Source organism: Thamnophis elegans, chromosome 6, assembly GCF_009769535.1.
Source record: "Thamnophis elegans isolate rThaEle1 chromosome 6, rThaEle1.pri, whole genome shotgun sequence".
Lineage (NCBI taxonomy): Eukaryota > Metazoa > Chordata > Lepidosauria > Squamata > Colubridae > Thamnophis > Thamnophis elegans.
In genome coordinates this window covers 71,337,723-71,460,813 of record NC_045546.1, presented here as the reverse complement: position 1 = coordinate 71,460,813, position 123,091 = coordinate 71,337,723, and the positions used below count along the sequence as shown (strand labels likewise).

At 39.0% G+C, this 123,091-nt stretch overlaps 1 protein-coding gene across 1 annotated transcript; it reads right to left on the bottom strand.

Annotated features, from left to right (window-relative positions):
* Window positions 1-17,676: 17,676 nt before the first annotated feature.
* On the bottom strand, window positions 17,677-122,592 carry SORCS2 (sortilin related VPS10 domain containing receptor 2). The gene is made up of 28 exons (XM_032219192.1): window positions 122,273-122,592; window positions 117,199-117,266; window positions 91,712-91,811; window positions 83,494-83,658; window positions 82,635-82,708; window positions 69,337-69,401; window positions 66,216-66,334; window positions 64,995-65,084; window positions 63,298-63,477; window positions 60,746-60,892; window positions 59,620-59,722; window positions 58,042-58,118; window positions 55,852-55,943; window positions 51,810-51,917; window positions 50,155-50,275; window positions 48,335-48,468; window positions 45,263-45,388; window positions 43,074-43,245; window positions 39,812-39,998; window positions 36,428-36,561; window positions 30,956-31,079; window positions 30,503-30,615; window positions 29,462-29,587; window positions 27,924-28,023; window positions 26,853-26,955; window positions 25,221-25,375; window positions 22,009-22,088; window positions 17,677-21,742 (listed from the first exon to the last, which is right to left on the bottom strand). The coding sequence occupies exons 1-28, from the start codon at window positions 122,513-122,515 to the stop codon at window positions 21,719-21,721; spliced, it is 3,330 nt and encodes a 1,109-aa protein (XP_032075083.1). The 5' UTR covers window positions 122,516-122,592; the 3' UTR covers window positions 17,677-21,718.
* Window positions 122,593-123,091: the final 499 nt, after the last annotated feature.

Below are 123,091 nucleotides of genomic sequence, written 5' to 3'. Positions count from 1 at the left end.
AGCTTCCATAATGCTCATAGGGTGTTTGTAAAACTATTAACAGATCATTACACATCTTGATGATAGATGGACTTTTTTCATTTTCTACAAGAAAGGCTGTGGCAGGAAGATGAATTAGGAACTGATTTTTGGGAGTCCAGTCATAATCAAAAGTAAACAATTTTCTAGAGTTGTAGGGACATCAGTTATTTCAAACTGTTAGCTCAGACAGAGAATGAGATCAACATGGGATACACAGCGCAGTGTAAGTAGGCATAATGTGCTCATACATCGCTTCTTTGGTATTATGTTTCCTTGAAGATTTAATTTATAAAGATACATTTAATTTTAAATAGCATGTGCCCAGCTTTATTTCCAAAAATGTATGTGAGCTTTATATGCTTTGCATCTGGCTGAAAAATCCATCCAAAGTGTAGCCCTGCTTACTGGCTGTCTTGAATCTTCTGAGCAGGCTAGGAGTAATTCCCAATGAATCCTTGTTTCCATTTTATCAAAAAATTGAGAGCAGCGCTATGCTTGGAAAGGAATTGGCATATAAAACAGCCTATATTTGGGTGTGCCAGTGAGGAACTGTATATGCAATTGGTTGTAGGACTATCTTCTTGTTTATGCGAGAAAGATGAAGGGGGATAAACATTCCATAAATGGGGTATACTTTTGAAGCTCTGAATTTACATGCTTGATAATACAATTTTTGCTGCTTACAATACAATACAATAGCAGAGTTGGAAGGGACCTTGGAGGTCTTCTAGTCCAACCCCCTGCCTAGGCAGGAACCTTATACCATTTCAGACAAATGGCTATCCAATATCTTAAAGACTTCCAGAGTTGGGGCATTCACAACTTCTGGAGGCAAGCTGTTCTACTGATTAATTGTTCTAACTGTCAGGAAATTTCTCCTCAGTTCTAAGTTGCTTCTCTCCTTGATTAGTTTCCACCCATTGCTTCTTGTTCTACCATCAGGTGCCCTGGAGAATAGTTTGACTCCCTCTTCTTTGTGGCAACCCCTGAGATATTGGAACACTGCTATCATGTCTCCCTAGTCCTTCTTTTCATTAAACTAGACATACCCAGTTCCTGCAACCATTCTTCATATGTTTTAGTCTCCAGTCCCCTAATCCTCTTTGTTGCTCTTCTCTGCACTCTTTCTAGAGTCTCCACATTTCCAGCAACCAAAACTGAATGCAGTATTCCAAGTGTGACCTTACCAAGGCATTATAAAGTGGTATTAACACTTCACGTCATCTTGATTCTATCCCTCTGTTTATGTAGCCTAGAACTGTGTTGGCCTTTTTGGCAGCTGCTGAACACTGCTGGCTCATATTTAAATGATTGTCCACTAGGACTCCAAGATCCCTCTCACAGTTACTACTATTGAGCAAGGTACCTGTGCATTTCGTTTTTCTTGCCTAAATGTAGAACCTTACTCTTTCCACCATTGAATCCAGACAACTATTAGAATTGCTTCTGATAGTTGTCTGGATGTTTTGCCTATTTGACAGGGTTGGCAAAGTGCAGTGTGCTGAAATACCTTCAACAGCCCATTAATATTTACTGAAAGGAAGTTTTAAACAAAAGTTATTTTGTTTAGGCAAATTATTTGAAACTAATTTATTTATGTTTGAATAAATGTTTAATTTATGGATGTACATATTTATGAATCTAGATTTAGTTCTAATCCAAAAATGTTTAGTAAGGAAGTGATTTCTTTTACGATGCCTACCACATACAGCATAACAACAAGAATAATTACCATGTTTTCTGGTTGTACAAGGTGGGATGAGGTGCAAGCGAGGGCAGGGATTGGGGAGGGAGCTGCCCAATGCACCCTGCACCTGCTCAGCTTAGAACCGCTGCCGCCAGACCTCACATGCCCTGACACCTGTTGCGCAAGCTACCTGGCTACTGCATCCGCTTGCAGCTGGATGGCACATGGCACATTGCTCACGACAAGACACGAGTCTCATTGTGCCAATGCCACTTCTTCCATTCACAACAGCACATGCAAGCAGCACCACCGGCGCAATAAGCCTCATGGCATCCTGCTGCAAACAGCACCCCTAGAGCAATGGGCCACACAATGCATGGCTGCGAGCGGCTGCAGAAGAAGTCGGGGCAGCACCGTGACAAGGTGTCAGGGCGTTGAAGACATGTCTGCAGTAGTCCTAAGGTAAGTAGGTAAGACATCCTTTGAAAATAAGACCTGGTGCCATTTTGGGGTCAAAAACAAAAGACCGAGTCTTATTTTGGGGAAAACATGGTAGAATAATTTTATCAGATATGTGCAATTTCATCTGTATGAATATTATTTTGAGCATATGGAGCATTTTGAATGGTAGTTGCTATCATTTCATCCTTTTTAAGCTGGCAACAACATGGCTGGGGAACCTGTGACTCTCCAGATGTTGCCGACCTACAGCTTCTAGCAACTCTAACTAGCCTTGTTGTTAGTTTTTTTAGTTCAGTAGCATCAGAAGTCAATGGATTCCCAAGGCCTGCGCTAAATTTAACCCCAAGGCTGACAGACCCAGCATAAGAGATGAGCCTGTTACGTTGCCCAGCGGCCTTACTCTAGAAAAGTTGTATACATTTTGATTTTCACGTGCCGGAATCATATTTAATGCTCTTGCTTGCCTAAGCATTTCAAGAAGACATTTAAAATTGAATTAAATTTGCAACCTAGTTTCTCTTTCTTTGCTGTATTGCTTGTTTGGTTTCCGTTTTGTGTGTGTTTACACCCTGTTGTTCTAAGAAATCAAAGTAAGGCATTTTGGAATAGGTTTACTGAAGAGAAATTGTCATAGAACATTTTAATCTTGAGACCAGAGGAGCAATATAGCATCTTCTAAGGCAGTGTTTTTCAACCTTTTTTGTGCAAAGGCATACTTTTTTCATGAAAAAAATCACGAGGCACACCACCATTAGAAAATGTTTAAAAAATTTAACTCTGTGCCTATATTGACTATAGGCGGGTGTTTTTCCCACGGCACACCTTACACTATGTCACGGCACACTAGTGTGCCGCGGCACAGTGGTTGAAAAACACTGTTCTAAGGCAGGGCTGTCAAACTTGCAACTCATGGGCCAGAAGCATTACGTGCTGGCCATGCCCAATTCAGCAAAGGAGAAAAAAGTTGATATGTGACGACGTGAGTTTGACACCCCTGTTTTGGGGGTAAAGGTGTGGTGTATACATAAAATATATTTCACTGATCCATTCTGTTTTTCCCATAATGCATTTCACTATCCTTTTCCAGGCTTCTGTTCATAAATAGGAAAGCTTTATGAACTCATTCATCAGGCTGCCTTGGCAATAGTGCTCCCAGCAATTTTTAAAAAGTTTTATATACATTTCTACAATATTGTACAGGGACATTTTACAGATTTAAGTTGCAATGGTATTGTTTACATTTTTGTTAGGAAATCATATTTGATGTCATAGGGTTGGGATATGAGTATAATTTCAATGTATTTGGGGAATGGGCAGTCTTTTTAAAAAAAACTATATTTGCAACATTTTAATACTAATTTTATATCAGTCTTCTAATATTACTTACTGCACCTACAAACTAATCTGAATTGTCTAATCCAAAATATTCATATATTAAAACTGTAATTTCCTACTGTATTTTTAAATGAAAACCTATTTCAGTTCTCCAAGCAGGCAAAACATATCAAGAGGAAGCGTTTTCTCTATATTTATTTTATCTCTCCTATTGTATTTTATTATACTGCTTAATGTTTTTCCTGTGTTTCTTAATCTTCAGATGTTAGAAATTAAATGCTGAATTAATTAAACCTGCAGTTTAACTTTGGAGAAAATGACACCTTTATAAATTATAAATAAATTCCAAATGAAAAAGAATGCCCACGAGAAACTTAGGCCTCATTAGCTATGATTTAATTATTTTCACCTTTCTGTCCCCCAAATGTTATGACAGGCACCTTTTTGGTGTAACATTTACTTCTTGTTAATAAAGACAAATTGTGAAAAATCGACATTTGTTTGTCAAAATTCTTTTTCTAATATTTTGCACAACTTCTTACCACTTGCTGTGCTATGAAAATGTTTTATCTAGGCTATTTATGCCTTTTCCTCTTTCTCTTCTTTCACTGATACATCTGGATTGTGCCTTTCTCCTGTGACAACTTGGTATGAGAGCTGTAATGGTGCGATTACACATGAGAGGTAAATAGGTGAGGTTTTTTGAACCTGGATAGTATACTTTTCTTTCCATGTCTATGGGAGAGAAACATATGAGTCTGGCTAACTCCTAAGCCAGTATAGGATCTTTGCTCCTAGTGGTGTCCACCACAGAATACAGCAAAATACAGTTCAGCAATTGAACTGTTGTAATACAATTGTCTCTTTAATACACTTTTTAGTTCTAGCAGAACTTGGACAATGATACCAACAGTCAGTGGTATTAAATAGTGTATTAATTAGACCTGCAATTTAATTTCACTTTGGAGATGGGTATCTTATGAACAAATTCCAAATATAAAAACATAGGAAATGGGTAATCTGTGTCTTAATTGATGCTATTAGGAATGCATCCTGTTGCTTTTTCATTCTTGAGAGATTGCATTTGAGAGATTTTGCACTTAACTGTGCAGGAAAGAATAACCACTGATGTGGAACATAATTATTTAATCTGATTTATCAATCTTCATTCATGATCTTTTCCTCTCCCCCCACAACATTACGATCTCCTGCTGTTTGTGTAAAAATAATTTTCCATTTGAGAGATGAAAGAGTAGATTTCAGTCTCAGGTCATTATTCAGCTGCCTCTGATTCCTGAGAATTGCTGTAGATGTCTGGCATAAGTAAGTACATCTTCCCCAATAAAGCTGTTTTATCTGTTTGAATCCTAATGTCCAGAGCTTATGTCTAGCATTATCTTATTTTACTTTTAGGTTCACTTTAACTTTCCCAGATTCATGCACCAGATACATCACTCACACCAGGAAGACAGAATTTGTAATAGTTCCTTGGTTTACTATTTACTGTTACTACAGATAGTCCTCAACTTACAACTGCAATGAAGCTTGCCCATTACAGTCACAAGTCGCTAAGTGCGGCACCCATGTGATCATCTTGCTTAAGCACCCCAGTCCCTACTCTCCCCATTGCAGTCATTAAGTGACTGATTGCTAAGAGAGCAGAGTGCCTCAAGAGTAGGGAGATCCCGGGAGACCTAGCCCATCCCAACACTGCTACACTTTCCCAGCTCAAACATGGCCTCCCTCAAGCCTCCCAAGACCTTCTCCACCCTCTTAGGAACCTCATTCTTGCTTACCTCCCGATGATCGTGTTCAAGAATACATCCCATCCCCCCCCCCCCCCCCCCCCCAAATCAGCTTCTCTGTGTAGTATGGAGGCAGCAATTTTCCTGCATGTGATCTCCGGGTTAAGCAGGCTGGATGTGTGCATCCATATTTTGTTTCACAGTAATCCAGATACTAAAATAGGCATGGACCAACCATACAGATTACGAAAATCTGTAATCTGGGGTGAGATTGGGTGACAATAAGAGTTGGACGGTTGGGACAATAAGTTGTTGTAGCATAAGTGCAGGCATGCATAGGCATGCTGGAACACATATGCGGGACCACAACAGCAGTAACAATTATTTCCATATAAGGTCATTAACACAACTTGCTGACTTTGAGCATTATGTAGGGTCAGAGGTTTGTGTGGCAGCAGATGATTTACTGCTGACTTTGAGTGTTATGTAGGGTCAGAGGTCTGTGTGGCAGTAGATGATTTACCATATACCATGGACTTGTATAACCATGATTGGCCTACATAGACCTTGCAACTCCACCTTTCTTTGTGTATACTCAATAAAAGAGGCCCCGGACATTACTCTGGGTTGTCTCATCCCGAGGAGACTTGTGTCCGTGTCTTCCTTCATCATTGGCCTCATGGGTGACCCGCGGAGAAATCGCAATAAGTTGCACATGTAGAGGAGGGGGCACGACAGGGAAGGGAACAAGAAGGGAAGTTCCTGGCTGCTGAATTACTGCTTAAGATAGGGAATGGCTGTTTCCTTTTGCAATTGCTTGCAAAAAATATATTTAATAAACTCATAGTCCCAAATAGGCAAAGTTTAGACTCAATCTGAGTCTAAAAAAAATAGATTTGGTCTGTTGTTGAAGCTTTCCAACCTGTCTGCTCCTCTCACGACGCAGGACTGCTAGGCATAGGTACAATTTTCACAGATAAGAAATACACGAACTCATTGAACTGCATCTCTGTTTTACCTGTGCATGTTGACAGATCAGTTCTTGCAGAGCTAATTGACTTTCCAGGTTCTCTTGAAACAAAAAGGAATGGTGAGGGAAGACAGGCTCGGCTTCAAATGGTTAGCAGGAAGTGGGCAAATCACAGCATTTACTGCAATGTTTCTTCACAATGACAATTTTATGACGTGTGGATTTCAAGTCCCAGAATTCAGAAACATGCTGGATGGGGAATTCTGGGAGCTGAAGCCCACACACCAAGTTGCCAAAGTTGAGAATACTTCACTCATCATCAACCACATTCACCAAGCCGCCTAGATCAGTGTTTCTCAACCTTGGCAACTTGAAGATGTCCGGACTTCAACTCCCAGAATTCCCCAGCCAGCGAATGCTGGCTGGGGAATTCTGGGAGTTGAAGTCCGGACATCTTCAAGTTGCCAAGGTTGAGAAACACTGGCCTAGATAGTGTCCATAACAAAAAGTAGTGGCAAGAGAAGGCAGATTGCAACATTTTAAAACTGGAACAGTTTTTGACTCATTTTAAGCTGCCTCCACCATGGGCTGGGAATAAGTGGATAAAAGTAATGTAAATAGTTAAAAATAGTTAAGATAAATTTCTGCCATGGCTAGAAGGATATGACATCACCCTGTTACATTTTGTATTTATATAAATGGGCACACATATTTAAAGAGCAGCTTGAGAATTGGGGTGGAATGGTTTAATTGTGTGGAGGAAGAGGGTATCAATGGCCAGTTAAATCTACTGAAAGGGATTCTTTGGAGCAGAGCTTTAACTTCCATCTAGTCTATTCTGTCTTAAAGAAACCACAAAGTGTCAAGCAAGAGTGTCAAAGCATTTTAATGAAGAAAATGCAAATACAGTTTCTTGGAACAAGTGCATTCCTTAGGACACACTAATTAACCTGCTACATATTTCAAAGCAGAACAGTCTTAAGCTGAATTCCACAGCTTATAAATAAGTTGCAATCAACACTGTATAGCAAGACCTAATTCAGCCATCTAGATTGTGCAGCTGAACTGTAGTTAAGTGTTAACATGATGTATATTTCAACATTTGCTTCTGCTTTTCAATGTGATCACTACAAATTTGACACATATATATACAAAAATATACAGACTCCTAAATCTCATCCACCTTACACCTCTGACAATTAGGAATATTTTTTGTTTTCCCTTGTATAGAAACAAGATTTGGATAATCTTATCTAAAATAGTAATAGGAAAGTGTGTACTGTATTATCACAAAACTAGGTGAAATAAAGGCAAAAAGAAATGAGTTTTACTATTATACCAACTATAATCTTTTCATAATTTGTGAGCGTTGAAATTGTTTTCCTTTTATGTTACATTAAATCCGTGGTGGGATTCAGCCAGCTCGCACCACTTCGGGAGAACTGATTGTAAACTTTCTGAGCAGTTTGGTGAACTGGTTGTTGGAAGAAACCATTAGGGCAGAAAGCCGGTTGTTAATTTATTTGAATCCCACCACTGCATCAAATCCAGAAAATTCATCAGGTGTCTTACCAATTCATGTCCTAAATGAATAATATCTAAGCCAGACTTGTATATTTTAGGACCTATTAACACTTTTAGACAGACTCCCTTTACTGAAGCGGTTTGCTATGGGAAATAAAACATGATGTACATCTTAGGATTGTGTGGTGTTTATTCACTACGGCGCCAAGATGGTCATGCTCAGCATTTGCTTTCTAAGCATTCACATTTCAGCAATCATCATAAACATAAGAAACACAAGTGCTATGTGCAATCTGGTTTTTCTATGTGACAAATTTCCACTGAACCTTTCAAGATGACTAAAGTGGTGGGTAATGAGGGTGCATATCCGATTACATCACTGCATGTTCAAAAACATGGGAATCTCAAGTCCAAATAACAAATAATTCCTTAAAAAGGGGATTTCTCAACTATTTGACTAATAAATTTGAGGAAATAAGGGAAAAATAGATCTACACTTATTTAGGAAGAATCAACATGGTTTATTTAATGGAAGGCAAAAGGGAACTGCAAAAGCAACAAGATTACGTGGAGCCTAAACATGCCACAGTCCTAGAGCAAAAGGACACCATCATCATCTTTCATTGACCCCATAATCCCTTGCAGGGTGGAGTCTGGGCAACTGAATGGAGCTAGCCGAGTGTTTAATGGCCGGGTGCCCTTCCTGTCACCAATGCGGAATTTCGTTCAGCAGATATATTCTCATTGTGTCCAGGGAGAGAAATATCTGCCTCTACCTAGGATCAAACTCACAGCCTCCTGATTGTGAGGCAAGAGCTCCACCTATAGCCACCGCACCACTCCCTAGCCTAGAGCGAAAGGACGTGCCAGCAGAAAAGATAATTTTTGAGAAGATAATGCCATTGGTTGCATTTGATGGATGGGGTGATATTCAGAACTTGAGGCAGTCATAAAAGACTGGGCAAGTTTAAGCCCAGCACATGTCTCATGCAAATCTCTTGAGATAAAGGCAAGTTGTCCAAAACAGGGCAGGAGAGAGTAGGTGAACAGGAAGGCCATCTTATAAAGAACTCAAACTTGCAATTCTTCAGCTATATGCTCCAAGTCACTTTCTGTTACCTGCAACAAGATTGTGGAGGCTCTAAATGCCACAAAGGTAGGTAAGCTGGATCATGGAAACCTGTGGAAGAGGAATGGGCTGCAAGACTTAAACTCACCACTTACTTCAGCCAAACCCGGTGGATCTCATGGCAAGAATAAAGCCTTGTCAGCTGAGTGGTATAACATGCTAAGCTGCACCACCTGCTGGAATCCCCATATGCTCTTGAGGGCCACTGAATACTATTTGTCTCAGGCAATGCCCAGCTCCACAAGCAGGAGCAGCATAGGAGAGATTTTGCTTGGGCAAATAAGCTGGCAGGTTGGGGCTGCCTGAGAAAAGGAGGAAAAGGCAGAGTTGGAAGGCCAGGACTGGTTAGTCTGCTGTGATTATCTCTTTACGAGGCAGGAGTGGAACCAGAATATTTGTAATTCAGGGTCAAAATGAGGGGTCTTTGCTGCTCTCTGAGCTTGGTTTTCTTGCAGGCATTTCATTACCCAAACTAGGTAACATCAGTGTACTGATGATGTTACCTAGTTTGGGTAATGAAATGCCTGCAAGGAACGAACAAAACTCAGCACCAAGGATACCGCAAGAGTGGGAAAAAAACTGAAAGAGTTCTCTGCTAAAAATGTCTCAGGCAGAGCAGTGAAAGACAAAAGAAAGCAATGAAAAAACAGACCAAAGGAAACTTCTCAGCAAGGAGGTAAGAGAGAGACATGGTTTCACCAACTCTTAGTGGGATGGTTTTCTAGAGCATTTAATTTTACAAATGAATTTGGAAAAAAAATATCACAGATCAGTATCACACTGATATTTTCATTAATAAAAAATGCTGCCAGCTGAATCACAAACCAGTTTTTGTTAGCTGTGGTTTGCACATACCTCAGTTTTGCAGTAAAGTCGTCATTATTAAATTCATTTCTGCTAAATAGCCTTTTATGATACTCTTCATTTTCTTCATTTATGACTCACTAGAGACTTTGTATCAATGCATGAAAATCCTTCAGCATTGCAATCCTAACCATCATTCCTCATCATTGACATTTGAGATCCTCACTATATAGCAATGGCTGCGTATATTAAAAATATTTCTTGCAAACGATCATTTTAGTGTAACTTAGGATACATCAAACTAATGTCAGCCTGTAGGAAAGCTAAGTTCGAACTATGCTGAATGGCCTTGGACAAAAAAAATACACAACCTTTGGATAGACATTTTCAGAGATGAAATGGCAGAAGTCTTTAAAGATACTTTTTACGTGAGATCCACCATTGTCACTCCTTGAATGATTTTGGATACAAACTGCCTGGTATGGGAAGATGTGTTTTCCTTCAGGCATTTACATCCAAAATAGCCTTTTGTGTTACTTTTAAGGCAATTTAAAATCAGACCTTGAATTGGGCCTGGAGTCATGAAACATCCAGCACAAGCTCCCTCCAGGCTGATCTAATGTGATTCAATCTGGCTGGAGTTCTTGACAGTCCAGCAGGTCCATTCTGTTCTAGCTGAAACTCTTGGCTCCTTCTTTAAGGCTAATTGCAGCACATGCAACACAATACAGTAAGGGTGGGGCACCTGCTTCTTTCCAGATGTTATGGCCAACTTTCACCATTGGGTATGTTGGGAAATGCTGTTCAGTATAACTGGACAGCACCTCACTCTGTATTTCAATAACACACTGGGAGATTAGCCAAGAAGGGACCAATGTCTCTGGATGACTTTTGTTCATCAACATTTGCAGCTGGTGAACTTGGAGGCCAACAAAACCTGAAGGGATAAAGCTGAATCCAGTAAAACTCTTAAGCTATTTGCCTGCTCTTTCAAAGAGAATTAAGCCCCATATGTGCAGTACCCTCTCAATCAACTATAGTATAGGGCTTCTATACCTTCAGTTAACTCTTGCCTATCTAGCTCTTAATCAATTCCAGGCCCTAGGAGAGTGCAATGTTTATAAAGGCAAAGGAAATCAAAGGGATGTTGCCATACCTTCATGCTTCAATTCAATCTCAGAAAGGAGGAATGCACCTTAAAAACAAAACAATTAAGAAATTGGCAGCCTTCTTTCAAAAGTCTGAGACTAGTCCACTACAATGAGCTTTACATGTTCATTTCCATGTCTTCTATGGAACCGAATGCCCTAATGGAACAAGTTACAAGTAGCGTCTTGAGAGCATTTGCTCTGCATCCTTATTTTCAGGTTAAAAAAAGAAACCAAAATTTGAGTTTGGAGTATGTGTGGGTATGTATGTATGTATGTATGTATGTATGTATGTATGTATGTAAACACCCGCGAAAACCTCAGAAAACAAATTTTAGATATATATATATAAAGTCACAACCCCTGGCATGCCCAAATATGGGAGGAATTTCACTGCTTCCATTCTCTGTCCATCGGCTCGTCATAAGAGACCATCCAGACAGAAACCCAATATTTTTACTGTTGCCTTTGTTACATTTGTGTTGTATTTGTGCTGATAAATAAATAAAGGGAGACAAGTATAGATCTATTTCAAGCTATTTAGCTCTCATCCGCTAGCCATAAGGGTATATATTTGAGCTTGTTCATTTTAAAGCTCAATTGGAAATCTTTCAAGTTCCACATTCAAATATCACGGAAAAGCATTCCCAAAATAAGGAATTCCTATTCCTGCAGACCAACAGAATCTAGGCCTCAAAACTTTAGATCAAAAAGTGGTCTAGAGAGAATAGATAGAATTAAGTCTTTATGTATTGCCAACCCAAATCTTCAGAATACGGAAGGTTTATAAGCAGAACAGGCTAGCAATAGTGTTGCTAGGAGGTACAAGTGTCAAAATCAAAATTAGAACATCACAATTTTTTGCTGCAAATTTTCCCACTGGGAGTCAAGAATAACCCGTAAGAATGGTTGTTTCAAGAAACATTACCCATACAAACGCCCTTCCATAGCACCAATGAAGACCAGCAAAATGAAATGTGTATTGTAATTCCTATTACAATATTTTTGTATATTTATCTTTTGGAAACCACTATCTCAGAAAGATAATTTATCCCACAGTTTTCCAAGTCTTGTGGGAGTAAATCTTAACAAAATAAAACACACCCATCTCATTCCTAAAGATTGCCAATGCTCAAAATATGCATATGCAGTACACACAACCCTCTGCAAAATAGGTGTGCCTCAGTCCCACAGAAATTAATGAAATAAAATTACACAAGAAGATACTTAAGTCCCCACTTGTATCCACACCCATTGTATTAGATTGCTCAATTTTCAAAACTTTTGGAAAAATCTGAGAGGTTTTACCAGAGACTTACGAAGGATTTTCTTATAAGCTTGTTTCTAGATGGTTAACAGACAGAATCTACAACAGAGAAAAATGGATATTGGTGTTATAACTGCACCAAAGAACAAAAGAAAAATTTAGTAATGAAAGAAGCGGGACTGTATAGGCCTTGCCTGCCCTGAAATGCTAAACCTCCACTTGGCTATTCTCTTAGGCTTCTGCAATTGGAGAGTATTTGCAAAAGGAAATGTCCCTGAAAATCACCTGCCAAGTAAATAAAAAAGCAACTCCTAACAGATGGTGACTATTCTATTAATGCCATTGAAGTCAAATTGTTTCCCCACAGCAGGATAGCAGCAGAGGCAACTGAAGCTGTGTGCGTAGATATCAAAAAGTCATGACCAACAAACTTAGAGAGACCTTAGGAAGACTTTCTTGGATGGAAATCTTAAAGGGAAAAACAAGATGCCTGGGAAACTCTGAAAAAAATGAGATTATAAAAGTTCAGTCTAATATAATACTATTGAGAAACAAAAACAAGATGAAAACAGCATGGTTGCATGAAAAAAACTCCCTGATAAACAGAGAGACAAAAAGGACAAGTATAAGAAATGGAAAGAGGGACACATAACTAAAACAGAATATCAGCAAATAGCTCGAATCTGCAAGGATGAAGTCAGGAAAGCTAAGGCTCATCATGAATTAAGAGTTGCAAGAAATGCAACAAAATAATTTTAAATTTTAATTTTAAAAGTTGGTTTCAACATGCAAAACACAAGACAAAGATCAAGAAAAGGTTTGGTCCACTAATGGGAGAAATGGCAAGGAGGTGCCAGGTAGCACTTGGCTTGACTAGGTAGGCTTGACTCAGGTAATTCGAGGCCCAACCCACTCAGCGGGTCACACGCTCGACCTCGTATTCCTCTCGGAGCAGTGGAGTTACGATCTTGGTCTGAGGGGTAATGAGATCATACCCCTGTCATGGTCAGACCACTGCCTACTGAGGCTAGACTTCCGGAGGCCAAACCCCCACCGTAGGGAGGAGGAACCGACCAGGTGGTTCCGCCCCAAGCGACTGATGGACCCCATTAGGTTCCAGACGGAGCTTGGGGTTATTCCAGATACTCTCGCCCACAGTTCGGTTGAGACCCTTGTCGCTGCCTGGCACTCGGCAGCTTCGGGGTCTCTAAACCGGATTGCGCCACTACGGCCCCTCCGGGTCAGCGGCCCCCGGAGGCCTCCTTGGTTCACCGAGGAGCTCCGGGAGATAAAGCGCCGGAGGAGACGCCTAGAGCACCTGTGGAGATTAGACAGGTCCGAATTGAACCGGGCACTTGTAACAGCATGCACCAAGGAGTATACTCGCGCTCTAAGATCGGCAAAAAGAACATACATTGCCTCCTTGGTAGCGTCCGCCGAGTCCCGCCCAGCCGCCCTGTTTAGGATAACCCGCTCCCTCCTAAATAGGAGGGAGACGGGGGACCCCTTACAGGGTAAGGCTGAGGAGTATGTTCAGTTCTTGGCGGACAAAGTTGCCCGGTTTCGAGCGGACCTGGACTCCACTCTTGCAGAGCCAGCTGAGACACAGGGGAAAGACTTGGCAAACCATCTCTGGGTTGAGTTTCAGGAAGTTGCCTCTGGGGATGTGGACAAGGCTATGCGAGCTGTGAGTACCTCCACTTGTGTACTGGACCCGTGTCCCTCCTGGCTGGTTGCCAACAGCAGTGAGGTGACACGAGGCTGGATCCAAGCGGTTGCTGTGGCATCTCTTCGGGAGGGGCATTTTCCCACCGAGCTTAAGGCAGCGGTGGTGAGACCCCTTCTGAAGAAACCGTCTCTGGATCCAGCTATTCTTAATAACTACCGTCCAGTCTCCAACCTTCCCTATGTGGGGAAGGTTGTTGAGAAAGTGGTGGCCCTCCAGCTTCAGCGTACCTTGGAGGAAGCAAACTATCTTGACCCCTTCCAGTCCGGCTTCCGACCAGGTTACAGCACAGAAACTGCTTTGGTCGCATTGACCGATGATCTCTGGAGAGCTAGGGATGGAGGCTTTGCGTCCATCCTGGTTCTCCTTGACCTCTCAGCGGCTTTCGATACCATCGACCATGGTATCCTTCTGCGACGACTGCGGGAGGTGGGAGTGGGCGGCACTGTTTTGCAGTGGTTCTCCTCCTACCTCTCGGACAGGTCGCAGTCGGTGTTGGTGGGTGGGCAGAGATCGTCCCCGAGGCCCCTAACATGTGGGGTGCCACAGGGGTCGGTCTTGTCCCCCCTCCTATTTAACATATACATGAAACCGCTGGGCGAGATCATTCGGAGGCACGGGATAAAGTATCACCAATATGCGGACGATACTCAACTGTATCTGTCCACCCCGTGCCAACTCAATGAAGTGGTGGACGTGATGGAACAGGGTCTGGAAGCTGTTAAAGACTGGATGAGAGCAAACAAACTGGTGCTCAACCCAGACAAGACCGAGTGGCTGTTGTGTTTTCCTCCCAATAATTTGACCACCGTAACATCAATCAGGCTGGGGGGACAAAATTTATACCCCTCAGATAGGGTCCGCAACTTGGGAGTCCTCCTGGATCCACAGCTGAGTTTTGATCACCATCTATCGGCTGTGACCAGGGGGGCATTTGCCCAGGTTCGCCTGGTGCGCCAGTTGCGGCCCTACCTGAATCGGGAGGCTCTCACGACAGTCACTCGAGCCCTTGTGATCTCTAAGCTGGAATACTGCAACGTGCTCTACATGGGGCTGCCCTTGAAGAGCACCCGGAGACTTCAGCTAGTACAGAACGCGGCCGCGCGAGTGATTGTGGGCGCACCTCGGTTCGCCCACATAACACCTATCCTCCGCGAGCTGCGCTGGCTGCCTGTGGATCTCCGGGTGCAATTCAAGGTCTTACTTACCACCCATAAAGCGCTCCATGGTAGTGGATCTGACTATTTGAGAGACCGCCTTCTGCCAATAACCTCCCTGCGTCCCATCAGATCGCATAGAGCGGGCCTCCTCCGTATTCCATCCGCCAGTCAGTGCCGACTGGCGACTACCCGGAGGAGAGCCTTCTCAGTTGCTGCTCCGACGCTATGGAACAATCTCCCCGTGGAGATTCGTACCCTGACCACAGTCCAGGCCTTCCGTACAGCCCTCAAGATCTGGCTAGCCCGTCAGGCCTGGGGATAAACTCTTCCGCCCCTCCCGAATGCTGAGAGAATGTTGTGTTTTTAGTATTTTTCAGTTATTGCACATTTCTTTTTATGTTTTGTCTTCACTCCCCTTCCTTGTTATTGTAAGCCGCCCTGAGTCCCCTCAGGGAAAAGGGCGGCCTATAAATGCTATTAAAATCTAAATCTAAATCTAAATCTAGCAGGAAGAAAGCACAAAAGGAAAAAATAGTCCAACGTATCAAAAGCAAATGACAGAATAGGAATGAAAGTTAAAATAAGCAAGAAAGAAAGCAGATAAAGAAAGCACTTATTCACTCTAGATGAGTTCATATTGCCAGGGCCAGATGGATTACGTCTCCCCTAAAGGAGCTGGCAGACATGATCTCAGAACCACTGAACAAAAACCTTCAAAGTATCTGGAGCACTGGAGAACTACCAGAAGACTGAAAAAAAGAGCTGATGTGGTTACAATCTTCAAAAAGAGGGAGGGGAACAGACTGAGGAATCTATAGACCCATCTGCTTGAGCCGGGGTTTTGACTACAAGGCCTTTTCCAACCTTTATTCTATGTCAGTGTTTCTCAACCTTGGCTACTTGAAGATGTCTGGACTTCAACTCCCAGAATTCCCCAGCCAGCATTCGCCAGCCAAGGTTGAGGAACACTGTTCTATGTTCTATGAGTGAAGCCGTCCCACTTTGTAAATATGTTAAAAAATGGGGGAAAGGCTTTGATCATGAAGTTGTGGCTGCCATCTTGGGTTGTTTGGCACTTCCTACCCTGGCAGGGCCCTGACAGTTGTGGCATATTTGAAGTATCTCATAACACAGTGACATACACAATATTTAACCTGTGAACTTTCAACAAACATTAGCAGTAAAGGCGGGTCCCTAAATTTATAGCTTATTTTTCCTTTCTGAAGGTGAGCCTGGGATCTCAGTTTCTTTAGGTGGGGCTGGGAAACTGGGGCCTGAGGCTTTTCAAAGGCTGGCCATTTTTATGCCAATATAGTTTCCTGTGGCTCGAGGACTGGTTGATAATCCTTGAGCTCAGTGTGAGGAACAGCTTTGAAAAGCAACATCTTCTAATATTGGAATTACATTGTACATACCGGGTTCTGAAGGATATCCAACAGGGAAGTCATTAAATGTAAAATAATTATCTTGATTACCAAATATGACTGACTGGATTTCAGTGAAATAATTCAGATTTTGCCAGAAAGAAAATACATATTCTATGTCAATTTGGATTTCAATTATATGGAATATTACAGTAGTTGGTCTGTATTGCAAGCAGTAGGAATATTAGGTTACTTATGACATGGAGAATTTTTCTGTTCTCTTATTTATCCTGATTCATGTAGTTCATATATTTGCCTCTCTGGAGATATATAGATTCGTTGGTTTCACTTCAGATATATAATTTATGTACACATAGTTTCAGTTATATATTATTGTATCTGTGTACATTATTTATGTTGTTTATAATATTCTTCATGTAAATCCACTTTGTGTTTATAGCAAAATACAATTATTTTAATTACATCAATATATGAAAAATATGTGTTTTTATATTATATATATCAATTTTCTCTTATTTTCTAGAATTTTAAAGTTGCAGCACTAATGAGACTAGAGTCCACTCTTGCTGCACGCAACCCATTTCACCTGATTGTGTAATCACAGACTTACATTTAATATAAAATATAATCTGGCTGAAGTGGTTTTAAGTGGCATTAATGTCTCTTCATAATGTTGAAGTATATACTTACATCTCCCACTATAATCAATCACACTTAAAAGCCCATTCATGGGGATTTGTTTCAATTTACTTGCTCTTTCTCCTTTTATCCCTAGTTTTTAACCACTTAATATTCAATTCCTACCTTCCTTTCAAAACACAATTTTTCATCCAATATTTCATCCATGTAAATCTATCCATCTCATTTCCAAAATGACCTATTCATCCATTTAAACTCCAACTAACCATGAATTTTTCAGACTGTGAATCATTTATGAACTGCAAACTCTTGCATGCAATTTTTTCCCTAGAAGGCCTTCACAAAACCACAGTATCACCAAGGACAAGATGATTAGTTAGAGCAGGGGTAGTCAACCTTTTTATACCTACCGCCCACTTTTGTATCTCTGTTAGTAGTAAAATGTTCTAACCGCCCACCGGTTCCACAGTAATGGTGATTTTATGAAAACCTAATGAAAATGTTTTTAAATAATGCTATGAATTTTTTTTTTAAAGTCAATTAAATTTTAAAAAAGGAAAGTGCTTCAGTATCGGACATAACCTCTACTGCCCACCATGAAAGCTGGAACGCCCACTAGTGGGCCGTAGGGACCAGGTTGACTACCACTGGGTTAGAGGATGCAATGCCCGCACTTGATCCTAGCAAACCAAAAAGAAATAGGTGCAAAGAGCATCAATCTTTGACTTCATTTTATTCAAATATTCATTATTAGCCCCTAACATCACTTCAAGAACCTACCATTAAAATTCAACAACAAAAGGCAGAACTTCACCAATGTAATTTTCACCCACTTTTTGGGTAGCCTCCTGAAACACTTCTGAAATTTCAAAGGCTTCTGGGCCATATTGTCCACCATGCACCCAGAAAAGACCCGTTTTCCTTGTGGCCTAGATAACCTTCCTTTAAACTTGCTTAGTGAGGCTGGTAAGGAAGACAATGCTTCACTTTCAGAAATTTCACTATCCTATTGAACAGATGAAAATTTCACCATCCTATTGAACAGCTGAAAACCACAGAAAGTCAAGGAAGGCCATCTCCTATGGGAATCTGGATCCCATCTAATCAATTCTGACTAAGCTTGATTTACACCCCACCCCCTTACTGCAACGAGGCATTTAAATTTCTCCCTCCAAGAGTCTTTTATCACCCATCACCAAAGGAAATTTGGAGTTTAACATATGGCCTGGCGTTTGCTTTCATCATCACTCTTATCTGGAATGGTCATCCTCTTCCACCAAGTGTGTAGGCTCGGGAGGGATACACATGGAGCAGCGTGGGAGGAAGGGAAATCTGCCTAGCCAGCCAGGTCAGCCAAATCAACCCTGGTGATCAATGGGGTGAGATGTGACAGCCAGATCCATTTACTTTCATCTGTTTGTCCATATTCTCTTTCTGTTGCATGGGTGGATAAAAATATGTAATGTTTGTCTGTCTGTCCATCTAGTACAGTGTGATGTGGTGTATTTTCATTATGTGACATCTGTGATGTAATCCTTCTGCAGACTTGGGAACAAAGGAAAAAAAATTGTTCTGGGATACAAGGATGCAACTTGCTATTTGTAGATCTATATTGGCTTTTAATAAAAGGTAAACTAGATGTTATATATTGAGGTGTGGCCCAAAAAAGAACATCATTTGTAATATCCATGTAAAGCTTTAATGGAAAGCATTCTTGACAGGATGAAACATATACCTAAATAGCTAAGCAGAGAAAGAACTGCATGAGAAAACAGCCAGCAGGAAAAAATAAAGTTTTTTTTCCATTCAGTCTTTTTTCTCCACATTTTAAAATGCTGGCATTCAGTGAAATTTATTGCTTCTGAAGACAAATCCACTTTTGACTCACTACTATCAGTGTCACAAAAATATCCTACTCTTGCAACCAAATCTGCTTTTGTACAAAACTTTTGTATCAGTCTATTTCAATTATACAAATGCTGTACAAAGTGAATTTCTTACAAATGATGCAACAAACATTTATCTCAATAACTAATCTGCCAATATAAGAGATACCTGCATCTAAGGCTAGAAAATATTAAATAATCCAGTCTTTTTATTCTATAAAAAAATCCTATGACCAGTATTGCTTCTATTCATTCTTAGGAGTAGAGATGCAATTACCAATATTTGTTTGTTGGCTCAACCACAGTAGTAAACCAGCAGCTTTTCAAACAAAAATGAAAGCAAGTTGCCTTAAAAATACTGCCATTGCATTTTACAGAGCAAAGCAGTGTTGTATTAAAAGATCTGCAAATTTCTTTGCATGGCTAGAGCCCAAGCTGGTCTTTTTATTTGCAGAAACAAAAATCTCTTTATTGGGAGAAGGAGAGGAGGAACACTGCTAGAGAAACATTAAAACCAGGGACCTTTTAATGAGCCCGGATGGTAGGAGTAAAATACATGCATAGGGTCCAGAAGATATTGACATAAATAACACCTGCTTCAGTCAGAGTTAGCAATATGAAAAGAGTAATTTGTGTAGATGAAGCTGCTCCCTCCAGTAAAGCTTGTAAGAAGTTATAGCTCTATCTATAGTAAGCACAAATAATATCCTGTACTGTAGTGCCCCACCTTAAAACGGACATTATCTCAAACAAGAAAACAGAAAGTGTGAATTTTGGGATATTCTAAGTTTGCTGAACAGCAATAAAGTAAAATAACATTTCAAACAAAGAAATGTAGTCATTTAACTCTAACTCCAGTTGTGAAAGAGCAGAGCTAAAAACAAGGTTTTCACTTTAGGAAAATAACAAAATTAGATGTTCATTCATGTGATCAGTACTTTTTACTGCTGATCATTCATAGATTTGTAAAAACATGGAGTCTAGATTTACGATCTGCCCATCCTGTTGCATTGCTAGGGTTACTTTTTAAACGTGTTTCCAAATTATTGTGGACCAGTAATTTTTCATCACAAAAATTGTGGTTTGTTTTTTTTAAATTTTCAATGCCAGCAATACCATAAATAGTAAAATGAATTCTGTCCCTTAATACCAAGCATAAAAATATTTTATGAGGACCCCCCCCCCCTTTTGCTTTTAAACATTTAGACTTCCATATTTTTTCAATTGCATTTATTCTCTGTACAGGTAAGGCAGGGGGGGGGGGAGTTGCTCTTTTATAAGAAAATGTGCAGGCCACTAGGAGCTCTGCTGCATAGACAGACAGAGAGATCCTGAGCAGGTGGCAAATAAATGTTGCCATTCATTTCCAGCAGCATTATATCTGCTGGAATGATCAGTTCCTGAATGCATTGTGCTTGACACAGTACTGCAGTAGTGGTTTTTGTGCATGCATGAGAACGAAATACATCAACACAAAATGGAAAGTGCCTTCGGTGGAAAGAATTAATTGGAGACACAGTCGTGTAACACATACAATAAGTGCAGCACAGGTGATTTGTAAGGATCGTTCATTGATACTTGGAAACACTTTCTAAATGTGCACTTGTGTGTGTATTTATAGACTATTTTGTGGCTGGTTTTCTATACGTGACTTCTTTGAGCAAGTACCACCAGTCTGACTGCACCTTTGCTCCCTAAAGTTACTGGGGTGAAACAAGCATATTCACAATTAAACTTGCAGTTTTCTAAATAACAACAGAAATTATTTCCTACCTAAGACTTCACTTAGCTCCAGTCTGAAAAATGAAGCATATTTAGGATGAAATTGAAAAAGTGCAATTATTTAAATGGAATTAATCAAATTTGATTCACCAGATTGTCAAACACATCCAAGGCAGTGATATTTTTAGTTTGTTCAGCCCCAAAGTAGAAAAATGAAAAAAGAATAAAATAGCAAATTTGAAATAGGCTGCTTTGACAGCGTTATCCTGAGATAAGAATGCTTTTATAGCTATAAAAATAGAAAGTGTAAAAAGATACAAAAAAAGGACTACTGAAATTTTAAAAAGTAATTACACTTGCTGTTCTGGAAACTGAAGAAAAGGTAAGGCAGCCCAGGATGTTTAATGGTGTGGGTTGCAAACTAACAGGCAGTCTAGTGGACAGAAAAATGGGAGTGTCAAGACTAGGAAGAACCTGATTTGGGAGCAAAATGAAGCTGAAAGCTTCTTTTAGTGATATATTACAAAAAGCTTCTACTCATTTTCCAACATCAGCATCAATTTTTACATTCTGAAACAGAAGGAAGATGTTATCTAGATCTCCAGTGGGTCTGAAGAGTTATGCCAATGACTGATAACCCTGTCTCTTCAATGCATCCCTTCTGAAAATGTGCCATAACAGATCCAAGTTGCTGATTTACTAGGAAAAAAATCGCAAAATATTCACCCATTTCTGTTTTGCCTATTTTAAAACTAACCCTCCTACCTTAAGAATGGCAGCCTGATGTCACCATTGTGAACAAAGTCTGAAATGAGTTTGATTACGTGGACATAAATAAGCCAAGGGACCCAGACACAGACAAAGTGGTTGCACACATGCCTAGGGCTACAGATCTGCTATCTTAGTCTGAGGTCAGCAGCCATGAACACAAAGCGTATTATCGTTTTTTCCAAGTAACACGTGGCTGTTGTCTCTTCGAGACAGTCTCCTTCCCACCAGCAGTGAATTCTTCAGAGAGGAAAGAAGGGACCCAGAGTAGAAGATTCTTGAATATAGGTTGAGTTGTATCAGCTAATCAGGTCACTGTGCGTTTCCCTGGAACTAATGCTCAGAACCATGCCTGAGAGATTGCCTATGGAACAAACAAACAAAGCACCGAGATTAGCAAATTGTAAGGCATTGAAAATAACCCCCCTTTTATTCAAGGAACAATTCTACCACAGTGGAAGGCTGTGGAGATGGTGCAGCAGATCTGAGGTGTAATGTTGAAAATGTTGGCCATTGTCGAATCTTCACGAATTCCTACAACTCTGAGCCAAAAGATAGCCTTCAGATTCAAGCAGAGTTAGGTGAGAAAGGAGGATGGCCCCCCACCGGCTTCCTTCAACATACACTGACCTGGGACTGGACACTGACTGCCATCAGCAATAAGGGAACTCTGTAGCTGTTCAGGTTTCCACCTCTCCCAGAAGGAATCACTGCAAGGTAATGGTGTGGAGGAGGAGTCCCAAGGTGGGGATGGCGATAAAGTAGGCAACATAAAATATACAAAAACAACAGAAATGGATGGGTGAGCTGAGGAATATGCCATTTATTTATTTATTTATTTTAATTAGGAAAACAGAAAATCCCATTTGCTTCATTATATTATGAGCAGAAAATAACTTAAAAATCTCATCAGTGAATCAGGGAATGACAAAAGGGCATTTCGAATTTAAATGACCTTCTCACAAATATTTAAAATTCTAGTAAGAAGGGGCAGAGAATAGTTCATTTGCATGAAACGAGAGCATTTTACCCTCACAATATCCTCTGCATTAGGTCAAACTTCCTCAAGCATGATCGTCTTCTAAACTGTGGAGTAATTTTCAAAACTTTCCACGCAGTATGGCCTTTGCTGACACTTCTGGAAGTTACAATCCAGATGTTTATAGAGTGCCCTGCATAGGGAAAGGCAAGGTTGAGTAATTGTTCCAAATCAGCCCTTGCATTTTATAGTGATGAGTGAGAATTTGAACCCATGTTTTCCTGGCTCTAATCTGACACCCAATCAAGCATAGTAGCACTTTATCATCTACTATGAACATTCAGGTTGTTCCATGCATGTTTGACTAAGCTGAAGCATATCACAGGAATCAGTGCAAAAGCATATTAGTAGTAGGTTTGGCTAGAGAATGCACATCAAACTTGTAGTAGGTTCCAGTATGAAGAGATGATAGAAATGAAGAGGAGAAAAAATATTCTGGAATGGCTTTTTTATCAAAAAATGTGATTCATCTGGCAATACAAACATAATGAATCTGTCTTCAAAATTATTTTTACCCTGAGCAAAACAGGACATTGAGAATCCAAGGCAATTAGGAAATTATTCTATCCCTTTCAATACATTCTAGACCCAAGCATTTTCAATATCTATTTTTACTGGCTTCAGCAATTTTCTTCAATATTTTGTTAGAAATATCTATTATTAAAAATCAAAATATATGACATTGATCTAGCAGTGAGTTTGCTGCTATTTCATGGCTACTTTATGTAATGTAACTTCTTCATATGATTAGAATATTTTTAGATTGTAGTTATTCTATTTTATTTTCAGGAGTTCATTCTAGGATTTCTGGGATGGTATTACATTTCTCCTCAATCTCTAGTTAGTGATACCCAAAATTTGTAGATGCAAAAAGCCATTTTACAATGTCTTAACTGCCTGTATTACATTTTTTACCCACCATTAGCCTTGTTTCCTCTCCCTTCTACCCATTCCTGCCTCTTAGCATGAAAAAGTTATCGCAATCCAACTGAATATCTTAGGTGGGCCTGTGACAATTCGCTGCGAAACAACTTGCGCAGGACAACTCGCTATGGGACAATAGCAATAGCAATAGCAGTTAGACTTATATACCACTTCATAGGACTTTCAGCCCTCTCTAAGCAGTTTACAGAGTCAGCATATTGCCCCCAACAATCTGGGTCTTCATTTCACCCACCTCAGAAGGATGGAAGGCTGAGTCAACCCTGAGCCGGTGAGATTTGAACCGCCGAACTGCAGCTAACAGTCAGCTGAAGTAGCCTGCAGTGCTGCACTCTAACCACTGCGCCACCTCGGTTCTTTTTAGACAAGAGTTACACTAATATCAAAGCAATAGTGGAATAGAATAATTAAAGAAAGAATGCAAAAAGGAGGGACAGAATGAAATGTGACTTGAAAAAAATAAAATATTTTTTATTTATTTTAAATAATGAAATAGAATTGTTCCTCATCAAACTGTCCCATGGCAAGTTGGCCGTGGTGAGTTGTCCTGCAGTGAATTTGCTACAGCAAATTGTTCCATTCCAATCTCAGCTAGCAATCCAGCCATATCTTATCAGTGAACCAGGTTAGATAAGCAGGTGGCTGGAGTGGAATACCCCAAAAATCAAAGTGGCAACAGCTGCATCAACTCCAATGCATAGGAGTTGGGGCTTCACTTACATCACTGATCCTGCCATCTTCACTTTTTGTGACCTCCCTACAGATAAACTGCAAACCAATAGGATGGGTGTGTTTTTCATGCTATGCCTCTCCTTCCATGGCTTCCATTCAACTCTTGGCTTCAAAATCATCTGTGGTAAAATAATCCCACCCCAAACTACTAAAAGGGCAGGACGTAATTGGTCAGGCATCAGCAACCTTTTCAGGCACTGGGAAGATGAACTTAAAAATGAAAAAGAAGGTCTCGCTCGCAAATGCTGTGAGAGGTTGGTATTTTATGTGATTTCAGGCATCCTTTGTCAATATTGCTCAATTTAATTTTTAAGAACCAGGATCATGGTATCCAATCCATGCCCATGGAAGTATCTTACAGCAGTTAACTTTTATGTTAGGCCACTTTATGAGAGACGTTGGGAATATGAAGAGAATTGCTCTATCATTTAAAACAGAAGGGTGATTCAGATGCTGCTGAATTATACTGTCTACCAATCCAATCAGTACACCCAATAGTAAGAGATGCTCTCCCCCGCATTTATTAATTATGCTGTCAGATCATCTTCTTAACATGCCTGCTTCAATGAATCAATGTATATATTTAAAACATTTAACACAAACAGAATTTGAATTCAGTCTTGAATATTCTTTTGGCCCTAGATACATTTTTCTAAAAAACTCCAGTAACACACAAATGGCACCATGCTTTACAGCAGTGGTAGTCAACCTGGTCCCCACCGCCCACTAGTGGGCATTCCAGCTTTCATGGTGGGTGGTAGGGGTTTGCTGTAACTCTGCTTTATAAATTTTATAAAGTAAAGTTGCTTCCCTACTTTATAAATCACCATTACTGTGAAACTGGTGAGCGGTTAGAACATTTGAATACTACCAGAAATACAAAAGTGGGCGGTAGGTATAAAAAGGGTGACTACCCCTGCTTTACAGTAATCATCAGAATTGTTAGCATTTTCTCTATGTTTTTTCTCAGGGAGCACCTGGCTCTTAAACATATTTTCAATGATCTGACATGGCTGGAAAAGATTTTGTGGAAGCTGAAATAATAAGTCAATATTATTATTTGGCATAGGAACATCTTAAATACCAAGCAGATATATACATTATTTTCATAAAGAGATTTTATATTTACCTCTTGCATTTCCCAGGGTTTGACAATCAAGATCGTCATCAATGAATTCCTCCCCCTGGGTATTTTGGGTATCCTCTCTGTGATTTACAGGGCTGGTCATCTCTTGCTCTTTTTCATTTTGCATCTGAGCATAGACATTTCTCCCTGGTAATTTCCTTAAGAACATAAGATAGTTTTTTTTTTAAATATTGCATTGCCTTGATCTACCAAGAGTGACCCATAGGTGGAAGCATCCATTGCAAATATGGTTGCCTATGTGTTCATTCAGACTTCACTGAGCTACTATGAAATACTTTCTGGTGCTTATGCAAATACCCCATCCAAATCTATGGTTAAAAACTCCAATGGCATCAAGATTCAGATAATTATCTTGGAATTCTTGTTTGTTGCTCAATTCTCTGCATTGAGGGGAACTTAAAAGAGTTTTCGAGCACACAATGCAGCATCTTTGGGGTATGTTCAACAAGAGCTCACAATTCCTCTACATTCCATAGTTACCTATACAAAAAAAGCAAGCTATCTTTTCCAATACAGATTTTTTTTCATTAAAATGCAGGTATTTGTATTCTTTTTGCTATTTTTCATAATTTTAAATTATAAATAAAATAATGTTTTGCATTTTTTTAAAAAATACAGCAATATTTTTTGTATTTTTTCATAAAGAAGCAATGTGTGGAAGCTCGTTAAAGCAAGAGCCAACCTGGAATTAATTGAGAGCTAATAAAAGACCCTCAGAATTCTAGCGACCAAATGACTGCAAAGAATATAAACTCTTCCATTCCCTACCAGTCAATTAAAACTAAAGAAGCTTCTTGGATAAGAAGAAATATTTTCAAAGAAAAAAACCAAGAAAATCCAATTGCCTTTTGGAAAAGCACTTTTGGGACAACCATGACTGAATGATTAAGAAACTCTATAGACATGATGTCCACAACCTCACACCATAATTGAATACAGCAAATCACTAGTAGAAAACTAAGTTCACCAGAGATAACATAGGTAACTGTTGCCACAGTCATGCATTCCCATAGTAATCTTTGAACACTGTAAATCACAAAATGGGAAAGAAAACATTTTAAGAATTGTTAAATTCAGTAAAGTATATGTCTATCTTTAAAAGGTTTCCTATATTGAACTGGAATCCAATGGATTATTGCTCATTAATGACAGACATATGATGCTTGACAATAACAGTCTCTTGTTGCTATAAAAAGTTATAGAGCTACCTGACCTTGTAACATAGAAACATGTGGCAAAATAAAAACATTAGCTGCTTTAATTAAATGAATTCAATTAAATGAAACTGCATTTAATCACTAGCAATTGTTATTTTTTTGTCCTGGGTATCTGTTGGAAGACAGTTATGCACACATAAATAGACACAAAGAGAGAAGTCTGTCGCATGAGAGGTGGAAATACCCAAGATTTGTTTCAGTTGGAGTTGACAGGGCAGGAAAGCTGCAAGAAGCAGTAAAAACATTTTTAACTATAAATCCATGTATTCTTTTATTCTTTCTTTTGGGAAAGGATCGTTGTTAATTCATGAGTATTTTCATTTTGGGGGAATAAAATGAATTTGACAAATAATAAATAATAGTCTTTTCAGCCTGTAGATATACAGTATACAATCACCTTTTGAATTTGTAGAGGATTATGGCTCCTATAACCACAAGTGAAATGACAAAGAAAGCCATGATCATCCAGTACCCATTGCCTCCTCTGATGCTCTGAGAATCTGAAATTAAAGATAAACCTTAGTAAGTGGAATCTTTAGCAGAATCATCTTCTAACCCATTGTAACACATTTATCTGTTCAAACTGTAGCTTGCACTGGAGTACACTTTTATTCACAGTAATGCAGCAATGAAATCAGCCTTCACTATCTGTGTACTCTCTAAATGTGTTGGATTTCACAATGTTTTTCCTTATGATTCTGGGAATTTAAATTCAATACCTGGAGGGCATCAACATGAGTCTTGCTTTCATGTTCACTTCCTATTTCTTTCCAATTCCTGGACTCCGCTAAAATAGATCTTAATTTTAATTACCTGGTGGATGAGTTTCATAATATAGCCCTTCAGTTCCCAAGTTTAGTAAAAAAATAAAATAATGCAGGGCAAACAAAAAGCTTTATTTGGTGTAATTCCATATAAAGCTGACTGTTGTCACAGAATAATTCTGAATTATCTATCATAAATATTAATATAGCTTAAACACAGGTAGCCTTTGACATGATCACAACTGAGTCCAACATTTCTGTTGTTAAGGGAGACATTTAAGTGAGTTTTGTCCCATTTTACAACCTTTCTTGCCACAGTTGTTCTGTGAGTCATTGCCGTCGATAAGTTAGTAACTCGGTTGTTAAATGAATCTGGCATCTCCATTGACTTTGCTTGTCAAAAAGTGATCACATGACCTTGGGACACAGTAATGGACATAAATATGAACCAATTGCCACCAATTTTGATCACATGATTGGGATGCTACAAAGGTTGTAACTGTGAAAAATGGTCATAAGTCACTTTTTTCAGTACCGTTGTAACTTTGAACCATCACTAAATGAACTGGATTACTGTTGTGAGGACTACCTGTATTACAAAAATATTTTCTCTGGAGAAAACTTTACTACTGTAATTGTCCAAAGAGAGAGGAGGGGAGGGGAAACAGGAGAAAGGAGAGGTGGTAAGGGGAGAGGTGGTTTACCTGAATCAGAACTACCTAATGCCACATGGACCCATTTTCCTCCTCTCATAAAGAAACTGATGTTTTGGGCATTCAGAGATTGTTTAATAGCAGCTAACCACTAGAAATAAAAAAAAATCATACAGAAGAACAAATCAGTGCATTTTTAATGTTGTTAAGTGTCAGGGACTTCAGAAAAAAGGAATAAATTATGAGATGGAATTTGCTTCACATAGCCTAAAAAGAGAAAATTAAAAAGAAGATGCAACTTATGCAGACAATGAAATGGAAGCATTGCTTCTCAACTGTTAACTGCTTCTGTGTACAAGCTGATTAGCTCCCAGGGTAAGGCCAAGAAAAAGGACACTGGAAGAGTGACATTTTCATTCGTATCTATCCATGCCCTTATTTCAACCTTTCCATTGGGATTCCACATAATAAATTCTAATACTTCCAGGTTGAGATATATTGACATTAGCCAAAAAGAGAGGATCGTGTTTTTGAGATCCAGTCACTTGGGTAATCCATGTTTCATCTGTCTAAAAATAAGACAAAATATGTCCTAAGGCAACTTGGGATGCTATTTGTACCAGTGCAGAATGTCTAAGGTAGTGTTTCTCAACCTTGGCAACTTGAAGATGTCTGGACTTCAAGTCCCAGAATTCCCCAGCCAGCGAATGCTGGCTGGGGAATTCTGGGAGTTGAAGTCCAGACATCTTCAAGTTGCCAAGGTTGAGAAACACTGGTCTAAGGGCATATAATTTCCCCCTGTTTCATCATATCTTTTCTAAGACTACATTTGTAAGAAACCAGATAATAGCCTAGTAGCCACATGAATCTAAACCCAATTCTTACTCTATCATTACAGGCAGCATTCTGCTCTAAGATGTCTACAGCAAAGTATGCCTAATGACTTTTTTGATAGTATTGTAGTCCACTGTGATGAAGTATATGAAACCCTTACCTTATGCATACTGCATCACCCAGGCTCACTGAAAGAGCCTGCATGCTATGGTGATTAAAATGAATTGTCTCTTAGAGGAACCATGGAATGAAAAATTCATCTAAGTCATGGAATGATAACTTCACCACCGTAGAGTTAACAAGTCTTCACAGGATGGCTAATACGGTTCTCAAGATTTCTGCATCCTGTCCCCAGAAGTCTGAGAAAAGGCCACTTCCCATTTGCAACTCCCGTTCCTCTCCAATTCAATATTTTTCTTAGTTAAAGAAAGTAAGCTATCCCTTGCTTCCATTGTCTTCTGAGTGAATGAAGGAATAGTTTTCTTGGATCACAGGGAAGCCAGAAAACAAAGATTCTCTTGTTCTCAAAGGACAGCTCATTATCTCTACAGAAAATCAACGGAGTATGTAGAGAATGGAACAGTGTCATCTGAGCCTCCCTCTCAAATGCTGCCTGCTGTAATTTGTGGGAACACTTTTGTCAGATTAAAACTTAGCACCGCCCTACAATTAGAAAATGATTTCCCATTAATTTCATTAAGAATAAGATGTAGGCAGGATGACTCATTACAGATTAATATACATTAGTTGAGTACCTTATCATTAAATACATTTTTCTTTCCTTCAGGATGGTTTGTAGACAGAAGCATATAAAAGTCAGCGGTGGTGGGTACCCCAGGTTTTATTACTGTCATAAGACTTTCTTCGGGTAAGCATGTTTCCTAAAAGAAGAAAAAACATTGGATCTGGATGACTACCTTCAATTACAGATCTTTTAATAAGCTTTGAATTTGATCTATTTTTTGAATATTTTAGTCAGATATACAGTAGGTATAGAAACCACATCCTGTCTGACATTATGTAATCACACTAGAAACACTTTTTTTCAGGAGGAGGAATGGATGTTAAGAAAAATAACCAAAAATTCAAGATGCTTATAAAAATATTTTCCCAAAAATTTATACATTAAACCCAACTATATTACAGTTTCCCAAAAGTTTCGATTGGTGACAATTGGAGTACTTCTATTAGGACAAGGAAAACCTTTCAAAAGAGGTTCTCTGCCAACATAGAGGAGAATATACAAAGACCTCTCTTTGACTTATGAAAACAGCCATTATTTTTTCCAGGGACGTACATCTGCTTCCAGCTGTCTACCCTTGTGTATACTTCAGTTCACTTGCTTCCCAGCTGCTTTAATGATTCAAAGGGAATCCTTCATGAACTTTCCAGAGTGTTACACGGCATTTTAGAAAAATTATGTGCTGCCTTATGTGCTGCCTAAATCCCCATCCTCCCCATCCAATAAAATTTAGAGAAAACCCAGATTAAAAATATCAACCCAATTTTAATACAGACATTTTTGCACTTTCTAAAATTAAGAGCAAGCATCCGGTGGGTTACTTTTCTAAAACTAAACCAGATGGCCTTTTTTCTCTAAATGTTCTACATTTAGTTTAGGGGACAAAGTTTTGATTTTTTTAAAATAAAGCAGTAACAAGAAATAGTCCAACATATACTTATCAAAAGTAATGTACTAAAGAACAATAAACCTCTGCCACAATGGTAACTTTTAATTACTTTAAATTTGCTAGTTTATAATCTGAGAAGGAGGTACCCATAACCAAGTAGAGTACCTGGGCAATCCGTTGTGTTACCACATGACCAACATCCTCTCGCCAAGCAGGTATATTTGGGTTGTATAAATCTAGATGTTCAGAAAACTTTAACGGAAGAACTTTATAATGATCTGGAAATATGAAGAAATAGTGCAACTAAATAATTGAAAAAAGCTTTCTAAAAATAGCAATTCTAAAATGATTCAAAGGATTCTATAAATGTAATTATGCATGTGTATCAAACAAGTATCCTGAAGTTATAACTTATTTGTTATATTGAAACAACAAGCAACATAACTATAAATTATAAATCATGGGAGCAACAGAATTAAACAGATATCAAAAAGTGCGCTGACTTGCATTTTCATTGCAATGGCTGTAAATTGTAAACTTCACTCTAAACTTACAGTATCTGCAACTGGATGATAATAATACACATTACTAAATATCATTACAAGGATGGTACCTCACCCAAAACCTGGATAATCTTGGAATCTTGAAGCATAGAATTTCCACAAGAAGCTTGAACTGTAACTCTGACTTTTCCTGCTTCAGCAAAACTGGTTACCAAGAAGTTTTCCAGTGAAAGAACTGGCTAAAGAAAAGAAGTGATAGAGAGAAAATAAATGTGAGCCAAAAAGTTCCTAATTCAGCTTCAAATTTGGAGTTTTTAAAAGGTTTGCAAACAGTAATGGCTTTTCCCCCTAATTTGAAAATTCACTAAAATATCACAGGCATCAGTGAAAATCAGGGAACGCATATGACCCTAATCATCAGAATATTTATTATGTGAAGCAACAATAGAGTCACCAGCATGTAACCTCCATTAATTGCTCTGCTACATGCACCAACTGTTAGTATTAAGGGAAAAAGCAACCCATCACAAAAACAAAAAATAATGAAGTAAAAATAGCAACAATGCTGATAAATGCTAAATATTGATATAATACCATAATGGGTTTCAATTACGAAAATATTCATTAGATATACAGGTAATTTCTCTTAGCAATGAATAACAAAGATTGTTCCAGTACGTAAACAACTACAGTGAAGGATTCAAAGTCAGAAGGCTTCATTGCTAGTTATCTTTGAACCAGAATTTTATTTTTTTTGTTCAATGTTTATTACACTTGTATGCCACCCTATTCCCGAGGGACTCAGGGCGGCTAACAAACAAGGTGGGGAGGGGGGAAATACAAAAAACAAACAAAGACAAAAACAAATACAAAAAACAGCTTAAAAACAACGCAACAGTCACAACAATTCCAGTGGGGCTGGGAACTCATCAGCCCCAGGCCTGCCGGAACAGCCAGGTCTTAATAGCTTTGCAGAAAGCCTGAAGGGTGGTGAGGGTCCGAATCTCCATGGGGAAATCGTTCCAGAGGGCCGGAGCAGCCACAGAGAAGGCCCTCCCCCAAGGGGTTGACAGTCGACATTGGCTAGCGGATGGTATTCGGAGGAGGCCTAATCTGTGGGATTTTTTCTTCAAAACCATCACAGATCCGCTGCTAGACCCCCTGCAATTTGCACACTGAGCAAGTAGATCGACAGATGATGCTGTTAATATGGCTCTGCACTACATCCTACAATATCTTGAATCTCCAAAGACCTATGCAAGGGTCCTCTTTGTAGACTTCAACTCAGCAATCAATACTATCATTCCAGATATTCTTCTAACTAAACAAAATCAGCTGTACCTGTTCACACTTGTAAATCGATCATAAGCTTCCTAACAGACAGAAAGCAGCAGGTGAAGCTAGGCAAAAACATCAGATACCGATACAATTAGCACAGGAGCCCCCCAAAGCTGTGTGGTCTCTCCATTTCTCTCTATACGCCAATGACTGCATCTCAAAAGATCACTCTGTTAAAATACTGAAGGTTGCAGATGATACAACAGTAATTGGTCTCATTTGAGACAACAGTGAATCTGCATTCAGACAGGAGGTTGAACAACTGGCCTTGTGGTGCAACCAGGACAATCTTGAACTAAATACACTCAAAAGGGTAGAAATGGTGATAGATTTTTAGGAGAAATCCTCCTATACTGTCACCTCTTACAATACTAGACAACACAGTATCAATAGTAGAGACCTTCAAGTTTCTAGGTTCTATCATATCTCGAGACTTAAAATAGACACCTAACATCAAAATTGTCATCAAAAAAGCGCAACAAAGAATGTTCTATCTGCGCCAACTCAGAAAGTTCAAACTTCCCAAAGAGCTTCTGATTCTGTTCTACAGAGGAATTATTGAGTCTGTCATCTGCACCTCTATAACTGTCCGCTTTGGCTCTGCCATCAAACAAGACAGACACAGATAATTAGAACTGCAGAAAAAACAATGGCTACCAACCTGCCTTCCATCGAAAACCTGTATACTGCACGAGTCAAAAAGAGGGCTGTGAAAATAACTACAGTCCCCTCTCATCCTGGACTTAAATTGTTGCAACTTCTACCCTCAAAACGATGCACACCAGAACAACTAGACATAAGGACAGATTTTTCCCCGAATGCCATCACTCTGCTAAACAACTATTTCCCATAACACTGTCATATTACCTACTAAGACTGTATTACTATTATTCTTCTCATCCTTCCTAGTAACTATCTCTTCTCACTTATGATTATAACCATGTTACTTGTATCTTTAAAATTTATATTGTTTTGTTTCCCAGTATAATTTGACTGCTTATTAGTAACCTACGACCATCACTAAGTGTTCTATCTTATGATTCTTGATGAATGTATTCTTTTTATTTTTCTTTATGTACACTGAGAGCATATGCACCAAAGACAAGTTTCTTGTGCGTCCAATCACACTTGGTCAATAGATATTTTCAATGGAAGAAGGAGGGAATCCATGAAATCTTTATTTTCTTTACAGCAAAAGGGGCTTAAAATGTGGTGAAAATCCCCACATTTTAGTACTGTCTACTAATTAATAGTCAGAAAGAACAGAAGAGTATTGATTCTAAGTATGTAAAAAGTAAAACATTATGCAATATTATTACCTGCAATATTAATATTACTTTATTATTATCATGAATGCAGAATAAAATATTGAATTAAAATACAATTCATGATCTCATTTAAATGAAAATGTATTTTCATAACCCCCATTTACATTTACAAGCTTCTACTACTCAGTTTTTCAAAACTGGAAAAAATCCAGTAAAACCTTTCCTTGAACAACCCCTCCCCTCCTTTTTAAATTGATGACCGGATGCTTTGCCTGGCAGAGCCCCAAATCTACTTGGTTCCAATGAATCCCTTTGGTTTCAACATTTCTAAGAGTTCTGAGAAGGGGAGATGGCTGCTTGCCATGGCTCCCAAGCACACATAATTGTAAAACAAAGAAGCAAGTAGACAGTTCAAATAGGAATCTTTCAGATTCAGTTACTTTCTTCTGGAAGAAGAAGAAACTGGAAGAAAGTAACTGAATCTGAAAGATTCCTATTTGAACTGTCTATAGGTTTTCACTGCGCTAGATGACGAGCATGTAAATGTTTGATAATGACACAAATATCTTAATATTGATTTTTCTTTGGCAACAGAATCACACACAAGAAATTAAGATATCCCTGCATTAATCTAAACTATGAAGTAGAACCCTTGATCTGGACTTAACCACAATAAAAAATCCGTATGTGTTTAGTAGGTGTCTGGTTAATTTTAGAATTTCCACTCCATAGCCTCTGACAACTAAATTAATACAGAAGTTTCTTAATTTCTCTCAGTCTCTAAATCCCTCTATCAAATATTATATTATATATAAATATTATATTAACAGATAATTTATACTTCTTTTTCAGAAGTTTCTTGCATTGGAGCTCCTCCCACCCCACATGGACTCCCAATTCAGGGTTCGATGCACATGTTCTTATCAAATTACCACAGTTCAGGAATATTTTCCTTTAAAAATTAACTAGAACACCTACTGAACCACTATATTTGCAAGCATTAATTGATTGTCACAGGCTTGTAGTGTGATGTTACTAAACAAACTTGCCATAATCATAGTTCACTTGGAGCACCAAGTGAGTGGTTAAACTATCTGATAGTCACACTTACATGAGTGAAAATGCTGCTACTAACTCCTTTTAATGAAACTGAGGATTGAAAGTAATGCTATTTCTAACAGGACAATCTTCACTATTCACTACTAAGTAACTCCCCAAATCAAGAGGGGGAGTTATGGATAATAATAAAAAAAAAGATCTCATGCACTGAGGAGTACAGTCTGAATTGCTAAACAACAACCTATGCTTGCAACACACAGTGCTTTGCTATTTCTGCATTAGAGAGCCGAGGTGGCGCAGTAGTTAGGGTGCAGGCCACTTCAGCTGACTGTTATCTGCAGCTCAGCGGTTCTAATCTCACCGGCTCAAGGTTGACTCAGCCTTCCATCCTTCCGAGGTGGGTGAAATGAGGACCCAGACTGTGGGGGCGATATGCTGACTCTGTAAACCGCTTAGAGAGGGCTGAAAGCCCTATGAAGCGGTATATAAGTCTAACTGCTATTGCTATTGCTATTGCTAAGTCTTTGCGGGATCTACCAGTCAACTTGAAATTGACCGGCACAATCCAAGTCTCTGTCCTTTATTTGACCTGCTCATCTCTATCAGTTCCCACCTTTTTTTACAGGTGAGCTACATTTGTGAGGTTTAATACCAGAAAGGAGGAAACAGATACAGTTGTTGTGGCAGAGACCCTGGCAGACAGAGAAATGGGGAATTGGCTAGAAAGTAACAGAAAGCAAAGAATGGACTCTCCAAAGGTGTAGAGAACTTGATAAAGTTTATTTTTCCCAGTCCCTTGAGCATTCTGGAGCATGGTTTGAGAACAAAAACAACCTTTTTAACACTTCAGTAGCTCAAACCTACACTCAAAGTCCCATTCAAAACAAAATGCCTAACAGTAAACTGTTCCAGCAGTAGCATTTTGCAGGTTGTTATGTTGCTTTCACACCAACAATCTCAATGTGGCTGCCTTAACTTAACTCTGAGTATATAAGCAGCTCCTTACTTAAGTATGAGCCAGCAGTGTGCTGCAGCTCCCAAAAAAAGAAATTCAAGGTTGCATCAAGAGATGCATAATTTCACAATCATGTGAAGTGTTAGTACCATTTTATACTGCATGGGTGAGACCACGCTTGGAATATTGCACACCCACTGCCCGTGATACTCCAAATGCTCGGCAGACTGTCGCACAGGCGCCGTACGCTCCATGCACGTGCGCAAATGGTCCGGTTGGGTCAAATACAGGTAAGGATGGCGGGTAGGCGGGCGGGCCCTCCGGAGCACCATACCGGAACAGTACCTGGTGCTCCCAGCAGGCACCGGTACGCCCGTACTGGGGCGTACCAGCCGTAACCCACCACTGGATTAGGGGTGATATGATAGCAGCCTTCCAGTACTTGAGGGGCTGCTACACACAAGAGGGAGTAAATGTATTCTCCAAAGCACTTGGCAGTAGGACAAGTAGTAACAGGCAGAAGATCATTAAAGAAAGATTCAACCTAGAACTAAGAGAAATTTCCTGACAATGAGAACAATTAATCAGGCTTCCCTCCAGAAGTTGTGGGTGTTCTATCACTGGAGGTTCTCCAGAAGAGACAGGACAGCCCTTTGTCCAGAATTATATAGGATCTCCTGCCATGGGCAGGGGGTTGGAGTATGTGCAAGACGGCCACTCACAGAACCTCAGTCAGCAATCTCACTGAGATTGCATGCTAAGTTGAATATGGGGGAAGTACAGTATGTCAAACCTTCAAAAATATTTAACAATAAAACTATAGTTTAAGATAATAAAACTAGCTGTTTTAGGATACTAAGATACCTATAAGTTTTATAAATAAATAAATGCATACATATAGTACATATTGAAATTAGCGTAAAACGTTTCAAATGCTGGAAAAATGACTGTAATAATTATTCAATACCTGAATATTGTTTCCAATCCACCAGTAAAAAAGTGTAAAGTTAGAGTTCTTTGGCAGGATGATGGCTGTCAAATTCACCTCCCGGTTTCTGCCAACAGCAGGAACTACTTCAAGATGTAAAGCCTGCAGTGGAGCTGGAAAGAGTCCCGACTGTTAATTGAAAGCCATTAATTTATCAAACATCTTGTGCTTTCAAATACATCTTCTTAAAGATGCACTAGAATGCTCAGGGGCATCTTTTAAACTTTTCAAGCAAATTCAAGAGAACACCACCTTCCTTAGGGACTGAATTAAACTACATCAAATTTTATTGCTCAATAGAAAATTAATGTTGGCAATTCTCACTGCAAATTAAATTGTCTTAAGTTTTTATAACTTGTTGAAATTTTAATTAAGATACTTTTTAAAAATGTCCATTTATTTTATTTGGAAGACTTAAATAAATATTGCATTTATATTCCTTCCAAATCAGAAGGGGGAAACATAAAGATGATGGGTTGTATATACAGTATATATTAGATAGAAGCAAATAGGAAGAGTGAGATATTCAGTTAGGGGACCGCAGAGTTTCCAAATACTGGGAACAAGAGATTGTGAAACCTCTGAACTTGTCTGACCAAGTCTAGAGAAAGCTTTACATTTGCATTATTTACACCGGTTATTTACACCGCAGAATAGTTACAAGCTGCATGAGCTACAGGGACTTTTTCCCCCCCAATATTGTTGCAGAGTGCATGTGGCTGTGGACCATGAGACTGAGATACTGATCCTACAGTTCTACAGGGAGATTCCCTTACATTAAAGCTAATTTCATATGAGTGAAGTCCTGGCACTGTACATCACTATTTTCCCCCAATTCAATTGCTACTCATTGTTGACAATGCATTTATTAGAAAACTATAGTATTTATTTATTTATTTATTTATTTATTTATTTATTAGACTTATATACCGCTTCATAGGGCTTTCAGCCCTCTCTAAGCGGTTTACAATTTTTTTTAGCAAATTGAGTCAGCAACTTGCCCCCACAGTCCGGGTCCTCATTTCACCCACCTCGGAAGGATGGAAGGCTGAGTCGACCTTGAGCCGGTGAGATTTGAACCGCTGAACTGCAGATCACAGTCAGGTAAAGTGCCCTGCAGTACTGCACCCTAACCACTGCGCCACCTCGGCTCATGTATATGTATATGTATAGTACATATTTGTTGCATAGTGCTCTCTGTGCAGATCAATTGTTAGAACAATTACAAATGCTTTCCACCTGTAGCTTTGCAAACCTTAGGCTTTATATGCTGCCATTTTCAAATAACGTTCTCCCATGGAATTCCACCACCTATATGTGAACCATCACACGTGTCTAGCACTGCACAGAGATGAACATAATCAATGAAAGACTTTCAAAGAAGTCCAACTTCATTCCTGGGACTGTGTTTTTCCTTCTCATTTTCCTTTTCTCAGCACCATTATGATGTTCTTCCAAAAGAAACTGACAGATTTTATCCCTCCATTTATCCACAAGATCAAATGTTGAATCTATTCTCATTAGCCATAGTTGGCTATATCACAACATTAAATCACCAGAATTCAACTGTGTTTCAAGGCTGTAATTACTCAAAACAGCAATCAAAGCAGTTTTAGCAATCCTGAGAGAAAGTAGTGTTGGTTGTGTGTCATGAGCAGGGACGTGCAGTCAGGGGAGGCAGGGCCTCACCACTGTCATCATGAAAAGAAAAAAAAATGTAAAAGGAAAAAGGCAAGAGCTGAGGTCAGGCTGTGCTAGCTGCTGCCAGAGTCACCGTGGATGACTCTGCTTAGTGCTTAACTGTTTAACTGTTAAAAAAGTGCCCTCTACAGGAGGAGGCAGGAGAATGAGGTGCCTCATCTAGTCTGACTTTAGGCGTTTTATGATCACTCGAGCAGAGTTAAGCAAGGGTTAAAAGCCTAAAAATTCCTGACATAGGTGAGGCACGTCGTTCTCCTGCCTCCTCCTGTAGAGGGTGCTTTTTAGAGGCTTTTTTAAACAGTTAAGCAGAGTCATCCACAGTGACTCTGGCAGCAACTAGCCCAGCCTGACCTCAGCTCTTGCCTTTTTCTTTTTACATTTTTTTTCTTTTCATGATGACAGGCAAGAGCAGACTTGAAATCCTCTCTGAAAGTGTTGGAAAAGGTACGTGTGGGTCGGAGGGAGGAGGAGGAATTCAAACTTCATCCTCCTGGTGCAACTTTGTTTGTGTGTTTGTGTGTGTTTGAGAGAGGGGGAAGGGAGGGAGAGAGGGAGGAAGGAGGGGAAGGGAGAAGAAAAAGAAAAAGAAAGAAGGAAACTTATTTAGCAAAGAAGAAAAACAAATGCTGTCGCTTTAAATTGGAACTAAGCATGCCTGGCTGTGGAATTCTGGGAGTTGAAGTCCACAAGTCTAAAATAATTGCTGCCTCATCAGCCATAAACCTCACCGCACATCATTGGTCATGAGGCAGGTCAGATGTCTGCTGCACTGCCTTCAAAGTTAAATTTAAGCAGAATCCTGTCATATATTCCTGATGTCAGTATATAAAAAGAAAGTATGAACAAACTTCAGTTTAGTGGAAATAGGAAACTTTCCCAACTTGGTCAAACAAATTCATGAATCTGTAAACTGCACTTTTCATTTAAAGGAAAAACTTACCTCCAGATTTTATGCATTTTTAAATTTGTTCACCTCTACCTTCAGCTATACCAAGAAGTGAGCGCAGAGTTTCTGCTCTACTTGTTTTGTGTGCCAGCACACAAATGTGGTGTGCGGAAGACAGCAAATGCAAAAAGCAATGAGGCATCACAGGGATTTTTCATCTTGAAGGCTACCTTACTTCCTTTATGACTAGGATGAGCATTTATCTGAGCAAGATATTAAATCAATTTTCAGTATTCTACTATACTGACAACATACATTCTGTTCGTTATGTTTCTTTTTTTTTTCTTTTAGTTTTGTAAGCCGCCCGGAGTCCTTCGGGATTGGGCGGCATATAAATTTTATTAATAAATAAATAAATAAATACATAATAGAACCGGAATCCATTTATGGACATAACCTAAATATATTTTATGATGTAGACTATAGCCAAGATGCATTCAAAATGTATCCCTCCTGTTTCTCAACAAGATTTTTTGGTATTGATAATAATAGCAGACAGATGAATAAACTTGAGATCAGAAAGTAATTTCCATCCCAGAGGGAAAAAAATCCAACATTCTGTTGACTGTTAAGAAGCTCCAAGAGTGAAATATGTATTCCACTGTAAATTGCTAACCATTTTATAATGAAATATACAAATGTAACAAATAAGTAAGTTAATACTATACTAATGCTGCAATAATAATGAGAATGAGAAAAATAAAAGTGAAACTTACGATGAACCTGAATAAATATGACTGCTTCATCTTGACCTGCAGCATTCTTGGCCACCACAGAGACACGATAAACTCCAGGATTTTCATAATGGTGTTGAAAGGTTTCACCTATCAGTGTCAGGTTCATATAGTTTGCCTTAATGCCATCTCCAAAGTTCACTTGATATCTGGTGTTTAAAGTATCACCCTATGAAAACCAAGAAGGAAAAAAAAAAAACAGACCCATCTCAAAAAATGGAAGAGGGGAGCAATCAAAGCTATGTATCAATACTGGCAGCTCTGAAAGTAAGCATTAACCATCCACTGAACCGATTGCTGTCTCTGTTACATCATAAACAGAATTTCTCAAAGCTCTATTAAAAGTATTTTAAAATTCATGGTACCTCAGATGGAGCGGAATCATTCAAAATAGGGAGGGTGGGTGTAGAGAAAAAAAAGTAACATAGACAGGTTGTCTAAACGAAATTTTTATTTATGAGGTTGTTCTTGTCTTTGGAGGATTAACCTACACTTTTTGTTTGCATGATGATAAATGGGTCAATTTAAGATTGGAAGCCCCAGAATTTATCAGGATTACTCTGAGTTTATATATGTATCATATTTGTATGGCTGCCCATTTTACAAAAAAAAATGAGTCCAGGTGGTGTTATATAAATTTTATAAAGAATGATGCATTTTTTTAAAAAAAAGATCAATTCTTAGATCATTAAAATTCAATAATAAACTCCTAATTAGTAGTATTGAAGATAAATCTACATCTGGCACATCTCCTATTCTAATAATATAAGCATCCAAACCAGCTTCTTGCATGCTTAGTTTGCATAAGGCTGTAACCATTCTTTCTGGTTCAATATATGCCCCATCAAACACTACCAGGTTCCCCAAGCGATGTCACCTTCTTACCAAGCTTGGCAGTGATTTTGGCATTTGTGTTGTGGCCCAGCAGGAGCTGTTGGAGCTGCCACCAGACTCCGACAGCGAGGGGCCCTATGAGTCGGCTCTGGAGGATGTGGAGGACCCTGGACAGGGTTCTGATTCTGAGCAGGGCGCAGAGAGGCTGGTTGGCCACCAGGAGGCGCCTGAGCTTTGGACCAGTGGGGAGGAGACAAGGGAGAGTGAGCCTGAGTCCAGCAGTGAGTTGTTCCTGGATGCCCGGCATCGAAGAGCTAATAGGCGTAAGGAACTGTTGCGCAGTTACAGGAGGCAATTGCACTCAGCTGGTGGTCATTAGGGTCCTCTCCAGACTATAAAAAGACTACTTGTGCACACGCCCCTCTTTGCAGAAGTCAACGCATTGACTAAAAGTTGGAGAACTTTTGTAACTACCTTGGCAGGCTGGATTGCTGCCAAGGTTTGTCTGAGTTGCTGCCAAGGTCCTTATCTGTTTGTCATGCTTGGCTTTCAGCCACCGAGGTTTTGGTTTCTTGCTATTAAAGTACATTCCAGTTAAGCTTGTCTCGGCATTCATTACTGGACAGAGGAGGGGGTCAGAACAATTTGCTAAGGAAGAAATTGGCTTTAACACCTATATCAACTCAATCTGCTGACTGAGACTGATTTGATTGCACACATTTTTGCAAAAGTTTTTGGCCAGCGCATGTCTTACTCAGAATGCCAAACATTGAACAGTTTGTAGGATTCAATCAGGGTTGGTCACTGCAACCAGAGGTTTAGTCTTCCAAGCTTTAGGACTTGTGTTGGAGGCCATCCTCAGGGAACTTCTCTCTGGCAAAGTGTTTGCTTTGGGTTAGTCTGTGTGTGGTATTTATATGATGCCTCTTTTGTGTGGGTTTTTAATTGTTGATTGGGCTGTTGATGGCTGGCTATTAAGTCGTTGTCTGTTGTTTCCCTGTCCTGCTAAGTCCTCACCTCTAATTACTTGATAAGCTGGTGGCAAATCAGCACTCCCATTGACTGACAGAGAGGCCTGTTTCCCAGGCTTCAATCAGTTTCCAGGCTGTTTTTGTGCTTGCTCATCTAACAAACTGAGTAGCTGCAAAACTGAACGTATGTCCTTGTTCATTGCAATGGGAGGTTACCATTGAGTTTGGGTCTTTTGTTGCTTCCTTTCTCATCCCATTGCGTTGTGTAGGCATCTTGTAACAAATGATTGTGGGTACACATTCTCCCTGAGTTTTTCATGTAGGCATCTGCTCTTCAGGTGTTTAGCTTGCTATGTACTACAGTGGATTCTCACCCTGCCATATAGTTGAATTGAAGAATTTCTTGGGGCATGAGTTTTTTCATAAGAATGTATGTAAACCTATTACCTGTCACTTCTACTAGAATCTTACTTTCTGTTCATTTAGCCAAAGATTTGCAGATCTGCTTTTGAAGGCATCCCAAATGTGCATGAGATATCAAAGTTACTTCTGATCTGGCTATATCTACTATTTTATATGAGATGAAGTAACACTATCAACAATCTCTACATGTGCATGCACTGCACACAATCCTGTCCTTTATAAGCAATTCCAAATTCACCATAACAAATCAACAGTCTCCAATGCTCCTTAAGTTCTGGGGAAAACATATGTATCTCACAAACAATGCTTTTCCTAGCAACAAAATATGTGGCAAATGTGTTTAAGTTTTTGCTTAACTGCCTCTGTGTAAGCTGAAATTTACTGTAAAACTCCCATGCCTCTTTGCCAGCAAAACAGAAACAAAAGGACATTGAAACCCTTCTGTTTTATACACAACTAAGATTTACTCCTGATTTCTGGGAAAAGGAAATGATTAAAATACTCTTCACTAATAATTAATTTAAATTTAGGCAATAACTGTTCTGCGGTTTGGCCATTTCCTGCTAGAGGAAGTTTCTTGATTACTGACACTACCTTCAGTTATTTCTCAATTACTTCATTCCTAGGAAAGGAAGAAAGCCTTCAGTGACTCACATACTACCACCTGCTGCCAAGCTAACCCAACCACTTTATCTTCATACTAATATACACCGCTGTCATGATAGCCTGCCAGATAGTAACGGGCTATAACATAGCTCCCATCTCTCTTTTTTTGTATCAGTGGAGGGGGGAAGAGAGGTGTCTCCTATAGGAACTTAGGGAGAAAAAACTGTGAAGTAAGAGAAGGAGCCCACTAAATTTTTTACCTTCAAATAAAGAGAATGATAAATCAGCAGAGAAAGAGAAAGAAAAACAAAATACATTGCAGGACAAATTCTAGTGCAACCCTGTTTTCAGGTTAAAAGGATAATTACATTTTTATTCTGACTTCCATAGATGAGAAATTCCAGTAATACCTGATTTTGTTTGACCATAAAGGTGACATATTCTCCTGGCTTAATAGCTAGGCTTTTCCCTTTAATGCTGATCTGCAATCCTTTGGGAGCAGTTAGTGGACACACATGCTGAGAAGAATTTTTCTGTAAATCCGTACCTCCTTTACATATATTAGATATAACTTTACGGTATCTGTAGAAAGAAGGGAATGGAGAGCATATCTGAGGGAGGAACACAACTGATCAACAGATACAGCTCTTAGCTGCTAGGAGGCAAGCTATAACATGCTGGTTTGCAGTCTCTACACTAGAGATTCTAGCTTCCATAAAAATAACATTAAAATGCTTCAGCTAAAACTGGATTTTGGTAGCATGCTGGCCAAAATGTGGAAAATATTTGATACTGTTTTTAATATTGGCAGAAAAGGCTGACTGTTGTATGGGAGTAAGGCTGGTAAACTAGTCTATACTTTATTTACATTATTAAAAAGTACTATGAGAAAGCCTTGATTTAACCAAAGCCACAATGTATAGTGTCACCTATGTTGTTGTTGTTGTGGTTTGCATATGAAAGTTGAAATCCATAGGCTGGTGATAGTGACACGTTATCAAAGATGGGTTCCTACCAGTTCGCACCTATTCGGTAGAACCGGTTCGTCAAATCTACCGAACCGGTTAGAAGATGTTCCACCAGTGGACCCGGAAAGCAGGCTACACCTACAGAAGAGGTTCCAAAAAATTTTGAAACCCACCACTGGTCCTTGGATATGATTATTCTACACTATCATGCTCATATTTATAAAACTCAGTGCCTCTGTGAAAGGTAAGGATGACTACTGCGTTTGTGGTATAATCAGAACATTGCGTGTGTTGAAGTTGTTTTAACGCAAACCAAAGATGCCTTTTGAAAAACAAGTTTACATCATATTCTTATGCATGCCAGTGCTGTGTGTGAGGTAATTTAAGGTGGTTCTGACAAGTGTTGTCGGCATCTTCATATCCGGTCACATGGACAGCAAGCCACTCCCATCTGGTCACATGGGCAGCAAGCCACTCCCATCCAGTCACATGGGTGGCAAGCCACTCCCACAAAGGAAGCTACACCCATAGAGTAGGTTCGAACAATTTTTGAAACCCACCACTGCATGTTATGCTCCAGTAATAGTGATAATGAAAGGATCAGAAATAGTTTTGAGAAAAAGGTGCAAGATTCCAGATGTATGCAATCGTAGACTACATAAATAAGTAACAATTATATAATTGATGAGAAGCAAAATAGAGAAAGAGGTAAGAACTTGAAAGAACAGCAGCAAAGTATAAAGCAATGTAGGGACATATCGGAAACAAGGATAAAAAGAATGGGGGTGATATATGTGAATGCTGTTGGTATGTGCTATATTTCCTTTCCTTTTTATTTTCTCATGCCTTTCATTTCTTTAGCTTGCTGTTTCGCCCTCCTTTTTTTACCCCACAAGGAAATGATAGGATAAACATATAAAGTTACATATTTCTGTGTACCTATAAGATTATCCACAGAAGCAGGATAGGGGCAATTTCAAAACAAAACAGTACCAGGCCAAATGTAAGGAATTCCCAACCAACCATATTTTTGTGTATAACTATTTAATCATAATAAGTTGGCACACTGCCCAGTAATTCCTTCAAAGATTAAAAAATGGAGGTGTATAATAATTAAAAACGCAAGACCCCATGAAGAGTTGGCAAGGTCAGAACTTGTTATTCAAACTGCCCAAAAGGCCGGCTACAATTCCAGAGGGGATTGACTGGATAGTGAAGAAAGAGGCACCTGTGTACTGCAGCCTTGCGAATGTAGAAAGCAGACAGAAGCCCTACATTTCTCAAAATAGCATTCCTTGACTTTCTTAATATGATGTATGCTGCCAAATACACCAGAAAGGAAAAGTAACTGCATCCCTGCTGATAAAGTTAGCTATCATTCAGAAAAGCAGCTTCAGTGACACCAATTTGGGGGCTAACAGAATGTATCTCTAACTATTAAGGAGCATTCATCAAGGCAAAATAGTACGCAGAAACTTTCCACATCATTTTTTTTCAAAACCCAAAATATTTTATTAGAAATAAATAATCGTTTGTGTCTCTTATCACATTAGCAATTTGTAAAGGAGACTGATACAAGGCAGAAAGTAAAATAGAGAGCTATTTTCCAAACAAAATACTCACTTACTTACCCTGTGCTACTTTTATAGGTCTGCCCTGCGATACAGTCTTCAGGGGGGGCTTTAGGGTTAAACCAAAAGTCAGCAAAGCACATGCTGGGCTCTGATTTTGAAAGTGAAAGTTCAAATCCATAATCACTACAGAATAATAATAACAAATAGGTTTTTATTGTACACATAACTCTATGAATTACAGCTGAAACAGTTTGTATCTTTTGGGGATGGCATCTTTTACCAGACATCTTTTGGGTTCCATACAGAGATGGGTTCCTACCAGTTCGCACCTATTTGGTAGAACCGGTTCGTCAAATCTACTGAACCGCTTAGAAGAGGTTCCACCAGTGGACCCAGAAAGCAGGCCACACCTACAGAAGAGGTTCCAAAAATTTTTGAAACCCACCACTGGTCCTTGGATATGATTATTCTACACTATCATGCTCATATTTATACAACTCAGTGCCTCTGTGAAAGGTAAGGATGACTACTGCGTTTGTGGTACAATCAGAACATTGCGTGTGTTGAAGTTGTTTTAACGCAAACCAAAGATGCCTTTTAGAAAACAAGTTTACATCATATTCTTATGCATGCCAGTGCTGTGTGTGAGGTAATTTAAGGTGGTTCTGACAAGTGTCGTCGGCATCTTCATATCTGGTCACATGGGCTGCAAGCCACTCCCACCCAGTCATGGGTGGCAAGCCACTCCCATCCGGTCACATGGGTGGCAAGCCACTCCCACAAAAGAGGCCACACCCACAGAGTAGGTTCGAACAATTTTTGAAACCCACCACTGGTTCCATAGCTTTTGTCATATTGGCCAAAAAACTAACTTTCCAGGAGTGTATTTATAGTTTTGACAGCTGAGGTCAGCAGGTGCTCATTAGCACTCTAGTTAGCAGCAACAAGTCTCCATTACTAAAACCAGGTTTATTATCTTTGCATGAGAAATGATGCAAATAGGTGTACAATCCTTTAGTCAATTTTATTTACAAAGGAACACAACCTTTCTGGGAGGCTAGGACATTCCACAAGATTGGAGAGCATATGGGCAATTGGAAGGGAAATAGGTCTTAATTTCCACCCTCCCTTCTTTTGTTATGGACTGCTGTGATATCCAGCTTAGATTCGCAGGAAGAAAAGAATGTCTAGCACAGACAGAAAATCCCTCTTGAAGCAAAGTTCCTCAGGCTGTCTCCGAAGAGCAGACTCAAGGGAAGCAGATGGTTCTGGCAACCAGCCTTGGTGGCCACCTGTAATAAATCTGCTACCAGCAGCTGTGCTGGCAGACACATAGTTCCCTCATGGTCCACAAGTCTATTTCAGACAAGACAGAGTCTTATTAATAGAGGCACTGACATGATTCAAGTTATACGGGATCTTTTTCTCTAGATATTGGCCATCTTTAAAACTCAATATAAGAGAAAATACTGTATGCATTCAGTATACTCTGCCATGAGTTATTTTGATACAAGATGAGAGGCAAATATATTTAATAAACAAATAAACAAACAAACTCCAAGATAATTCTATCGGTATTTCTTAAAACTTCACCTCCAAGCACAATTCAAAATGACAGATCTATACTTTGCAAACAGAGATACACGAACTGCAATTCCTGGGCAATCCACTTTCTACTTTTGTAACCTTTAAAACCTAAACATTTAGCTGATATAATAGCTTTGGGGTAGATAATCCCACCTATTCATGCAGATTGATATCTCCAAATCTGTTTTTTGATTTTGCCACCTTTAAGAAGTAAGGAGGACAAGTCCCCAAGTCATCATTTTCAATAATGACTTCACAATGATATCCATCTGAAAAATATTCCCCTGGCTCAACCTCGTCATTTGTTGGTGGAACAAATTAGTGTTTATTGATAAAAAGATTTCATTGTTATTCTACTGAATAACATTTTCATTCTTTATGATCTATTTGTGAATTGTTATACCGGTTGTTTTGGGACTGTCATAAAATAAATGAAATGTTGGCTGTTGTGGCCCAGCAGGAGCCGTTGGAGCTGCCACCAGACTCCGACAGCGAGGGGCCCTATGAGTCGGCCCTGGGGGATGTGGAGGACCCTGGACAGGGTTCCGACTCCGAGCAGGGTGCAGAGAGACTGGTTGGCCACCAGGTGGCATCTGAACCTTGGATCAGTGGGGAGGAGACAAGGGAGAGTGATCCAGAAACAAGCAGTGAGTTGTTCCTGGATGCACGCCATCGCAGAGCTACTCAGGTCAGGAACAATTACACAATTACAGGAGGTAATTGCACTCAGCTGATGGTCATTAGGCTCCTCCAGACTATAAAAAAGACTGCTTGTGACAGGCCCTTCTTGCAGAAGTCAACGCTTTGACTAAAGAGAACTAACTACCTTGGCAGGCTGGATTGCTGCCAAGTTTTGTCTGAATTGCTGCCAAGGTTTGTCGGACTTGCTGCCAAGGTCCTTATCTGTTTGTTTTGCTTGGCTTTCAGCCACCGAGATTCTGGTCTTGCTAATTAAAGTACATTCTAGCAAAGCTTGTCTCGGCTTTCGTTATTGGACGGAGGAGGGAGTCAGAACAGTTGGCTATATTGTTCCTTTCTTTTTTTGTGAAGATAACTGTTCTCTTCCAAACAAAAACCATAATTTCTGTTTAAAAAACATAATAAACTACCTTTAATTAGCAACCATTTGAAGTTGCAATAGACCCCCCCCAAAAAAAAGGGGATAGGCGACCCAGATTTGAAGTTCTGATGTCAACTCTCCCTGCAGTCATGTGGCTACATTCTGGGCATTCAGCTTACATTTACAGCTGTTTCTCGCACCCAGGGGTCATGCTATACAATACTTTTGGCAGAAACTGGCATCTCCTTCTGGTTTCTGGCAAAACCATGCCTATACTGAACAAGGAATTTGTTAATGATTGCCACAATAAAGCTAATAAAAATGGTAAAATTGTTTGTGACCCAATTTACGGCCATCATGGTTTATGACTATAATTGTCAGGCTCAATTATAAATCAAGGACTATCTGTATGGATTTTTCAGTATGTCTATACATAACATTAACAACATGGCCTCTTCAGGAGACAGGAAGAGAAAACTTACCATAAGAAATCAGAAGAACTACATTCACAAACTTTGGAAGAAAGTGCTGACATAAAGTTTTTTCCTTTAATACACCATGATGAATTCTTCCTCCTTCGAAAGGTTCTCTGCTGGCCCATTATGCAACGGTCACCCTGAATATTAAAGGTTAATTCTCATAGCTGTTAGATAAAGTTATTTATTTATTTGTAACCCAAGTCTTGAACTAATTTTTAGTATCCAGTAAGAATTGTCAACTGAATTTTAGGTATAAGAATAAGATCTAACAAGTGTTTCACATGCAGATTGCATGAACTGATCTTTCTCAATACAATTTAACTTCTTCCCTTTTCCCATTTCTTGTATTGGTTATAACTACACAATGTCTATTGTGAGCAAGTTTAATAACACATCTTAATATTTAGTATAGAAAATATAGCAATGTTTATAGGCACATGTGTGTAAAGGAAAGAAGAAACAAATTAAATGCTAAAACAAAATGGCAGATCTCATGCAACTCAATCTTGGGTTGTTCAACTTCCATTGAGAAACATTCTTATCTAAATCTACACAGAGCTATTTCCAGTGTAGCAATACTGATGGAGACTTCATACATAGCATCTTTCCTTAACTTTCAATTAATTTGATTGTATTAAGCAAATTGAAATATAAGTATGTCTTTGGCTCAAATCATACCTCTATTTCTTTGCCTGCTATATCAAAAAGAAATTCTCTCTAAATGTTGTATTTTAAAAATATATTGATTCATTTAATTGGTCTGACATCAATTACAGGCAATTAAGAGATTGATTGTTGAAACCTATTCATACTCTGTCCATAATAAATACTTTATCTCCAGATCACTAAATCTTAGCCAGTGCCGTCTACAACGTGTTTAATGTGTATCATATTTATTGCATTTAATAAAGTACCAATTTATACCTCCCCAGCTAAACGTTGAATCAAGGAGTACACACTGCTGTATTTGTAAATATTTGAGCTAGAAGACAGCCTTTGTTGTAGAATTTAAGGAGCAATATACTAGTCTGAAATTGTTCTTGTCATAGTTTTCACACTATTCTTTTTGCAGTTGAGCAAATCATACCTCTAAAGTTTTGATTTTATGTTCATTTAACTGGAAACACTGTACTCTATATTGTATTGTGAAACATCTCCTCGCCCCCGCTTTTTTACTTTGCATCAAAATGCTATCTGATAGTTCATGCCATATTACCTTTCTGAAATAAATCTGAGCTACAAATTCAAATTTGAAGTTATGTCTTTAATATATATAACATTTGATTCTAATTAATCAAGAATGATTATTTTTGATGACTTCTATTGATATGAATATCCTGGAATAATCAGAACATAGTCCTAGAAATCAAGCTATTCTCTCACAGCAGTCTATTTCATCTGTAATTGGTAAGCCATGGGTTTAGTGTAATCCTATACCTGGCTATTTAGAAATCAAGCCACATTCAGTAGAACAAAAGTTGTGATTGTATTACATACATAAGCTGTGTGACCTGCATACTCTCCCTTCTCTCTATCTCTTGTTTATGATGGAATGAAACCATGCTACAAATTTCCAGATTATTCAAATAAGGAAAACTGAGGTCTTTACTAATCATATTTCATTTAGAATTTAGATATTAACTCAAAATTAAGTTTTAGTTTTATGTTCTGGTTTGTTAACCAGTTCAATTAGACCAATTATACTTCTCTTTAACTGAACCACAGCCTTAGTGTAGTTAGCACAAATAATACTAAACATGTTTTAGTATTACACAAACAAATGTCACTAAATATGATAGTTATTTCTTTATAAGTAGTTGCACCTGCAGATTTGTCAGGTCCCATGATTCATAGTCTTCATCAGTGCATTCACGGGAAAAAGATGGACGGAAATCTACCTTGACTAGTTCCCAGTCTGACTGGTAGCTGATGTGTCCAAACACCCTAAAGAGAAAAAAATCTGAATGAGTTCCCAAGTAAAAGACTGGGAGTGAAGACAAGAATATAACAAGGAATATCATATTTTTCAGAGTATAAGATGCACCTTTTTTCCTCAAAAAAGAGGCTGAAAATCCGGGTGCATCTTATACATTGAATACAGCATTTTTTGCCTCCTGAAGCCTCGCCCCCTTCACCAAAATGGCCGTGCATTGCCTTATGGAGGCTTTCAGAGAGCCCCTGGGGGCTGGGGAGGGCAGAAATGAGCAAAAAATGGGCCATTTTTGCCCCCCAGCTCCCAGCAGCACTCTATAAGCTTCCATAAGCCTATGCATACATTTTGTTTGACAAGAAACGGGCCCATTTTCATGAAAAATGGGCCATGTTTTGCTCATTTTTTGCCCCCCACCTCCCAGGAGCACTCTGCAATCCCCCCCAAGGCTATTTATGCCCCCCTTTTTTGAAAAAAAACGGGCTCGTTTTCATGAAAAACAGGCCATTTTTGAGAGGTTTGCAGAGTGCAAAAACTTTTTTTTCCTTTCGGAATGCTCTTTAACTGATTGATGAGAATTACATTGATCAAGTGCTGTGCCAGCAGAAACAAAGTCTTAGGTGCTGCAGATTGTCAGTGATTTCCTTCTCTAGCACATGGATAAATACACCTGGAAACATCTACCTACCTACCTACCTACTCTCTCTCTCTCCCTACCTACCTACTGTATTTCTCTCTCTTTTTCTTTTCCTCTCTTTTTGTGGGGGAAAAGGTGCATCTTATATTCCAAAAATACAGTAGATGTATATACCACTTTACCACAGTGCTTTACAGCCCTCTTTAAATGGTTTAATATTGTCCCCAATAATCTGGGTCCTCATTTTACCAACCTTGGAAGGATGGAAGATTGAGCAGGTGAGACTCAAACTGCTGAAATGCTGACTGGCAGTCAGCAGAATTAGTCTGCAATACTACAATCTAACCACTCTGCCACCACAGCTCTTCAGTACATGAAAATGTTATATTTTCAAATTATTTTCATAATCGGGCTGTTCTGTACCATACTTTAAATATTAGCAATTAACTGACCCTGCACATCTATATCTTGGTATAACAGAACTAAAGAAGATGTAGTAATCAACAATGGAGACTATATTGTAGTCAAGGATTTTGTCTTCTTGAACATTTTTAATCACTTGACTCCACAACAGAAAGTTTGGCTTATCTGTGTTTAGCTCTGAAGTAATGTATGTTTAGTCAGATATCTATTTATCTATTATCTCTACATCTAAGGCATTCCTTTTACTCTTCTACTGAATCCTGAAGCCTCCACATTATCACAAAACTATTTCCCATATGTACTCTCCCAATTAATTATCATCCATTAAATTGCTTTCATTTCATTTAAAGATGTCCAGCCAAAAATGAAGACCTCGGATGTGTTCCTAAATTAATTACTTAGGTAATTGTTTCATTACATTAAGTTAAACACTTTTAATCAACTTTTTTTCATGTAGTTGGTGGGCTGGTACAATTAAAGGTACTTACGTCATGACTAAAGTCTCATCCCCAGGTTCGCTAAGTAGGCCATCCACATACACAGAAATACTTGTGAAATTATGGGTGCTCCAAGTTTGACCTTCATCTACACTGAATCTGCAATGGAAATAGTAAAATAATCAATACCATTTCTTTAAATAATTTAATAGGATTCACCAAGTCCAAAGTAGTTAAACAGTAGATATTCTAAAGCTAACCATTATAGGTAGTTTTCGACTTATGACCATTTGTACAGTGACCCTTCAAAGTTCTGCGGATACTGAATGAATGGTGGTTAGGACCAGTCCTTGAAGGTCTGGTTGTTGCAGCAATTCTGCAACTGTGTGATTGCAATCTAGGAGTTTGACAACCTGTTCACATTTACAATCAGTTGCCAAGCACCGTGCAATCATAAATACTATTTGTCACCTTCACTGTTGCTGGGGTATCTCTCCCACACTTGCATCCTCCCCCAGACAATCTGTACTTCTGCCACACTGGCCACTTGTGCATCCTAATACACTCTCTCCAACCCTCTCTGTGCCTCCCTTGTAACTCCTGACCTACATGCACTCCAGTGGTGGGTTTCAAATTTTTTTAGAACCTCTTCTGTAGGTGTGGCCTGCTTTGTGGGAGTGGCTTGCCAGCCATGTGACCAGGTGAGAGTGGCTTGCCAGCCATGTGACCAGGTGGGAGTGACTTGCCAGCCATATGATTGGGTGGGCATGGCCAACTTTTAAAATGTGGTGAAACTCACTTAACAACGTTCTTGCTTAGAACCAAAATATTGGCTCAGAAACTCTGGTATTTGAAGCATGCAAGTCTTAAAGCTGTCAAGTTACAAGACCCTTGCACCCCTAACCCTTTAGAAAAAAACCCCCAGGAATGTCCAAACTTGACAGCTTTAAGACTTGTGGACTTCAACTCCCAGAATTCCTCCTCTCGCTCTTCATCTTGATGAAGTGCAGATGGGTGGGGGGAGGGAGCTGGAACCGGTTCTAAACGGCACTGTAGATTTGTGGAACCTCTTCTATAGAAGAAGTTAGAACTGGCAGGAACCCACCCCTGATGCACTCTCTCCAACCCACATAGTGCCTCTTGTATATCTCCCCCCAAATTATCACCCTTGCGCACCCTCCCTGACCCTGGTAGCCCCTCTCTTGCACCCTCCCAGATCCTCTCTCCCATCCTTGAGCATTTCCTCACAGACTATGCCTCTCACACACCCTCTTCAACCCTCATATTCCAAACTCCCCTTCATTCTCTCCTTCACCCAGCAGCCATTTACCTGTCTGCAGGTGTGGAACTTTCGACCTCCTGACAGCTTCTCCAAATATGTGGTGATGAGAAGCTGAGAAGAAGTTGGCTTACCTAACAATGGTGAGTTTGAGTTAATGATGGCAACCAGGATTACAGGGATTGCGATCACTAAGCAATGCACTCACACTTTATGACCACATTGTTTACCAATTGAAATTCTAATCCCAGTTGTCAGTAAAGAGTACATGTTTGAGTTCTTTCCTTTGTAAAAAAAATTCTGCTACTAAAGTTATCTCAAAAGACATTATCTCAAAATCTGAAACAGATACAGGTAGTCCTCAACTTATACTATTCATTTAGTGACCGTTCAGATTTATGACCATTTTTCACGCTTATGACCTGCAGAATCCCCATGGTCACGGCGTCAAAATTCAGATACTTGGCAACTGGCATATACGTATGGCACTTGTACCATCTCAGGATCATATGATCATCCTTTGCAAGCTTCCCAGCCAGCCTCCAAGAAGCAAAGTCAATGAAGGAAGCTGAATTCACTTAACAACATGATTCACTTTACAACTGCAGTTATTTATTTAAGAACAGTGACAAAATATTGTAAAATGGGTCAAAATTCACTTTATAACTGTCTTGCTTGCTAGAATAAATTTTGGGCTTATTTATGGTTGTAAATTGAGAACTACCTGTATTTCAAACACTTAGTAGTTTAATCAGAACAGTGCACCAAAAAAAAAATCAGTGTGAGTTAATCATACAAAAGAAAACACACAGAAGAAAATTGTAAGATTTGTTTGATGGGGCCCTCTGGCATCAAGTTTCTGATGTAAACAAGTCATAAAATTTGATCACGAGATCACTATACTGGTCTGAGAGTCAATATGATAGGTCACAATATAAGTAATATCTGAAAGTCAGAATCAGAATAATTATCAAATCTACCAAAACCTCAGAATAGTTGCCCTGGATAAGATCAAATTATTATCTTGTGCTACATGCACAAGATAATGGTAGCCAATAGTAGTAGCCAATTAAATGTCAATACTAATAGGAAATTCTCTTCTAGGTATTTTAGAACATATATATACTTAATATTTCCAAAGGGTTTAGTATAGTACCACCAACAGTAGCTATTCTATTCTTTTTTGCTCAGCGAATCTCATATAAAAGACCAAAATAGTGAAAGACCCAAATTATTATACATGGAAACATCATTGTCAGGAGAACTAAGAAGATTCAGTGAACAGGCCAGGGTTGCCAGAAAATAATAATTTCAGCTAACAGCATCCTACCTTTTTAAGGAGTTAACTTGTTTATGATTAGCAACTACAGAAAGCTTTGCACACCCCCAATTAATCCACTTTTAAAGATATCCAAGTAGATAGGGGATAGAAGGGGAATTTGCAGATGACACCAAGCTGGGAGGAATAGCCAAGAACCCAGAAGATAGGCTCAAGATTCAGAAGGACTTTGACAGGCTCGAAAACTGGGGTCTATCTAACAAAAGGAAATTTAGTGGTGGGAAAAGTAAGGTTTTACTTACTTAAAGAAAAACCAAATGCACAGATACAGAATAGGTGAAATCTAACAGTAACTATGAGAGGGATCTAGGGAATCCCAGTGGACAATTGCTTAAATATGAGCCAGCAGTGTGCTGCAGCTGCCAAAAAAGTCAACATAGTTATAGGCTGCATTAAGAGGGAGATAAAATCAAGATCATGTGAAGTGGTAGTACCACTTTATAATGCTTTGGAATACTGTATCCAGTTTTGGTTACCACAATATAAAAAAAAGATGTTGAGATTCTAGAAAAAAATGCAGAGAAGAGCAACAAACACGGTTAAGGTAAGGTTCTGGAGGCTAAAACATATGAAGAATAGTTGCAGAAATTGGGTATGTTTAGTCTAATGAAAAGAAGGATTAGGGGTGACATGTTCCAACATTTAAGGGGCTGCCTTCAAAGAACCTGAAGATAGGATAAGACACAATGGATGGAAACTAATCAAGGAAAGAAGGAATCTAGAACTAACGAGAAACTTCCTGACAGTGAAAACAATCACTGCACTGGAACAGCTTGCCTGAACAAATTGTGGGTGCTGCATCAACGGAGATATTTAAAAAGAGATTGGACAGCCATTTGTCTGAAATGGTATAGGGTCTCCTGCTTGGGTGGGGTGGGGCTGGACTGGAGGACCTTCAGCATCCCTTCCAACTCTTCTATTCTGTTCTGTTTTTGTTATTCTTTCTATGATCAAGTGTATCCATTGAATCAAGCCCAATGAAAGTCTGGAATGGTATAGGATCTCCTGCCATGGGCAGGAGTTGAACTAAAAGACCTCCAAGCTCCCTTCTAACTTTATTGTTCTATTTTCTATGTTCTAGATGGCTATTTATAGATGCCTGAGGAAGGGGGGGAGAATGACCTCCTTACCTATGTTTTGTTTCCTGATTTCCATGGATAAGTGTATTTATTACATATATAACTAGCAAACATGGATGTCCCAAAGATGCTTTTTTACGAAGCAAGTGGACTTTCTGGTTTTCCTTTGAAGACGTTTCGTTTCTCATCCAATAAGCTTCTTCAGCTCTTGCTTCTTGAAAAAGCATCTTTGGGACAACCATGACCTGGATGACTGAGAATCTTCATAGACATTTAGAAAACATGGAGCAAATATTAAATTAGTAAATAACTCTCTTAGAGAAAAAAAACATTTCAGTTGGAATATTTTTAGTACTGAAAATACAGTAGACTAATGAAAGTTTGCTGTAGAATTACTTGAGTATTTTCAGAGGAATAGATGTATCTTTGATGGCCACAATCACACCACCATGATCCAAATATAAGATATGATGCTCCTCTTCAAAAACCTAACGGCCAGGAAAAGAAAAATAACAAAGTAATTAGGTTTTTCAGGAAAACCATATTAGCATATTGGATCAAAAATAGAGTAATATTGGAAGAGGGGATTCTTTGGACTGAGGGAGGCACGCACTGAAACCTGGGAAAGACTGGAGTGACAACAGAATGAGGGAAATGGGGCGGAAATAACAATGGAGATTAGGAAACAATTAAAAATTCATGAAAATTATAACATCAAATACAGGTAGACCTCAATTTACAACAGTTCACTTAGTGACCATTTGAACTTATAAGAGTCTTGGTGGCACAGTGGTTAGAGTGCAATATTGCAGTCTACTTCTGCTCACTGCTAGCTGACTGCAATTTGGCAGTTCAAATCCCACCAGGCTCAAGGTTAACTCAGCTTTCCATACTTCCAAGGTAGGTAAAATGAAGACCCAGATTGTTGGGGACAATACGCTGACTCTGTAAACTGCTTAGAGAGGGTTGTAAAGCACTGTAAAGTGGTATATCAGTCTAAATGTTATTGCTATTGCTACAACGGCATCAGAGCTGGGTTCCTACCAGTTCGCACCTATTCGGTAGAACCGGTTTGTCAAATCTACCGAACCGGTTAGAAGAGGTTCCACCAGTGGACTTGGAAAGCAGGCCACGCCTACAGAAGAGGTTCCAAATTTTTTTGAAACCCACCACTGGTCCTTGGATATGATTATTCTACACTATCATGCTCATATTTATAAAACTCAGTGCCTTTGTGAAAGGTAAGGATGACTACTGCGTTTGTGGTGCAATCAGAACATTGCGTGTGTTGAAGTTGTTTTAACGCAAACCAAAGATGCCTTTTAAAAAACAAGTTTACATCATATTCTTATGCATGCCAGTGCTTTGTGTGAGGTAATTTAAGGTGGTTCTGACAAGTGTCGTCGGCATCTTCATATCCAGTCACATGGGCAGCAAGCCACTCCCATCCGGTCACATGGGCGGCAAGCCACTCCCACAAAGGAGGCCACACCCACAGAGTAGGTTCGAACAATTTTTGAAACCCACCACTGAAAGGCATGGAAAAAAGTGACTTATAGCCATTTTTAACACTTATGACCACTGCAACATCCCCATGGTCATGTGATTTATATTCTGATGTTTGACAACTGACAACATTTATGACGGTTGCAGTGTCATGGGTCATGTGATCTCTTTTTGTGACCTTCTGACAAGCAAAGTCAATTGGGAAGCAAGATTCACTTAACAATGATATTACTAATTTAATAACTGCAGTAATTCAGTTAATAAATGTGACAAGAAAAGTAGTAAATAGGGCAAAGCTCACTGAACAAATTTCTTGCTTAGTAACATAAATTTTGGGCTCAATTGTGATTGTAAGTCGAGGACTACCTGTATTTTGGGTCATCAAAATAGTAAAAGACAAAGCACAGATGATAGGAAAGTATGTAAAGGTGAAAGATAATATGACATAAGTATCCCAAGTGAGAATAATAATATGAGAATTCATTCATTTAAAATATCATTCAAGAAATAAATGTTATACCATAATTAAAAAATAATGGCTCACTATGTTTTCCCAAGGTTATAGTCCTACGCATATTTATTAAATGCAAAAGGAATTAATTTTGTGTAAATATGCTTAGACCCAGACTGCAATTAACTAAATGTTTAAAAGTGATTATGTCATCAAGCCTTCAAGAAAAAATCCCACTAGTAATAAAATATATATGATAAAAATATCATATCCTTAATCTAGTTGTTGATGTATACTACATATTCTACTGGGCACAAGATGACAAGATGATTGCTAATAAACAATAATTCACACATTCTTCCTCTCTTTAGGGTTGATTTGGACTATCATTAAAGCCCCACCTATTGATAATGAATAGCTTGATCATATTAGGAGTCGCACAGCTTGAATGATTCATTAAAAAGCTTATTTTCTATATATGTTCTTTTCACCGAATCAGAACATATTTATGGGTTGTGAGAGTGTGTAATTTTTTTATTTATTCTTACCTTTATTAATAAACAAAAATAAATAAACAAATAAATATAAAAAGATGTAAAATTAACAAACCCATCACAACATTTCAATACCTGTCTCCATGTTTTGCCACAGTCAGATGTTATATACATTTCTTCCTTGTATTCCACAAGCTGGGCACCCAGATTTCCTGAGAATAAAAGAATAATAATAGTAAAATTACTATTTTACATTGCAAATGCTTACTGCAGTTACTTCTACAAAGGCTCCTAGTCTCCACCCACCCTTATTGCTGAAAAAACCCTTCAACATTCTGGGAAAAAGAGAATCCCAAAGGCAGCTTCTATTTTAGACCTGCCATGCAGCTACTTCCAGAATTAAGGAATTGATTTGAAGCCTTCTGCCCCATGTAAAAAAGAGCAGCTCCATTCTCATGCTCTTCCTGTTGATGCTGCTCGGCCTGAAACATGAGGATCATGGAGGAAAGCGTTTTCAGGCCGAGCAGCAGCAGTGAGGAGTGTGCATTCCTCCTGAGCTGTGGGAAGCGGCTGCCAGCGATGCCCTCAGGGTGAAGACGTTGCGAGCGGAGAAGGCTTAACCCCCTCAGGAGGCGCCAAGCCCTTGACACCTGTGAGGATCGTGGAGGAAAGCATTTTCAGGTGGCGGACCCTCTTCCCGATTTCAAAAACGGTGCGTGCGGAAGACACTGCCACCTGAAAGTTCTTTCCTCCACAATCCTCATGTTTCAGGTGGCGGATCTGGCCAGGAGAAAAGAGAAGGCACATCTGCGGTGGGAGGAGGCTCAGCGGGTGTCAGAGGGGCAGCAAGCACTTGGCGGCTACTGAGGGGGCCTTCAAAAGCCTTTCAATGCAATTCCCTGGGCTGCTTCGGGAATCAGACTCCATATGGAAGTGAGGATCCCCGCCGATTGGAACCACCCGAAAATCTGACGCATGGACCAGGTGGACGAAGTATAAGATGCACCAAGATTTTCATCCTTTTTGGGGGGGTAGAAAGGTGCATCTTATACTCCGAAAAATACGGTAGTTATTGAACAAGTGGTCATTAAGTAAGATTACCCATAGCTGTGAAATATAGCAGAGAATGTTTCAGGCTATTATTTTGGCCACCTATTTTTTCTTTACTCAGTCCAATTTCCATCTTAAATAACACCCTCCTCCTTATCCTCAATTTAACTTCTATGCAATTGGAATTATACTTTGTCCTTTCAGCTCTTAAATAAAAGGGGAAGGTCAAGAAGCTTCATAAAGTGTTAAAGAGCCCTCTGACTTTGCTAGAGATCTTTCAGAAGGCAACGGCCTGAACATATTACCTAAGAAAGAGAGGGAAATACAGTATTTCAGATGCCACTAATTGGCTTCCTCAAATATTCCCTTTCTAGCTATTATATTATAGCTCTCACTGCATTTCCCACACAGGTCAGAAATAATATTATGGTCTATTATAGCAATATCTATAGAAAAATGTAAAGACAAAAAAGAGGAAAAAACTCTTGTCAGTTATTTCCTTTTGTGGATTTAATTTTGTACACAACAGAAACAAGCAGATAGGATGGAACTGAAACAATAGCTATTAGAGATAGGCAATATGAGACAAAGTTGCATTATTATGTATCTTTCTGACTGAAAATCAATAAAAACAAAATATTAAGTTATCTCTCTTTTTTTTACCTGCCCCCATTATGAGTCCTGGTGCTGTATCCTTAGTATGAACCATCCCTGACACATATGGATTATCTGGCCAGCGCAGATGAAGATGAAGATGGCAATCAGGCTATAAAGTAACAATGAAAAAGCACTGTTTTTAGCAGAAAAATTGGAATATCTTTAATTTCTGAAACAGCCACACCAAGATTTAACAGAATAATAGTAATATAGTAGTAGTATAGTCTTTATTGTCATTGTACAAAATATATACAATGAAATCGGTTTTAGCCTCACAGGTGGAACAACGGCTGATGACCTCTTTCTATCGGTCCACCATAGAAAGTGTCCTCACATATTGCATTGCAAATGTTGGAGTAACTATGAAGTCTCTACAGCAGTGGTGGGATTCAGCGGGTTTGCACCTATTCGGGAGAAGTGGTTGGTAACTTTCTAAGCAGTTGGGAGAACCGGTTGTTGGAAGAAATCTCCTTTTGGTTTTTTCCATTTTTACAGGGCTAATCCTGTAAGGAAGGCAGGAAGGAAACATTCTGGTGTTGTTTCTAGCCTAATCTTTATTGCCCTGCTTACAGAAACTGTCTCTCCAGTTAACCCTTATTACCATTGTAACAGCTAAAGCAAAGCGCCCATTGACGTGAGTGACTTTGAGTTGGCTACGCCCACATGGTCACATGACCACTGGTCCATACCTACCCAGCTGGTCATTAGGGCAGAGACCCGGCTGTTAAATTATTTGAATCCCACCACTGCTCTACAGCAAAAGAGAAATGTTTTTTTTAAGGAAAAACAGAATGATAAAGCAGATGTTATATGTAGAGTAGTTTAGACATCAATAGATTTACCCAAAGCATTCAGGAAAATGAAGCAAAGCCATGTTTGTAAATCACTTCAGAAATATAACTTTCATCTGTTGAAGTCTAAAGTGTGTCCTTCTTATTGTAAGGTACAGATTCTTTTATTGATAGAAAACCAAAAATAGCAGAGCATAATAATAGTTCAAATTATATTCTATGTACTTCATCAAATCATTCCATAGTTAATCTGCTTTTCTCATGGTCAACATATTTTTAATGTCTTTATTAAATAAACAGGTTTTTTTTGTTGCTATTTAAGAGCAGGGAGAAATACTCACTGGTCTGCAGTCAGTTGGTTTACCATTCATATCAGTAGATGGGGGCATTAGATAATCCCAGTTACGGCCTTTATTAAATGTTATAAGAGTGGTAACTTTTCCATTTATTTTCTGATTAGCCAAAAACACTCCTTTGACACCTTTAACCTATTATTATAAATATAAAATATAGCCAATTAATAAACAACCATCAAATATATACACAATATATTAAGCTTCATTTGCTACTAGTAGAAAAGTGAGCATGTCAATAGCTTGAAATATAACTACTCTCAAAAATGAGGATCTGATCAAGGCAAAAATAAGCTAACTGGAGCTGAAGCAGATTTTGCTGTTATGGGAACAATCTTCCAGTAAATCCCCCTTCCCCCTTCCAAATACACCCAAACAAAGAGAGCAATTGTTTCTTTAGTTATGTTTTGACTCCTAAGCCATAGCCTTTCAGGGGTTGCTCTAATTCTACACTTCAAGGAATTCTCTGTCTCAGTATTCTTATAAAGAACTATTTAATGATATATATATACTGCTGATTGAGGGAATACTGATCTAGATAAAATCTTTTGAAATTCATTTTCATGTGATTGTTCATCACATGAAAGTCACAGCTCTTCCCAACCAGAATAAAAAAAAACATCTTTCTAAACCAGAAATCTATTTTCCTTGTATGGGTAAATTACCATGAAGTTATGTTGAGCATCCATTGTACCCCATTTTATACTGCTAATTGCTATGTAAGTAAATTATGTTGTAGTATGTAACAGCAGATCATTGAGAGATAACATTTTCTCTTCCCAACAGAAAGATTTAAAAAAAAATCAATTGGAGGTGTTCAACTTTTGGTTATTGAAGAGATTGAAATGTTCTAGTCAAACATAGTAATTAGGTAGGTGGTTAATATTTTTAGTCACATAGGTTTAGGTATTCTTCTATTTATGCAGTATTAAGCCCTTATCCTATAAATATTGTTGAGATTTCATGTTAAGAACTAATCCCTTTAAGATACATGGATGTGTAGGTTTAATCATCTGACTGACCACATACAACAATCCTGTCATAAACCAAACCAATTCCCTGTGGAGGTAAAACATCTTCTCGTTCCAACAGCTTATATACGAAGGAAAAGACGACTCTTTCAGACAAATATTCTTGGTCACTCTAAGATAGCGCATGGCTGAGACAGGATAGATGGTATGTCAATCCTCCCAGGTAAACGTGACAGGAAAGATGACTAGATGAGCCAATTGTGCTTCATTGTAATGCTACATTAGCAGACTCTGGCAACTGTGAAGGTACAAAAGCCACTCATTTTAACTGCTTGATCAATTAGCGGAGAGTCCTTCCTAAGTTTCTTTCTCTGCCTGTTAAGCCATTTCTGCCTCTCTTGTCTGATTGTTTCTTAAGCAGCACTTCTTCTGCTCATTCCCCCAAGGTTATCCACCCATTCCATTACAGGGCCAAAGAAAGAGGGAAGTTATCTCTTCAAGAGTTCTCTACCTATGTGTTAAAATACAACTGAAGGCCCCTTAATATGTGACGGCACACATCTTTTTGAAAGGCAAATAGGCAATTCATTATTTGTAATAATTAATGGGCTACATATGTCTAGACTAGGGTGTCAAACTGGATTTCTTAGAGGACCAGATGAGCATTGTAGGTCTCCTCCATGGGCCAATGGGGGGGGGGGGGGGAAGTGGGAGCCTTGCAGAGGCCCTGCAAGGCCTCCGCACAGCCCATTTTTGGCCGGCAGAGTGCTGCAGGAAGCTGGGGAGGCCAAAAACAGGGGGGCACACATGGCACATTTTGGCCAACAGAGGCACCGCAGGCCAGTCCTTTGATATTTTCAGGCAGCCCCTGCGGGCCGGATTTAAGCACCACACAGGCTGGATCCGGCTAGCAGGCATTGTGTTTGACACCTCTGGTCTAGATTGACAGTGTGTACACTATACATCTGACATGCATTTTGCCCCATAAATGTGATTTAATTATATATGTGGACAGATATATGTATATACTAATAAAATTTGTAGATTGAATATGTCACAGAAAGGCAGTTAATTAATAGTTATACAGCCTCAGTTGTCAAAAATATACATAAAAATAAAGAGGAATACCTTTTTTCCCTTTTATTTTTAATATATATATACATTTTTTATTTATTTATAGTACTACCTCTAATACAACAAGTCCGTGAATTAAAAAAACCCAGTTTTAGGATGATCCATAATTAAGAAAAGAGCCTACTGAGGCAAAATTCAAGGGAATTATATAATAGTTTATTAGACTATACTACTTAATACAGTATAATACAATAACATTGTTCCACCTTTCACATACAATGAAATGTAAAATTCAACTTAACAGACAACAGGAACCAAACTCATCCTTAAACTGAGGACTACCTGTACTCAAATAAGATGTAGTTATATTGATAGGAATATTCCATTTTAAGAAAACAGGAAAACCAGTACAAAAATCTTTAAACCCAAAGTCAAAGAGGCTAAAGAAATGTTACTATAGTTAGTAAAATTGTAGGTTTTTAAAAAGACATTTACCTCCAAAATATCTATTAAAACATTCTCTTCAGGTTGCTTGGTACTCCTGACATTTTCTAATGCAATGGAATAGGAAACGCCTTGCGGGTCAGACTGGTAGAGGTTATATGTGTCAATCTGATACCATTCCTGAATAGCTATAAACACCTGGCTCTCATCAGTGCTGATAATCTGTAAATCCTGAAGTGAAAAAAAGAAAAAAAAATGAGATTTACAACCTGGAGCTACCTAGTGTTAATGAAAATACTGCCATGATGGCGAATCTATGGCACGTGTGCCAGAGGTAGCACACATAGCCCTCTCTGTGGGCACGTGCACTGTCGCCAACTGCTCTTCTGATTACTGGCCAGTTGGTGTTCGCATGCGCTGGAGCGCTGGAAACCTGAATACCAGCTGGCCAGGCGCATAAACACACCAGCCAGCTGTTCTTTGGGTTTCTGCTGCTCTGGTGTGCGCACACCCGTGTTTCGGTTTGGGTACTTGGTGCCCAAAAGGTTCACCATCAGTGAAATACTGTATACCAGTGTTTCTCAATCTTGGCAGTTTGAAGATGTGTGGACTTCAACTCCCAGAATTCCCCAGCCAGCAACGCTGGCTGGGGAATTCTGGGAGTTGAAGTCCACACATCTTCAAACTGCCAAGGTTGAGAAACACTGCTGTATACCATGATTCCCATCTCCCCAAAGCAACTAAGTATTATTTGGGACAGAAAAAAAGAATAGCAAGAAGCTTTCTTTAATCACTTTTTCAAGTACAGACTTGCAAAAAAAAAATGCTGCTGTATTTAAGAATTGCATTAATGGACTTAAAGTCACAGTAACTTTTTCCACATTTATGCAAATGTTTGAAAAAAGACTCAGCTGCTTTAATCAATAGCAGAAAGGTTTTTTATACAATGTCCAAAGTACCAGTACTTCCTTTGGAATGATATCGGACTATGATCACCTCAATATGGAAGTGCAATTTTCCATAAACAGTACATTACATTCTGAATGGGGCTTGTCCCAGATTAAAATACAATTGGGTAAATATTTAATTGAAAAATGAAAAAGGCAGATAAACATAAGTAGTGCTACACTTTAAAATTAAGTAATAAAAGCAAGTTATCAATCACCCAAACTCCATGTCCGTGACTAGAAAGAAGCCCTACACCAGCTCGCTGCTTAAGCTTCATTGCAGCAGCAAAGATTGCTGGTGCCCCAGTACAAGTTGAACAGAAGCACCACACGATCAGAGCTTTTTCTCAGTCTGAGCTGCAGCAGCGCCAAGTAACCTCACTGCTGCAATGAAGCTTGGGCAGAGAGCTGGAGTCTTTCCCCAGACAGCAGGCTACCAGCCAACCTTGAGCTGGTAGCCAATCTGCTCCGAAGCCCAGAGCCTCAAGACTTTTGAGATGACAAAAGCAGCGAGACTCTGCAGATGGGACTTTCATGGTTCCTGCATCTTCCTTCTTCATCTTCAGTTCTTTCTGTGTGCAGGCAAATATCTACATAAGATTTAGCCCATAATGATGTTCTATCATAGGATATGCGTGGTGCTTAGGTGCAAACCCCCCCCCCCTAAAATAAAAGTATGGAAATTATAGAAACTCTTGAAGAAGGATTTATAAATAGAAATATATTTTCCAATGAACAATTTGAGTAAATCTCTTCTAGTCCAGCAATGAAAGAATAATTGTGGATTTTGTGAGGAATTACCTTGGGTAAAGCATACTTTGGCAATTTCATCTGTATAAATTCATTCCGATGATAAGAAACATAGTATTTTGTTTGGTTTCCTGAAGACACCTGTGAAAAGAGAGGGGAACACAATTTTATCTGTGAAAAAAATCGTAAAAATGTACACAGCAATGACTTATTTAATTAGGAACAGGAAGTATAGAGGGAGTGCACACACAAGGGGCACTAGTACAATCATGGTCATCTGCAGAAATTCTTCTTGAGTGAAGTGGGGAAAGAAAAGCTATGGGTAGTTAACAGCTTTCATGTTTGCACTTTTAAACATTATATTTGGAATGAGAAAACAACCGGGGATACAATGAGCAAAGATATAAAAAACAAATGAGACTAGCTTTGTTAATCTGGGGGGACTCAACAAATGCAAAAATGAACTGTACGGACACAAAGTTACCAAACCTGTGCTAGACAGTCTTGAAAGTAGCTACCCAATTAATCAGATATATCCATGATGGCGAACCTATGGCACGTGTGCCATGTTGTCTAGCACGTGTGGCGTCGGCCGTTCCTCTTCCGGGTTTCTGGCCTGCATGCGCAAGCAATGATCAGCTGGCCTTTGTGCATGCAGCAGTGCTGGAAACTGGAAGAGCTTGTCTGTGAGCATGCACGCTGGCTAGCTGATCGGTGCATGCGCAGAAGTAACCGTAAGAGTTGCCTGCCAGTGCACATGCTCACGCTGAAAGTCGGAAGTAAATTTTTCAATACGTTCATGTCCCTGGGCAACTCCTCCTCCTGGTTGTGCCCCAGGTGAGCGCACATGGAAAGTGCTCCCTTTTCGGCACTCGGTGCCACACCTGCGCCCACATATTCCCTTCACCACCACTGGGCTATATGATAGAATCGAAACTATCTGTCTTTTGGTGTGAAATTTGAAATGAATAATCGACCTGCTAAGTAAGGATGATGCAAATTTTGCAACATCAGAGACAGTTTAAACTGATACTTGCATTTGTAGTAATCTCATGGAAAAATGAAACCAACAACATGAACAATTAGCTTTTAAATGGCAGCTTAGGCTAGAAAATAACTTATCATTTGGAGGTTAAAGGAGACACCAACATCTGATTACGGTAATTTTTACACTATCTTCTTGAGATTGCATTTATTTCTTTATTAAAAAGCTTCATAAGTATAGATTTGTACTGAAAATTATGTAAATATTAACATAGTCTATGATTTTACCTGAAGGAATATGTAGTTATCCTGTACTGTCAAGGAATTCTTGTCAATTCTACCACTGAAGGGAGATTTCAGTGATTTTTCAGAACAATTCTGAAACTGACAGGTCATGTAGTAAAAACCTGTTGAGAACCAAAAATAATAGATAAAAGTAAATAAAGAATTGCTTACACCATTTGCCAGAATAAAAGCTGAATGATTCATAAAGTCCACTCTCTTCAACTAGTAATGATCTGCTTTCCTTGATAGCTGTTTTTTAGATTTTTGAGCAAGGTTCAGGCACATGTAAATTACAAATACCAGAATTCCACATAATGTATAATATTTTAATAGAACCATATGAATTTTAGGGTATTTAGTACAGGAATAAAGAATTCCATAAAACCTCTCTATGGGCTTGTCATTTCTGACTTGGAGGTTATAACACAAAACTTTGGTTTTGTGGAATAAAATCTACAAAATTAGAACAAAACATTGAGAACAACTTTGAGACAGGGCTCTTCAAAGAGACAGGGTTCAATCTAGAATACCGAATAGACATACCAGTTACAGATATATCAATTACAATTGCTGCACAGCATTTCAGAATCCATAGATGTGAGCCAATATAGCTTGGAATCTAAAATTGGAATGTCAGATTTGCTTATAGCTCAGAGGGATAACTTTTAAAAATATAATATAGCTTTTAAATCAGAACATGAAACATTTTTTATTTTATTTTTTTGTTAAAATGGCTTAAATTATGAATACCTGCCAAATAATAACCACAATCAACTTACAAATGTTATTTCTAATTATATTCTACTCTGCTTGCAAATGTGGAGGTGACATATAAGAGTAAATCTGGTAATTGATCTTTCTATAAAAATGTAAAGTCAAAGAATGAATATTGAATAAAAGGGAAAACAAAATTGGGCACTAAAGGTGAGTTTGGATATAAATGGAATGGATAAAGCAGTGTTTCTCAACCTTGGCAACTTGAAGATGTCCGGACTTCAACTCCCAGAATTCCCCAGCCAGCATTCTGGGAGTTGAAGTCCGGACATCTTCAAGTTGCCAAGGTTGAGAAACACTGGGATAAAGGAATGAATAAAAAATGAAACAAAAACTGAGTAAGAGGCAGTCCTACAAATCTTGAGAATTTAAAAAATAAGCTAGTCCTCAAAGCATATCTTCTATTAGCTGATAATGGCATTGGGTCTCAAAAGAGACATTTTAAACTTATTAATGAACCTAAGATACTTGCAGTTAGAATAACTCAGTGACAAAATATAAACAACGTGGCAAAAACATTCAAGGCTTAGGTACCTGAAGGAAGCATCTGTATATAAACAGGAAACAATATATAATTATTGTTGCTTGGAAGTTGCTGATGGAAGCATTTCTGTATATGATAAGATTAATACATGCAACAATATGCATTATATGCAATAATAAAAGAGTATTATTTTCCTTAAATTGTCTTTTCTGCCAGAGTTATGGATCAGTTTCTTAAGATACTACTGAAATTGACATAACTAAAATGTGTATAGTTGGATTTATATTATGCTAATTTAATTTAATTGTTTCCTTTTTATTAGTGCACAAACATAGTATCGGTAATACAACATAAACAATACACCTGCCATATTCACAATGTTTCCATTATATCAACAAAAGAAAGGAATATCTTTCTTATAAAACAAAAATATTTAATAATGCATAAATCAGATTTAAATCTGATTTAAATAAAATATTATATATAACACTGTTATTGATAAATGACACAGAAGTTATCCAATGCCTTTACAAAATAATACAATAAACTGTATTTCTGTGATTACTACTTCTTGAAGAGCTACAATCAAGTTATTAAAGGCTGTTGAGTACGTCTTTGAATAAATGTTAGTCATTCATTTTAATAGAGCATTTTGTAAATTATTTGATAGTTTCTGGTTTTGATTTTGAACAGTATTTATAGACACTAAAATTATTTGTAATTGTCTGAGTTTTGTAAATTATTTTGTTAGAGTGGCCAATTTAGTGAACTGACATTCATGGTAATTACTGAACTTTGTAACTGTAGCATTAAACACGTTGATTATTTTGATATTGAATATTACTAATAGCATTTGGGTGGTATAGGAAGCAGGACTCTAAAACACTCTCACACAGGCTCTTTCTCTGGTTTTGGTTTGATATAGAAACACTTTGACTTACCAGTAAAACCAGAATTTTTTCATTCATGCATAAATCAAAATCTACTTCATACTGGCTAGAAATTTGATTTCTATTCCACTATTTTTGCATAACAATAAAAAAGATTTCCTCTTGAAAATCTCAAGATTCCACATTTGAGAGAATCTTGCTTGAAAGGTTCATTATACTAATCAAAATAAACTTTAGGTATGTACTTATTTGAGCTCTTTAAATTAGGTTTTCAATTTGTCTTAGATACTCTTAAGACATTTATGTTTTGATTCAAAAAATCCCTTAAATTTTTCCTTATATCAATTGAAGGTAAAACCCAACATTTATTAGTTTCTTTAGTAGTGATCACTGGATCTGTCCCACAGGAATAGATGCCAATGATTCAGTGAACCGTCTTTTATGAACTTTTACATAGGCACTATACGAGGACACTTATGGAATACACTGGTTGGCTAAGTTACTTTACATGGAAAGCAGAAATATAACAGATTACAAATAAAAAGTTATATGTGCATTGATTTAGTTTATATCCTCTTGTTTTATACAAAAACGTTTGTTTGCCCTTTGTGTACATAATTAGCTCATTTAAGTATAATGAAGTTGGGCTGATTTTCTAGTAATATTAACTTATATCTACTTGATCAATATCATAAATTGATTAAACAATACATTATTATTTAAACATAATCGGACTTTATGATATTCATTTTGAAAGATTGTATAGAATTTTCTTTACACTGACTATAGCACATATAAAATGAAAAAAATATATATGAGGTAGAGTTGCTGAATACATAAGTATGAGAAAGATTATGGCACTTAGAAAGCAATTCCCATTTTTTGTGAACTTAACCAGAAATTTTGGGTTAATTTTTTTATGAATTTAACCAGAAATGTGTAAAACAAAAAACAATTACAATATCCTAATGAGTACCTCCATTTGGATCTTGGACTTCCATATGAAACAAATCAGGATCTTCATCAACTCCATCAACAGCCCTACAAAAGTAATAAAATTGCAGTTACCAATGCAAAACTACAGTTTTAGGGTGAATAAACAATAAACTATATTTAACTATTACCAATTCTGTATTTACAGAAAATAAGTTTTCTTTTCCTTTACTATTAAAATCTCTCAAAATACAGTGCAGAAAAAGATTCAAAAATAGTCATGTAAAGGATGATTTTACTATTATCCAAAAATATACACTTATTTTCAAATTTATTTCTCAAAAGCTTGATACAGTCCATGTAAATTATCCTATTTCAATTACAATGATCTCAAGTCAAGCTCACAGCTGAGCAAGGTTTTGAACTCCCACAACTCCACTACATAAGCAACATTTCAAAACTACAACAAGATGTAGACATAAGATAAAATGTTTTCTAACACATAATAAATATTAAATGTTGCTTATTATATCTAAAGTATTATCTTTCCTTGAAGGCAGATCATAAAAAAGATCAATTTCAAATGTATACTTCATTTGCCATGTTAGATAATTGTAGTTTTATTAAAAATTGCTTCATTTGAGAAAATTACTATACATAATCATTGTCACCAACATTGTACACCACTATGAGCACTGTTAATTGAAATACACTTAATTATATTTCAAATTAATTCACATTCCTATCTACCTCACCCAAACCAAAATGTTGAGAAAAACAAATACTATTCTTTAGTACAATTTAATCATTTCTTAAAATAAATAGTTAGCAAAGCTCATTCCAACTATAGTACTGAGACTGTGTTATACCTAAAAGACCACAAACCTGTTTGGTTGAGTTTTTACTTCTTCAAAAAACAAACAATTTCAATATCTATAATTTCCAAAAATTCTGATATATATAACATTCAACTTTCTGGGCAAATTATTATTTTTAGCTCCCCTAACAAAACATTCATATTTATATCTCTATCAAGAGAGTTCACCAATCTGTCTCATCAATAAAATAAACTGTGAAGTTGATCACTGGAAAATACTGAAAATCTCCCTTTAGATAAGTATAGTACATAAAATGACATTAACAAAGGAATTTTCAGTAAATTATGTTTATAAAAATATTTCTGGAAAGAAATATTGAATATGGATGTTTAAATATTGCATATCTCCTTAGCTTCCTTAAGATTACACGTATGTACCATACATTTTGCACTATAAGACGCTCCGGACCATAAACTGCACCTAGCTTTTGGGGAGAAAAACACGAAAACAAAAAATCTGCCAGTGGGCTGGCCGACCAGAAATGGCACTATTGCTGCCTCCTCTGTGTCTGCTGCCTCCTCTAGAGCCTTCGCCAGCATTCCCCGGCTATCGCCACCACTCGCCACTGCTGCCTATCACCGCCACTCACTGCCGCTGCCTATTGGCAGTTGGATCAGACTCCCAGAATACTGCCGATCAGCTGTTCCAGGTGGCAGTGATCCCCACCACCTGGAACAGCTGATCGGCGGTATTCCGGGAGTCTGATCCAACCGCCGATAGGTGGTGGCAGCAACAGGCAGTGGCAGTGATAGGCAATATTCGCTCCATAAGACACCCAGACATTTTCACCCACTTTTTTTTGGGGGGGGGAAGTGCATCTTATAGTGCAAAAATTACGGTATATATATTTCAAAATTCATTCCTTTTCTTTCTTATTCTTAGGTAGCTTTTCTATTTGGTTGATATATTGCTTTGGTGTTCTTTGTGCTGTTTTATTTTCTACATTTGATGGATGCACTATTTTATTTTTTTTAAAAAAAATAACTGTATCCTCAAAACAATTCAAATTAAACATGCCCTAAAAATACTCTAATGTCTGTCTTCTTTCACTATATTTAGTAAATTGCTGAAAACTTTGTCCAAACATACTAATAGAGTCAAGATCTCCAATTCATAATACTGGGTTATTAATAAATTACCCTTTAATCAAGCAGCATTATTCATGACCACAAAGAGACAGCTAATTTGAAACATGATGTTGATACTTTTCTAGAGGGGATTTTGTTTTCAGTGTATTGAATAAAAAGCCTCCTCTAATTAGCATGAAAATCAGGTTTTCTGGCATTTTTAGTTATTTGCAGAGACAGAAAATGTACTCAACACGATTTGTTTAATTTATTATTGTATTTTTAGCCAGATGTTTTCTTCTGATATTCCTATTTTGAGCCGTAGCTTATATTGTACAGCAAACATGCTACTGTTTTGATACTGCATACGGTATTCAGTACTTTAGTACTAGTATTCAGTCTAGTTCTTTAATTGTTCAGATTGCTTTCTGTCACATAAATTTTTCTCTTTAAGAATCTTCCATTATCTTTGTCAATTGTAAAGTGCTCTATAAAAATAAATTACAAATCACAGACTTGATGTGTGTTATTTTACTAGTGGTGGTACACTCGTTGCCATAGAAATATCCACAGATGAACAAATGTTTATGTGATAATCTATTTATCTCAGGATGCCATAATTCAGTTATATTCACTCCCATATTCCACATAAAGTAAACTATATATTGTGGGGAAGAATGTGCAACTGGTTATTAGTAACTGGACTACTCTGAGTGCCATCTGTGAAATCATGGAGGTGAATTATGCTTCTCTGGAAAGCTGGTTCAGAAACCTGTAAAGGTTACAGATTTTCCTAGCAAGAGTCCTGTTCCCTACATGTACTACACCTGATTATGCACAGCTCCTGATGATACTCCTCAAAGAAAAGGAAAGAAGGTATAATGCGACCAGGAGCTGCCTTGGATAGGCTGCATGGCCTCTCAACAGAATGGGTGTTGGTTTATCTGATAAGCCCGTTCTCTGGAAAGGTGGAGCTAGCATCCATGCGTGGGCTATCCTCAAAACCAATTCTTGAGAGCGGTGGAAGATGGAATTCATCTTTGGGATGAATATCGGGTCCACTCTTAGGACCACATGGTCCAAATGAAAAGTACATAGATTTTTTTTTTTAAGATATTATTTATTTTATTTTGTTATATTATTATAATCAAAGATTCTTTTATTACATTTTCATTTTCCTTTATACAATCACTTAAATACTGTGCAGTTAAAAAAAAAAGAAGCAATAAACAACTCATAACACTTCTATCCTACATACACCCTTCCTTCTACCCCTCCAACTTTCATTTCTCCCTTCCAACAATCCCCTCTTCTACTTCCCCTCCCCCTCATCCATTCCTTTCTCCCCTTCCCACCATCTCACCCTCCTTACATTCCCTTCTCACTCCCTCTTAATTCCCTCCTCTTCTTTCCCTCTACACCTCGCTTCGGTGTATTTCTAGTACATAGATCTTGTCGCATTGAAAGAGCCACCAGTTCCAAAATCCGTAGTGCAGATGTAATTACCACCAAGATGATTAACTTCTGCAACAGGTACAGTAGCGACGTATCCCTCAGCGGTTTAAAGGGAGCTTCCCCGAATGCTTGAAGAATGAGAGGCAAGTCCCAAGATGGATTAGTGACTGTCTTTTTGACAACGTGTGCAGATTCGATGAGTGGTCTGTGAGCTCCGGGTCTGTTGCACGGCGGGCCCATTTGAAGATCTACCTCGTAGTTCTGATTGAGGGACATGAATGTGAGATGGAATTTGATCCGCGAAGACTGTCGTGACATGGCAGACCTTATAGAAGATTCTACCCTCCATTCGCCGGGACCAGCTCGCTTCCTGCCCTTGCCACCTCCATGACTACCAGGGCAATGCCATCTCCATCCTAGGCTGTGGACAATTTACTGTGCAATATAGAACTTTCAAGGGTCAATTGCCCTTGATTGTTGTGTCCCAGCCTTTGGCTTCACTTTTGGGGATGGATTGGTTCAGGGTCCTGGGGTCTATTCTCTTCACTGATGGATGAGTTTGCCGATGTTTTTGACGGCTCTCTGGGCTCTTATACAGGTACTCCTATTTCCCTCAGCCTCAATCCCCAGGTGGCACCTATTTGCACCAAGGCGAGGCGTGTCCCATTGGCGCTCCGGGGGAGGGTGGATGCGGAGCTGGACAAATTAGTCTCCCAGGCCGTTTTGCAGCTAGTTGATCACACCTCTGGCGAAACCCCTATTGTCACACCAGTTAAGGTGGATGGTTTAGTCCATATTTGTGGGGATTTGAATAAAGCCTTACAGGCCCATCCTTACCCTGTCCCTGTGGTGCAGCATGTATTGCACTCGTTGGGACAGGGAAAGGTCTTCGCTAAGCTCGATTTGGCGCAAGCTTACCAAGAGCTGCCGGTTGACGACACCACTGCGGCTGCACAGACTATTGTTAGTCACTGCGGGGCATTTAAATGTAAGTGCCTCCAGTTTGGAGTCTGTGGTCTCGGGTTTGTTCCAGAGTCTCATGGAGCAGTTGCTCCGTGGGATCAAAAGCGTCGTCCCGTATTTTGACAACGTTCTTGTTGCAGTGTCAGACAGCGTTGAGCTCGCCCACAAATTGCACCAGGTTTTTCTACGATTCCGAGAGGCTGGTCTGAAGCTTAAAAAATCAAAGTGTTGCCTTGGATTGCCATCGGCCTTGGTTGGTTTCTCCTTGGTTTCTTGATTGATAGCCGGGTCATACATCTGACCCCTTCCAAGGTCGACGTTAGTCTGGCGGCTCCCGTTCCCACCTCTAAAGCTGATTTGCAGGCATTTCTAGGGTTGCTTAATTTCTATTCTGTATTTTTTCCCCATAAGGCCACTGTAGCAGAACCCTTGCACTGACTACTGGATAGCTCGGCCTCGTGGGTCTGGACGGACCGCGAATCTCAAGCATTCGCAGCAGTCAAGAATTTGCTGACCTCTTCTGCCGTATTGGTGCAATACAGCAAACGGCTTCCCTTAGTATTGGCCTGCGATGCTTTGCCATTTGGGGTGGGTGTTGAGCCATGTTTTGCCCACCAGCCTTGAGGCTCCCATTGCATTTTATTCCCGCACCTTATTGAGGGCAGAGCGGAATTATAGCCAACTCGATAAGGAGGCCTTGGCTGCCGTTGCAGGAATTAAACAATTCCATTACTATCTTTATGGTTGGCCATTTCATCTGGTGACCTACCATAAGCCCTTATCGGATCTGCTGGCGGGTGATTGCCCTAACACACCAGTTCTGTCCCCGCGCATGCTGCTATGGATGGAATTTTTGGCATCCTACAACTATTCCCTGTTTTATAGGCTGGGCAAGGCCATCGGGTATGTGGATGCCCTTAGCCATTGCCCTTTACCCATCTTGGTTTCAGACCCTGCTCCTGTTTCCACTGTTTTTCTAGTGGACGACGGCGATCTACCCCTTTCCGCTGTCGACATTGCCTGTTATTCTAGGAAGGATGCTCTGTTGCCCAAGGTGCTGGAGTGGGTCCAGTGGGGGTGGCCTCAGGGCCGGTGGTGCCGGACTTTTCCCCTTTCCTCCTCCGCCGCATGGAGGTCTCTGAGCTCCAAGGGTGTTTGTTATGGGGGACCAGGATTGTAGTGCCGGCGAAACTGCAGGCTATCATCCCTGCCCGCCTCCACAATGGTTATCCAGGCATAGTGCGGATGAAGGCACTTGGCCGCGCCTATGTCTGGTGGCCTAATATGGATGCTGACATTACGTCCTGGGTTCAGCGATGCCGTCCGTGCCAACAAATCCGGCCGGGTCCCCCCGTTGTTCCGGTTCATGGCTGGGAGACACCACGGAGCCCATGGTCTAGGCTCCATCTTGATTTTGCACGGCTGTTAGAGGGACATACGTATCTCTTCCTGGTGGTGGATGCATTGTCTAAATGGATAGACGTCTGCCCCATGACATCCATCACCTCAAATGCTACCATGAAGGTGCTGGGCAAGCTATTTGCAATGCATGGGCTGCCGGATACTATTGTATCCGACAATGGTCCACAGTTTACATCTGCTACCTTTCAGATGTACTTAGCCTCCCTGGGGATTCGACAAGTTTTTGTGGCTCCTTATCATCCGGCAGGGAACGGTTTGGCAGAGCAAGTGGTGCGCTCGGTTAAGGACACATTATGTCGCCTTGGCCCTGTTAGCTGGCACACTCGCCTTGCCATGTTCTTGCTAACGCAACATACCACCCTGTGCCAGAGCACGGGCAAGAGCCCAGCTGAGATTTACAGGAGAAAAGAAATACAGAACATCTATAGAGATGAGCACTATATAAAGCAACTAATTCTACTGCTTGGCAAGTCAAACATGACATGAAGAAAAAGGTAGACCACTTTGAAATACGGTAGTTATGCAGAAACTGTTCTTTAGGTAAAAGGTGCCAAAGCCTTTTTAAAGTCCAGAACTACAAGATAACATTCAGAAGCTGCTCAGTCAGGTGCCTTCCTTAGTGAATGAAAAAGAGGGAGAGGTGGTGCAGTACAATCAGACATGCAAGATTCTGTTATTATTGCCAAACTCAATAAATGATGTTCCTGTGGAGTCTATTTCATATCTTGTCTACTGAGTAGAGCTGATATATGACTAATAAAAATGCTGTCTTCCATGAAATTAAATGAATAAGATTAGTAAATCTAAATTGAGAAAGTTTCAGCATTGACATGGAGAACCTGAGAGGCACAGCAGACATGTTAAAATCATAATTAAACATTTCATCCGTGGCCTAGAAAGGAGGACAAAATAAGCCCCCCAAAGATCCAAATGAAAACATATGATCTGGATCAGAATTCCAGATGAATTTTTCTATGCTATGTTAATATTGCAGAATCACGAGAATTCCCAGCAGGACAAGAAGATCTTAAACATGCTTGATATAAGGCTTAAAAGGCCCCACTCAGCTTCTGAGATAAGTACAATCTGTACAGCATCTACTTGCTCCCAAAGTGTTGTTCATAAACAGTATAAAAGAATACATTGAGCTACTTTAAGAAAGCCTACTGTACAGGCTTCTCCAGAGAACAAAAAACAAAGATTATGTTCTATGTGAAGAAAGATCTGCTACAACAATGCTGACATTCAGAAAATGGGATCTTTAAGATCATAAGATGGAGCCAAAAGGAAGGAAGGATGGTGACCTAGGACCTGGAACCCTTCATGTATAAGAAAAATTATAAGAAGAATAAATCATGCAAAATGAAGTCAGCAAAGTAGAAATATTCTAGAACAACTGACAAGCCATGAGGAAGAATGTCTTACTGCTGTGGCAATCCACCACTTACAGAAGAAGCTCAGTGACCGTTGTCCCTAGGCTTGCATGGCATGCCAGCGGATTAGGCTTCTGTTAAGTATCTACAATTTTTAGATTCTGAATACGGGTAGTCCTCGACATGCTCATAATTCTGCACATTCATAGTTTTATTAATTTATAATATGACATACAAAAAAAATACAAAAGCAAATATTAGGGAAATTAGATGCCCACAATTGAGCCCAAAATTTCTTTTTTTTTAATAGAATTTTTTAAATTTTTTAATTTAAAACAAATACAGCATCCTTCTTTACATGCTATAGAAAGTGTATCAGTTGGTTACAAAAAGACTTTCGTGCATCTCTTCCACAGTCAACAAACATAATTTATATTAACTTAAGTATTTTAACTCAAATATTTATACACGTCACCATCATTATATCTCCATTTTCATTTGACTATAATTGTTTAAGTGTCCTTCATTATAAAATTTAATGCTATGATACAAGATTGAATGCATGAAGGGGATTTAAGGAGGTGCTGGAAAGTTTTTGGGATTATCTAAAGAAACAGATTGATTAACTATCGAATACAAAAAAATTGTGAACATTGAATTTCTTTTGGGGAGTGACTTTAGGCTTGAATATATTATTTTTGGACTACTGGACAAGAGCGGGACTTATTAAAACAAGATGAGATGCTCCATCAGGAGGAAATGAGTGGAACTTGGGAAGAAATGGCATCAATGTTTCAAAGCATCAAGAACATTCTGATAAGAAACCACATGGAGATTAAGAACTTAATGCATGGCATGGATAAAAACTGGGAAATATTATTCAAAGGACAATGAGTGATCAAGACCCCCAGGAAAAGGAGGAGTCAATTGAAAGAGCAGATGAAAAAGCAGAACAGGTTAAGCAGCAAACAAAAGATGACAAAAAGGAGACAATAAACCAAGGGGAAAACATTTTAAGAGATTTAAAAAGGTAACCGGAGACACAGGAAGTAATTTTTGAAAGGGAGATAGGGGCATGGGTAGATATTTTTGAAGCTAGACAATGGAAAAGGGTAGAGATGGGAGAAATGTTTAAAATGAATAGCCAGGATGTAGATGCAGATAAGGATAAGGATCCAAAAGAGGAATATAGTATGCAAGTTAAAAAATGAACTATTAAAGCGGGCAAGAGATGATGGATAGAAAGGATTTGTTTTTAAATATAATGGTGGCATGATTAAAGGTTAGACTAGAGATAGAAATAAGAGGGGGAATATTAGTATACACATTTTTTAATAAAAGTTTTTTTTATTTTAAATTTTCAAAACAAACACAACGCAAAGAATCCTCCTCTTTTACATACCGTAGAAAGTGTATCAGTTGGTTACAAAAAGCTTTTGTGCGTCTCTTCCACTGTTGCCACAAAATTTGTATTAACTCAAGTATTTTAAATCAGATATTTTTATACATATCACCATCATCATACCTCCATTTTCATTTGACTATAATTGTTTAAATTGTTCATCATAAAATGTACCAAGATTTAAAACCTGACCACATACTGGCATTTCATTTTTATTTCTAATATCCTCCAATAACACTATATCCTTATGGCCTATTCTGACTAAACATCAATAATATTTAGTAACAAAAATTTCTAATCCTCCTTTCCAAATCACTGTTTACAATTTACATCCAATTTCCTTATGTTGTACCCATACATATATATACATTGTTATCATTATCCCTCCTTCATTTAACTCTCTCCATTATCATAGCATTTCCCCCCTAATAATCAAAACTTAGCTAAATTCAACTTAGTTCTTTTTTATTAACCTTTATATATAACCAAATAATTTCTAATCTTCCTTTCATAGGTACCATTCAATATTCATATTCAATTACTACTTGTCATACCAATACATATGTATACATTATTATCATTATTAATTGTTTATTTAGGCATATCTATTGTCACTAAATTTCACTAAATTTAACTAGTTTTAGTTTATACACTTTCATCTATCAACCTGTATCTTTCCAGTAGCAAAACAATCTCATGTCTTCTGCCATTTGTGGTATCAGTCCTCTAATCATCTCCTTAATCAAATTTGCATGGACTCCTCTTTGCAACTCATTGCTTATTGAATCTCTCATGTAATTTTGATGCCCTTCTTGTGTTTCCTTGATCAGTTTATCTTTAATTGTCAGTGGTGTTATCAATGATGTTGCTAATAAAATTTCTCTCTTTAAATCCATAAATTCTTTTGTTTTTCTTCTTCTGTATCTTGCCATCTGGGGTAGAGTTCCCCTCCATTTAATTCCTCTTTCCGTATTCCACTCTTTCCATTTCCAGACACAAACCAATCACCATAGATATCAGTGGGTTTGATTTCTTTGTGGTCATTTTTCTCTTCGGTTTTTAGGACTCTAACCTCCACTTTTTCCACTTGATAAACATCTCCAACTTCTTCATCATATTTTACTGTTAGATGCTCTAGATTTTCCAACTTCTTCTCCGTCCTCTCAAATGTGTTTGATAATTTCTGAATTTCAAACATTATCTTTTGCAAACTTAAAGCTTCTTTCTGCTGTTGAAGTTGTGCCATAATTTCCAACTGACAAATACTGCTGCTCTGGCTTGAAGGATTTTTACAAGGTTAAACATAAATTCACAGTAAAATCTTCTTTTCACTTTCTCTGGTTAGAGATATAGTTCAAAAGGACACCTTTGTAAACAATTTGTCCTTTGGTTCTTATCACTCTCTATAAACAAACTGTGAGACTTTGAATTGCCAAGCCAGACTGTTCAGTGAGGAAAGTGAAAGTGCTTTGTTCCCAATACACAAGCCTCTAGCCTCTGAGCAGCAGCACTAACTTTCCATCTGTTGTTAGAATTCTCTTTGTTTCCTTCTTTTCTTTTTTTATATTCCAAGTTAAAAAACTAAAAATCAAATTCTTGAGTAAAATAGAGGAGAAAAAGAGGAAAACACACGTAGTAATGAGGAAGGAGAATTTTAGTCCATAGGTTGAAAACATAATAATTTTAAAAAGATAGAAGAAGAAAACTTAATCCATTCGTTTTAAAAGGCTTGCATAAATTCCATCCATAAAAATACCATTTAAGAGCAAGATAACACACTGACCAAAACCACTCAAAGCTTAATTCCGCTGCTTATTTCTTCTGTTCTCAGATTTAAATTAATTTTAAGTTTTTTGTAGGCAGGCTCTTTTAAAATGGTAAAAATTCCTCACCAGCTGTAAACACTTTCTCTTTCCATTTCCTTCCATTCGGAGCTGTCCCAACTTCATCAGTCTAGGGGCTGTGCTTTTATCGCCAGCTAGAAGAACTTCTCCTGGGTCGATCAGGGACTTTGTGGTGTCCCTGAGATCAGCAGGACATATTCTTCCCATTCGCCGTCTCTGTGGGACAGTTTAGGTCCGATTGGACTACCCAGTGATACAAGTTTCAGCAGCAATCTCAGAGCATTGAGATTGCATGTCTCTCTCATAGCGATGTTGGCTCCTCCTTAGTATACACATTTTTATACAATAAGATAAAAGTAATAATAAGAGGAAAGATTAGAAATTGAATGATGGTATTATTATGTATGTTTAAACAATATTGTGATTGGCATTGGAATAGCATATTGAAATATTGAACAATTAAATAATGGAAGTCTATAATTTAATACAAAAATGTGTATTAACACTAGAACTACATAAGCCTGAGGAATGAACAAATATGATTAATAGCATTATTTGTATTTGTACTAAAATGTATGATACCCATGTGTCACAATGTTCACGCATTGATATGGATATATTGTAAAATAAAATAAAAAACTTGGGGAGAGGGGAAAGGATAGGCTGTGGGAACAATAATTATAGTAACAACATACCTTCCTCACAACTCAAGGACAGGAGGAATTTTCACAGACAAGAGGAAGGGCCTATACAGGCTCTCCATATAGACAAACATGCAACTCACTGTATTGCATGCATCTATATTTAAAAATAACTTTTTTCGTTTATAAATATATTACTTTTGTTTCTTTTCAGTAGGTGGAAAAGTAACTTTTACCCACATTTGGTCTTTTCCTAGAAAGAACCCCTGAAACATGCAGTTTGTCTAGAGAAGTTTTATTTTCCCCCCAATGAAAGGGTATGAGGTATGATAAAACTGCTGTATTCTCACTGCCATTGCTACAGTATTTTTAAAAGCCTCTATGGGAAGAAAGGAAAAACGACAAATTCCTACATTCCTTTCAGTGAAAATAATCCTCTGTAATACTGACTGACGGTCTGCTTCGGGACTTTGTAGATGATAACAGTTTTTCAGTGTTGGTGAATTGTTAACTTTCAGCTTAGCTAACTGTATACTATACTAGTTGGGCCTATTGGAAATTGTAGTGCAGCAACATCAAGAAGGGCACAGACCCCCAGATGTAATTTATATTATTAAAATAAAGGTTCTGACCAACCAAAGCAGTGACATGCGGTGAGGTTTATAGCTGGTGAGGCACTGATACAGGATTTTCAAATTTTTTTAGACTTGTGGATTTCAACTCCCAGAATTCCACAGCCAGGCATGCTCAGTTCTGATTTAAAGCGGCGGCATTTTTCCCCCTTGCAAAATAAATTTTCCTTCATTCTTTTTCTTCTCCCTCCCCCTTCCTCCCTCTCTTCCTCCCTCCCCCCTCTCTCAAACAGACACACGCACACAGAAAAGTTGGATCCCTCTCTCACTCACTCTCTCTCAAACAAACAGAAACACAGAAGTTGGATTGAATATATTTTCCAATGGCTTGAAAGCAGCTCCTCTGCCATACCCCCCCTTCCCCTGCTGCCTTCCTATCCGAGCCTTTGATTGCAGGTGGAGCCACGTTGCCTTTTCAAACTTGTAATCAGTGAAGCTGGGCTTATATACTTTTATCCAGTTGTGTGTGTGTGTGCCCGTGTGCATGTGCATGTGTTTGAAAAGGAAATATGGCTCTGCATGCAATCAAACTTTTTGAATTCTTTCCCCCTCCCTACACACGGACCTTTTCCAGCTGTTTCAGAGAGGATTTCAACTCTGCTCTTGCCTGCTATCATGAAAAGAAAAAAAATGTAAAAGGAGAAAGGCAAGAGCTGAGGTCAGACTGAGCTAGTTGCTCCCAGAGAACTCTAAAAAGCCTCTAAAAATGCCCTCTACAGGAGGCGAGAGAACCACGTGCCTCCTTTGCATAAGAAATTTTTCACCTTTTAACCCTTGCTTAACTCTGCTCAAGTGATCATAAAGATAGAGTAAAGGAGGCATATGGTTCTCTCGCCTCCTCCTGCAGTTAAGCACTAAGCAGAGCCATCCACTGTGACTCTGGCAGCAACTACCTCAGCCTTTTTCCTTTTACATTTGCTTTTCTTTTTCATGATGACAGTGGTGAGGCCCTGCCTCCCCTGACTGCACGTCCCTGAACCAAAGATATCAAAACACATGTTCATTAAGGCATCAGTATTAATCATTCTGTTGAGAAAAGTTCTGAAAAACTGCAGGATTCAGTTGCAGAGATGATTTAATCATTTAAGCACAAATTAGAATATAACATTTACTTGAACCACCAGCTACAAAAACATCTTTAGGTAAGTAAGAACTGATAGAAATACAGCCCAGTCGGAATTCCTGATTTACCTCATGATGCAGTTTGGCAGATCAGAAGGTTAAATAGCTTTGGTGAGTTCAATGTCTTACGCAAGAGTATTTGATTTAATAATTGGCAAATGAATAACCAACAAATTTTTGGCAGAAAAATGTTCACTGCCAGAAGAGGGACCTTCTAAAATTTGGTCTTATTTTACCCAGGGCAAGCACTTTGAAGCAATGAACATTCTAGAATTGGATATTGTAGGAAATCTTTCAGTAAAACATAAATAATAAAAATTAAGTATAAATTACTTAAGTAAAGCAGAAAAATGGAATATATTTTCCATATCATGATAACTAAATCTATTAAACTTTCTCACTTGTTATTAATACTAATGAAAAGTTGTAGATATTATGTAATACAGCATAGTTGAGTAGAATACCCTCAAAGATTGAAAAAGATCACTTTTCTCCATAATTCTTTTTTATGTAATTCTGAACAGCAAGAATATGCCTCTTACCAGTAAATATGATCTTTTGACACATGATCTTGTATGTGAGTCCATTTTATTCCCAAATCAAGAGATGCATAAAGCTTAAAATGAAAAAGAAGGAGAAAACATATTATTATTTCCTCTAAGAGCACAAGGTAAAAAGCACAGGATTCTTCCAACTTTTCCCTTCAACAAGTTATGAAGTAGAGTGGAGAGAAGTGAATGGTTCAAACTTACCCAGTGAATTTTCATAACTGACAATGGACTTGATTTTGTCAAACATCTTAGTCATTACCCCACTTGGCTCTTTCATATTTTAAGGTGTTTAAAACATATTTAAAACTTTACATAGTCTTATCCTTAACATTTTTTGCCAAGGAATAAAGCATATACAAATTAGTACTGAAAGTTGAATTAATACCAGAGAGCCAAAAGTGTAAAATAGCTTATGTATTTGTTACAGTTTTTTTTAATGCAGATTCATTTCAATATTAAGCAAACATGATTGAGAATGAGCCCAGTATTTGGATTCCTATAAATGATCACAGTGCACAGCAACTGGTTCATATGCACCAATCAATCACTCGGTAACTGCAGGACCAACTAATGACATACTACTACAACTAAATCATTGTTGTTAAATGTTAAGTTTAATGCCGTTTATAATACGCTTTAATTCTATATGTGATTATTCATCTGTAACTGTTGGAAATGATATGCATGCAGATGTTATATGAAGTGTTTTGGAAAGGTTTCCTATATTGGTTATATTACAGTATTTTATGTAGTAAAATACTTTGATATTTCATACTGTTCCTCCAAGCTGTCCAGAACACATTTCAGATATATCAAAAGCAAAGCCACACAACACTTTTTAGTTATTTACCTGTCCCTCCTTGGTGTAAGCAAGCACCTTGTCTTCCTGCTTTGGATGAAATATCAGTGTTTCCACAAAAAAATTAATGGGCTGCTTTTGAAAAGTAGCACCTTCATCTGTACTAATAAAAAGATTCTGGTCCAGGTCATTGTGGGAAGAACTTACAAGAATTATCTATAAAAGAAAAAACAACAAAGCAAACAAATCAGCCAAATTCTAATACGATCCGCACATATTTTTATTTAATTAAAAATGAAAAAGGAACTAAATAAGCGATGCCTTAGGATCAATTGATTCCAAATAGATTAAAAGAGGTATTCTGCCAAGTATTCTGATAATCTCCTAAATTCTCACTGCTTATCTAAAGACCCCAAAAAATTGAAGCTTAGCAAAACTGCAGGAGATTTTCTAGCTAATCCCTAGAGGTTTTCACATAACTACAACTCTCACATTTTGTAAAAAGAAGCAACAAGTTTTATCACACAAACTAAGGCATGCTCTTCTGCACTTCTAGTAAATGGGACTGCAGTCTAATAATAATCTGAGTTTTGGTCTACTTTGTATCAGAATCAGCAACGAAGTCTTGGGAGGAGGAAGCAACTTACAAAAGTATCATGAAACTGGAAACTGGAAAAATATATCCATTCAACTTACCTTTCTAATACAGTCATGTATGCTAGGAAAATGAATATAACAAAACTCTATTATTTGTTATAAGCCTTGTAGAAGACTTGTGTGATGATGAGGAACCAAAGGGACCTTGAAAGGCAAAGAATTAACTGATCCAAGATCCAACATCAACCAAAGAAGAAAAGGAGCATGTTATTACAGAACCAGCAGCCCCGGATTCTACTCTAGATTTCACAATAAAAGCTTGAAGGTGTGACTATGATGGGCACCCATAGAGGAGACAAGCTGTGGCCAATGTCAAACACAAATTGTGATGCAACTTTTGCCAAGTTCATACTTGTATTATGATGCTGGACCCAAATTTGTAAAGGATAGAACTTGCATTGTGACATCATGGAGGAGGCTGCTACACTGTGCTGTGGGCTTTCCGAAACTCCCTACGGGCTTGATCTTCCTAAAGGGTAAGGCTTTTAGCAATCTCAAATCCACTTTTCTCTACCCCTCCCATGGCAGGGCAGGACTAAACATCTCTCTCCGCACTTTATTCCCCCCCCCTTCCCTCTGACCGGCGGCAACGCAGAGCCGCTTTGCCCAAGGAGAAGCAGTTGGCTCACTTCTTCTCTTCAGTAAGGAAAGACGTGCGCTGGCTGATGAAGTGGTTCAACTGGGACAGTCCCATTGGGCAAGGAAGGGTGGGGATCCCTTCCATTTGGATTAACGGTTCCTCGTGGCGGTGCCTGAGCGGCAAAAAGGAAGCCAAAAGAAAATGACCCAGTAAGGCTGCTTTTTTGAACAACTGGACTAGTTCACAGTCCTCTTCACAACCCCACTTCCTTAGTCTCAGGGCAAAAGCAGGTCCCAGGCTCCAGGGAGACTTCCGACCCGGCACTCCCATATTCTGAAGTTTCCTTTCCATTCCACACTTCTTCCACTAGCCAAGATCCCGATGATGTCAATAGCTTTTTCCAGACAGAAAATGGAGATCTAGTGTCCTGAAATAAGCCTCTGTGGAGAACAGATCGGTCCTCTTCCCTTTCTCCACCCCCACCCCTTATCCGCCCGAATCTGTCATGCAGCAAAGAGATATGGTCGCTGGGCGCAATAGCAATAGGCACTGCATGAGAGATCTGGGCAGACTGGAGGAGTGGAGGAAGGGAAAAGGGCCGATCTGCTCTCCACAAAGGTTTTTCTCAGGATGTTAGATTGGGAATGGGGTGGTGGAGGACATTCACCATGTGACAGGTGGGAGTTCCTTTTTAGCCGCAGCTCGGGGTGCCGGTGGGAAATGTGTGTGGACCATCCTTCAAGAGAAATGGGTTGCATGGGGTGGGGTTTCCAGAGGCTAAAAATAGATGTATTCGGTGTATAAGATGCACCAACATTCCACCCTCTTTTAGGGGGGGAAAGGTGCGTCTTATATTCCAAAAAATACAGTAAGCTAGCATAGTGTTGTGGTCGGCTGGCAGCCTGTGGAGATGGTGAGGAGGTTGGGGAGGAACATAGGCCAGTCCTGGAGTCTGGGGAAGGCTCGGACAAGGGGTCTGAGTTGGAGGCAGACAGGGGGCCAGGGCCATCTGGGAGTTATGTGCTGCCTCCAGATCCGGACATCAGCAAGGCAGAGGAACAGGCTCCCCCTGTTCCCAGTGCGCGCATGCGCAGAGCTGCCAGAAGGCAAGAACAATTGAGACAGAAGGGATGATTCAGGAGTAAGGCTTGGAGGTGATTGGCCCTTCCCATAGAACATAAAGGAAGAGCAAAGGCATGTGAGTCTTTGCAGGAAGCAACTTGCTTCAAGCTGGTCAGTTTACCTTCTGAAGCTCTTTTTGCCCTCCCCAGGTTCCTATAAAGCCTCTGGGGGTGTTTTTGAGTGTTACAGCCAGTTCCTCCTCCCCCCTCATCCTGAGCCAGGATCAGGTGAACTTTCCTCCTCCCTTCCTCCCTCCTCCCTCCCTCCCTCCCACCTGCTTGTACAGTCCAGTGCCTCCACTTGCATTTTTTCCTATCTGGGATTTGAATCGAGGCTACTTACATATTAAGTAGATGTATTAGCCTCTAAGACACAGGCTATCCTTGCCTTGTTGGCTGTATCAGGGGAGAGATTTTTATCAGGGCAACCTGATCTACCCAAATATGGAACGGAGCATACTGCTTCCGCTTTTGCCTTTCATCCCCAATCCATAAATTTAACACAAAAAATAGTTTTTCACAAAAGCGACTGTTTGGGAAGGCTCCTGGATTAGGACTGAAAGGCAAAAGCGGAAACAGTGTGCTCCATCCCATATTAGGGTAGAGCAGGTTGCCCTGATAAAAAACACATAGGGTCTCATCTATGTAACACCTGGAATTTTTCTGCTGCGATTACCTTACCCCAAATTGGCAAGTCCAAACCTTTTTTTAATTTAGCACTGTTGAGTCAGTTTTGACTTCTGGCAATTACCTGAACTAGTCCCTACAATTTTCTTAGCAAGATTTCAAAAGTGGCTTGTCATTGTCTCCTTCCTAGGACTGAGAGAGTGTGATTGGCCCAAGTCATTCAACTGGCCTCATGCCTAAGATAGGACTAGAATGTATAGTTTTTTCTGTTTCTAGCCTAGTGTTTTAACCACCACACAGAAGTGCATCTCTAGTTCAAACTTGACCCGGTCAAACATGAAGGTATCTAAGATTGGTTTCTTTAAAAAGCTTATGAACCACTGCCTCCTTCAACTCCTAGTGAAGGTTGCATTAATGGCTGAGTGCAAATCTCAGGAGAGCCCCTCCAGTCAATACCAGCCAAGATGGACTGCCATCTAGTTACTAGGCTCTGTAATCTACTGGGCTGTGGCTGTGGTTGATATTGGGAAGCGAAGAAAAGCAGTCCTGAAATAATCCTCATTACCTGCTGAGAGGGCTGAAGCACTGTAAGAGATAGGCTGAGGAAATAGCATTTTTATATCCACATGTTTTCCTCCCATCCCAACACTCTTGCTGCACCCCAGACCCTAAAGAAAAGCTAATTTACAGAGAGAAAAAGTCCAGAACAACCAGGGTAGAAACAAAGGACTTTAAAATGTCAAGGGAGCGAAAGGGTTCTCTAAATGAATGTTTCCGTAAGACACTTCAGGGGGTGTTTGGCTTAGAGTGGCTGCCTGTTCCTGTTACTTGGCAGTTCCTAAATGGCTTCCCCCACCACTTTTTTTAATCTGCAGAATGACTTTCAAATGTCTTGTGCTTGCTTCCCAATCACAAAGAATTTTCTGGAATGTGATACATAACATCTCTTTTTATCTGTGGGAAAAGAGAGCAAGGTGAGCGAAAGAGGGAAGTTTGTGGAATGGCTAATTAAATCTCTTTCTGTATGGAAGCCAGAGCTAAAAGTGGCAACTTGGATGGTTTGAAATTAAGGACTGAATAAATCTGTCATCAAAAGCTTTGTATGCTTTCATCAAGTTTCCATTACAGAATAAGCAAGCTCTCAGACAGAAATAGATGGGGAACATAAAGGAAAAAGCCTAAACATACATGGGAATAATATATGTACATGTATTGTTTAAATAAGGACTTTACCAATAATACAAAATTTACTGTTTGTACATTTACATCTATAATCCAAAATTGCATCTTCAGTATATACCCAGTTTGCTATGTCTTTATATTTGAATGTTTATTTTAGTAGCCATAAATATATATAAGGCAGAAAAGTAGTACAATATTCCAAGTGCTTCCCAAAGGATGATTTAAAGCCATCTCTGCAACCTCCTCCCCGGATTTTAGGGTACTATGGATTAACAAATTATTATCAGATAAAAATCTGTTCAATTCAGTATCTTAGGATCCATTAAGCTTCCATTACAACAAATGCGAATGAGAATCTGATTTTCTTTTCTTGATCCTATTATTTGCTATGGTAAATCTGAAAGTCAAGACAAGACTATTAAATACCTGGGGAAAGGCTTCTGTCATCACTGGGGTAGTTCAAAAGATTCCAGCACATTATGTCACACAAGACTGATCTTAATCTAACAATTTCCTCTTTATTTTCTTCACTTCTTTGTAACTTTCTTAATTGTACCATGTTATTTAACAAATTTGAAATTGTCTGTGATCCTTTTCACTGGAAGATCTCCACAAGTTGGCTCCAATTCAGTCTTGGCTTCCTAAGCAGACTGTTACTGTGCCCAACAACTCTGGCTCCCTGACATTTTCCCACACTCCTCATGATAATATGAAACCTATCCTTTTAGTTACAGCTTTCCTCTCTGCATGGTCATACAATTTCTACATTTTTCCCACTTAATAATTTATAATTTAGTTCTTTTCCATAACCCTTGCTCTTTCTCCTGTTTCCCTGCTTAATGACAAGGAAAATAATGTTTGTTAAATAATATTATTTATAGTAAATCTACATTACTATAAATAAATGAAAATCTTCTTTAACTTTATGTTTCCCAAACTGACTGCAGGCAGTCCTGTTGCAATTTATTTATTTGTTTGTTTATTCAATTTAAATAACTACAAAAAGTGACTCTGGACAACATATAATTCTGATGCATAAAAACAGGAAATTAGACAATAAACACCTGGATTAGAAAGGAGAAAAACAGAATAACAGAATGGAAGAAATAATACCAATAACATTAAAATATCCCTTTTTAAGCTAAAAAGCAGACCGAATAAAAGAAGAAATTCACTATGCCATACTTCTCCATTAAGCTCTTAGCGGCTTGTGGAGATGTGAAGAATTTTAATTAGGAAAATAATACTGAGGAGGCAAACATGTGCTCTTTTCCTCAAATTGTTCTCTAAAGCTAATCCGTCTGAATAGTTTTTAAATGTTAAAAAGAGCATTAGAAAAGTTATTTTACAATCCCATCTAATCCAACAAACTCTCCACCCAAGTCCATATGAGAATGTCAGACTTAGTGCCAGATATCTCAAAACATCATCTATAGTACTATTTTTCTCTGCCCAAACATACTAGTTGTGATGCATCCATGGTTGCCTAGGCAGAGTTGACATTCTGAGCTTTTCCTGACTTGGCAACCTCAGCATGATCACTGAAAAGCTCCAGAACAAGAAACATGCTACATCATGTCTGAGACTGCCCAATTGTCATATACAACACACCAACCACTTTATCCCAACAACATACAACTACATCAGCCAACTATCTACATTACCCCAACAACCTAAAAGCAGCAGAGATCTCAAAATGGTATTGTGCTTGAAGATGTATCTAATCAGTGAGACAGAACCCCATATATTATACATTCACACCCTCTCCTCCCCTACGGATATATCCTGCTTCATCTTGAAGTAATCCTAGTTAGGAGGGCTGAATCCCCTCCTTTTGTCAAACCTGGTTAATTGCTGGCAAAACATCTAACAGACCTGGATGAAAGTGCTGATCTTGATCACTGACCTGACAGTATAAAGATCTTTAAACTGAAGGATCTTTGCTATCATTAGGACTTCCTTAGTTACACTGCAACCTTATATTTTCTTGACTATTTCTGTGATAAGTACTATAACCTCTTTACTAATGATCAAGCTTCAAAAGCACTAACGATTGTTTTGTCTTGAGACAACCCATAATTGATGGCATGTCACGAGAACTAAGAAGCATTCATTACATTCCAACTCGAGCTTCAGGCATCTTTCACTCCAACTGACCTTCAAATGCCATCTGAAACAACTGATTGACAAATAAGCCAAACTACCAGGCATTATCAATATGTTTTCAGCTTTGGTCACTCCATTTAACAGCAGTCTATAATTTCTCACATTCCTTCAAGCATGCCTGATGGTCTCATCCTAACAAAACTTTAATTATTGTCTGACTTGGGTACTAAAACAAGGATGACACACAAAGAAAGCCAGGAAGTATTGCAATCTTAGAAATGCCCCACTCCATCCTAACAAAGAGGGCAGTGTACTCAGAACAGGAAATGGAAACGAGGTTTTTTTCAAAAGCTACAAGTGAAGAATGAAGAGTTTTTGTCGGATTCAACGTTTACAAAAATGAGTTAATCTATAGTTAATTATAGCACCAACCACCTATGTCTTCCAGCATTCCAGAAGCAAAGTATTTCACATCAGCAAGAACAAAAATACAATATGTCATGTGCTGGAATTAGTGTAAGGACTTTACAAGAAACAAGGTCGAATGCATGAACAAGAAGCCTGTAGCCTACTAGTTCTTCATCACACTATAATATCACATGGGGTGGTGCAAGGTTTCTATGAAGGAAGAAACTATAAAGGTCAATAGCCTAAAATGTACATCTAGTTATATCTATCTAGCAGGAAAGGAGAAAGGGAGGGGGATGTAGGCAACCAATCCTAGCTGAGTGCTTCATTTATATATTCCTGAATGCCACACAAAACTACCTTCCACAGCATTATAGAAGAGTGAGAATAGAATTGGTGTTTGGAAGTCTTTTCTGTCCAAACTTTTCCCAGTTGTTTATAATTTTTTCTATCCTATGCTATGTTGCAATTTTTGTGTTGTGATCCTTTTGTTCTGTTGCCTATTTATACAGAATATTTTGAAGTGTTCTTCCTTTCCTTGTTATTAGCAAAACATTTAATGGTTTTTAAGTGAAAGTACTCTAACTTTTAAAAATATCTCACAGAATATTGAATAATTAATATCTGTTTTAGAGCACATCTGCCGAGATTGTCACAATTAAGCTACACAATTCCTCTGAAATAAGATAGCATTCAAATAAGTTTTAGAACCTTACATTGGACAAAATAAATAAAAGAGGTATTTGTGTACAGGCAAGCTGGGAGTAAATTTGATATTTGTCCCTGATATGGGCAAAATTTAGAGGAATACTATGTTTTGTTAGTTCTCAGATAAATTCCATTTCATACAACAATACCCAAGACTGTGTAAACATACCTGAAAATGTATTCTCCCCTCCCCACTCTCTCTCTCACACACAATTTTCTCTACACAATCTTACTCTGCATTATGATATACAATATGAGCTAAGGCCAACTTAGGTTTTAAGAAAAATATTACATGTTTATTCATCAAGAGAAAATACTATATTATACATACTATAGAGTTATAAGGAGGATGGAGGATACAAATTGTTTGAGGATGAAGTACTATAAGAGGGAAGGAATAACTTATTTTCACCCTATTGCCCTCTCCCAAAAAAGCTGTTCAAGTAGATTCAATATCTGATGCCAGAGTTGCAGTGCTAAAGAAAGAATTAGACATCTGTGCAACAAATAATCAAAGGATTTCAGAAATTAAGAACTACACATTAACCTTAACCCTGCTTTGTGTCATGAAATACTTTCAAATAAATTATGGTTTCCTCCTGTTCATGTAGCAGATATCTTCAGGTTTTTGTTTTGTACAGGATGTGTCTGTATTTACATTATTTAAGCGCCAGGACACAGTATTTGTCTGCTTTTACTTTTTCATATATATCATCATTTTCTCATGCTTGAATAAATCCACCTGCAGTTTAATTCTGTGTATTTAGTATTTCTAATGGTTTCTCTTTTGAACATGTGGCTGATATACTTTGCTAGAAATTTATTCTAAGTACTTTTTTTTCCTGGGCTCTTCTATTGAAATAAACAATGATCCCCATACCTTCTTCTTGTTAGCAGGACAGATGTAGAAATTTTCAATGACTGTAACAATTCCAGGCTGTAAGTTTAATTTAGTATATAATGTTCCAAAATCTGACGACCTGGGAGACAAGAAAAAACAAAAATGTGGCATTCTGATAATCTGCATGTATTTCCAACTTTAAAAGGTAACTGAGAAGTATTCAGGACACAAATTATATACTTGGCAACTGAAATAAATACCAAAATTCATGCATTAAAGGGAAAAGACAGTTAGAGAGTCCAAGTTAGGTAAAAAATAATTCAAAAAAACCTGGAGCTCAGAGAGAAACAATCCGATCGGGCTGGACTGAGAATTTTTTCTGGAGGATGTGGCTACGCAAGGAGGCGTGGCCAGGGAAAAGACTTCTCAGTCCAGGGCAAGCAGACTGTGATAATACCCATACTTGGACTCTCTAAGCAGTGTGCAGGAGAAGTATTCAGGACACAAATTAAATACTTGACAACTGAAATAAATACCAAAATTCATGCAAGCAGGAAACCAAAATGACTGTAATATTTTTTTTATAAAATATTATCTCTGAAAAACGAAAAAAAACCCATTTAATTTATCAGAAGAAAGGCAAGTTCTACAACAAAGAATAAAATTTATCAAGCACAAGTTTAAAAAAGAAAATCCTACAAAGACTTTAAATCTAGCCACCACACAAAACATTTTAATTTAAGTATTACATTCAAAATGAACAGAGGGACTTTTAATTCAAAATATACAAACAGAAAACACAACTTTACAAATAGTAAAACACATAGTAAAACATTTTTCTTTGAAGACATTTTGCTTCACATCCAAGAAGCTTCTTCAGCTTTCAAGAAAAGCCAAAAAGTCCAGTTGCCTCTTGAAAAAGTATCTTTTGGATAACCATGACCTGGATGACTGAGAATCTCCATAGACACATAGTAAAACAAAAAAATAAAACTGTTGGTTTTTAAAAGGCTTGGCTAGAAAGATCTGCTTTAGAGGTTTCCTAAAAGCAGAAAGAATGATAGCTAAACACAACTTGTGATTGCATTTCTCTCCTTTTTCCCAGCTTTCAATTTGCAGAATATATGTTCACTAATTGTAAAATAATACAGAAATATATTATTTAATTCACTGTTTTAATTCACATAGACTAGAGTTTGGAGAACTTCAATTCTTTTTCCTTTTACAATATAGATACAATTAATCAAGACATACAGTATATTTGTAACAACATTGTATGCAAAAAGGCAGTTCGTAATAGCAACTGAAATGTTATTTATGAAAATCTAGAGCAGAACTATATTCTGTTATTCTTTTCACAACATTATAAATTGAAAATACAATTAATAAGAAATCTGAGGGGGACCAAGAGCCATTCTTCTGCAAGGAAAAACATATATGAGGTACTTTCAAACTGTATCTGCTCTACAACCATGTTTTTAATATAAAGCGGATTGAGGTGCAATGAAAACACATTACGATAAGGCCTCTCCTCAGCAAAACAATGAAAAAGAAAAGACAAGATGAGGGTAAACAGGAAATGTTGCTTGGAGAGCCTTCCAAACATTAAGACCCCTGTAAGTAGCTAAATAGGTGCTACATATTTGATGAAAATTTGTATGTGGTACTACACCCTTTTAAGGGAGACACACATTCATGTTAGCTGAAAGCTTCCTTGAAAAATACTTCAAAAATGTTCTTTGCCAATTCCAGGGATAGCACATAGGATCAAAGGGCTGGAAAGGACCTCAGTGGTCTTCTACTACAACCTTCTGCTCCAAGCAGGAGTCCTTTTATCATCCTGGTCAAATGGTTCTCTTATTTAAATTTGAAAACATCCAGTGATGGAGCCTCCACAACTCTGAGAAGCAAGCTATTACATTTGTGAAAACGTGGAGATCAAGCATTACACCAGAGGTGGGTTCCTACCAGTTCGCACCTATTCGGTAGAACCGGTTCGTCAAATCTACCGAACCGGTTAGAAGAGGTTCCACCAGTGGACCCGGAAAGCAGGCCACACCTACAGAAGAGATTCCAAAAATTTTTGAAACCCACCACTGGTCCTTGGATATGATTATTCTACCCTATCATGCTCCTATTTATAAAACTCAGAGCCTCTGTGAAAGGTAAGGATGACTACTGCGTTTGTGGTGCAATCAGAACATTGCGTGTGTTGAAGTTGTTTTAACGCAAACCAAAGATGCCTTTTAAAAAACAAGTTTACATCATATTCTTATGCATGCCAGTGCTGTGTGTGAGGTAATTTAAGGTGGTTCTGACAAGTGTTGTTGGCATCTTCATATCCAGTCACATGGGTGGCAAGCCACTCCCACAAAGGAAGCCACACCCACAGAGTAGGTTCGAACAATTTTTGAAACCCACCACTGCATTACACCCATTCAAACCTGGGCTAGTTTTTTTTAAAGTATAACATTACTGCATTTCCTAATGGATTCTTTTAAATGTATTAGATTACACTCACATAATTTCCAGATATCATGTTAGCTTGAGTGCTGGTTAGTTACTGTAGGTTTTAGAATAGAAATAGAAAAGAATAGAGCTGGATGGGACCATGGAGGTCTTCTAGTCCAGCCCCCTGCTCAAGCAGGATAACCTATACCATTTCGGACAAGTGACCATCTAGTCCAGGGATCCTCAAACTTTTTAAACAGGGGGCCAATTCACGGTCCCTCAGACGCTTGGGAGGCCAGACCAGCTGGGTGGGTGTGGCTAGGTCATGGAACTAGGTGGGTGTGGCTAATTTAACAGTCCATTGAACAATGCACACCAATTAAACTTTAATTTGTTTTGCTCCTGAGGGTGTATTATTTGCTTTTGTTTGCATGTTACTCTTTTGGTTGCATTTTCTTTTTACTTGATCGTTTTTTCAGTTATTTAGGAGTCTAGTGGTCCACTTCAGGAAACTCAGTTTTGCAGCAATTCTTCTCAGCCCCAAAGAGCTTCAGAAATCTCTTTCTCTCTCTCTCCCTCCCTCTCTGTCTCTGTCTCTGTCCCCCCCCGCCTCTCTCTATTTTCTGGAGATGGGGGAGGTGAAAAATGGGCTATTTTCACCAGTTTTCTGGCCTCTTGGGGTGTCTGTGCACTCTGTTCCCCCCTTCAAGCATTCTGCAGGCCAAAATCAGACAAAAACGGACCCTTTTTTGGCCAAAACTGGGCAAAAATGGTCCAGTTTTAGGGCACCTCAGGTGTCTGTGCACCCAATTTTTCACACATACACCCACTTCCAGAAGCTTTCTGTAGGCCAAAAATAGGCAAAAACGGCTTATTTTTGGCCACAAATAGGACATTTTTTGGCCTCCTGGGGCATCTATGCACCCCAATTTTCACCCCCACCTCCAGAACATCTCTGCAGGCCAGAATTGTCACCCTTACCTTTCAGTTCCATCCCGTGGGGCTCCCAGAGATAAATCCTGCGCTTGGCCAAAGGGTGGGCAGGGCGTTGTGGGTGAGGCAGCAAAGTGGTCCTGTGCGGCTGGATTAATGCCTTCGGCAGGTCGCCTGTGGCTCTGGGCCATAGTTTGAGGACCCATGGTCTCGTCTCTTCTTAAAAACCTCCAGTGATGGAGCACCCACAATTTCTGAAGGCAAGCTGTTCCACTCGTTAATTGTTCTCACTGTTAGGAAGTTTCTCTTTAATTCCAGATTGCTTCTCTCTTTAATTAGTTTCCAAACATTGTTTCTTGTCTTGCCCTCTGGTACTTTGGAAAATAATTTGTGGCAGTCCCTCACATACTCAAATACTACTATCATGTCACCCCTAATTCTTCTTTTCTTTAGACCAGCCAAACCCAAAACCTACAGCCGTTCTTCATATGGTTTGGTCTCCAGGTCTTTTATCATCTTAGTTGCTCTACTCTGAATCTTTTCCAAAGTCTCAACATCTTTTTTGTAGTATGGTGACCAGTGGTGGGATTCAAATAATTTAACAACCGGTTCTCTGCCCTAATGAATTGTTCCAACAACTAGTTCACCAAACTGCTTAGAAAGTTTACAACCAGTTCTCCCGAAGTGGTGCAAACTGGCTGAATCCCACCACCGATGGTGACCAAAATTGGTTGCAGTATTCCAGATTTGTCTAGTATAGCAAAAAGTAGATTGTAGTCTGCTTTGTCAAATGCCTTACTGAAATCTAAGTATACTATGTCCAGAGCATTTTGCTGGTCTACTAATTTAGTGACTTTATTAAAGTCAATAAGATTGGTTTGGCATGATTTGTTTTTAACAAACCCGTGCTGGCTTAACTTGTTATAATTTTATTTGCTTCTAATTGTTCACAGATCTGGTTTTTTTAAATTATCTTTTCCAGGATCTTCCCAGGTATTGAGGTTAGACTGATTGGTCTGTAGTTTCTTGGGTCTGCTGTTTTCCCCTTTCTTGAAGATGGGAACCACACCAGCTCCTTTCCAATCCTCAGGTATTTCCCCGCTGCTCCAGGATTTTTGAAAGGTATGGTACAGTGGTTCTGAGATAACATTTGCCAGCTCCTTCAGAACTCTGGGATGTAATCTGTCAGGTCCCAGTGACTTATATTTGTCAAGGTCAGATAGGTTTTTTCTTACAATTTTCTTGCTTATTTTAATTTTTATTTCTAGTTTGTCTTTTACGGTAGTTTTTATTTTTTTGGTACGTTGGGCTATAATTTCTTTTTGCATGAAGACTGATGCAAAGAATGAGTTAAGGAGCTCTGCTTTCTTCCTACTGCCAGTTACTTCCTTGCCATCTTCTCTCTTTAGTGGACCAATTATTTCCGTGTCTTTTTTCTTGTTATTAATATGTTGAAAGAAACTTGCCAATGCTTTCCTGACTTCATATTTGCATGTTCTGGCTATCTGTTGATAATCAGCCTTAGTTATGTGTCTCTATTTCCATTTTTTGAGCTTGTCCTTTTTGTTTTTCAGTTTGTCAGAGAGATTTTTGTGCAGCCATTTTGGTTTCTTCTTGAATTTCTTGTTTTTCTTTTTCAGTAGTATTGTGCTGGACTGGGCTTTTACGATCACATTTTTCAGAATTTCCCATGCTTCTTGAGTTGTTTTTCTCTTTAGGATTTTCAACCATGGAATCTTTCCTAGGCTCTGAGTTTGTTAAAATCAGCTCTTTTAAAGTTTAAGACACTGGTTGGATTATTTTCCATTGCTTGTGTTTTGTAATCAAGGTCCTGTAATCAAGCACATGCAGAGAACACCAGCTTGCAGAAGACTATAGCTTGATGGCTGTTTAACTCATACCACTATGGATAACCTTCTTTTTTGAACATCATAAATGAATTTGCGGTTAAGCTAATTTAATATAAGAAGCCTTGAAAGCCAGAGTGGCAGTATCTACCAGCTTGCCAAAATGGCACAATATTCAAAAGAAACATTAACTTTGCAAAACATCCTGGCCGGAATTCAAAACTTATTAGAAATAACAGAGAGAATCGAGAAGAAGATTGAAAAATTAGAGTTTATAACAACAAAAAATGATGGGGTCAGAGTCCCAAAAAACGAAGGGGAAAATGATTACAAAGACAAGACAACTGATTACTTTACCAGTGGAGTGGTTGAAAGTGGGAAAAGGGGAGTATGGAAAAAGGAATTAGATCAACAGGAACTCTACCCTGGACTTCAAGGCATGGAAGAAGAAAAAAAGAGAAAAAAATGATGGATTTAAGGAGAGAAAATTTCTCAGAAGCACGACTGACAACCAAAGATAAGCTGATTAAAATAGCAGATGGAGGGCATCGAGATTACTTAAGTGATGCTACAAGCAACAAGGTGTGGAGAGAAGTCCACAAAAATTTATGAAGGAAATAAATAGAAGATCAATTCCACAAATAACAAAAGAAATAAGACTGTATTATTATTGGCTGATTGGTATATATATATATATATATATATATATATATATATATATATATATATATATATATATATATATATATATATACATACATACATACATACATACATACATACATACATACATACATACGCTGATATATGAAAGTTGATAATAAAAAATCAGTTAATTTTAGTAATTAGTGATTAGTAATTTAGTAATCTCTAGAGTGCTATGTTAAATAAATAATTGATAAGGATAGTAAGGTACATATATGTGTTGGTTTGATGAGAGGAAACCTGATATAATTAGCGAATGAATTTCTATTAATAAATAACAATTTATTTATTTTTTATTTATTAATTAGACTTATATACCGCTTCATAGGGCTTTCAGCCCTAAGCGGTTTACAATTTTTTTTAGCAAATTGAGTCAGCAACTTGCCCCCACAGTCCAGGTCCTCATTTCACCCACCTCGGAAGGATGGAAGGCTGAGTCGACCAGTGAGATTTGAACCGCTGAGCTGCAGATCACAGTCAGCTAAAGTGGCCTGCAGTACTGGTAAATATCTCTCTTTCTTTCTGAGATTGCAGCAAGTGTTCCTACTGCTTTAGATTTATATTCAAGAAAGTCTTGACTTTTGTGACATTATTGAGGTTCAAATTTAATTTCTATTATACTTCATTGATTTCTTTTCCCATAATGAAGTTTTATATTTATTTGCTTTAGCATGATACAATGTTTTCCACAGTTCATAGCAGCAACAGTTATGGTATTTGATAAACTGTCTCTCAGGCAACCTTGAAAAATAAATGGAAATTGCTGCTACCAAGGAACAATATTCCAGATTAGGAGTCCCAAGTGCTATATCATCAACTGCATAATCATTTTCCATCATCCTCCTAACCTCACCAAGCCAAAGGATATCAAGTACTTCCTAGCAAAACTTTTAAAAAAACACACACAAGGTAAGCATTACAACCCTTTTTAAATATCTCTTCCAATGTATTATCTGTCTATCTGAATTGGGGCTATGAAGACTGGCAGTAAACATTGTTTTAGCAAAGGGCAAGCTAATTTTTCATACAAAATCTACTGATGACTTTGGGGAAAATCAGGCACTGGCAAGAGGGAGTATGCTGAAATTACCAGAATGACTAAACACTTGCAACCATAAATGTGGCTAGAAAAGGTTAATGCAGGTAAAATCCCCGCTCCCCATATATTGCCCTATCTATTGCATCTCAGTCTCTTCCCTCTGTAGCACATACACATTATGCAGTTCAAATAAGTGGAGACTGTCAGGCCAAGTTTCTTCAGGAAGCTCAAAAGATCAGGGGTCAAAATAATTTCAGCAGCAGAGAATGGAATCAGCACCATGGACAGTATCCAATGGTAAAGTGCTGCTTGGACCTTTGTTCCATATTTCAGGATGCTGCCTTGACATATGACTGACATGAACTGGAATCCTATGTAAAATTAAATATTTATTTGATGGGTGGTTCTCCATTCTGGAAAGAGCTAGCTGTGGCCTTCAATGGACTTTTAGCATTGCTATTGATTTATATGAATTTTCTCTACAATGAATGCTTATTTTCTCCATCCTTTTTCTAACCTACTTTTTATGCTCATAAATGATAAAATTGTACTTGTTATGTGATGTTCATGTATTATATATTTGTAATCAAGCCGTGAAGACAACAAACAGATTAACATGACAGGAATTAAAATATTTACTTCTACTTCTTCCCTTGTTTCTCATTTCTTGTGATTTGCTTTTTGTCTACATGACTTAAGTCCAAAGCAGATCCTCTTCAGTCAATCAGCTCCATTGAATTGGTTCTGTTCTTCCATATTCCACATGATCTACATGAAGGTCTTAGGATATGCATGAGACATCCCTCGGATCTTATGGGGACTGTAATAATATTCCAAATGCTACAAGGCTTGTACTTCTAATGTACAGAGAGAATAGACCTTTTAAATAAAACATTCTACACATGCTTATTTAGAAGCAAGTTTTAAGGAGTTTTATATGGCTTCCTGTTACTGTAATTTTGATATTTTAATGAATTTTGATGAATGTTGATGAATCTTTTCCTTCACTTTTATTGCTTCTGCTTTTTCCCACATTAATTTTCCTACTTCTTTTTCAATTAAAAACATCAACTTTGAAACATATTAGTACATACAATATCTTAATCAAATAATGGTTTATGTATCTTTTCTTTATTTTATTGAAGCATATCTTTTATTTCCTTCAAAAGACAGGAATTCAGGTTCATACTTCAACTATTTTAAATTCATTTGAGTTTCATCATCTGCTCTATTTCTCTGTTATATCATGTTGACTTAAGTTCTTTCCTCTACACCAAGGGTAGTCAACCTTTTTATACCTACCGCCCACTGTTGTATCTCTGTTAGTAGTAAAATTTTCTAACCGCCCACCGGTTCCACAGTAATGGTGATTTATAAAGTAGGGAAGTCAATTAAGTTAAAAAAAAGGAAAGTGCTTCAATATCGGACAAAACCCTTACCACCCACCATGAAACCTGGAACACCCACAAGTGGGCGGTAGGGATCAGGTTGACTACCACTGCTCTACACTATGTGGGAAATGACAGAGATATAATTGTAACCTCTGTATGCAAAGCTCCCCAGATGAGCAAAGGGGATATTGTGTAGAAGAAGACAATCTCAGGTAACCCAAACCAAGCAACTATGACTTGTAGTATACCAAGTATATTATTTTCAGCACAGTGTAAGTATGTCTTTGAGTCATTGAGACCAACTTGGTATGATAATTCTGTACTAACTGAACTTTCTGCACTAAAAGTAGCCTTACATATTGCAGTAGTTCACTCTGGAGATTATCAGTGTGCATACTGCGATTTTAAGTTTCCTCCAAGTGCCTGAATGCAATCAACTGCTGTATTTTTCGGAGTATAAGACACACCTTTTTTTCCTCAAAAAAGGGGCTGAAAATCTGGGTGCGTCTTATACATCGAATACAGCATTTTTTCCTCCCAAAGCCCCACCCCTTCACTAAAATGGCCATGTATGCCCTTATAGAAGCTTTCAGAGACCTCCTGGGGGCTGGGGAAGGCAGAAATGAGCAAAAAATGGGCCGTTTTTGCTCCCCAGCAGCACTCTATAAGCCTCCATAAGGCTATGCCTTCAATATTTCTTTTTACAAAAAACGGGCCCATTTTTGTGAAAAATGGGCAGTTTTTTTGCTCATTTTTGTCCCCCCGGCCCGCCCCCGGAGCACTCTGCAAGCTCCCCCAAGGCTATTCATGCCTTTTATTTGAAGAAAAATTTTGGGCAGTTTTGCAAAGTGCAAAAACTTTTTTTCCCTTTTGGAAAGCTCTTTAACTGATTGATGAGAATTACGTGGATCAAATGCTGTGCCAGCAGGAACAAAGTTAGGTGCTGCAGATTATTAGCGATTTCCTTCTCCAGCACATGGATAAGTACACCTAGAAACATCTACCTACCTACTTACCTACCTACTCTCTCTCTCTCCCTACCTACCTACTGTATTTCTCTCTCTCTCTCCCTCTCCCTCCCTACTATATTTCTCCCTCTCTCTCTCTCTCTCTCTCTATCCCTCCACCTACCTACCTACCTACCTACCTACCCTCTCTCCCTCCCTATCTTCTCTCTCTCTCTCTCTCTCTCTCTCTCTCTCTCCCTCTACCTAGCTACACACACTCCCTACCTACCTACCTACTGTATTTCTCTCTCTCTCCCTCCCTCCCTCCCTCCCTCTATCTACCTACCTCCTTTTTAAGAAATTTGCCTCTTCAAAACCTTGGTGTGTCTTATACTCTGGTGCATCTTATACTCTGAAAAATATGGTATATCATGCCATTATCTAGGGATCTGGTTGTCATCAGTTTATTGATAGGTCCAGCTCCAAATCTACTTTTGCTCTGTTTCATGTTGAAACCAAAAAGCATGACAACTGAGTGGAGTCATGTGAGAGATTATATCTACATTTTCCCCAAAAAGCAGCTGTCTGCAGCAGCACTATCTGAAATCTATCAAGGCATTATGATTTCCAAATATTTCAGGCTGTCCAGAAGGGTAGTACTATAAATGATGTTAAAAGTCATTGCAACAGTGAGAAAAATCAATAGAGACACCCTCCCTCAATGATCTCTAAATAAAGATAACTCATCAGACCGATCAGAGCAATCAGAATCCTGTAGCCCTTTCTGAAGCCAGTTTTACAATAATAATTCACAATAATCTGCTTTTCTCAGTACTTTCACCAAGATTGCCTGAAGATGCTGCAAATTATTCTCAGTTCTAGGAAGGAGGCAAACCACTTCTGAAATATTGCCAAGAAACCTGCAGGGACCTGTCCATGCATTTTCTGAGAATCAGACATAACTGAATGAAAGGAAAAATGTTTATAATAAGCCACTGTGCAATTCCTTACTCATTTGGTAGAAAAATTTAATATATTCCTTCCTAACTAATTTTTAGAGTTAAAATGGACATAGCCAAAGCAAAAAGTATGTTCGATAGCACAACATCCACATCATATTTACATATAATATTCACATTTGTACATTCATTCACATGCTCACATACGATAGACACATACTGCGGTTAATTCTCATACACAAATACAGATGTTTCATTTGTTCTTTTTTTCCAGACACATATTCATAGTACAATGGAAGACATACCTCTTCAAAATTTAGACATGAAATAATCTACCATTAATAATAATAATAAAAAAACTTTTATCAATCTGAGTCCTATTTGACAAGCAAGGGAAGAAGAAGGGGAGAAGGCCGGCTGGGAAACGCCACACAGGCCAAATTCCAGATATTTGCCATCTCTGCTTTAAGTCCGCTAACAGTGCAAATGTTGCAAATTCTTTCTCTGTTAAAAGCAGATTTTACTGTTATAATCCTTTTGTACCACTTAGGAGGATTTTAGAGCAACTGTATCTTTTTCCTTTCCTTTTATGCTTTCCTCTAAAGTGCGATTAATGTTTCTTTTCATTAAAGACAAAATAATCACCATGTCCGAATATAATTTTATTTATACCAGCTTAATCTCTATGCTTACCTTTCTTTTCTGATCTCTTTTTTTACAGCTGCACTTTGTTTTTGTGTTCTTCAAGGAATTTGGATTGCCATTTTTTAGTTTGCCTGAATTCTGTAAAAGATATTGTATTTGTTTAATTTTTATTTCTTTCTAAAATAGCATCAGAGTCACTGTTGACTGCCTTGCTGTGCTTTTCTGAGAATTCATAGAAATGATATTAGCAATATGGGAATTACATTTGCAATGTATAAGAAATCTATAAGAAACCTATAAGAAAATGTTCAATTTGGAAATGTAAGAGCCAGTTTAGTCTGGTGTTTAAGGTTCTAGGCTAGAAACTGGGAGCCTGTGAGTTCTAGTCCTACCTTAGGCATGATGTCCGGCTTGCAGCCATGTTCCTTTTGGGATCTTTGGCCTGCCACACTTCTATTCTGCTATGCTGTTTCTACAGTGGGGAATTGGGATAGGGGATAGTATGGAGTAGAATGTTATGTAGCCAGAATAAAATTCCTTTCTAGATTGCCAAGGTCAGCCTTTGCACCTGACCGGAACTGAATGGGTGGAACTGCCAGCATGGAAGGGGAAGATTGGACCATGTGATGGACTTGTGAGTGTGAGGGCAAGATCATGAACTTTAACTTGGGTGGGGAAAACTGAGAAGCTTCAGATTCGGTTTTCCCAGAAGGCTACCAACATGGCTCTCTTAATAAATTGGAACTTTGAGCAAGACTTTTCCTTGGACTCTGATTTAATTTTGGATGCTATCTGGAACACTGACATTGGCCCGAATCTCCCTTAAAATTCTTCATCAGCTACCCCAAGATTGGGGCGCTGTTCGGGGTTCTGAGTCCCAGCACTGACCCAAACTTGGGCAGTGTAAAATTTCACTGAAAATGGAGGAAGAGAAGAAAGCCACAGAGAAATCCTCAGATGATGGATCGCCTATCTATGTTGAGACCATTTACGTGCCCTCTAAAGCTGTGGTCGAGGCTGCAGAAGTGGCAGAGGCCGCAGGAAGGGAATGCCAGCTGAGGGCCAGGAATTAGCTCTGCTAGATGAAGTCTTGGGATTCATCGCCTCTAAGGAATGTCTGCTGGAAAGACAGGGGGTACGAGGGAAGCTTCAACACATGACTGGAGGAGATCAGAGCAAATACCAGCTAGCAGATCCAATGACTGGGGATCCCAGTCACCCTCACGTAGTCATTCTCTGACCGGCCTCTAGACCAATTCATACAGCTAAACATGAGTAGAATCAACCCTCGATTTAGCTCAGGACACCTAGGTGGACCCTGGCCCAGCCCATGTTCTCCTTCCCTAGCAGAGACTCTGCAACGCACTGCAGTGGAGATCTTTGCTCTTTCCACACAGTGACTAGCGAGTCAGCCCAACACCTTGCAGCTGGAGCAAAGCCAACCTCAGGGACCCTCCCTCCCGCAGACGGGCCCTCCACCGAGATGGGAGATTCAATTCAGCCAGCAGAAAGGGGCTTGGAGCACATCTCCCCTTAGCCAGTCACCGATGTTCGGCCTGCAACCTGTGAATCAAGCACCACCGGGGTGGGCTTTCTTCCCGGGGAATGGGTGGGGCTGATACTAATGGCTGCCTGCCCCTCCTCAGCAGATGACCTCAGCAGATGACCTCATCTCCTCAGCAGATGACCCCGCAACCAGTTCCAGCCCCACCAGCAATGCAATGCTTTTGCTCAATCTCCGCCACTGGGAGCGTCTCAACAAGGGAGCCTACCACTCCAAGCAGCCACCCAGCCACCAGCTTAAATTCAGACACCAGCCCTGCCGGCTCCCATGCCCCCTCTGTTCCAGGCAATGGTTGATGGGACCCCAGAGAAGCTAGCTTATTTCCTGAATCGAGTCTGGGTGTACATTGATCAGTTTGGGGCCCAATATCCTTCCAACAGAGAATTGATTTCGGCACTATCTGCACAGTAGATAGTGGACCTCCATGATGAGGTGGCTTCTGAGCTCGAAGGTGCAACTGGATTCATCCAACTGATGCGCACCCTATTTAGCAATGTGGGCCAACACATGGAAGCAGAAGAGCAGATCCAGAGATTGCTGCAGGCTGGCCATCCTGTGAAAGAGTTAGTCTGGGAGTTCAGGAGAAGGGCTGGAAAACTGAGAGATTGGCCAGAAAGACTTCTAGTCCATACATTCAAAAACGCCTTAGAGCTTGAACTGAGGAAAGCTTGCAGCATAAGAAGGGGTCCCAGAATAGATCCAGAATTGATATACCACTGCAATCCTGCTGGACCATGCTCTTCACCCTCATCGAAAGCCTACTGCAGAAAGACCTGCTAGAAGGCCTTCGTCTGCTAGAACGCAGACAAAGAAAGCTGAGAAGCCTCCCCCCTCCTAAAGGGGGGGAATAAAATGCTACTGGTGAGGTCAACCTGGCCACAGAGTGTCAGAGTGCCTGGCTCCAGCCACAGTCCAACAAGCACATGCACCACCTGCCAGCACGACAAAGAAAAGGCCCTGAAAAGGCCCCGAGGTTGTCTGATCCAACAACCCAAGAAGCCTGATCCCTACCCTAAGGAGATGAAGAGTCTGACCACTGGGGAGACCATTCCCACCTTGGAGGAGGAGAATAGTGAAGACGGCCCAACGGTAAGTGCACCCATCTGCCTCTTTACTATTAAAGAAAAACTGCAAGTGCCCGAAACGGGGGTAGAAGGGGAAGTTGAGGTAGTTGTGGACACTGGCTGCACCTGATGTTTTAATCAGCATGCTTACTGTAGAGCAGTTAGGCATACACACAAGACTCCTAGCCAATCCCATTTGGTTTGAGTAGGTAGATGAAACATTAATTGGGAGGGCCCCAGCCATGCTAATTACTGAATTGGTAAACTATACGCAAAGTTGTTGAAGTGTGAGTTCCACAAAACCTCACTAGATTACCTGGGTTATCGCATCTCCAATGAGGGGATAGAAATGGATCCAGGAGAAGTGAAAGCTATGTTAGACTGGAAACCTCCAAGTACTCGCCAACAGCTACAAAGCTTCCTTGGATTTGCCAACTTCTACAGACAATTCATTCCAGCTTTCGCAGAGATTGCCCTCCCATTGACTGAACTATTAAAAACGGGGCCTTCCCCAACAAAGCCAAAAGCAAACCAGCCCCTTAAGTGGACAATGGACTGTCAGAAAGCATTCGAGAAATTAAAACGGCTCTTTGCCCAAGAGCCCACCCATACTGCAACACCCCAACCCAGAACAGCAATTCATAATCCAGACAGATGCCAGTTATGTAGCTGTAGCGGCAGTGCTGTTGCAAAAGAATAAAGAAGGCCACCTCTTGCCGTGCGCTTACATCTCCAAAAAACTCACTGCTACTGAAAGGTGGTGGGCCATTTGGGAAAAAGAAGCATATGCGGTCAGATGGGCTCACTTGAAGACATTTCTTGGAAGGGGGAAATGTGCCATTCCTAAAAAAATATCTCAACGCTCTCAAAAGCCCTTGAAGACTGTCCCCAAAGCAAAACCGCTGGGCACAATACTTCCGAAGGTTCAAATTTGAACTGAAGCACATCCCTGCAGGGAAGAACTTGTTGACAGATACCTTGTCAAGAAAACCGCAGTATGACAGTAAGAAGGAAGAAGTGGTTCACCCCATCCTTTCTTCTTCCCATCAAAAGGCGGCTCAAGTCACCACCCGAAGCCAGGATAAGCTGAAAGCAGCAATGAAATCAGAGCTGCCAGCAGACCTGTGGCTCAACAACAACAAGGACATCCTGACGATGAAAGATGGCTTAGCCTGGAAGGGATCCAAACTATAGGTTCCCACGAGTTTGAGGTTGGAAGTTCTACAGCGAAGCCATGACGGGAAATTAGGAGGCCACTTTGGATTCCTAAAAATGCTCCACTTTGCCAGCTGCCAATTTTGGTGGCCAAAAATGAAATCGGAGGTGGAAGATTATGTAAACAGCTGTGCCACCTGCACGACCATGAAAATACAGCCATGGAAGCCCCCTAGACTACTACAATGAGTGGCCAGCCCTAGCTGACCATGGGAAGAGATCACAATGGACTTCATTGTCAAGCTCCCAGACATTAGCGGAAATAGAGTAATCTGGACAGTTATTGACGTTTTCCAAGCAGGCCCATTTCATTGCTTGCTCAGGATTACCATCCGCAAAAAAGTTAGCGAAAATGTTTGTTAAACACATTTACCACCTGCATGAAGTGCCCAAGAAGATAATTTCTGACTGCGGAGTCCAGTTCACTACCAAGTTCTGGAGAGAGTTCCTGAGATCCATTGGGTCCACACAAGGACTGACCGTTTCATCAGAACACGAACAGAGCAGCGGAAAGGGCCAATGTGATGGTGGAACAATACATCTGTTGTTATGTGGACTACCAACAAGACAACTGGTCGGATTTGCTACCACTTGCCGAACTCGCGTACAACAACGCAGTCCACAGCAGTACTGGATTAACTCCTTTTCAAATTACCAGGGACATGGAATTTGTTCCCATGCCTGAACTGCCCAGGGAACCTCCCTCTTCAATGTCTCTGACTGAATGGATGGACACTCTAAAGAAAGGGTGGAAAATATGAAAAAAAAACTCTAGCGGAAGCGGCAAAAGCATACAAGAAGCAAGCTGATAAATACTGCTTGCTCCAACCCCCCTTTCGTGTGGGGGACAAAGTTTTCTTATCTACCAAATATATAAGATTAAAAATGCCTAGCAAGAAATTTGGTCCAAAATTTCTAGGTCCATTCCCAATAGTGAAGATAATTAACCCAGTTACAGTTCAACTCAGTCTACCCAGAATTCTAATGAAGATTTATCCAGTATTTTATTTTAGCTTATTGAAGCCAGTAATTGGGACCAGCACCGTCCACCCAGCCTTCCTTCCTCCTGTAGTGATAGAAGGGGAGACACATTATGAGGTGAAAAAAAATCTTAGACTCCAGGCTGTATAGGGGTCATTTGCAATATTTAGTGAAGGGGTACCCTTTGTCCGAAGTTATTTGGGTGAAAAACTGGAACCTAAAAACTGATAAATTAGTAAAACAATTCCATGATAAGTTTCCCGATAAGCCAAAGGGTCTTCATGGGGGGTGGGGGAGGTGGTTAGTTCTGTTATGTTAACCCCTATATTATTCTCTTTTCAGGAAACGTTTTTCTTCTGAGGAGAGGCCGTCTGTCAGGCCTGCAGCCATGTTCCTTTTGGGATCTTTGGCCTGCCACACTTCTATTCTACAATGCTGGTCTACAGTGGGAAGTTGGGAGGGGGAATAGTATGACGTAGAATCTTATGTAGCCAAAATAAAATTACTTTCTAAATTACCAAGGCCATTCTTTGTCTTGGTAACTCTGCACCTGACCGGAACTGGATGGGTGAAACTGCCAGCATGGCAGTGGAAGATTGGATCATGTGATGGACTTGTGAGTGTGGGGGCAAGATCATGAACTTTAACTTGGGTGAGGAGAACTGAGAAGCTTCAGATTCGTCTTTTCCCAGAAGGTTGCCAGCATGGCTCTCTTAATAAATTGGAACTTTGAGCGAGACTTTGCCTTGGACTCTGATTTAATTTTGGATGCTATCTGGAATGCTGACACATGAAAGTCAGCTGGGTAACTTTGGATCAGTCATTCTTTCTCTCTCAGTCCAACCCACTTCTCTGGGTTGTTTTAGAAAAAATAGAAGGAGGAAGGAGTAGGCATGCTTATTGACTTGCATTATTTATAAAAACAATAAAGGTCAGATATAAATTTTAAAAGTTATAAGAATTTTTTTTCCTATTTCCTTCAAACTCCTGGTTACTGTCTCACATAGTTTCATCTCTTGTCCAGGCCACTTCTGGTACTTTTTTCCATTTATAGAACTTTCTTTCCTCTTAAATATTATTTACACTCTGTTTTTAATTTCCAAAATTTAATTTCTAAAATATGATTTTGTATTTCTCTGAAATACATGCTGTATATACATACTATTGGAATTTGCCTTTTTGTACAATAATGGGTGAATTGTTTTTCTTTTAAAAGTAGGTTGAGATGTAGTTTTTAATTAACTAGAAAATGACAGGTGGCTGAAATAGGGTTAGATTTTAGGCTGTGTGACGATTCAAAAGCAGTTAAGAAATTCTAGATATGAATGCTGAACAATTAGTGTGCCTGAAATTTTCTACAAATTGCTCTAATAATCTATTTTAAGAAATGTCTGCCAGAAGCCTGTTTAAAACATTCATGTAAGATGTTTATCAGATTTTTGTGAAATATTTGGAAGAATGGTTCAACTGCTTCCTCACATCTCCTGGACAAGGTTACATAGTATTAAGGAATAAAGAAAATATTTGCCTTCCCCAGTCCAGTGAAAATATAAAAAGCCATTAGATCATCCATCCATCCATCCATCCATCCATCCATCCATCCATCCATCCATCTATCATCTATCATCTATCATCTATCATCTATCATCTATCATCTATCATCTATCATCTATCATCTATCATCTATCTATCTATCTATCTATCTATCTATCTATCTATCTATCTATCTATCATCTATCTATCTATCTATCTATCTATCTATCTATCTATCTATCTACCTACCTACCTACCTACCTACCTACCTACCTACCTACCTACCTACCTACCTATCTATCTATCTATCTATCTATCTATCTAGCCATCTAGCCATCTAGCCAGCTATCTAGCTATCTATCGTATCTATCTGATTCATCAACCTCCTCAATTGTCCAAGCAACTCTGGGTATTTTTTTAGTTTGTAGAAATATTAATAAATTTGTAGAAAACCTAAATATATTACTAAAAACCAAGGAATAAAGAACCAACTTCAGTGACAACTCCCAAGAGTCTTACCCCAAGGCATGATGCAAAACTATGTTTTATAGTCTTTTCTTAACAACAGGGTCAGAGCTGGGTGGATTTGAGTAAAAGATACTACCTCACAGGGCAGGCGTAGGCATAAAAAAGAAGTACTTCCAAGGTACTACAAAATGATATAATGTTAACAATGGGATATTGAATATGCACACCCTACTAAATCTATATAACACAAGGATACATAACTGGAGAAAGGAAGTCAACAGGCCCTGAATCATGAAGGGATTTATAGTTGATGACCAGTACTTCTAGCCAGAAGCAATACAATTCATGGAGCAGAGGTGTTTCTGAGTGAACTGAAGTGGGACCATTACCATTAATGTCCCTGCATTCTTGATCAGCTATAACTTTTATTATTATTTATTTATTTGTCTTGTATGCCGCCCACTCCCGGAGGACTCCGGGCGGCTCACAAAAGACAAGGGAAAGGGGGGAACGAGACAAAGACAACATATTAAAAACAAACCCAACATTCACAATTTCCGTAGAGGTAGATGCTTCTCAGCTCCCCCCAGCCTGCTGGAACAGCCAGGACTTGGTGGCTTTGCGGAAGGCTGGGAGGGTAGTAAGGGTCCGGATCTCAACAGGGAGCTCGTTCCAGAGGGCCGGAGCTGCAACAGAGAAGGCCCTCCCCCGGGGAGTCGCCAGCCGACATTGGCTGGCAGATGGAATCCAGAGGAGACCCAACCTGTGCGATCTAATTGGTCTGAGAGAGGTAATCGGCAGGAGGCGGTCTCTCAGGTACCCAGGTCCGATGCCTTCAAAGTGATCTTCAAGTTCAGTCCTAAGTAGTGTGTGCTGCAATAATTCAATCACAAAATGACTAAGGCATGGGCAACCATGAGTTACTTCCTGGTCCAGGAAAGGATGTAGTTGCCACATACTGTAAGATGGATCCATACAAAGGGACTCCTGGCCACAGCTATCACCAACTGCATGTCATTTCCCAGGCAACTTTAATAAATTAGGACTGACACAGAAACAATACATATGTAGATAGTCTTACTAACAAACTCAAGCATCCCATTTAATTTCTTGAGGTTCACAGGCTCAAACTCTGCTTAAATGGCAAGAAAAGATCCTGCCCAGCCAACTCAATTTCAAACTATTTGAGATGGACTCTTGACTAGTCAGGTCCATCTCAAATAAATTGAAGTGCCAGATGCCTAGAATATCATCAAATGGTTCTTAAGATATTCTTCATGCTGCTTTTTCTCTAAAAATGTCCAAGTAAGTCTAAAAGGGCCAGCAGTCAGCAATATTTGGATGAAAGAGGAATTAAAAAAAATGTTTTGCTATTTTTATCATACATTATTGGTCTTAGTGTAGGCTTGAACATGGATTTAATGAGACTCACACTTTATCTTCCTCCAAAGAACTGAAACTTTTATTCTGCCACCATCTCATATAGCTCTTTAGAGAACCTCCAGGATTAGCAAACAGTGGAGGATGCTCAGATACAATTCTACCAAAGGCTACTGTCATTTCAGAGTCTAAGGAAACTCCCCAAACACTATCTGGAACCCTCGAAACCAATTGATAAGGCCATTCTCCTTACTGTGTGTGTGTGTGTGCGCGCGCACACACGCGCGCAGTACTAAACACCTCCAAGGAAATCAGAAAGTGATCTGACTACAAGATAGGATAGATGTCCCGCATCACCAGATAACACTGCAGTTGCCCTGAGACAACATGTGACCAGTGATAAGTGTGTCAGGCCTGCATTTATATTCCTTTTAGAATTTTGGCCTGCCACACTTTCTCTTATTTCATTACGCCGTTTCATTAGTATAGTTGATGGGAGGGGGGAATAGACAGGAGTGAGATTGTGGAATGCATTGTTTTCATTCTTTACTAGAAGCCAAGGTCATCCTTTGTCTCCGCACCAGTACACCTGACCGGAAGCAGCTGGGTGTGGATGCCAGCGTGGAAGAAGAAGATTGGACCATGTGATGGATTGTGGGTGTGGGGACAAGATCATGAACTTTTAACTGGGTGGAATTCTGATGTCATCTCCAGTATTGGGATTAACACAGATGTGCCTAAGATGTCTGCTTTATTAAATTGGAACTTTAAGGATAGTTTTGCCTTGGTCCCTGATTTAATTCTACATGATACTTGGAACGCTGACATTGTGTCCATCCCACAATAACCTGGGTGAGGTCCATGCTTGCCTGGTGATCATGAACATTAGATTCTGCATCAAACTGAGGCAAAATTAACTCTCCCAGAACCAATATCATAGCCAAGTTCATAGCAATAGTAAGCAACTTTGCAGCTATATGTAGCAGGGAGGGTGGTAAAACAAGTGCTTTCAAATGAACCCCAATTTAACGAGACCTTCCCTTATTATGGGGCTATGCCTCTGAAAGCTATTAGAGCCCCTCAAATAACAACAGCCACTGCATTCTCTCTGTTTTCAGGTTGCGGCATCATTGCCTATACATTCAATCCACAACTTTCATTTTGGAACCAACGCTGAACTACAGAGCTAATGACGAAAACATCCATTTTTCTCTCAGCTTCTCCCCCTCCCATCTTGCATGCTGAAGAGTTCAGGAGAATTCCAAAACTCGCTTATTCTTTAGTAACCTTTTGCTGGCTGTACTAAAGGGGTTACCCAAAAATAGAAATGAATGTGACAGTAACAATAGGTTTCAACTGTTCAATTTTCCCTCTGAATCTATCGTTCAATTAATTTATTAGTTTCCTAGCAACCCATCTCAATTTTCTATTCTTACAAGTAAAGCTTCTTTCATTTCCTGCGGAGAAGCATCCCTCTTTCAAAGCAGCCGAGATTTAATTTCTTCCTGTGGCTTTTGAATCACATTATGTGTTCCTCTTTCGCTTCTCTTGTGCTGCTCTGTGTTTTGGTTTTAAAGACAGAAAATAACAAAAGCACTTGAAACTCCCAACTGCAAAATAGGATGTGTGGGATAGTGAGGCATACACAACTAACAAAGCACTGTTACTGTAACACATCTGAACCCACTAGCACATACAGTGAAATCTGAAACAACCCCAGCTGTACTTCATGAATTAGTTTCCATTTTCAGCTTACTACATAGTGTAAACTACACAAGATTTTCTACAAACTGTTTTAAAAAATACATTAAAGCATATATTAAAATAATAACTAGGGTTTAACAAATAAAGCCAACTACGGGTAAATAAGATCTTCAGTAATGCACTACCTAAAATATCATGTTTAAAAAATATATAACACACCTCTTTGACACATAAATAGGAACTGTCTCAAAACACCTTGAAAAAGATTATTCTATATGAAGGGCAACAGCAACAACAAAAGAATCTAGTCCAACTAACTTCGATCTTGGAGATCAAAACCAAAACCTGTTCATGTTTTCTGAGATCAGTTTCAGATTAAGGATTACCAAATTTTGACTGTGTTCCCATAACATACTAAGCCATATTTTGGGTAATAATGGTTTCTTGATTAAAATTTTGATCAGGTAAATGTGATACAGTAAAGTACAAACGGGGATTACAAATCACACTAGCTGAGTTTATACAATAAACTACAGGCAGCCCTTAACAAATGATTGTTAAGTGACTGCTCAAAATTACAGGAGTGCCAAACAACCCATGACTACAGTTACAGCCGTTGTAGCCTCACAGGATTGAGATTTGGGTGCTCACAATTATGTCACTGTCATTTGTAATCTTCCCAGCCAGCTTCCCGAGAAAGTCAGTAGGACTGGCTAAAAATGATTCTGTCCTGAAATCCAAACTGGATTTTTGCACAGAACGTTTGCAACATATGGCATTGACAGACAGTCCCAGAAGCCAGAGGGAGTCCTCTTGTCTTTGGGAACTGATCTGGGACCAAGCCAGGTTTTCAAAGCTTTCCAAATTCCTAGGAGAGAGAGTGCTGGCTTTATCTTGGGAAGGCAGGAGAAACTAATCAGGACATGAGGAAATCTCCATCTGTCTCCATCAGTGGTGTGAACTATAACTTGGTTTTCTCACAAAATTACTGTGTTTGCATTATAAAATTCAAAAATATGAATAGAGGGATAATTTTGCAAAAAATAACAGATCACCAAGAATTCAACCGCAACATGTAAGGCTTGTTAAAATATATTATTTTAGTAACTACAGCAAAGTCAACATATTTCAGTAAAGTATTATGCTTGCTTTCCAATGTTACCCTGTTTCTCCGAAAAGACAACCTACCCTCAAAACAAGCCCTGGTCTGATATTTATCAATATTGACAAAAGTAAATAAGAGCACCTATAAGTACAGAACACACTGGATCCTCCTCCTTCTCTAGCGCCAGAGAAATACGGCAAAATTGCTTTTTTCCTCAGTTCAAATATTGTTATTAACCTTTCTATCCTGCATTTAGAAATATTCCCCCTTGTTTTTAGGAACAAAGTTCAGTTTAAATAAAGAGTTCCAATAGAAGAATGCTTTGTCTGAAAAAAATTATTCACAATTCTAAAACAAAATATTTTATATTTTTCATTTTTCTAATTAAAAATGCATGAAAAACAATAAAATTGGTTTAATTTTTCTCAGCTCTTTGAATTTCTGGTCAACGTTTTTTCAGCTAGGCTGAAATTTAAGCAAATAAGATGTAAGATATAAAAACAATGTGCTCCATATTTTGGTTATTTATTTATTTTTGGCACTTTCAGGTGAGTCTTGACTCCTGATAACTGTTTGGATTAGTCTCTGCAGTTTTCTTGGCAATATTTTTCAGAGATTGTTTCCCACCGCCTCCTTCCTAGGGCTAACAGTTGCTAGCCCAAGGTCACCAGGGTATCTTTATATTTAGGGTGAAACTAGAACTCATGGCCTCCTGGTTTCTAGTCTGATGTCTTAAATACTATACAAACTATTGTTTGTAAAGCATTGTTTGTAAAGCATTGTTATTTTAGTTACTGTCACTCTAAGCCCAAGAATGACATAGAATTGCCAGCAAAAATTCAGTTTATTTGCTTATACACAACAGACAGAATCCTTACTATTCTCATCCCAATAGAATAGATACACCCTGGGAAATTCTGTGGAGTGGCTATTCTAAGTCTCTTCTTTTGTGTTGCCTCTTCTCTCCCTTGCTCCTTTCTGCATTGTGCTCAATCTTCCTGGGAAATTGCCACTTCATTGTAGTCCCTATCACACCAGCTCCCCTCCCCTCCATCTCTCACGGTTACCCACTGAAAACTCCCGGTAATTTGTTCAATTTTTGTTTGACAGTTTTCCTTGTTATATATTGTTCATTAAGAAGCTATCTTATGTTGGAATTATCACACTACTGCTTTTTTATTTTATATACAACAGCATTTGAATTTAAGCTACCTCCTACGCAAATGCATATGTTGCTGAAAAAGAAGACTACGTTACTGGTTTAACTAAATATTTACATGTGAAAGCTATTTTCTACTCAACAACATATATCTCAACATTTTTCTCAGCAGTTGGTCTCCATTGGTGTTGACAGGATGGCAAAGATCAAGTCTAGAATCCTTTAGTTATGAATTAACTCATAATAGACACAAACACACACCTTGTTTAATATCTACATGAAACCTCCGGGTGAAGTCATTAGTAAGTTGAGGATCCCGTATCACCAATATGTGATGATACATTTCATCCCTAGACAGTGCAGTACTGTCAAAGTACTGTCTAACACAGGGGTAGTCAATCTTTTTATACCTACTGCCCACTTTTGTATCTCTGTTAGTAGTAAAATTTTCTAACCACCCACCGGTTCTACAGTAATGTGGATTTTATGAAAACCTAATGAAAATGTTTTTAAATAATGCTATGAAATGTTTTAAAAAGTCAATTAAATTTTAAAAAAGGAAAGTGCTTCAGTATCGGACAAAACCCATACCGCCCACCATGAAAGCTGGAACGTCCACTAGTGGGCGGTAGGGACCAGGTTGACTACCACTGGTCTAGCCTATCGGAATCTGAATGAAGAAGAGACACAGGCTCAATCCTGACAAGACTGGGGATCTTCCATCTTTGTTCATGGATAGGATTGGACTTCAATAGGATTGCACCACTTAAGACTGATGTACAACCTGGTGGTCATAGTGGACTTACAACTCCTATTCAAAAAGCAAGTGGAAGTTATAGTCAAGATGGTCTTGGTGCAAGCACATCTACTGCACCAGTTTTTCCTGGATTAGGAGCTCATTTGGAAACATGCCTTAATCACCTCACGGAAGAATTATTGTAATGCATTCTACATAAGGTTCCTTGAAGACCATTGGAAGCTCCTGTTGGTCAAGAATGCAGCAGCATGGACAGCATTGAGCATCTTTCAAAATCTCCCCAAAAAAAGATAGAAATTTGCCCACCCACATTTGGGGAGTTCTTGGGGGGGAATGCTGGCAAGTTGCATGTTGTACCTTGTGTTCTTTTATCCCCTTCTTCATCAGCACACAATCACATACAAGCTTAGGCGTAAATAATGACACATATGGTACAAATACTTGGAGGAAAATAATCACACAATCCTTGCCAGAGTCTTACTTTGCAGCCCATCTAGCTTTCCAGTCCTATTTTCCACTGATGTTAGTGGCAAGTCATCTGAGCTAATAGATATTATTATTTCTTAGTGACATCCAATTCAGTATTGTTTCTCATTGGTATTGCTAACTGGGAAACTAATTAATTATACGTAGCTCACTTTAACGCATGCTTTAATGTTAAATTTCCTGTTTCAAGTAATCATCTAACCATGGATTTCTATTTCTATGAAAGGTAGACTATTCCATCTGATGCTATTGTTCTGTGGTTAGTTTTATACCATTGGAAGAAGAGTAGAATATAGTAAAAACGAAACAGATTTAACTTACCAGTCCTACAGATAATCATGCTCTTGTTTCCTCACACCTTTATTTTAAAAATGTACTATGTAGCATTTATCCCTTGGTAAACATTTTTAGCACAAAGGCAGCAGAAGCAAATCCTATTCTAATTCTGTACTCAATGATGTCACAATTAAAATTAGAAACTCAGCATGTGGGCAAACCTTTTTTTATTCATTACAATACTATAATAGACCTAGAACATGGTAGTCCGGTCCTGGCCTTATAAGTTTGCCTCCCCCTAATTTCTAATTTCCTGTGTATTTTCATTGTGAATATTGGGGGATTTTTAGCTGAAATCTTTATACACGTACTAATTTTACACTAATTTGGATTAAAAGCAGTGGGATTTGAAGCAGAGATTGTAGATTTAGAATGCTTTTTTAATCTCTCCAGTTTAACAGCATTAAAATGACTTTCGAGTTTTCATTCACTCAATAGATATTCATTTGAACTAAAACAAATTGACACTGGAGCTAATGTGAATTGTGCTAATCATATAGTAGACTAATTGTATGACCAAGAGGGGGTCATCTGCAAATTCCAGATGCCCTTTCTTGCAGCTCCCGGAGCTTCTATTATTACATTGCTGAGTGAGGCTACTAAAAATCAATGTGGTGATTTTCTGCCATGTTTTCCCATAATTGTGAAGCAAACATGAAGCAACATAATTTAAGAAAACTAACAAACAAACAAAAAAGAAGACATAGAAGATATTGTCCTTAGTCTCCAAAATAGAAAACATTGGCCTTAGTCATGTCCTTTTCCCTTTCACAGTAACAAAAAACCCCAATATGTTCAAGCTTGAAATTGTTTTTCTTTGATTTCTAGGAAAACTAGAATATAAGTAACAAACATACCTCCACAAAGAACTCTCCAACACTTTGCCCATATCAGTGTGATAATATTTGGTAAGGATCAGAATTACCTAAAAGAAAACATACAAAAAGAAATTTATACTATACAGATACAAAGTTACATACTTAAATTATGCATATTAACATGCAATAAAATACATGAATTTATAGACTTAAATTCTAAGAATTATTAAGTTATCCATTGTTATCACTGCTTTTTAAAAAGAGGAACATTTCTTCTTTACCTTTTTGTGGTCAGAGAGTTATCAAAGAGGCTTACTTCCAAACAGACAAATTGATGCAGCTATTACTTAGAATTATGAAATTAAATGGACTTATTTCTTGCAAAGTGTACATAGGCTTACAGTTTAAATGAACAGATAAAATACAGATTTTTTAAAATTAACATTATAAGTAAACTATAATTAAACTTCTAGTCTTTAGATGCATTCTCACATAATGCTAAACCATCATGCTGTTTGTCTGTTTTTTATATCAGAACTCATTCCATAAATAAAATTGAGGGTTTTTTTCCTGGCAAAACCTCCTTTGAATTCTTGGCTTAGAAAATGTGGTATGTTCACAATGTAGTTTCATATAATAGCTGAAGCAGAACCTATGGTTTATCTCTGAATTGTTTGTGTTCCTTATTCAAGCCACCTACCAAGGGACAGAGATGGGAGGCGAGGCAAGCTGCTCGTACTGCTCACTTGTTCTCAATGAAGTTTTTCCCAAATTAGCTCTTTGGCTATGTTCTGCTTGGTAACAAGTTTTACTTAATGCCCCCACCCTGTTTTTAAGACTAGCTGCCTACCCATTCAGCTCTACATCCAGCAGAATGAAAGAGATTTCAAAAGCAAGAAAAAGTAGGGGTCGAGCATAATTTGAGCTTCACAATACCTGGAAAAATTGACAGATGTTGATCGTTCCATTTCCTGTGTATTTCCTGTGTATTTTCATTGTGAATATTGGGGGATTTTTAGCTGAAATCTTTATACACGTACTAATTTTACACTAATTTGGATTAAAAGCAGTGGGATTTGAAGCAGAGATTGTAGATTTAGAATGCTTTTTTAATCTCTCCAGTTTAACAGCGTTAAAATGACTTTCGAGTTTTCATTCACTCAATAGATATTCATTTGAACTAAAACAAATTGACACTGGAGCTAATGTGAATCGTGCTAATCATATAGTAGACTAATTGTATGACCAAGAGGGAGTCATCTGCAAATTCCAGATGCCCTTTCTTGCAGCTCCCGGAGCTTCTATTATTACATTGCTGAGTGAGGCTACTAAAAATCAATGTGGTGATTTTCTGCCATGTTTTCCCATAATTGTGAAGTAAACATGAAGCAACATAATTTAAGAAAACTAACAAACAAACAAAAAAGAAGACATAGAAGATATTGTCCTTAGTCTCCAAAATAGAAAACATTGGCCTTAGCCATGTCCTTTTCCCTTTCACAGTAACAAAATAACCCAATATGTTCAAGCTTGAAAGTAGGGGGTCGAGCATAATTTGAGCTTCACAATATCTGGGAAATTGACAGATGTTGATCTTTCAATGTACAGAGAAACTTTCATTTTTTTCACTGCTCTTTTCCTCCAAGACAGTCTTGAGGTCTTCTTGAAACCACATAAATATGTGCTCAAATCAACTACTGTATTACACTGGGACTTCAGCAGGTTCATGCCCCTGATTTTTTTTTTCCCAAGAGAACTTTAAAGATGAATATCTAGCTCAGTACTGGAAAGCAATTGTCCTGTTGATCTGTCCCTGAACCAGATTTATATTTTCTCTAAATATAGGTTTTGCTGAATTGATCATTATGGATCCTTATTGTTCCATTCCAAAGGAACTGAGGACATACATATTCATTTTCCAAAATTAATTCTATTCTTTTGAAGGAAAACAGACACAACTCTTTTGGGTCATGCCTTATCAGAGTCTCACATATTACGGGTTCTAATATCTCAATTAAAATTTAGTTCTACAGCATGAATCTATAGTTTCTGTTTTGTACTGGCCAAATTTGATGCTTGATGGCATTTTTTCCCGTGGCACGACAAAACCGTGCTCGACTAAAGCGCGCCCGATTAAACCGCATCGCTGACATCATCAACAGGGCGACAACAGCGAGCGCGGAGAAAGAAGGGCGCTTTAAATAGCGCTTTGAAAGCAAGCCGATTCAACTTAAGGTAAGGGTTAGGTTTAGCGTTAGCTTTAGGGTTAGGTTTAGGGTTAGGTTAAGGGTTAGGGTTAGGGTTAGGTTTAGGGTTAGGTTAAGGGTTAGGGTTAGGGTTAGGTTTAGGGTTAGGGTTAGGGTTAGGGTTAGGGTTAGGTTTAGGGTTAGGTTAAGGGTTAGGTTTTGGGTTAGGTTTAGGATTAGGTTTAGGTTTAGGGGGGGTTAGGTTTAGGTGTTAATTTTAGGTTTAGCGTTTACAGCGTGCTTCTGTCTCCGCGCTGTTGTCGCCCTGTGATGACGTCAGCTATGCGGTTTCATCGAGCGCGCTTTAGTCGAACGCGGTTTTGTGGTGGAACCATTTTTTCCTCCCAAGACTGAGATGTAGCTTATGAAACCCTGCAATAATTCCACAACTCTGTCTCATAACTGCCCATCACTCAGGAAAGCCAGCATTTGGATTTAGAAATGCATATGAACTTTCAGACAGATGTTTATTTTTAGCAGCGCTCTGGTTAAATGTTTAATTTAGTCAGCTTAATCAGTGTTGATGTTAATTATATTACTGCAGGATAATGAGAAGTGAGAAGAGGAGAGAGAGGAAATTGAGTAGGGTGAAAGTGAAAACTGCCAATATCTTTAAATAAATCCCAAAGGAAAGGAAGAGATTGGTGAAGTAGGACAAATGAAAGAAAAGATCAGTCAGGTTGATGATACCAGTTCCTGCCCCATACCCACAACAGAGCTGAACTGGAAAGGACAGTCTTGGCTGTAATAGAAATACCAACAAAATATAATTCAAAATCCTACATGGAAACTGCTGCAGAGGGCAATAGAGCAATAACCATTAATGGCACAAAGCAACAAAGATCAATGTTAGAGGCACTGGTGGGATTCAACCAGTTCGCACCTATACGGGAGAACCGGTTGGTAACTTTCTAAGCAATTCGGAGAACTGGTTGTTGGAAGAATTTTTTTGTTTTTTCCCCACTTTACAGGGCTAATCCTGTAAGGAAGGCAGGAAGGAAACATTCTGGTGTTGTTTCTGGCCTAATCTTTATTGCCCTGCTTACAGAAACTGCCTCTCCAGTTAACCCTTATTACCATTGTAACAACTAAGGCGAAGTGCCCATCGACCTGAGTAATGTTGTGTTGGCCACGCCCACACTGTCACATGACCACTAAGCCCCGCCTACACACATGGTCATTAGGGCAGAGAACTGGTTGGTAAATTATATGAATCCCACCACTGGTTAGAGGGTGAAATCTGGTTTTTCAGGAAATCAGGGAGAGAAAGGAGAAGCGGAGATCTTCAATTAGCTTCTTCAGAAAAGAAGTAACATATAATAAAGATATGTTTTTGTGGCAGATTTTCCTACTTTTTCTTAATTTTTCCCTTATATATAATTTGTTTTAAATTTAAAAACCATATTATTTAAACATGCCTTTTAAATAGCCAGAGAAATATTTGGTTGCTATTTTTAAAAAGTTATAAAATACACCAAATATAAAGTAACTAATTGCAAAGAATATACTGAATGTATGTTTGCGATTTGGTATTTGAGTTGCTTTATGAATCAATGAGCACATCCAACCTCTTTTTTGGGGGGGGAAAAAGAGCACCAATGCTCAACTCAATATATCTGCAGATATGGAAATTACGTTATCATTCCATCTTTATATAAAAGATGAAATAGTCTTTAATTTTTATTTTTTTTAAAAAGAGCTGCTGTCTGCTTTTACATGATAATGTGCAGTGATTCCACAAAATTGAATGAATTAGTTGTGGCAGTTGCCCCCCAAAAAATCTTGTCTAAAACGATGGCATTAATCTGCAAAAGCACAAAAAATGAAATAACCAACACAGAATGCCTCCAAATTATGAAATAACTGCCTCAATTTTAAGACACATTGTTTTTGGTCAGATAGGTTTTAATTGGTGTTGGCATTTCTGGAGATCTTTCTGGTTTAAAAACTAATATTTTTGCCTCTGAAATCATGTTCTTCAAAAACTATCATAAAATGAAATAGGATGGGAACTGAATTCTAATTTTCATGAGTATCAACACACCTCTCATCCAAATGGGATATCCTAGAGGATCTCAAAATGTGGTTCCATTCTTACATTGCCAAGAGAAAGCTTGGGTGTCTTTGTGTGCATACACATGTCCATTTGTAACCATCAAAGGTGGGGGTGGGGTGGGGACTGGAGGACTCCCAATGTGGTGCTGTAACATGGAAATCTAGGACAAACAGGCATTTCTAAGTGTAAAAGAGGAAGATTTCCCCTACTAACACGATCCAGAAGAGGGCAAAATTGTGTTCCTAGAGTTACATGGGGGATAAAAAATATCTTACTTGAGAGAGATTTAAATGGCCAAATATACTTCCATTGACATGAAGAGATCATGAAATTGATATGAAAAATGGGCTTCTTGTCTGTTAGGGAGCAGAGGAAATCTCATTGTTTTGCTAGAGCCGGTGTTTGGAGCAGGCCCCGTCAGAGATACTAACTTATTCCAACCAATTCGGAAGCAACGGCATTTGTAGGGCTTAATAAACCGGAGCACGCAAAACCCAAGAAAACGTGAGTGCCGTTCGCTTATCTACATGTCAGGCTTTCTTTCCCCGGATTGGAAGCCTTGGAGTAAGTCTGACCAGTTGAGGATGGAGATAGCTTGAGACTAAGAAAAGCCTTCGCTAAGCTTCCGAAAGGCGTCCTCTTGTTCCTTAGAGGGTCTTCCCTTCCTCACCCAAAGGTGGCACGTCACTACCCCTCCTCCTTCCCGCTGCCGGCGAGGGCGCCATGAGGACTCCGCTCGACAAGCAGGAAAGCCCGCAGCTCGAGGGGCAACCCCAGATCGCAAGGCGAGTGGCACCGACTAAGTACTTACGCTGCTATTGTCGCCCGTCCAATGCACCATCGCTTGGTTGTGAGCCGCGTCCCCTTTGAGGACGAAAGAGGTGCTAAACAAGGAAGCCGCCTCCGGGGCTCCCGCGGCACGATCCCGCAGGCCCTCCTCCTCCTCCCGCGGGCTGCTCCGTCTCTCGCGGTACAGCCAGCCGTGGGGACGCGCCGCCCGGGAGGCATCCAGCGCAAGCAGCAAGAGCACCAGCGGCAGCAGCGTTAGTGGCATCCCGCAACTCGAGGCTCCACTTTGCCGGAGAGCTGCTGGCGCCCCGCTCGGCCTCCGCTGCACTGCCGCCGGGCAAAGACAGGAGTCTGGCAGATGAGCGAGCGCGAGGGAGGCCGAGATGGAGGGAGCGTCGCGATGTTGCGCTGCGTGGGAAACAACGTGTCTGAAGCCTCCACGCCCAGTTAAGGAGCAGCGCTGCCCTCTGCCGGCGCTCTTTGGTGCGCTTGCTGGATGCCGAAGAAAGAGACCAGACGGTGGGCTCGATGCTCTCCCGTAGCGGACGAGACTGCGCAATTTAGCCGTGTGAAGAAAGCGTGGCCGAGCAATTGTCAGCCCTTGGATAACAACATCTCGCTCACGCGGTCGGTTTAAAGACGTCGAGTGATACCGTCGGAGAGAGCCCCGCGAATAATCCAAATCGCAACCCATTTCCAAGGGGCAACCATCGAATGGCAAGGAATATCAAACGACATTCTTCTGATGATACGAACGGGTATTACTTGAACTTGACAGATAATTATGTCGTGGGAGATAATATAGGGAGGTTACTAGTTCTGGGAAAGATTCAGACTTGGA

What these genes read in the sequence shown, in the direction of transcription:
- SORCS2 (XM_032219192.1), bottom strand. Translation starts at nt 122,515, where the DNA reads ATGCCACTAACGCTGCTGCCGCTGGTGCTCTTGCTGCTTGCGCTGGAT. An exon ending in CATATTTATTCAGGTTCATC is followed by an intron (nt 36,562 to 39,811) that starts GTAAGTTTCACT and finishes GACTCTTTCCAG; the next exon opens with CTCCACTGCAGGCTTTACAT. An exon ending in AACCCTGGGAAATGCAAGAG is followed by an intron (nt 22,089 to 25,220) that starts GTAAATATAAAA and finishes ATTACCTTGCAG; the next exon opens with TGATTCCTTCTGGGAGAGGT.